The 144,179-nt window shown below is 43.1% G+C and overlaps 1 protein-coding gene and 1 long non-coding RNA gene across 5 annotated transcripts; one reads left to right on the forward strand and one right to left on the reverse strand.

Annotated features, from left to right (window-relative positions):
- Positions 1-18,121: 18,121 nt before the first annotated feature.
- PRKCQ (protein kinase C theta) lies at positions 18,122-82,303 on the reverse strand. Of its 4 annotated transcripts, none has more exons than XM_075759910.1 (20): positions 81,963-82,303; positions 64,087-64,241; positions 63,839-63,993; positions 62,550-62,675; positions 57,027-57,226; positions 55,129-55,189; positions 53,263-53,425; positions 52,734-52,765; positions 52,551-52,636; positions 51,346-51,475; positions 50,534-50,643; positions 48,616-48,739; positions 46,401-46,579; positions 43,751-43,924; positions 34,383-34,474; positions 31,944-32,006; positions 28,143-28,281; positions 24,339-24,527; positions 21,460-21,588; positions 18,122-20,131 (listed from the first exon to the last, which is right to left on the reverse strand). In XM_075759910.1, the coding sequence occupies exons 4-20, from the start codon at positions 62,665-62,667 to the stop codon at positions 19,976-19,978; spliced, it is 2,145 nt and encodes a 714-aa protein (XP_075616025.1). In that variant the 5' UTR covers positions 62,668-62,675; positions 63,839-63,993; positions 64,087-64,241; positions 81,963-82,303; the 3' UTR covers positions 18,122-19,975. The 4 variants fall into 4 exon arrangements, with proteins under 4 accessions (XP_075616025.1, XP_075616111.1, XP_075616197.1 ...); XM_075759996.1 differs by lacking the exon at positions 81,963-82,303 and adding an exon at positions 79,552-79,651; XM_075760082.1 differs by lacking the exon at positions 62,550-62,675.
- Positions 60,807-65,041, forward strand: LOC142602788 (uncharacterized). Its single transcript, XR_012836589.1, has 3 exons — positions 60,807-61,009; positions 62,761-62,863; positions 64,678-65,041. It is a non-coding gene; the product is annotated as an uncharacterized LOC142602788 (long non-coding RNA).
- Positions 82,304-144,179: the final 61,876 nt, after the last annotated feature.

Consider the following 144,179-nt stretch of genomic DNA (forward strand, 5'->3'; position numbering starts at 1 on the left):
GCAGGACAGAGATGACAGCCTTTTCCCGTGCTGTGACCCCTAGTGTCATGCTCACCTGTGATATTAGCAGCTAGGAAAAAGGAGGAAGAGGCAGTGTTTTATGGTCCAGGAGTGTGTGATGTTGTTAGATAGGGCTGTGATATAAATAAATTGTAGTATTCCCCATCCATGCAGTCAATTCTGGCCCTCCTGTATTAGAATGCATCATCAATTCAAAGGGGTGTGAGTACCCCAACGTCCTGCCCTGGGCAGGGATGGATGCATGATTCCCACACCATGGGACTGAGGAACGATCACCCTGACTCATCCAGCTTCAGGTTTCTCTATGGGGAATGATGTTAGGGTTGGCAGTTATTGGTATGGTCTCTCAGCAGCAGGAAATTAGCTATGATTGCCAGCTCATTTTATTTAAACTAACAAATGGGTGTCAGTTGGAAACGACTTTCTGTCACGTGCAACCTCAACTGGATTCAGCATCTGTGCAAGTGAAGTGGATGTATATACCAGACTCAGACACCTTCAGTGCTCAGGAATCACAGTTCCAGGCATAAAAACCCCCTCAGATTTGCTACATCATGGAAATTACTGTCAAATAAGTACCACAGATATTCACTCTAATTTCAACACACTCACAATTGATATTGTTTTGCATTTACCTTCCATGAGTATTTTAGCAAATGAGTTTGCTGGCAGAAAACTCCACTCAAATAGCTAATTAAAGCAACTCATTAGGAAGGTAGATTTCAAATTTACAAGCACAAAATACAGCATGCTGGGAGCATGCTCTAAGTGTAACAGTCACCCAGGTGGGCACAATAAAAAAATGCTGTGACCTACCTCAACCAGGCTCACAGTCCCACAAGGATGGCCACCCAGCAATCACAAATCAGCAGGCTTGGTCACCCAGAGCAACGAAATATCCCCTTAACTTCCTCCTTTTCTCAGCAAAAAAACTTTGCTAAAAAGCTTTACTGGAAGGTTATGAAGTTAGAGCTATTTCCATCCGAACGGCATCAGATCACAGTTCATGTGATCTACACCTACAGTCAGCTTGAGTTCGTGACAGTTGGAAAGTGTTGCTTGTGGAAGAACTACAGATGATTCAAGGGAATTAGGCAATAACTGGCCATCAGCTGGGATTCGCGTTTGAAGAAAAATCACCATCTGCTGAATCCAAGAGCACGGGCAAACAGGGAAAGAAGCCATTTGAGAAGATTATTGGTCACATGTTCTCTGTGTAGCTACTGCTGTCCTCCACATTAGAGTACTTTGGTAAGGACCAGCTTCTTTCAGAAAAGCTCTCCTTTTCCCTCTTCAGTATTCTGTGAACCTCTGAGGCTCTCATTGGCCAAAAGCAGAGATATGGAGTAATCTGGCAATACAAATACGCTTATTGACTTACCAGCCCGTATTTGCCAGTTGGTTGCTGCAAACCAAAACTTGCCATAGCTGAGCTCTTACTGCCTTTGTCATAAGTGGGCACATTTCATCATGTCTCTGTGGCTGTGTCCATACTAAGAAATTAAACAGCTAAAGACCTTCCTGGGCACTGGACTTCAATCTTCAATGGTTCAGTTACTAGAATGATTTTTTTTTTTTTTTCAATTTTTTTAAACCCTTGCTGACTGCCATTCTTCTAGACAGCTTCCATCATCCCAAACTTAGCACAGATAAAAGGGTGATTCAAAAGTCAGTATTGATGGGACCTTTCTTGAGGGGGAAAGAGTTGAGCTTGGTGGAGATTAACAGATTGTCTTATGGGTCCTCAGGTTCATAGGAAGGGCCCTGACCATGGTGACTTTCCTTGTAGGCACTCTTTTCCTTCTGTCTATTAATTTTGTTTTAAATAGGCCCAGAAGTTGAATGGAGCAAAAAGAAAGAAAGAAATAGAGAAGCAGAGAACAGGACTGTAAGCCTTATTTAGCTAGAAAAGGAGGAGGAAAATGAAGACTGAAATCCTTCCTCTGCTCAAATTGGTTTCAATATAGTATCTGGAGTGCTAATTTTATGGGCACATTTCATTTCATGAAGTCTACCGAACATTTCTGCAAAACCATCCTGTTTAATGGTTGGACTTCATGATCTTAAAGGTATTTTCAAACCTAAATGATTATACAATTATACGAATCTGAGGAGTCCTTAAGTTTGGGCTACACTGACTTCAGCTCAGGTGCCTGAACTTTAATTACTTTTTTTCTCTCGACTGCACAGGATGGCAGATTCTGCCAGACCTGTGTTTTAGGTGGCTGTAATCACTTACCAGTGCTTTCACACTGGAAGTACAGAAGTCATGTTAATAGAGTTGGATCACAGTGTTTAATTTTAGAAGATAGGTAATTATCCAAGTGACTGAAGTTAGGCTTGGGATCAGGGTGCTGTCCTGAAATGGAGTCATAGTCCCTGCAAGTCATCATGGGTTTACGTGTTTAGTTATTTGCCTAGCTGGGACTTTCCTACTTCTTTCTGCCTTGCATGGGAGCTCCTATGGGTTGTGCCAGGAGGACTGAAAACAACAACTTTGTCAAAACTTTGTCTTGCAGATTTATTCTGATAAAGAAGAAATAAACTGGGGGGGGGGGGGGGGGGGGGGGAAAGGACTCCCCTTGTGAGTTGGAAAGCAAACAGCCTTGAAGGAAAGGACATGATTTGTTTCCTTGGGGAGGTGTGACAGGAGTGCAAAGTAAAAAGTGGCAAACTGAGGCGACACTTGCTCTTTTTCTGTGGGCACATCCCTTAAACCACCAGCATCTGCTGGGCTTGGCCTGTCTCCTCACACCATTTTAAGCACATGTATTGCTTTCTCATCGAAGGGCTTCATCTGGACATCTCAACCTTGTGTACTGTAACCACACCAATGACCAAGGTGCTTCTTCTTCCCCAAATAGATGGGACCCTCTGGGATTGCAGAAGTGCACTTACAATGGTGTTATACTGGGATTATAATGTGACATCATGGGCAAAGATCAGCCACCACCCCTGTCCTGGTCGCTATCTGTTGGCCTCTTTTTTGTCATGCAGGCACTGACACAGCAGTGTTTTGAGTATATGGGTATTGCTGGATCTGTCCTTTTCTATGTAAAGGGGTTAAGAAGGGAGCTGTTCAGAGCCAGTACAGTAGCACCCAATATGGTTTAGATTAGTCTCCTTGAAGGCTTCCTCTGAAATTCTACTGAAAATGGATTGATTATGAGCCAACTTTGTCATGGAGAGCCTTCTTTCATGCCATTGTTTCATTTTTAACTTGTCTGTTCTTTTTGAATCTGACTCAACTACACCCAAGGGTGATTTACTTGCAATGTGTTTTGTGTTTTTCTGTTTCAGAGAAAAAATATCTCTGAACTATGAAAAAAAAGGCTGGTGCCGTTGCCATGTGAAGAAGTATTTGTAGTTATTAGGAAGAGGAGTTCTGAGAAGAGAGGACATTTCTCTGGCACACGAGAACCAGAAAGTTCATAAGAAGTTAACTGCATGACTAGACTTGAACTGCAGGAACCTTCCTCTGTTTACATGCTTAGACTGACAACGAGCAACTCTCTGCATTTTTAGCTTGTTGAATACTTCTTCTGATTTCATTCTGTTCTCAGTCTGAGGAGAACAACTTCAGGAGAGACAAAGTCCACAGATGAAAGTACACCTGTACCAAGTCTCAAATCACCATCCACCAGAACACTGTGGGGAAGCTTACAGTGGACATGAGTCTCAAATTTAGGTTTACCTCTGTGCTCAGGCAGGGCTGTAAATGAAACCAAGTTTTTAATAGCTGAACATGGGGAATTCATTATATGAAGATGTAATAGTACATAGTTATTCGTGTAAATGGAGTGTTCCCTTTAACTAGAAGAGTTGTTCAAGTTGTTGGCCAAATAGGGATGCCTAGAAGCCATGTGGGTTATGGACTCAGAACCAGTGGATGAAGGGAAGATTTACAGTGAAACCACCACCCAACCAGGCTAATAACATGCAAATGAAGACATCTGTTGCAAAAGAATAGGGTACAGAGATAAATGATGTGATGGCTGCACAAAGCACTTCTCAAATAACTGGGACTGACAAACGAGTTGGTGACAATTAAAAGTCTGCACACAGACAATTCTTGAACAGAAGATGCTGTGTTTTTTTTACCTCCACAGCATTTTGATATTTTAACTGGATCCACAGCTCCAACAACCAGATGCTGGACATGCAGCTCTGGAGCTTCTGTCCTTGCATAGGACAGAAGTTACCATGTATGGAAAAGTGAAAAATATTATTTCCTAAGTTCCAGTTATCTCTAGAGAGTGAGTTTTTCTAGATGTACATGGAGACACTAGATCTGTGCCAGAGAACTTAGGGTAATCACATTTTGCCATATCATCTAAGGTGTCTTCAGGTTTTCAGCTTCCACTTAAAGGAAATTAAGCATCTCAATATCCTGGAAAAACAAGGAAATGAGTTACAGTCTGAAACCTAAATTCTACCTAATTCCATGAAACTAGTTTTTCTGACCAGATAGATAGCATCTCTGAAGGCTTTGAAACACCCCTGGGAAACACTAGACATATGGGCTGAAGAGGACTTTAGGCTAATTCTGGCTTGAGTGATTCAATCCTATTTTAACCTGGGGGCCTGGGTATCTAGAGAATTCAGTGATGGGTTTTGTAGGTCACAGGCTCTTCCATTGTCTAAACACTACTGGAATCACAAGTGCAACAAGCCAGCCATGCACAGGGAAGGCAAGAGACATGATTCACAAGAAGTCAGATGGCATTCTGAGCCCTCATGTATGTTACCTTGGTTGGGTTAAAATCTGACTGTGCCCTTTTGTGGGTCCATAAGGTGTCTCTCCTATTGCTTTTCCCTCATTGCACATGGTTTTTGCTAGTCTTTGATTTTCTCTGCATCTTCAGAATTTGTTTACAGACATCCACATTTAATGAGAATAAAAGAAAATACTGAATAATTCATTTGAACGAATAATTGAACTGCAGCGACCTTTATGTTAATAAAAGTGCCACTTTCCTCTGTGCAAACACTTTAGCCTTTGCAAAGCAGGGAATTCACTGCATCTGTTGAATTCACAAGTGGCTTTTTTTGTTTCTGTTTGTTTTGTTTTAAATAACTGCATAATAGCTGGAACTGGTATTGTGTTCTTCCTGCTGACTCACTGGTTTCCAAAAGCTCTGCAATGAGTGTGACATCTTTAAACACCACAGAATATACTGTTTCCTTTCAACCGGGCATAATCTGCAATGATTCAACTCACGTAAAAGAACCATGTGGTTACAAGTATCGCAACTGAATACGTCAGCCTCCATACCTCCAGCCTCTATGACTTGCACCTAATGTGCTATGCTATTCAAATAATATTTACTATGACAATCCATAAAAAGACTTTGCCTTTGTTTCAAATATCATGTAATGAACGTAGAATTTGGCTGAGGTAAAATAGTCCATGCTCAACAAAGTGAGTAATTCCAGTTCTTGCCTCCATTAGGATATGAAATGTATTGACAGTAACTATAAAGTAGTTATATCGAGTACCCTGTATAGCGTAGCACTTTGCTTGGAATTATGAAAGAGTGTAAGGCCAAAAATCCATACACTAAGAAGTCCCTAAATCACTGCCTGGTAAAAAGTATCTAGATCTCAGCATTGTGCAAGGATGGGAATTCAAAAAGAGTAGAGGTTAACTCTGTGATTCTGCCGTTTGCTATTTAATTTAGGGCAAACGTCTCCACTGTGGTCAACATCAGTTCCTCGTCTGTAAAACAAGGACGGTATGATGTCATTTTTTGTGCATTTAGACCAAGCTCTTCAGGAAGGAGGTCATTTTTCATCTGTGCATCTAAGGAGTTGAACACAAGAGGGCTTTTCTTCTGGGTGAGATTTCCAGATAGTACTGCAGAATAAATAATCTGTGAGCATTCTTGTGTTTATGTGCAAAAACTTTTTATTTGTTTTTTTTGAGACTGTTTGAGTGTTTACTCATAAGAATGTCTGCAGAAAGTTAAGTTGTTAGGAGAATTGGTGAGAATAAATATTCATGAGAATACTCTCCTTGCAAACACTTTTGTGGCCATCTGTAAAAGCTTTTTATTATTCTACCAACGCTGAGCTTTTTGCAGATAATTTGCCAACAAAAAAAAAAAAAAAGGAAAGTTTTTTTTCCCCTCCTTTTTTTTTTTAGAGACAGCTGATGCTGTAGTGGCACAGTCATCATTGCTGGTGTGTGATTTAATATCCAACATGTGGCACAAATAGCCAGGAAGGAGTAATGAGAACACCACTGCCCTGCTCTCAGAGAGACGAAAATACGCTTACATCAACTCCTTTGAATAAAGAACAAATTAGTAGAACTACCACCTGTTTGTGAATAATTAAGGCAAACAAACAAAAGATTCTCAGTTTATCAAATAACTTGTTTATAGCAGCAATTCCCTTTAATGTTGGTGTGATGCCTTAGTGTTGATACACAGCATCCTTCTGCTCAAAAACAAAATTCTTCATTGAGTGAATTTTCCTCTTTTTTTGAACATGAATCAGTAGTAACATGACTTGACTGAACTTTTCCTCTATTGGTCTTTTCATCTAGATGTCTGTGTTTTTTAGCACCATATTAGCAGAGCATGTCCAAAGAGTTATGGCTCTATACTTACACCACCTCCTTTGTAAAGAAGATTTGTCATCTCTGTTTTATAGGAAGGCAAATGTGGTGCAGAAGGAATATTCACCTTTTGTCAAGATCACCCCAGAAATCTCTGGCAAATCTGGGAAATGGAATTTTACCCAAACCCTTCCTGTACTGTCATTATCACAAAAAAACCCCCAACCAACCAACCAAACAAAAAAACCCAAAACAACTCTGTTGATTGTCCAATTCCTTCTTTACTTTATGCTTTGGAGCTGAAAGGGAGGAAATGTGGTGAGGATCACCCTCTTTTTAGAATTTTTTCCTGCGCAGGGACTTCTCACCATGGTTGGGGAGATTTTTGTGCACCATGAGGGCTATAGATTTGACCCAGCTGTGAGTTTTCTCATTTTTTTTCCTATTCCACAAATGTTTCACCAAAAATGACTAAAACATTTGGTGTGTTGTTAAATTTCTTACTATCCTTCAGCAGTGTGTTCCACAAGTTAGTTATTAATTGCATGCAAAGTTATTTCAAATGTTTTAATTGAATTTTGGTTTTGCTTATGAGAGTGTGTAGGAATTTTTGCTTCACTGCACTGATCTGTATTCCAGCCTGTCCTTATCTCAGATTCCTAGGTTGTGGCTTCTGCTGAAAGTCCTGGGTCCGGATATTACCTCTGCATTGAAAGAGTAAATCTGCTTGAACAGGCAGTTTTTGGGATCTCTTTTACTTTTTCTTTAAATGGGGACTTTTCCAAAACACCTTGAATCTGTAAGAAATTTCAGCTGAAAAGATCTCAACAGAATCTGTTTATGGTATTTCAGCTTCTCTGAAACTAGTCATTGAAAGCTTTCAAAACGTCATAGGAGCAAAGGATAGGCTTTCCTCCTAGCTCTTTGCATCAAGGTAGGAAGTAACAGCGGTCTTCTTCGTGGTGTCCAACCCCCCATCGTGGATGAAAATCAGGGCTCAGGACAAATGGCTCAGATCGTTCAGCAATTAAGGGAATCCCTTAAGCTTGGAATCCCTGCAGTTGTCTTTGGAGAGATGAAGGCAGTATGATCCCAGCGTATTTCCTTCTGCAGCAGCAGTGGTAAACGCTTGAGGGAAGCAATGTCCTTCTGGAGGAGGCATCTCCAGCATTTCAGGGGGAAGGGCCAGCCCTGCCATCAGTGTGGGTGCATGGGTACATCTGCATGGGTGCACGTCCTTCTGCACCTGCTGGAGTGTCTGTGAACGTGGCTGTGCTGCTGAACCGTCTCTTGGTTATTGGTTGAGCTGGAACTAAAATAGGTTAATGTGAAAACAACAGGGAATTGGTCCCTAGGAAAAACCTGTCTTCTCCCAAATATGTAGTATGCAAGTCCCCTTTTTTGTAAAAAAATATCCTGTTCCCAACCTTGAGCTATCATTATCATTCTGAACACTCCTCACGGGTTGATTCAGTCTCTAGAGCAGCCTTTGTCCCGATTCTGACTGATCGGCATAGACGTAAATCACTGCATTTACACCAGCGGTAATAGCACCCCAACCTCAAAATCATTTTTCTTTCTCCAAATCTCCTCTTTGTTGCCTAATCTTAAAATTTTAATCTATCTTTCTACCTAACACCACCATTCAGAGTCGAGACAATTCGGAGTGACCAGGTACTGTGTGGTTAGTGGACGGAGGGAAAGATGGACTTTGAACATGGACTTCACAATACTCTCAGTTCAGAAGGACTTGACACATATCAAACTTGAACCAAAACCACTAAGGATACATTTGGTCCGTGGCTTTATACCATGCCCTGCCTTAGACCCCAATTTAAATGTCACACACAACAGACTGAGTTTGGGCTCAAACTGAATTTATGACAAAAAAATAAATTTCTCTCTCTACACTGAACAAAACTGGCTTGTGCTCTGCAGCTCCTGTCCTCCTGCTCTCTCTCCCTCATCAATTCTCTTTTCCCTTTCACACATCAGCTGCAAACATCTTATTTGGCTGGGATGTTGAAGGCAGGCTCATCTCTAGCAGTTCCAGACTGTTAATTCAATCAGCTCTTATATCAGCAGTAACATAAGTAAGTGAAAAAGGCTCTTGAATTTCATCATCTCATTAAAAACTCGGATAGATTTCTGGAAGGATTATTTTATTTGCTTCACTAGGTTTTATAAAGGTTTGTACACAGCATTTAAACTATTATTATTTACTTTTAACAAGCTATTTATGTCCTACACTCAACTGCATAATCAATACCGCTCTCCCATCTGTTCAGAGATCCTGACATCAGCAAATTTCAATTCTCTGCTGACTGAGTAAAAAAGAAGGCATAATTTAAACACAGTGAGTGAATGAGGGAAAAAGAGCCCAAGAGAACTAAATCTCCATGTCCAAAGATGGCTTGGCATTCAGGAGTTGTGGATCCAAGTCCTAAACTCGCTGAGGACATCACTGAGAGCATTGAAGGAAGATGCTATGCCTGGGAGTACATTGAAGTGATTTCTATCCCTGACAAGAATAATATTTTGATAGCCATTAAAGCTGCTTGAATGAGTTTTCTTTTGAATTAATTTATTGTGACTTCTGGAGCTTTTTTAACTTTGCCCTGGAGCAGACCAAGGGTCCCTCACCTGAGCATTCCCAGCCCCTCCGCTGCATGGCTGGCATAAAGTAACTTCTGAAACTGTTTTGGCTAGATGAAATCACTCCTCTGGATGGTGAAAGGTGAGAGGAGGATGAACATCTGTGTGTGCAGAGAGATGAAGAAGCACAGATGGGAGATGCAAAGAGAAGAGGTCCCGGTCCATTGCTGCCCTGCCATCATGAATGCCTCAGGTCAGAAGATGCCCAAAATGATAGGGACCCAAGGATTCTAGCTTAATTTACAGTGGTATAAATCAGGAATAACAACACTGAAGTTTTTGGATGACATCACTTGAGGATGGGCTAATTTCTGCTTATTCAGAGATTGCAGGCCTAGGAAGTAAGGGATTGGGGTGATATCTTCAGCCTGTTGGCATTATCACTAGAAACCTAGCCAGAGATCACAGCAGCTGGGTTTACTTCACAGCATTTTTGGTGGTTGTTATGTAGCTAATAAATACTTAGCACTCTAGGAGGAGGCTTAGTCAGTTCACATGGACTGTAAAGCCCATGCAACCACTCCACTGCCTCTACAGCTTACAGTTTAATTAGTGCCAGTTGTGACCTTCTTGTTCTGATCTCACCTGGAAGGGGATCCTTCTAACACAGAGTGACTTGACTTTAGGTGCCTACACAGGAGACAACTCTCCTCGTCCTGTGATAGTCCATGGAGACCTCCAGCTGATGAAGTTTAGGATACGAATTATGCAGGTGTCTACTTAAAGATTAGTTGACTTGTGTTATAACTTTCTCTGACAGTCATAATTAGTCCTTAGCGACTGTAGAGGGAGCTGAGGTTGTACTTATTCAGGTACAAATATCTTGTTGTGTTTTAACTCCAGCTGGCAACTAAGCACCACACAGCAGCGCGCTCACTCCCCCCATGGTGGGATGGGGGAGAGAATCAGAAGGGTAAGAGTGAGAAAACTCGTGGGTTGAGATAAAGACAATTTAATAAGTAAAGCAAAATCCATGCACACAAGCAAGGCAAAACAAGGAATTCATTCCCCACTTCCCATGGGCAGGCAGGTGTTCAGCCATCCCCAGGAAAGCAGGGCTACATCACATGTAATGGTTACTTGGGAAGACAAATGTCATCACTCTGAACATCCTCCACTTCCTTCTTCTTCCCTCAGCTTTATATGCTGAGCATGATGTCATATGTTGTGGAATATCCCTTTGGTCATTGGAGTCAGTTGTACTGGCTGTGTCCCCTCCCAACTCCTTGTGCACCCCCAGCCTACTCACTGGTGGGTGGTGTGAGGAGCAGAAAAGGCCCTGGCCCTGTGTAAGCACTGCTCAGCAGTAACAAAAACATCTCTGTATTAACACTGGTTTCAGCACAAATCCAAAACACAGCCCCATGCCAGCTACTCTGAAGAAAATTAACTTCATCCTAGCCAGAACCAGCACACATCTATACTATATAATCTTGTACATGTATAAATCACAGATCTGATTTCTATGGCACTTATTTTCATGTTACATGGACTGCAAGTGTGTCATAGACACAGACAGTCTTGCCTAACTCTTGGTGTTCGAAAGACTTTTGGCATCTGTTAGCTTTACAGGAATCTGGGGAGTGTTTCATTCAACTTGTTTGTTGATCCCCCATTTGGGATGGGATAAACCTCCCTCTACATATGCCTCCACTGATCATGGGCAGAACCTATCTGAACTGCTAGACTAGACCCTAACATCTGATAGATAAAGACAGATGAGACAAATATGGCTTGTGCTGTCATGGAAAATGGATTCCAAGGACATAAAATTAAACTCGGATCTACGGATCCTGAAGAAAAGGGATAAGCAAGGTTTGCATTGCCTGCAGAGCAACACTCAGATAAAATAACTTTCCAGACTGCTCTTCCTCCTTTCTGTTTTAGTGTCTGGCCAAGGTCACTCTGTAGAAGCAATCTTGATTGAAGAAGCATAAGATTAATCCAAAATCTCTAATCAAAGGAAGATGCAGATGTTTGGGTTTGATTCCCTAGTGTAAAACAGGCATCATACTAGGGACACTAAGAGCTATACCTGTGGTAAGACATGGTAGAAAGCTGCCTCGTTCTGAATGCTTAGTTATTTCTTCCAAAACTGAAGAGTTTGATCACAGTTTCACCACTATTCAGGGTCAGTTTTTGGTTGAGCACTCAACAACTTTGTTGTTTCTCCATACCAAGAACAAATGCATCCTTCCTCTTACAATGGTCCTCTGCAGTCCCAACCTGTATCTTGAACTGTCCTAGTCACCTTCGCAGCTACGTCTAGACCCACATTTTGGCAGACATCGGGTGAAAGAGATCTTGTTCTTCTGTATGCTCCTGTGCTAATAAAGAACCACAACACAGTTCCCAAGAGGTCCATCGAAGACTCTCCATTTGGAATATGGGAAGTGGTTCAACCTGGTTACTGCTGCTAAAAATAGTAGCTTGAGGTGATATAGTTGGTTCCCTTTAGTGGCTAGTCCACATAAGCTTGTGAAAGTGTTGCTGCTTTTCAGCCAAGGCATTTAATTGAAATCCTAAGGCAATGGCTCATATTAGCAGGTTCAAGCCCTGATTTTGGCCCAAGGATGGCTGGTTTTCAGCTAAATCTGCTGTGGTCTTTTGTGGAGACTTTGTATTTACTTCTTTCTTTTTATTCCACCCAAAGAAAGAGAAGCAACTGCATGATTTGGTGTGGAGACAGCCCAGCACAAAGAAACAGCTCATGTTCCTCTTCCCATCTGAATTCCAGTGTCAACAGATCTCCTGCAGAACTAAAACGCATTATTAAGAAGTATTAACATCATCTTTTTCAAGAAAGGTCGCTTTGTGTCACTGCTGACTCCTACCTCACTATCTCAAAAATGCCACTGTGGTCTGCGATTTATTATCCTCATGATAACAGCATAGTTCATTTTCCCCATTTTGTCAGGTTTGTTACTCTTTTCATTATGCCTCAGTATGACCAGAACTGAGTTGATTTGCTGGGTGGATTATTGTTTCTTTTGAATGAGGGTTGCTATTCTGTCTCTTTTTCTCCACTAATTTGGCCTCATGAAATGTTGAGGGTGAAGGAGGGAGGCAATGAGAGGTTATATCTTGAAGAATTTCACCCTGGTGGAAAATACCAATGATTTAAAATAAATATACTCTCTGAGATATCACATTACCTAGCTGAGCTCATGCACAGCAGAGATAAAATGGCTTTTTTAGAACTGAATTTTCTTTCCTACCAGCTGAATGGAATATCAAAGTACACAATTTAAAGTAACTGTTAGAAAAAAGGTTATACACAATGCTATCAACAGAAAGAAGCTGAAAATTAAATGGAAAGGATTACCGGAGAACTCATTTTCTTTGCGACTGGGAGGCTAACAACAATAATAAAAAAGAATTTTGAAGTGAAAACTGAGATTCTCCCTTTGATGTCTGAATATTTTCTGTTTATGTTCCTTTAAAATAAAGGGCTACATCATAAATTAAATGTAATGCTTAATTTTTATTTTCTCTCCACTCAAACAGCATGTTTTTCTCTAGGTAATTATTAAAATAATGGTTCACCTCTCCAGCTGCTGTATACTGGCAGGCTTTTTGTTTAGGCGGTGGCGCAGCATGGGTTGAGTGATAGCTGGGTCCCAGACAGATAGATCCCAGGTGCCTCTGGGAACAGAGATTAAAGGTTTTTTTGGTTTTTTTTATTTAACATGTGAAAATGTAGAATGAGGAAGAGCCTGTGCCCTTAAGCATTCCTGTACGTTCTTCTTAACTGAGCATCTTCTATGATACCTACGTTATTTAATGAAGCTTTCAACCCACTTTTGAACTCTGGAGGCAACATCATTGCTTTAATGAGAAATCTCAGGCTAAGCGACTGACCATACCTCAGGGTGCTACATATCAGTTACACTGGGGTCCTGGATGGCTTTGAAGACCAGTGCATCATTCACTACCCAAGAGAGTGGAGACCCCAAGCACACACACCATGTTAGCATGGACCCAGACTCTGTTCAGGCAAGGCAGATATGGGCAGAGTCTTGCTAGATCCCAACCCGCCAGTGGCTGTCCCAGGTCCCAAGTATTCCTAAAAGAGCTTCAGCTTCTCTACAACAATAGACAGTGGGAAATTTCTGTGGCTTAGTAGCTGGGGCTTTTTAAGCTAAGCTGCAGGGGAGAGCAGTTGATGCTGTTTATCTTCAGTTTAGCAAGTCTTTTAACACTGTCCTTAACAGTCTTATAGACAAAATGATGAAGTCTAGACTAGCTAGGTGGATGGTGAGATGGACCAGCTCCTTGGCTCTTCCTAGTTCTAGTTACCAAACCAGGGTGCTACAACAGAGACCTGAATACCATGACACTCCCAGCATATTCATTCAGCACAAGTCTTGGGAGAACCTAGCCTCAGTCACAGCCAGCTGAGGCATTTTTATATTCTCCGTATTTACTCAGTGGCACTACTATATCTACCTGAGAGTAAGGCCCCACTGAATCCTAGAATCATAGAATGGGTTGGAAGGGACCTTAAAGCCCGTCTAGTTCCAAACCCCCTGCCATGGGCAGGGACACCCTCCACTAGACCACGTTGCCCAAAGCCCCATCCAACCTGGCCTTGAACACTGCCAGGGATGGGGCATCCATAACTTCTCTGGGCAACCTGTGCCAGTGCCTCACCACCCTCACAGTAAATAATTTCTTCCTAAAATCTAATCTAAATCTACCCTCTTTTAGTTTAAACCATTCCCCCTTATCCTATCACTCCATGCCCTTGTAAACAGTCCCTCTCCAGCTTTCCTGCAGGCCCCTTTAGGTACTGGAAGGTGCTGTAAGATCTCCCGGGAGCCTTCTCTTCTCCAGGCTGAAAAACCCCAACTCTCTCAGCCTGTCTTGTGATGCACAAGTACACACAAGGCAGGACTTGCCTACTTTTCTAGAAAGTGAAGGGAGAGAAAGTTCAGTGGACAACTCTGGGTATCTGTCTTAGGACGGAATGAATCATACTCTTAGACTCTTTCCACTGACAATAGAGGAAACCTAGATGCTTACTTTGGATGAAGCTAGTTAAATTTTAATGAACTTTAAAGATGACGAACTTTTAGGCAACTCTCATTAGTTGAGCTTGAATCCCATTTCAAGTGCCTCTGCTCTGAACAACTTAGAGCATCAGAGTATGAACTATGTCCATTCAGAGGAAGAAAAGTCAAAGCCTAGCAAGATAACTTGCACCAGTTCACAGGAGATATGTACAGCAGAACTTGGAAATAAATTTATGTCTACAAAGACTTAATAGCACCTTAACCCCAGGACTGTCTTCTCCCTAAGACATGACTCTCTGCAAAGTTGTGTTGAATATTGTTAGTTTAATTTTGCTCCAACTTAATGCCACTAAGAGATTAGCTAGGCCTTGTTGACCTTTTGAGAAAATCTCAAAAGGTGTTAAGGGTTTGCAATGAGCTTCTGCATGATTTGCATGGAGGTAGATGAAGATCTATGGCAGAGCTTTACTTTGAATTTTTGACTCACCAGATCCTCAGATTCAAAATGAAAATGAAAGTCCTTGTGGAGATTGAAAACAAAGACAGTTCTCAAAAAGACCATAAACAAAAAAACATAAAACAGAGCTTTATGCCTATATGGTTGTCACTGCTTTAGTGTGGGAGAATGGAAGATTCCAGTCAATGGGAAGGCAGTGTCCTCTTGTGCCTCCTTAATAAGGATATACCAAGAGGATCAAGAATTTCCTTCATGAAATTTCTTTAGCAACTACAGAAAACATGTTGATGATTAATTTTTGATGTCTCTTCTTGCAAAGTTCTTCCTTGACAGGGTCGAAACATGATGCCATTGCCAGCCTCTAGTTCAGGCTGTTTCAGCAGCGCAGTGCCAGCAAACGTCCCACAAGCAGCCACCACACGGGTGTAGATCCAGTCTGCCTCCCATGGGGCTCACACTGTTTGCTGCCAGCAGCTGCAGATTTCCTCTGGCTGAGAGACTGGTGAGCACCATGGCAAAGAGTATTTGTTTCTGGTGCTTTTCAGCACATGAGTCAAGGAGATGGTATTTTTGCAAAAGAAAAAGAAAAACAAAACCAAAACAGTTGTATGTGTTGAGCTGTTATGTGGTCTCTCCACCACAAGAAGTGATGCAGCTGGTTGAGTGCAAGTGCCTGCTGTAGGGTGAACTCAATGACCAGGCTTGATTCAGCTGCTTGTGCAGAAGTGCCCACTGCTATTGGAGATGTTTTGTGGTAATAGGGCTGGGGATATGGGGATATTCCACAGGTTGTAGGAGAAACCCATGTTCAGTGGAAGTCCTCTGGAATACCCCAGGGTGTCTCAGTGATGCTAGATGAAGAGCTAAACTGCATTCCTGTGCGTAGACAGATGAATTCAATTATTTGAATCAGAACCTGAATCCTGATTCAGGACAGAAATACCTGGATTTCTGGAGGAGATATCAGGGTAGGAGTGGCTGCACTGTGTCACCCAGGAGGCCCAATTAGAGCCATTCATCTGTTCTAGGCTCAGGCTGCCCCATCCTCTGAAATATCTGAAAATGCTGTGCTTCAGCTACCAAAACAACTCTAGGATGGTACTGGTGGCTTTGAAGAAAAACAGCAGAGTTGTAATTGAAACCATTGAATGAAGGGAAGTGTTGCATAAGATTATACCAACCTGTATCTCTCTTTTCTTTCCTACTTTCCTTTTTGGTGCTTCATCTTCCACAACTCACTGATGTTTTTTCATTGTTTCACTTTTATTTTTCAATTATTTCATAACCTTGTGTATATAAACATTAAGGTAATATAGAGGATAAAGGACTCCATTGTTCCTGTTACCAGACAGTAGACTGGACCCCAGAATGTCAGGTATAGTCTTTGAGCTGTACAGAAGCACTGGTTTGCAACTAGTGCCAGTCACAGAAGAGCTAGAAATTCATTAATTCTTGTATTGCACCAGCTCTGCATGCACTGTCTTGGCTGCTGTGATACAGCAAAGATAAAACTTCTTTGAAAGTAAGGAAGGTAGATAAGATTGATTATGATCTTAGCTGCTGTAGGTGATATGCTAGGTGAGTTGGCATCTCTTGGAGTGAGAGAGCAGTTTAGATCCCAGCTGTGAGCTCTTGCTTCGGTTTTAAGTGTCTAAGGTACAAATCCAATAGTAAAGGGAGGAGCACTTGCACTACTCATTATTTGGAGCTGTACGGGCAGACAGGGACTTTTGGTGATACATCTCCACTGCAAGATGTGCCTGGTAACCACTGGGCAAAGTTGCCTTTCTTGTCTGCATGGGCAGGAAAAAGCATGTTGGGGTGCAGGATGGTGCTAGGTCTTCCCTATGGGATAGGCAACCGTACCCCCGGGCTGCATGCTGAGGAGCTGTGAGACCAACCAACCTCCTGTGGAAGAACCTTGGAAGTCTTTGCAGGGCAGTTGCTCACTGGTGACTCCCACTCTTCCTGACCTATTTATCAGACTGAGGTTTAGTTTGGTGAATGCCAACAAGTAGGAATTTGTGCATCTGTTGAGTAAAGCAGCAAGACTGGGGAGGGAGCAGTTGGGTGGTGAGAACTCCCAAAACTTGAGCTGAAGCAGGTGGTGCTGGAGGTCAGACCCTGATGTTTGCAGGTGCCATGCTCCTACAGCAGTGCTGTGATGCCATGGGGCTCCTGAACAGGACTGGGCCTTCAGCGAATGAATAACTAAACCTGGTAAACCCCATCTACTATGCTATAAAATGAACATTTTATGGAGGAGGGGAAAGAAAAAAAAAAAAAAAGAATAAAAGACAAGATGGGTCTGGAGGTGCCAGGTTTAGCCAAGGCAAAGGAGCATCTCTGAGTACCCAGGCTCATTTCCGTGCGGGTGTTTGGCTTTCAACTCTCACCGGCTCCTATCTCTCAATCGCAGCCACCACAGGAAAACGCTTGCTGCTTACCACGTCACTCGTCGCACACCACAGGCACAGCTGGGAGGGTTTTCAGGCTGTGACACCGGTGAGACACAAGGCATGCACGTTCGCGGTGGCTCCTACCCACCTCTCCGTATGTCCCTCCCCCCCATCCTCAATGGGTTTACTTGGTTTGTAAGCTGAAGACTCCTTGCAGAGAGAAGCAGGCGTTTCTTGTGGTTTGCATCAAAAGCCCTACAGTAAGCCTAACACCGTGTCTGCTCTAACAGTTACTCAAATGTGCTCTTTTACAAGTCACTCTTATGTTTGGCTGCTTTAGCTACATGGGACCACAGCTGGAGTGCAGAGCCCTGCCTCTGGTCAGAGAGGTGTTAAACCCTATTGCTCTTCAGACACTTAACCACAAGAGGTGATTCAGCACCCTGCTTCCTTAGTCTACGCTCTTGGGGTGTCCCTGCATTGGTGTCAAGCACAAACCACTGTGCCATTGCAAAGAGAACATCTGAAATAGTCACTTAGGGTGGGATACTGCTAAGCTTCAAAGGCTTTGAAATGTAATCTCTAGTCTGGATCAGGCCATCCAGACCCCATCCATAGCATGTGGACAGAGTCAGGCCCTCACAGGACTTGGCTGATCCAGCCTCATTCAGTTGTTAAAGGAAGGTGACCTGAATTGCTCTCTAATAGTAATGACCTCTCCACACCTGGGTCTGCAACCCCTTTGAGATACCAGATGCCATTTACAGCTGTGTCACCTTCTGGTAATGAAAAGGAACATTTTACTCTGTTCTTAGATACCTTTGCACAGCGCCAAATCCATGTTTTAGATACTGATCTGTGGAGTAGTTGCAGTTGTTCAAATGCTTGCTGATCCTGTGTATTTATGGGTTGAAATTCCCATGGGGAACATCTCCCAGAAAGTGCAGAGCCATTTTAATGGCTTTTCTAAGCACCTCTGTTCTTTGTCCCTATTTAATCACTTCAATGCCCCTTTTCTAATTGTACACAACATTTTATTAAACTGTACAAACAGCACTGGCATTTAAAAAATTCATGTTAACCATTCTAATTAAACGTGATGACCAGCTGCACAAACTGTGAGCACAGGTGCCCCCTGCGTTTCATACAGCATGAACAAGGATTCCATGAGAGTCAGTGGACTGAAACCTTTTTCCGGACACTCTGCTTTTCTTGTCGATCTTATGCACTTCTGCTCTTGGTCCTGCAGGATTTGGTGCCTGCAATCACTGCCAGCAGTATCCCACCACTGCCTGCAAGGTTGCATTCATCCTGTTGGAAGGTCCAAGTTGACAGCCCAGTTCAGCAGAGCCAGAAAGGCACCTTTGAAGGGAATCTGATTTTGGGATGACTGACCTTCTACAGCTTCTCTTCTCCACGGACTGGAAGGGTTGATGCAATGAAACTCCAAAGGTATACAGTTCAATTAGAGCCTAACACCAACTTGGGTGAATGCCTAAGTTTAAGCTGTAACAGAATCTTCTATTTGGGCTTTGACTTAATTTTGACCTGGTATTTAACTGCTGTCTCAGTGACAATCAGTAACTGGGTGGTTCTACATCTCTTCAACCTCAGAAAACAGTGCATCATTATTTAAAAGGATCCCATGATAAAAGGATCACAGAAAAGATTTTTTTTTTTAACCCATCTCCATTTCTACAGACTGCAGAGGGATAGAACACACAGAAAAATGTCACAAGGCGAAGGAGACTACCACCCTCACCCAATGTGCTCTCCTACCCTGTGACCGCTGGGTGCAGCTTGTTGACCTATGTCTGCAATGCATGCCAAAGAGTTGGGACATCATTTAGAGCAATAGAAAGTACATCAGCCTTTCCAAAGACTGATTACTACCTCTCAAGCAAAATATGCCAATGCTGTGACTGGAAGGTCGGTTTTATGATGCTTAAACAATGGTTTGAGGAACCTCTTCCACCTTTCTCATGCAGTTTTAGGATAAAACTCCAGAAAGCCCAGTCCAGATTTTGCACTGAGCCTGGCATGTACGAGGACAGTTAAAGCTTTAGAACAGGAGTTCTTGAGGCTTTCTGCTGGACTGCAACTTCCCATCCTTCCTGTTCAATTACTAAGTGTAAACCACTCTTTTTCTGTACTGATCTTGACACTTGCCTAAGTCTAGGCAACAATCCTCCTTCGGGGTTGAGTCCTTAGCTCCAGGACCGCTGATTGAGATGTCTGAATGCTGGAATGAGCACCTGCAAAGTTTCTTTGTCCCAGTGGAACAAAATTGAATCCTAACACCTGTGAACATTATTTTTAAAGTGTGTAGGGAGTTAAATTACTTCTTCAAAACTCCTGTGCACACATGCACAATTCTGTACATGTACAAGTGGAGGTTACCAAAGCACCCAGCCTGAAGTCTTCCCAGATGCCCTCAGGCTTTGAGCAAACCACTTGTCCTTCAGAAGGAGGTGGGCCTAGGTGAGAATTGTAGAAATGGGCACTGACATCACCAGAAACTCAAATATACTTGTTTTTTTTCCTTACAGAGAAACCTGGTGGTTGTGTGTACAAGTAGTGGGGAACAGGTTTTGGCATCTCCTCATTTTCAGATGCTCTCAACTTCAAGAACATTGGGAAAAGAGAGAAGAGAGACCAAAAGATACCATGAAGAAACTTCGTCATTAGCGAAGAGTGGCTGGCATCTGCTACAGACTGGAATAAGCTGGAAGCCTTCAGGCATGGTAAAAACTCTCACTGAGGTGTATTTTTCTGGTGGGTTCTTGATAAAAATAGCCATGCACGGTCTTCAGTTGACAAAGTGTTACTCAAACCATTACAGAGAATTCCTTCAGTAAGGCAGATCTCAGGAAAATATTTTCTCCATTTTAGGGTTCACAAAAGAAAAGTTGCTGAACATATTTTGGTCCATGCTGTTAATCAGTGCTCTGTCGGCACAGGACAGTCTAGGTTTTTCATTTAGAAACTCCTTGTCGAAGTTGCTACAGTCACTCGGAGATTTCTTCAAGAAAAGGAAAAAAAAAATTGATGTCAAACCACTAATATTCAGATCTTTATTACAACTGTACTGGCCCTGTCAGGCTGCTTCTTATGGGCTCAGCTCAACTAGTTGGGAACAAGCTCAGCTCAGCCAGGGAACCCGTAATGCATTTGCTCTTGGCCTTTTGCACAATGATTAGTTACTCCAGCCCAAACGATGCACAGTAACATGTCAAAATGCAGTGAACTTCTGTCTGAGCTCTTAATATCCAGCAGCCAGTGCTAATCACTTGCTTATTACCATCCTGTTGAAGTAGTAATAGGACTAAATATTATATAGGAGGCACTGAGCCTGTGATTCATGAATTCTGCCAGGCAGGGGTGTTTCAGCTGTGTAACACAGACCCATCAGTTAAATAAGACTTGTGAAGGACTGTAAAATGAAAGTATTATACATTTGTCAAATTAAATTATATTATTATTAATAATAGGATTTTAATAGCTTAATAGGACTGTTAATTGATAGTCAGGAACATCTGACCTAGCTGACTACCTGGTTACCTGAACTGCTTTTGCTTCTTTACCTTCTGCAGGGCAATGAAAGATAATTCCTGCAGAATGGGCTGTACTTGTGTGGTTAAGGGAATATGTTTTAAGTGGCATCCAGACCCCTGTTATGGTAACTGAGAAAGTGATGAGCAATTTATGGTTTCTCAGGTCTGGGCATGCCAGACCTGGGCTTATAGCCATCAGAAAGGAGTAGTCATCATGACCAAGCCAGGTAGACCAGCCAATAGAGGTACATAGTTCACAATTACCTTCCCAATGACTGGATGCTGTGGCATATCCAAACTGCAGATAGTTTCAGCTGCTTGTGTCTGATGTACACAACATACCAGACAGCCTGTGAACAATTCAGTCTGCATTTGGACATCTATGTAAGAGTCAGCACTTTCATTCTGACTGCCCAAGACCAAGGTACTCCATCTACTTTTAGACAGAGAGGCCGCATGTGCAGAGCAACTCCAGAAGATAACCCTGAAAGTTTGAGGGCATTTTGAAAGCCTTAACTTGGTGCCTAAAACTGTTATTTCCAGTGTGAAGCAGACATTTATCCACCTTATAATGCTGACTCCGTGAATCTAAACAGGATTTGAGGACTCTGACATTAAAGACCCATGTCTGAAGATTTTGGAAAGTGCCCCTAAATAAATGGGTTTATAACTTTACTGTGGGTCCTGGCTTTGGTTTATTGCTAGCATGTGCTGGAGGGTTTAAATATTTGGGGAGTGAATCATTCAGGAAAGAAAGACATGAGATGGGTGGAATTGAAAGGAGATGCATTCTTACCACTCTTGGTTTGAAAGGAGGCTCCATCCTTCTTTCTTCTAAAGCCTCCCAGTTTATTTCCCGGAAAAAGGCATGCTGACGAATGTTCCCTTTTGCTCCCAGTCTCCTCTCAGGTTCTCTCACAAAAAGCTAGAATGTTGAAGAAAGAGAAATACCTTAGTCTTTTATCAATAATAGTGAATTCATTAGAACAGTCCTACCAGATAGGACTCAAACTCAAGCATGGTTGGTGAGAGTGTGAAGACTCTTCTAACTTACTAAATTTCTGGTTGGGGAACAAGTTTGGATTCTTAGCCTAACATGACCAAACTGAGAGACCTTGGCCATATTTTTCCTTTGCAGGAGAGAGAGGACAAATTTGCTTCAGCGGCAACAACGTACGTGTCTGAGCATACAAATATGCAACTACAGAGGTGAAATATCTGGATCACACTTACAAGCTTTTGTCTGGACAATTTCTTGCTATCAGCAAAATTTTTAGGGCTAAAATATAAGTTGTGAAAATACTAGTCTGGCCTATGTGGGGTTGCATTCGCCTGCTATACTGTTGGATGCTTGGAGTGTCAGTGTTTGACCCTTTACAATTAATGGAAAAAATCAGTCATCTCAGGTGCCAATCATCCGACCCCCTTTACACACTTAAAGATGAGATAAAAGACACCCTGGAGGTGCTTGCTTCTTTCCCCTGACTAGCTTAGATGCTGACAACTGCTTTGTCAAAAGACTCCCAATGCAGATAGCTTGTGTTTGCTGCACACTGCAGGCTACAACTCCTGCGGATGAACAATTCTGCTGAAGGTAGGAAAAAGCGAGAACTGGGGGCATATCTTTTCACCATCAGCTATGTGCAGGTCTGAGCCCACACTTCAGTTTAATGTAAACATAGCCTGTTTTCTCATAGATGTTTTTATGGTGATGCAGGAGCCATTTGGCTCTAGAAGCAGCTGACGTGTTTCTGGGGGAGAGTTTCAGGAGCACTAAACAATTCAGTGCTCCTCTCAATGTCCATGAGCAGGATGTAGTGCTGAAATATTGCTGTAATGGTGGGTGTGAATAGTTTAAAATTTATCTTTACGTCTGCAGTAAAATGTTTGGAGCCTCCAGGCCAGCTAGCCCATATAGCACCTGATCCCAGATCCCTCTGAAGTCAATGGAGAGGAATAGTGTCAACACTTGATAGCAGGTGACCTGAATACAGCCGATCTGTCCTACTTCAGAGGTAAGGGCAAAGTTTCAAAGCACTTTACTGTTGGAGGTCATCTCAAAAAGGACTTGGATTACATATGGTAGAAGTTTCTTGTTACTCTATTTGGCCAACAGGTACAATAGATGATACCACTCAGCAAAGAATAAATACAAATATCTAATGCCAAAAGTGGCAGCAAAAAAATCTGATGTATGGACATTGAGGGCCTGTTTGAAAAAAACCAGGCATTGGATTTTGGTGAAAAAAAACCCTGCAGTCTCCTACAGACAACTGATTACACAGCAGTGCAGATTCCATAGGTTAAATTCTATGCTGATAAGACAGGCATTAACCAGGGTGGAATATGTAATTATCCAGAGTCAGTGACAATGAGAGTAGACCACAATGGAGAAAATACGGGTTTTTTTTTCCTAAGCAAGGAAGTTTACTGACTGGTATAAAGAAGATTAACATCTCTAATCCTGACAGAAGTACAGGTTGGTGTGCAGAAAGATGGCAGTGTATGTCCCATAAATAGACATTCAATATCTCAGTCTGCTATGGTATGTCTTCCTGAACAACTGCTTTTAAATATTTTCATTATTATCATTTTATAGTGATACCTAAATATCTGAGCCCAGCACAGATGCTAAAATAATCTCCTGTACTCCATTTTTTTTTGTAGTGGAATACCGTATGTTGCCCTGTCACTTTGTAAATGCATAAGTAAAGGTAGAGACTGTAGGACAAATATGACCAAAATCTAGGGATGAACAAGTTACCTCACATGGCTGAGCCATTATAACCCTCTGTACATGTTCTCTCACCATGCTCCCTCTTGGGGTAAAATGCCTTAGCTTAGATCATGTTCAAAGTCAGTCCGAAGCCTGACTGAGGAGAGGTAACTTATTAGATAAGCTAATTGCATTTTTACCTTGCAACTCTACAATAATTTGCATCCCAAGCCAGAAAGGCTACAAGGCTGAATGGCATGGGGCTGAGAACGAGGCAATGAAAAAATCAGCGTATTAATGGAAGAGAACCTAAAAGATGAGGAGGATGCCCATTAGAGGGAAACAGAAGAGTGCTCCACTCAGAAAGGACACTATACATTGCTATGTAGGAATACAAAGGGCCAAAAATCTAGATGACATGGTGCTGCTAACTTGAGTAGCTCTGTCACTTCAGGACACAGCTCAGGCTTTGTTTTCCTGCTCTTTAGCTCAGTGCAAAGATGCAAAATAGCTTCTACTGAAAATCAAGCTGAAGACCAAAGAAATCTACCCTAGATGTCCTCATATCTCTGAGGCACAAGAATGACTTCAAAGCCATAATTTTCAAGGATGTCAATGTAACCCTTACTTTGAAGCCTGGCAGAATACCTTTTCTGGGAGTTAACATGCCTTGCACCTTAGGGATTGCTCTGCAAAGAAACTCATCTCTGCTGGTATCTCATACCCTGCGATCCTACTTACTGGATGTGAGCAGCCATCATCACAACTTAGGAGAAAGAAGACACAAAGATGGCCTTATGACTTAGGTCAGGTGTGCTTTGAGGTCCACAGACAAGAAAGTGACTCTCTCTGGTCCTATCACAATAAACTTGTTTTTCTAAACAACAGCTGAAGATGCACAAATCAAATATGACAGTTCTGGCAAAAAAGACTTTCGTTCAATGTGTGGTAATTTTTACCTTCACCAAAATGTCCTTTGCATCCTTGTCAAGCCAGCGAGGGTAGAACGGGTTATCCATACGGATAGACTGGAAAAGCTCTTCTTCATCTTGTCCATGGAAAGGAGATTGGCCAATAAGCATCTCATACAGGAGGACACCAAAGGACCACCAGTCAACGGAGGTGTTGTACTTCTGCCCCAGCAATATCTGCCCAGAGAGAGGAGTGACAAAGACAGACATAAAATGTCTGACATCAGTGTTTCAACTTCAGAAGGGTGGCCAGACCCTGACTTTTCAAAGCTGCTTTGCACTGAGTGGGACAGCTGAGGTGCTTCCCCCTGCCTGTAGCATTATCATTAGCTCCCTTTTTGTAGTCAAGGAAGAGAATTAGTCTCATTTTAGACATCCAGTTAAATATCTACTTGCTGTAAAATACAACCCCCTATTTGTCTCTGTTGGTTATCAAGGAGCCTAGATAACTTGCTCATATATAGATATTTACATTTTAGATGTCTAAAGGTACACGTGATGGCTATGATGTCTAGGATCTTTATCAGGATTTTAGAGCTGGAGAGGAGAATATTTACAATCTGTACTCTTAAGGCACAATCTTTAATCCTGAGCCTACAACTTGCTTGCAGTGTGACCCTCTATATTATAGCTATGGTGTAGGTACCCATGGCAAGCCCTGGAGATGGCTTAACACCAGTGAAAACAACTATCCAGATCAGTACATCTGAAACTGCTGATAGTTGAAAAATTGTGATTTAGAGAGGTGATCTTTACTGCTGGCTTTGAGGTACAGTGGAAGCGGGTGAGTAATTTCTTTACTGTTTTCATATCTTGTCTTCATTGCTTGCAAATTGCCACTTGGGTCCAGATTCATCTTATTACCTGAAATTTATGTATTTTATTAATTCAGTTATCTAGAATCTCTCTATAGTCAATGGAGGGAAAATGGTGATTTAACTGACTTACACACCTAGGGTAGGAAGGGATGACTTGTCTTCTGGGATGCTTGTCCTCCTACAACATTATAAAGTGCCATCTAATGTTTCATTTTAAAATGAATTTTCTCACATTAGGTGAGAAGTATCCCCCTCTGATGTACCTGTGGTATCTAGCAAAGCAAGACCCTAATATCAGAAGTCTAAACCCAAGCTGATGTAGTGTGCTCATGACTAATATATCTGTCTCCAAAAATGCCAAAAGAGGTGACACAAAAAGGACAAAAAAAGCTATTCAAATATAATACAATATATACAATGTGTTTCCCTCAGACACCAAAAAAAAAAAAAAAAAAAAGGAATGAACAAGACTCCCTAATATATTCCTTCTGGATCACTTATAAACAAAATCATCCCAAACTTTCCTTCTGAAAAGACACATTATTTTTATAGGGCTGTACCTTTTAAAGTGTAAAATAGCTGGAAATTGAAATTAAATGTTTTATGGCAGTCAAAGAAAAGATTTATTAGCTTTGCAATTCTCTGGAAAAGGTAAATGAACTCAGCAATTTCATTTCAGGTTAAGTCTCTTTTTTTTTTTTTTGTCAAATATTTTTTGAAATAAAAAAAAATTGCTCGTCTACTGACCCAAAGCCCCCTTATTTGCACGGCTGTAGCCAAGGTGCTGGGTTTGTAACAAATTACAGTGCTAGCAGCTGCACTGAAATACTGACAAAACGTCCAGTGCTCCTGCGTCTGGCGGGAGAGATGATCCATAAACTCTAGCAGTGCCTTCAATTTAGAGGTAAAATGTTTTATATGCATTCGTTGAATCTGTAAAATAAATGATGGTGCAGAAATAAAACTCTGAGCTATTTAATCTTTCTCTTTTCTATGAAGTAAAATCACAGATAATGGATTATCACTTGGCTCTCTTTTTTTTTAGGATCAGAAAATAGCAATTTTTTTAAAATAAAAGCATATTGAAGCAGAATAAAAGCCAATTGCAGCTTGATTGCAGAGCACATTTACACCTGCTTTTAGGCAATACAAACCCAACTGATTTAAAGAGACCAGCCCTTGTGTCAGCAGTGGTGTAACCTAGGTCAGAATCGAGCCCTTGGTGCACAGTAAAAGATCAATGAATTATAGTGGAGGGGAAAAAACCAAAAGCTTTAAAAGCTGTTTGGAAAGTACCAATATCCATCATGGAAACACTAAAATCAGGAAATGGTATCTTGAAAGTCAAATAAATGGATTTCAGAGTGATGTGGGACATGATGCATGGATGAATCGTAGCTTCTTGTCTGAGCTGAAAAATGTTTTCTTTGGCCCCAATTTGCCACCTAATTAGTCAAAGACTCTCCACAGTAAGATCTATCATTGTGTGAAGTTACCAGGTTAAAAGAACTTTCTCTTTTCTGGAGGGATCTAATCCAAAATATCTAAATTTACTAGAAAACAAAAAAAAAAGAACATGTTTCTGTCTGGGAAAAAAAATGGAAAGAAATAAGGGGAAGGGCAAAGGATCTCACTATGGGCAAGCTGGAGTCTGGTGTGTATGACCACCCAGTTTTACTGCATGGGCACATGGATGCCAAGTTCAACTTTTCTCCACCAAGTATCAGCAAATAGCTGCAGAAAGGGAACTGTTGGTATGTTTTTGCATGGAGCTTGGAGACTGTCTCCATGCAAGGCCTAGCCTTCCTGAGTCAAGGGGACAGAACAGGACCTTAAAACAAGCTACAAGCTCTGCCTTGCCCTTGTCAGCTCAAGCACAGTTTGGCCCTGCTATAACTCTATCAACTCTAGTTTTAGAGCCACCTTCACCAGGAAGCAACTTGTGGAGGCATGTTCTCCAGGGATGGATTCATGCAGTGACATGAGGTGCTCTGGCATTGTGCACAGCCAAAGCAGAGAAGCAGGTAGTCCAGAGCCCAGAGTTAGCAGGTCGGTCCCAGCTGTCCTCTAGACAGCAACACCTCTCCTCTGACTGCTGCCATTTAGAAGGAAAAAATTAGGATGTATGACCATTCTCATGTTAATTTCTCCAACCCTTTTACAAAAATCTATTGTTTTTTTTTATCTAGACAGACCTTTGAGACTGCTCAGTTTTAAGGTTATGCCTCTGATGGAAGAGCCTTTTCAGAGCACATAGTGCCTTACTCAGCTCTGGCAGGATGCTCGTGATGCAAGCTGTGTTTACAGCCAGCTAAGAACCTGTCTAAGAGAGAAGTCCAAGCTTATGGATGCTATCCCTATTCAAGCATCAGAGCATATCCTAGAGGGAAGGTGAACCCCAATCTCTTCTTTATTGTGGACACAGCCTCTCTTCTTTATCAAAAAAGTGGTTAATCAGTGAGGGGGGAGAATCAGCTCAAGGTGGGCATTTTGTCCCACCTTTCTCTATTATTTTCTCTCTTAGGTTGTGATGAACATCATCCCTTAGAAGTGCCCATAGCTCCCTACTAGCGATCAAGGAGCCTGTACAGCCATGGAAGCCTACTGTTAGCTAGCTAGGGAACACGCTTCCCATTCCTCATGCTGTTTCTGTCCCTGAATTGCAGGACCTACCTCTTGGAGCTTCTTCTGTCATGGCCCAAACTGGATTTCCATGAAGCATTCTGTTTCTTGGATAAACTAAGCAACACTTGCTTCCCAGGCCCATACGCACAAAAATGAGTTAACCACAAAAATATGCAATGCCAGACAGCAACTCAGACTCTGAGTAAAACTGGAATCCAGTTTCTAGCCTGGAACTGCTCAAAAGCAGGTTATTCCTCTTTGCACCCTCCACCACTGACCGACAGTCATGTCTTAAGACACGTTCTCTGTCATACAGCAGCTTGCTGATTTCCCTGGACCCCAAACCTACCTCAGGAGCGATATAGTCAGGAGTCCCACAGAAAGTACTTGTCTTCGCATCTCCAAACATGTTCTCCTTGCACATCCCAAAGTCAGCAATTTTGATGTGCCCCTCATTGTCCAAGAGGACATTGTCTAGCTTCAAGTCTCTGTGGAGGAAGAGAAAGAAACCCCTCCTTTAAAGTGTAACAGAGTCACAAAAGTTATTTTAGCAGGTTACAGTTATTAATTTGCTACCTGCCTCTATGTAGCGCCTACACGTTGCAATTACAAAGGAAGACTGAGGGCCGAATGAGGAGCTGCCTTCTTGGACTTCAATACCTCTCCTCCTCATTCCTCCTGTCCCAGCACTGATTCATTTGCTGGAGAAGACTTCATGCAAGACATCTTCTAAAAGCTGCCTCCTTCAAGGATGCAGACTAGTGAAGCTGAAAGGGCTTTGCTGGTGCTTCTGCCCTAACACAGCCTGGAGAAGGTGAGCAAGAAGAGACCAGCTAATGTTCACTTTCTCCTTCCCTGCGAGTCTCAGTACGCTCTCTGAAGCTGCTGCCAGATGTCCCGCCCAGTGCAGGCTCTGCAAATGTTGGAAGAGGTAAGGACCCGCAAGTTCTGCATGGCTTGCAGAGGGTCAGAATAATCCCAGACATCAGCAGAACAGCCCCCACCTTTTCACTGCTGGGCTGCGCTATCTGAGAACCCGGGGATTTACAAAGCCCTTCACAAATAGCTGTCAGGATGTTGTCAGAGGTTTCAGGTCCTGAGCTACTGTGGGAAGCAAAGAGCCCAGAGAGAGAGAAAAAAAAAAAAAAAAAAAAAAGAAACGCACAGAGAAGGAAATAAAAGCAAGTGAGCTGATGAATCATGCCCATTGACAGAGAACAAAGAGGTCCCCACGTGGGAACAACCTCTGAAAGGAAAGAAAAGCATATAAAGAAAGAAAAAAAAAAGCAGAAAGAAAGGAAGGCTAGCATGGCTTCTATGTTAAATTTTTTGTATCTTACCTAAAAGTTTTGTTTTTCATTGAAATAATGACTCAGGGAGATATTTGGATCAGTGATGCTGCACTTCACCTGGGATATAGGTAAAATTTGGGTTACCTGGCCTCAGAGCACCCACGTTCCTGCACTGCCTATCCTGTGCTATCGCTGCTCCTTCTCAGGGCTCTCAAAGCACTCAGACACAACATTTGCTTGTGCCCACAGCAGAGGAGACAACTGGTCTTTTCCAACCTCTGCTGATTCACAGCCTACGCACATTTTCCACATCTCAGGCAAGAGTGCTAACCATGAGGCTGCTATATAGCTACCCTCCCAGTGACAACTGGTTTACAATGTGGGGTTTTGTTTTTGTTTTTTTTTTTTTCAGAAATGGCTTTGACTCCCTCAGAGAAGGCAATTTCTAATGCATGATGCTCCTGAGATGATCGTCTACAATTGCAGGAAAGATGGCTGTTCAGCCTCCCTCTGTGCAAAGCTCCTTGTCTTACTTTGGCCAGGTCCCAGTCAGGGTGGGGGACCTTGTAGTGTCTACACACTAAGTCGTTGTCACGGGGCACTTGTTCATTGCTGCTAGAATATGGCCCAAGAAAAAGTAGGTGTCATCAATCAAAAAGAAATATAGAGACAACTGAGGCATTTGCTTTCCAAGTGGCAGACACTCATGTTGTCACAATTTCCAGCTGGAATGACTTATTTTAGTTACACCATTGAGATCAATCTCTGGCTGCAAGCACTGCTTTTATTCATCTGGTAGATCGAAGCAAAACAAAAAACCCATCACCTACAGTTCGCTTTCATTATTTTGATGAGTCTCAAACTCACTGGCTCCAGGGATTGGAGTTTCTGCCAAAAACACCTCAGCTCATTCATTAAAATTTAAGCCAACATTTCCAAACGTGGGTGCATGAGACAGAACAGCTGGATTCATTATTCTTACTACATTGCAAGCGATGTAGTTTCAAAAATGATTTCTATTCACTTTCCTAAGTGCTTAGTTAGCTCCGACTGAGATACTGATGGCTGTGCATTCTCAACTGACCTCATTGTCATTGTGTTCAATGAAAAAAAGGAAAAAGGAGTAGGACTGGTTAAATGTTGTGTCTCAAAGCCTGATACTGAAAGCAATGCCGCACCGACTACTGGGAATGAGCTATTTCTTCCTATCAGCATGCTACTCAATGTCTAGCTATCCCAATTTGCCCATGTTTTCCAAGGCTCCAAACTGTAACCATCTCTCTCCTTTCTTGGGGAAACAGGTCCCAAACCCTGACACCACTGGTGTAGCAACTCCAAATAAAAATTATAATTATAAACAAAATTTCAACATTAACAGTCCTGCCACAAACTGACAATGTCCTGTGGATATTTTTAATCAACTTTTCTGAGAAGTCCGAGTAAAAATGACAGACATGGCTAAGTGATTTGGGCACTTCAGAAAATGTTTTCCTTCAGTCATCCAGAACAATAATTAGAGCCATAAACTTGCTGAGACCCCAGAGATCATCTTATCTTAATGCCATTGATATTGATCTCATGTTTGTGCAATCACCATCATTGGTCAATAAAGACTATACATGTCTCCCACATGAGTACTAATAATGAATAATAAGACGAGTTTACATGAATGAAAGCTTACGTTTCAATGGGAGAGTGGATTGTAAACAAGCCATTCACTTTTAGCATTTGTTCTAATGTTCACACTACATGACAAACATTGAAATAAGCTCATTTTGGTTTCAGCAAACATCATTGCTTTAGTGAGCTTTCTCATTTGTTTTTGACAAGCTATTTGCTTCCTGCTTTTACAGAAGGCTGCAATGTAGTAACTAACTTTTCCCATGAAGATGAGTCGGACTAGAGCTCCCCAGAAATTCAGTTCCTCCTTTCGGCCATGGGAAAACAGACTGTGGTCTGATTTCTGCAGCCCTTCTTGCTCCCATCTTGACTCTGTCATTTTATATAGGTCTGAAGCACACCACTTGTACATCAGATCAAAGCATCCGTGCATAACTTTGAGACTCCTAGGGAAATCAAGTCGAAGCTGGAATGGGCAATTTTGTAGTAGAGGACTTCTCCATGGGATTTGATAGATTGATGCATTGTGGACTAAGTTTATACTAGCAATTTTGGGAGAAGACTCTTCTGTCTGACTGCAGCTACCTGCAGCATCCCATTGAGCCCCCACCAGCTCCTTGTAGAGCCCGCTGGTAGAAATGGGCACTTCTCACACACAGTCTAACACATGTTTGATGAACCTAAAAAAGCCCACTCCTCTCTGCTTACTACAAGAAGAGCTTGGGTGGCTAGCTCAGATTCATGGTAGTAGGCGAGATGAATCCCATCTCCCCATGGAACTGTACACAGCAGACCTGTTAATAACCCCAAAATTAAGGTAAATCACTGTTTCCCTGGTATTGTTACTTGAGCTGAGCTTGTGACCACTGTCACAGGGTAACCAGCACAGCAGATGATATACCAAATTTCTCATGGCTAGCTTGACCTTATATACCTTCATATGCAGAAAGCTTAAACTGGGAGCCTATGCTGGGTGCTATATGAATGACTCGGAGTAAATGAATCAAAGGGCTTGTTTTAACATTAACTGAAATAGGACTGAATTCTCAAAAAGGGCTCAAAACTGCCTTTTCTACACTATCGCTTCAAAATAAAACAGCCAGACTCTACAAAAAGGAAATCTGCATAGAAATGCAATACCAGTAAGTACATCCAAGCAACAGTCTCTCAGTTACCATTAGTGCTTGCAGGGAAAGCAGAAAAAGTTTAGCATATTGGACACTAAAGAGTAAAATTACCTGTATATTATGCCTTTGGAATGGAGGAACTGGAGCCCACATATGATTTCAGCAGCATAAAACCTGAGTGACAGAAGGCACAAGTTATAATGGATGCTTCCCAATGGCGCTTTCAACTACACCCCAAAAAATGTAAATTTTGTCTCCACGGCAGCCAAAAGTTCATTAAGTTCCCAGAAGACTTGTAGTGTCTCCAGAAGGCTTGGGATAACTGGATTTTATAGGTAACTGATGGATGATGTGAGATTCCCAAAAGCATGTCACACGGTTAGCAGCCCATCTCTGACTGAAAACACTTTGTGAAATGATAGGGATTTGGAGCCTACTCATATTCAGGGATTTGGATGCCACACTGCACAGCTAGCTGCATTTTTTTTTTTTTTAATAGGTAACTAACTCTGAGGACATGTCCTTCAGTGCCCAGGGATGTCTCCAGATTAACTGTGGAGCAAAAAACCACCTTCTAGCTCCTACTGCATATCCTGTCTCTCCTCAAGATATGGTACCTGTCACAAGGAAGGCAGACCAGGCGGTGTCCGTGCCTCTCCCTTATTTACATAATTAAAGGAAATCAATGAGTCACAGGGATGCACCAGACTGCAAACTGCAAATTACAGTTCATGCCTCAGACCTCAAAAGAGCCACTATAATTTGCCATGTTCAGTAACTGCTGTGCAAACAGCGGAGTGGTCCCCGCAGTGGGACGGGTAGGTGGGCATCTGGATTTGAGGACCACAGTCTGTCTCCTGGGCTTGTCAGACATATTCACTGCTCAGATTTATGACTTGCTTTTGAAATTTTTCACAGATATGAACTAGCTAGCAGCTTGGTGGCCTTCCTCTGGAGTCTTTTTGAGTTTGAGATCTCTGTTCTCAACACATTTCTGCCTAAAGAACACCATCGCGTCCTGCTGCAAAGAGGCAGCATAAGGCTGAAGCACCATTGCACAGTGAAAGTGCTCTCCCAGAAGGGAATGTAACCGCAGGATGATGTGCCCCTCCAGTATTGTACTCTGCTCCCTCAGTCTTCAGTGCATTGGCTCTTAATTTCAAACATTCAAATGCTTTTAAAAAAATAATCAAATTAAACACTGATTTAAATGAGGGATTTTTTTCTTTAATTATTAAATAAAAATTAATTCCTATAGCGGTTTCAATATTGACTTTCAAAATACCTTTTGCTTGCAGAAGGATTAAAAGCACCTTTCATTTATTCTAATTCTTCTATTTACTTTAATCAAAGCTAAATACATTTTTAATTCTCTGTTGGTATATTAATTTTTTGTTTAAATTTACCTTTTGATAGGTTTTATCTCTTTTTTTCTCCCCCTGAACCTTAAAGGGGAAAAGGGAAAATCCCATTACTTCTAACAAACAATGGCTTCACCTCTGATCAGTGGACCAGAAACCTCAGCTTTAGCAGGTCCTGCAGCTTGGCTACAGCCCACCTAGTGTTGTAAAGAACAAGATATTTGGTTCCACAGATGGCTGAAAATGCATCTGTAGAATTTATTTGATGATAGTAAATCTGGGGTGGAGGTTGGGTCCACGATGTCGTTACAGGGGCCTCCAATTATGGGCTGAACAAGAACTCAATGAGTGCAACAAAGAGCAACCCCAAGGCTGCTGTAATTCACAGTAGACATCTGCAGGTTGCATTAAAACGTCCCTCATCCATGGGCCACGTAAATAAGATCTTAGGCATGCTTGGGGCTGTTTATAGGTGGTGGAGGCACTTCCAGAGGTAAAGGTCCCAGCTGGGTTGAATGGTCCCTTTGGAGACCCTCTCTGTCTGAGAGACTGCAGTCCCGGGAAGGGGACTAATCCAGCAAGCAGGGCAGCCTGAGGGAGAACTTCCATCCAGCTCAGCTCTTGCCTCTGAACAAACGTTTGTGGGACTATGCTCAGGTTAGCGCAAAATATGGGAGCCAGATCACAAGCTAGAAGTAGGTCCCTGGTTTGCAGGCTAAAGTATAAGCCTGCAGGCAGATGCAATGCTGACGAGGGTGTAACAGCATCTGCAACATTTCCAGACAGAAATAGCTTCCCTGGTTGACCAAGAATGCAAAGCAAGGTCACGTCTGACTGAAATCAACTGTGCGGATGGGCTCTAAAAAGCCTTCTGTGGGAGGGCAAAGAGGACAGGGAGAGGAAGTGACTTGCTCCAAGTCCATCATTGAGTCAGGGTGATGACCGGCATGACTGTTTTGTTCAGTTTGGAGAGAGCTGGGATAGAGAGTGATTCGGCTTCCAGCACAAGCATTATCCCCACTCTGCAGCTGGGTAAGGTGCAGAGAGGTCAAACGATTTGCCCAAGGTTTCCTCTGCAGGACAGTAGCAGAGCTTGGAATAAAATTAAGAGCCCTGGTGTCTCCAGCTGCTGCCTTTGCTTCTTCCATGTGTGTGACCTGCAAGCCAAAAGGTTATAATAACATCTTACGTTGCTCTGGGAAGGTCGAACTTATGACAACTCTGGATATGGAACATGAGGTCTCCTCCATTGAGGTATTCCATCACAAAAAAGAGGTTTTCCTAGAGAATGAGACAAGATAACAATAAGAGGTAGGGCAGGGCGAGATAAAAGTAAAAAACCACCCCACCCAGCCAGCACTCAAAAAGAGGAAGGAAGAGATTACAGTGAGGGTTTTGGAAAGAAAGCAGTTTCTTTTTCAGATTCCTCATCTCTCCTATTTGTTCTCTATGCCCATACTCACCCTCTCTGTCCTGATTTGTATAAACAGCATTAGCAATCATCGCAAATCCACCTAATAACCAGCTGGTGCCACTGATTTTTAGCAGCAGACCTCAAGGCTCACTAGAAGGGGATGAGGAACTCTGCAGTGCCTGTATAACTGAAGGACCCCCCCCCAAGAAGCTTCCTGGGGGACTGGTGGAAGAGGCAGAAGTAAATCGCAGGTCTCCTCTGGTTCCCAGCCCTGTGCATTGTCCATCCAGTGGAGTGATCTCAAGCTGGTGTTACCTACATTCCTGCACATCTTTTGTGGAGGCACACTGGTCTGACTTTTTCATGTTATCAGAGACACTTGCCAGATGCAGCAATCTGTTTTAAGCACATGATTGATTTTAAGCTTGAAAGCTGCTCTATTAAACAAGGCAAGATGTAACTTGCTAGTGGGAAGATGCATGAATTAATCACATTTCTGGATGCCCACTGAGTGCTTGCATGTCATAGAAGACTGGAAAAAGATCCAGTCCTCGTCCCCGGTTGCATGCAACCATCAGCTGTTCTACAAGGGCAGTGGAAAACTCTCCTCCTAGAACATAGGAAGGATGGGGGGAATCTCTGTATTGAATAATGAGCAGAACAGATCACCAAGATTTCCTTTCCAATCTTTGATGTGCACCACATTGATCCCCACACTGCTTCATGAACTGCAACTTCCCCACCAGGCCCCCACAGAGGCTGAAGGCTCATTCAGACCAATCTCTCCCGTGTTGAATTGTACCTACAAAGCAGGAGGGGCACCTTTTCCTGGAAGAAGGGTATCTGTGCAATGAGTTATGCTGCCAGTTTAAACTGCTGTTTCGGGAATCTCAGCTTTTGTGCATAAATGCATGAATAAAATAAAATGGTTACGGTATTTTTTTTTCTCAAAAGCCTCTCTCTGTTTTGCACACATCTGAAGTTAGTCATCTCCAGGCTATGCTAAAGTTTATGAATATCTTCCCTTTATCGCCTATTGCCCATCACAATTTTTTTTGGAGAAAACAGAGTTCTTTTCACTTACATTTTTCACAGCTGAAGGAAGATTTTTATCTATGAAATCTAATGTAAGCATTTCTGGCAGGAAGCCAAGAGCTGGCTATTTAAAAAAAAAAAAAACAGTGTTTGTTCCTTTCAAATAACAGCTGTCTGCTCTAATTTGTGCAATTTCTTTAGCCAGATCCTTTTAATTACAGTACTCTTATTTAAATGGACGTCTGGCTGGAAACCCCACCTGCCATCCAACAAGCACAGGGCCAGATCTGGCCTCCCAGGGAAAGAATACAAATTTTGCCAATAAACCAAACGGGTGCAGGTTTTCAGTTTGAAGGTCTTGCATCCGTAGAGTTCTGTGCACATAAGCCAGTTTAAGCAGGTAAGAAGACCAAATGGATATGGGCAATTTAGTACAGAAATGCATAAATCTTGGAAGCAATGTGAGCTCAGGAGACCGTTCAGGAAAACACTTGAACAGATGCTCTTTGTGAAGGTACACAGGGAGGTGATGAGGTTTAGCCAACAACAGACCAGCAGCCACATGTATCACACTGGGACAGAAGAAACCTCATGGGTCTTCAGATGGGCCAGATTCAGCTTCAGTGGACTGGGAAGGAGAAAATCTCTGGGTTTCCCTGGATCACCTCATCACACATCTTAAAGCATAACTTGAAGTCCATGTTTATTCAGCGGGACAAGCAGTCATGCTCTGCTTGCTCATGGATTTTGAGCAACCAACTGCTACAGCTATTTAGTTGAACTGGGGGCTCTAACTGGAAACTGGTGACTTTGGCAGCATCCCTCTGCCATCTGAGGAAAGAAAAAGGTGGATAACCTCTCAGATTAATTGGCATCTAAAGACCATTGTATGAACTCTGTTGCTCACCTGTCTAAAACTATGAAGCTGAAGACTACAAACTTGACTTAGGCATGATTAATACTAAAGTTCATGGTCTAAAAGTGCTATAGAGTGATACATAAACACTAGTGAAAAGAAAGATGGCATCACTCTGACTTTTCTGCTCTGAGACTTGGATGTTGTCCTTGCTTCTTACAAAGGTCAGTTGTCTGAAATGGCCCATGGAGAAAAATTGCTTGAGATCAGCCCTAAGTATGTCATTATGCGTAGCAAGATATAACTGAGGAGCAGAAGCTGCAATAAGTCATTGGAGACATCTTCCTAAGCCCAAGATCTACAGAGCTGTAGAATGTGTTAAAAATGGGAAGCAGTAAAACACATGCTTGAAACCACCAAAAATTCAACAGTGTGCTAGAGATTAAAGGGTTTGAATGGCACGGAAGATGTGTTTGCAGCAGGCTCCAACCTACACTTCCTCTTGTGCTGGGAAGGTTATCTAATGGCTCCTGTCGCTACTGCCAGGCTCTGAAGTCCATCAACACCTGGAGCAGGTGAGAGTGGGTTAAGTCGGCATTTCTCAAGACGTGGCAGCTGGGATGGGCTGACTTTATCATGCCCTTATCCCTTGTGATGTTCCTAGCTCAGGGATGCTAAGCAAACAAACAGAAATGTTGTTCCTGAGTGATAAGACCTACACATCTCTGAAGGAGGCTTGGAATGATCCCCTCACCTTCCCCTTCCTGTGTGCCTTGCAGACAGATGACAGACAACTTGCTGACCCCCTGTGAGAACACCCTCAGGTAGCAAACACTCAAGTCAAACTGCTGGTCATAGTTCTAGACTCACACAACAGAAGAGAACAAGTCTGGTCTTACAGCAGAGTTTGGGACCCTCTTCTACAACCACAGAGGTCAAGGAGGACTAAAGGCATTTCCTGCACTCAGCGATGGACACTGCCCCAGGATAGTTGGCACTAGTTGTCTTGAGGACATCCATATGTCAGCCATTTCCTAGTTCTAGATCATCTTCCAGGGGCCTTCTCCATTGTAACAGAGGGAACATGTCAAACGCCTCTGCAGGAGGACAAAACGATACTCCTACAGCAGACAGAATCATGCAACTTGATGTTGTACAACACACAGACACATATGGGTGTGCATCCTGCACATAAAGTAACATGGTTCCCTAGTCGACTCAATCCTGCCAGGTGCTGAAAGACTTGATTACTGCAAGAATTCAATTTCTTGCCCCATCAGTCCCTCGGTGCCAGTGCTGAGCTCTTCTCTGCAGAGCCATCTGCTCTCTCTGCCTCTCCAGGACATGGCAGGGACGGAGTTAAACCAACCTGCTTCTGTTCTGCATGCAACTGTTGTGAGAATGAATAGTCACTATCAGAGATGCTTTCAACTTTATAAACAATGAGTATAAAGCAGGCAGCATTTAAATTGATCTTTTGAAGGTACATCCTATAACAGGCTCTTAAAATCCTCAAACCAGCTGGAAGCCCTCCAGAGCACTTTTCTGCAGAGATTTTCAGATTTGTTCTCTTTGCATTTGAAAGCACTTGCATACATACAAACACACAATTTAACACCATTTACTGAAGAGCAAAAATTCTTCCTCCCAGGGATTCCAGGAGGATGAATATCAGAATAATTAAAGCTGCAGGTCAGTGTGCCTTTACCCTTATTTAGACCAGTTACCTTAGCAAATGGCTCCACGTGGAGGTGCGTATTAAGTGACCTAACCCCACTGCATGCCCATTGAATCTGGCCATTGCCAAGAGAAAGGTTTGACACTGTGCAATTTCTGCAGCTGATTCTTGTCTCACATTTTCATGCAGCTGAGCCCAGCCCAGTCTGGATGCTCATCCATGCTTTGGATCTGTTTTATTTCATGGGATAGATGGGAGCCAAAGGCTTCTTAGCCCTTCTCCACCACATCACCCAATGAGTGTTGCAGTCTCATCACAGCATCCCATCCAGTGGAAAAGCAATCCATGCAAGCACCTCTCATTGTGTATCCTCCCATGAGGAACAGATAATGCAGGGTCACTCCTTGCTAGCAGGTGACGATAGGATGTATTAACATTGCTATTTGCACCATCTGGGGGCTAAAAAAGCCAATTTGTTACAGATTAAAGCAAGCCCAGGTTTAATTTTGTTCTTTGGTTTAAAGACTTTTTTCCTTTTTGTGTAATATCAGTCTGTCTTCTGGAGATGGCAGCATTTCTTAGACCTGTCAAATAATTCAGTCTGGTCCCTGATCTCATGATTTATTTTTTGTTCTAATCTTTGCACTGTCAGCATTTTTGACTGCATGTTAAACTGCTCATTTGGGATGCTTAGCTTTGTGTGCCCATCTACTTGGTACAAAGCATATGAATATATTTATACACATATATAGGAAAAAAAAAGTATACATAAAGGTGTAGACGTGGCTGGCAACAGCTCCTTTCACTTGAGTTCTGGGATTCCAGGACCCATCCTCACAGCTCACAGCAAGCAGAGTACATCACTCACAGTAGTAAACTGAGTTACTCTCAGTCCTGTCAGTATTGGGTGGGATTTGGGAAAATGACTAATTTTCTCAAGGCTGGATAAAAACTTCTGTGAAAATTTGGAGATAAAAATCAATAAATAAATCACCAGATGAAAACCTAAACAAGAATAGTCAAATTTATGAAACATAAATATTTTGTCAGCTGAAAAATAGGGGGGAAAAGTAACATTTTTATTTGAAGAAGTCAGCTTTTTTTCAGGGCAAAGAACTGAGCAGATACATTGCAGACTTTTAGAAATCCCAGGCAAGGCTGTACGTATTTTGGGCCCATTTTCCTCAGAGCTGGACAAGAGGAAGACAATTAGAATATGAGTATTTACTATGTTGATCTCCTATCACTTAAAAAACGCCCATGCTTGTGAGCTGGCCCACGCTTTTCCTTGCCAATACACTCCACCTGTTCACACCACATGGCCTGACACCACCTAGAAGTGTCTTGTAAAGACTTCATATTTTTGATGTTAAATTACAGCTGTTCACACCTTCTCTGGCAGAACCTTGCTGAAATCCCAAAGCTCTGCTGAGATGCTGCTGTTTCTACTGAACCACATTGAAATTTGGGCCAGGATTGAACAAGACCTTGCCAGTTTTCCAGCCTGTTGGTTGCAAGAGGCAAAATCCTCAAAGTGTCCCTAAACTTCCCAATTCTTCCCCAGCTTTCCCATCAGCTGGTTCAAATTTGGCCAACTAACCTTGAATGTTGTTTCCAAGCTGATGTATCCCCCTCAAAATACTTCTACGATGGAGACCTAAAAACATTCAAGACCATGTCTCCCAAATGGCTGAACGCCAAGGCTTGTACAAGGGAAAAATCACTGTGTTGTCCTGTACTCTCTTCTTTAGCCTTCCTTCCTGGTCCACGCCAAAACTAGGATGCTGGCTAGAAAGACATCTAATACGACCTCACAGGACACCTCATTCTGTGACCAGCACACCATGTTTTGTTTAGTCCATCCAATACTTTGCTGCTCTGCTCAAGTGGTTCATCACGCTGGAAGTCAAGGCTTGCAACCTCACCTCCCTGCAGAATGACTTCTCCTGCAACGCATTGCCACCCTGCAGCCACACTGTGGTCAGAGAGGATCCTGCACTACCTGGGGAGGGCACGTGGACCTGATGCAGGGCTGCTCAGAAGGTCCATGGCACAGCCAGGCAACGGAGCTGAACACCGAATGGGTGTGAACCACGCATGTGCCAACCCACACGCTCTGATTCAGGTCAACAATTCAGCCCTGTCCCCCTAACGGCAAGACAAAGATAGAATAAAATTGAAATTGCCCTTGGAAATTTTTGCAGGAATTGCAATTTTCTCCAAAGAGATATTTTAATGAGAAATATGCTGAAAATACTTATGGTAAACACTTCAGAATCTAAGAATTTTTAAATTAGGATCACACTCCTTATTTACAATCTTTTTCTCCTTCCTGCCAATGTAAGAGATTTTGAAGTCAGTATTAAGCACACTAAAACAACAGAGCATGTGAAAATGGCTCACCACCAGGACTTTGAAAAGATACAACACATTAGTAAAGCAGAGAATAAATGTTTCTGTAATATTTGCTTTTAAATTGCAATAAAGGTTATTTCTCTTTTGGGTTGAGATAGTCTTCTGTGTTGCTATTTTGTGCTAACAACCCAAAATGCCTCAAGACTTAATTTGCATTTAGGTAAAGGGCGTGAATAAAAACTTGGTCAATGAAGTAAAGAAACAGTTAGACACAAAAGTGGCTTTCAAAAAGGGAAAGCCTTTTTTTTTAATCACAGATCAGTGAAATGCAAAAAGAAGAATAAAACACAAGCACTGGAATGCTAGTCACTGTTTTGGCATTACTAATTTTGTGATTTCACAGAATTATAAACATGTTTTTCCTCCTCTTTATCATACCAGTGTCCCTTTAAATCTAATAAAACAGAATAGCTCTCTGAGCTTGTTGCTAAAATTCACACCATATAATTATGTCAGCTGAATATCTGGATACAGAGATTACTGCAGTAAAATAAAACAGACAAGTTCAAAAACAGATCGGGAAAAAAAAAAAACCCTTATGCGTTTGAATTTATTCTCATGTAGCAAAACATGACAAGTATTCTGAGTTTTGAAAGCACTGATCATTCAGCCTCCGCAAGAATAAAAAGGAGCATTAGGAGCCTCGTGCCTACAAAAACCTGTCTGAAGGGCTGTCAAGCTTTATGTATTTCAGCATTCACTGATTACCTGGGTTGAGGCCAGGAAGAAACTCATCCCAGAGCTCAGAGAACTGTCAATAGATTATATGACTTTTTTTTTTTTCCCTCTGGAGACATGGGGACTGTTGAGGTTCTTGTTTCAGTGTAGGAATATTCCTGGTTTTACTGTCCTTTGCAGAGACACTCAGTACCTGAAGCAGCTCAGAAACCTTGCAAGCCAAAGCATTAGAGATTCCAAGGCATTCATTGACACATGCATTTCTGTTTAAAACTACTTATCCATCCAGTGAGGCATTAAAAAAAAATAAAAAATCAATTTTTCAATTGAAAATTCAAGTTTTCAATACTAAAGTCCAGAGAGGGACTACATAGCAGTGCCCTGGCTTCTAATATAATTGCTCTAAAAGATATTACGGCTGAACCATGCTGTCCTTTGAGCCGTGAAAGACTGCCCATGGCTTGTCACAGCTCCCCTGCTCTGAATGACTTTCACGCATTGAGTGATTGCTGCTTGCCTTGCAAAGGTCAGAGGAGAAAAACATAAGCTAGAAATCAATCACAGCCCAGAGCGGCTTTGGCCTGGGCAGCCACATTCCAGCTTCGGTATCTGTGCACTTGAGGGCAAAATGGAGAGATCAAATAACTTTAAAGTGGCAATGTTGACTTGGGATGAGATGGATGGAGATGCTTTCTTTTTGTCAAAAGAGCAATACTGTGATGCTGCCCATAAGGCAGTGTAGGAAAAAATCTCTTGGGTTTTTGAGCCTAGCACCCATGTATTTTTCGGGCACTCATTGTTTTTCCATCCTGCAGGTTTTCCTTGCCTCGGCCACAGATGGAAGCACCGTCCCACCCTAAATGGTCAGTAAATCCCATCTGGCTTCTGGCATGACTCCATTTGGTCTGTCATCTTTTTGTTGTGATCTCATGAGGGAAGCGGACACTTGCATTCATGCACTGCCTGAAACCAGAGCCGCAGGCCGCCACTGCTGTATCCATCCCAAAACTGACCTCCACCTTCCAGACCAGGGTTGGACCAGGGCTGGACCACAGGATAGATGGTTCTGCTGCCGCACACAAGTCAGCCACTGGCATCAGCCAACATCCCCTTGGGCACCTGGAGTTACAGGCAGCACAAGCAGCTCTCCCTGGAGTACAAGCTCCCTTGTAGAGCTGTGACTGTTGTGAATATTTTATCTTAATAATTAAGTCTTGATTTTCATTGCTTTTGGAGTTGGGTCACTTATATTTTCCTCTGAAATCTAGCCCCCCCCAAAAAAGGGAATTAATTCCTTTCCTCTCCAGGCAAGGATCCATTCCCAGGACATGCTGCCCTCACTGAGAGTCCTGAAGGGGTTAAACATGAATGCCTGGGCTTAGTGTCACATCGCCTACGACGGTTCCCAGACGTTCCCTGTTATAAATTTAATCTGTCTTTAAACAGGTGCCGCATCCCACGGGTGACTGGGATATACTGCAGAGGTTATATTTGTTTCTCCTGATCCTGCAGAAGCAGCAAGCCTCTTGCTGAGCAGGTCCTAACCTCACACCAAGCAGTATATTTTGTATCACTAAATCGTTGGATTGAGTGGTGACTGGGAGCATCCTAACAAAACCCTGCACAAGCAGCCTTTAAAGAGTGATGTTGTTCTGAATTTGAGCTTTGGGATAGCAAACATCTCTCAGGAGTGGTTTGGGTAGGCTGGACAGACAAGACAATCTCAAATTTCCTTCCATCATTGTTTTCTATGCCTTGTGTGTGCTTTAGTGTTAAGAAGATTGGCTGTGGCTGTAGAAACGGCTCTGGTAAGATAACCAGTTGGTGGTTTGTTGCCATGTAGGTCCATGAAGACATATACATTACTTAAATGCCATTTCAATTTTGATTTGGAGTGCTAAACGGGATTCCAGGTTAAGATGCTTTCTGCTGCCCCTCTGAACTGCAGCCGTCGCCACCAGTAGTCCTGCAAGAGTTAGGAAGAGTCTGGTGCAACTTAACTGTAACTAGGGGAAAAGAAGATTCCTAAAGTGAAAGAGAGCATTTTTATTCTTCATAACCAGTTTCTTGAGTTAGCTCTGATCCAGGCTAGTCGCGGCAGCATAAAGGTACCGCTTCATGGTTCAAGAGGTTCAGGTAACACCAGTGTGGGCACATCTGCACCCTGGCTGTGGATGTGGCCTTTACACATCCTCAGCCCGGGGTACTTGACACAGATTTTAATAGTGGGTCTCTGCATAGTCACCTCAATCAGTCTTGGATGCCATAATCCTCAAATGCACCCCCCCAGTTTGATGTGGGGAAGGTAGATGAAATTTCTGGAGCCACTTCCCAAGTGGTTAATCTGAAGATCCCTTCTCGTGACAACCTCATGTCCAAGCTATTCCCTAATATCTAGCAGACTTAAGCACTTCACCAAGTATCCATATCTCAGCAAAGCATCCTCAGCTTGTGGAGGAAGGTGACAGATCCTTGTCTTACCTTGGTCTGGAACGTACAGAAGACGTGAGTCAGGAATGGGTGCTCCCAAGCTAAGGAGAGGACTCTCTTCTCCACCATCGTACATTCAACGTCATCATCCATCAGCACCACATCCTTCTTCAGCGCTTTCACGGCGAAATACTGGTCTGTGCTTTTCAGCTCGGCGAGGAACACCTAGGGTGGAAACAGCTGCTCAGACAAGAGCAATGCTCTTCTCTCTGATCTGGCAAGAGCCATGCAAGGATGGAAGCTGAGCTCTGGGGAATTCACTAGGGTAGACCTTAAAAAAGCTGATGTTTAAGGCCCAGTTCTACCACTAAGACTTTGTAGGCTTTGAGTCTACACCCAGAATAGTTTTATGAAGCTGAACCCCGGCGAAGGATGAGAAGGTCTTGGTGATTACAAGCACAGGGGCTACATGCCCATATGGACAGGACACGTCAGAGCACCCAAACACTTCTGATAACAGAAACCATCTTTATGCAAATGCTCATGAGATACATTTCCTGTTTTCTGACTTTAAATAATAAAACATAGAATATTGCTTTGTCAACATGTGAAATGCAAATGCCCCGCACCAGATCCTCAGCAGGTGTAAACTGATGTCTACCAGTATTTAGACTGATCTGTATCAGATATGACTTTCTCCCCTTCCTCCCATTCAGCAGGAGGCCTGAGCAGACAGGTCCCCCGTGTTTCTGCAGGACTTCTCTGAGAAGACCAAAACACATCCCAGAGGAGTTAGCACCTCTGTCCATTGTTATGGGCAGGAAAACTGAGACACGGAGCAGCAGAGAAGGGTTTTCTGGAGACCATAAAGCAAAGAAGTCTCCACTGGAAGGCAGTGCCAGTGCTGATCTTTACGTTAACAGCTTGTCAACACTGTTTCCCATAGACTGAATAAATATGTAAGATTCATCAAAGAGGTCTTTGAAGTTCTCTACCAGACACTATTTACTGGGTAAGCTCAGACATGTTTTAGCCCTGACACAAGTTTTTTTTACCCTTTTGGCTACTGCTGCATTTCACTTTGTAGCACTAGACAGAGAGTAGAGCCTAGAGCCTCCCTCTGTCTCTGCAGTGAATGACCAGAAATGCTAACACTGCTGATGCTGCAGGCACCCTTTTTACCCCCGTTTTTGTGCAGACCGCTTCTCTCTTGGGGAAACTGGGGAACGTAGTATATTTGTGACTTGTGCTGTGACTTCCAAGGTGCAGGTAGGCAATGCTAGACCTTGTGCAGAGGGGGCTTCCTCATGAGTCTGGCCCTCAACCTCCCTGGTCCATGCAGAGCTGGAAAGACCCCTCAGGCACTGAGATCTGCATTCCCTATGCCTTCTATGGGGAAGTGAACTCACTCCAAGCAATTAAGGGCACCAGGGGCAACACTTACACAGGAAACTTGTGGGTGACATTTGTTGCAGAAGGGCACGAAATAGCCCATCCTCTCCACACCCACATGGTGCACAGCAGAGAGCTGCAGACATTTGCAAGCTTGGAGAGTCCACGTTAACACAGGGGGCTGAAGCAAGGTATAGAATCTGCTTCCATGGAGGTAGTCAAGACTTGAGTAGACAATTCCCTGAGCAACCTCATCTGATTAGACCTGCTTCAAGCAGCAGGTTGGATTAGATGACCTCTAAAGGTCCCTTCCTTCCAATTTAAATGTTTCTATGACATCTATGTTCTTGAGTCCAGGTTAGTTTGGCCAGTGGAGTTTGGGGTGTTTTAGCTTAGCTTTAACTCAGATGTCTCGGCTCTGCTTCCCAGGCAAAGTGTAGACATGCTAAGCATTTTCAGTGTATTTCAGCAAATATTTCACCAGTTTAAGAACTGGCTGCAGCAATTCCTCCAGCTTACATAGGAGACAAAAAGCAGCCCTTGTTTAAGGCACCATTTCCACCTTGGAAATGTTTGGGATCTGAGCAATGCGATATATAATGATACTCATTCTCCTTATTGGCTGTGAAAACACAATGGTGAGTTCCTCTGAGATTGCTTCATGCAGCTCTGCACTGGCACTGAATAACACGAGTCCCCTTCGAGGGGACATCTGCAAGAAGGAAGAACAATCCCCAATTCATCAAGATTAATGAATCCACAGAAAACAGGTGGTTCTTGTTTCAAAAGCACAAATTCTTGGCTGTTGCAAAATCTGCTTTACGCTCCAGCACAGATCGGAGCTGGGAAAGAGCAGTTAGCGTTCCCAGCTGGGGACCTGCTGCTCTGGAGAGGAGAGGTGATCCACACTCAACTATTCAGCTAATACTTCTCTAATCTTGCTCAGCTAAGCTGGCAGGAGTAGCTGCATGAAGGGGGACAGCACAGAGATCTTTCCCAGCAGCTCCTTGCGGATGCCCAGGCCCTGTCAACCTGCACAGAAGGGGAAGTTGCAGCTGTACTCAGCTGCTTTCCTCTCCTGATACAGGCACTCATGAGACAGCAACTAATGGGGCAGAGGGAAGGGCAAGGAGGATCTTTGTCTTAAGCAAGAAGAAGCCAAGTTCAAGACTCAGTCATGCCAGAGCAAGAGTTCTTCGAAGGCTTGGAGATGTCCTTTCCTAAGTGGCCTTCAAACCACATGTTGTTTAGTGCCATAATAAGCAATATGCAGATCTGTGCAGTGGTATCTCAGTCCCCTGATGCTTACCTTGCCAAAACTGCCCTTCCCCAGCATCTTGTGCAGGACAAAATCTTCGATGGTTAATTTTAGCTGCACTTGGTGTTCTTGCTGCTCCTGGGGCTGTTCTTTTCCCAAGTCAGAGTCTATTAGAGACTCCCTCTTAATTGTGCCCTCCACTGGACTCTCCCAGGAGATGCCCTGTGGCTCTGCAACACACACCAAAGCATTCAAATAAACTTCTGGAAATGAACAGAAAATCCCCATAACACTTACAGGTATTATGCTCAGAGTTTTAAAAGGGTATTTCAAATAAATGGAAATGTGGTGGTCAAATCTACTAAGTAGATTGGCTCTGCTCCCACATTTCTTTCTCTCTGGAGGACATTTTACTCCAGTGTAATTCCACCTTCTTCAGTGGCATTACTCCCACTTTACAAACCCCTTCATCTGTCTTTCTGTTTTACGTCAGCAAAACATGACCAAATCCTTCATTTCTGGCCACCTGTGCTCTTCATCCCTTCTTGCTGGTTGCCATTAAGATGTGGTCCCATTTTTTCAAGGCCTTTTCAAGACTCTTGGCAAAGCTAACATTTGAAACAGGTGGGACAGCATTTTCACATTGGATCCCTACTCTGGATGTGAACCTCTGATTAAGTACTCAGGTGTCCTGGAGTGGAAATACTCAGAGTTTCTTCAATACTCCATTCACTTGGATGTATGTGAACTTCTAAGAGATCCTGTCCCTTGCTGGATTTATCCCATGCGCTCAAGTGCACATTTGCTCTACTGTCCTAAACTGCTGAACAGCAAGAACACTACTCAGCAGACAAACAGACCCACATATAAACCAGATGTGAAACCATTTGAGGCTTTACTGATTCATATCAGCATAGCCAGTTCTACTTGTAGAAATGAAAGAAAAGAAGCACAGCAGGGGACATCATTGTTTATTTCCCCTTGGGGGCCAAAGGAAATTTAAACCCCTTAGCTCAGATGGTACCAAAACCAACCTCTGAGACTGGATAGCCTCGTGCTGCACACTATCAAACCCAGAGTACTGGTACAATGTGGCTCTGCCATGCTTTAACTAGTGCCTTCTGATATTATGTTCTAGGTTCAGTTTCCAGGATATTATCTTCACACAGGGCAGTATTAACTTTCATTGAGAAAGTAAATGATGGTGGGCCCTGGGCTCTCAGCTTGACCCTTGGTTAGGGTTGGAGCTGAGGACCCACTGTCCCAGTCCTTGCTAGGTTTAAGTATTGTTTCACTTGTATTCTTGGTTTTTCCCTCTCCTTTCTGGTAGATGCATTTTAAAGCTTGTGAGAGTCAGAAAAACATTGTGTCAACGCTATCGTAGGTCTGATGCAGTTACAGTACAGTTCTTGGAGGGGCACCACGAGCCACGAAGATGGAGGGGCCTTGAAATGACCTTTAACATGGGCCACATGAGTCTAATGAAAGATAGTGACATTTTTGCTCCTAATATTCACAGTTCTGTGACCCAAGCACAAAGCAGAAAAACAAGGGATCTCCCCAGGAGACTGTAATTTTAATTTCAGGCCCCTGAGCCCCCAGTAGCTTTGTCCAAGATCTGTTAATCAACGCTCTTCCCCAATTTCTCCTTCAGCTTCCTAAATGTCTGCTCTTGTAGCACAGAGGGCTATGACACCTAGATCAGCTCCTAGGCGAATGAAGTGGAGATCTGTCAATGATTTCAAAGGTACTGGATGTCAATCCCTACACAGAAATCTGAAATCAGAAAAAGAATTAGCCATGGTTATCAGAAGGACTCCCAAACTCCTGTTTAGCACTTGGTTTCTCTTTAAAGTTCCCAGATATTACAGTCTAGAAGTCCCAGGAGGGGAATAAACACATTATTGCCAGTGTAGGTACAGGCTGTGCTGAAGTACTGGGTCAGAAAGAGAGTTTAGGGGTTAGCTGAATGCGTGGTGGTTGGTGTCTCATGTCACCAGAGGTTGGGATGCCATGGGGGAGTTGCAGGTTTATAGGGAAGAAAGGAACCAGGTTGGGATCCAGGGCATCTGCCATGTCCAAGTGATGGGGCTGGGAAAAGTTGTTGAAATCCTGGGATGAGAAAGGATATGTCTTGCTCTAGGAGGGAAAGATGCATGAAAGATTCACTGGCTAATAAATTCCCCACCCTTGTCACGTCCACCTAACCACGTACAAAGCAAAAAATTATCAAAGCTTGCTGTTCCATGTCACTAGGTGAAACTACCTTTTTTTCCTGTTGTAGATGCTGGCAATGCCTGAAGTGGTGTTACCTCCTTCACAGGAACTGGGAAGCCAATTTCAAGAGGTCCATCCCTGGAGATCTGTTCAGTGTCACGCTGACAGCGAGCCTGGATTACAGAAAACAGCAAATGACTTTTGAGCCAAATATTTTGAGCTTATGGACACTGCTGGTTCCTGAGTGTGACTGCCACACAAGCCAAGAGCTAGAAGAGGTCTTTGCTTATGAGAAGAGCATCTCTGTACCTAACATTTAGGGGTTTGGTAACCTAGAGGAAGGCACAGCCGTCTGCGAGGTGTGTGTGGGTGTTAACAGGGGTTTGTACTGCAAATACTGAGATCCCCTATTTTGCACAGGGGTCTGAGTCCCTGGTTATCCACACAAAGGGCATTTTAATTACTCCCAAGTAACAAGCGATAAGACAAGAGGAAATGGCCTCAAGGGAAGGTTTAGATTGGATATTAGAAAAAAAATATTCACCGAAAGAGTTGTCAAACATTGGAACAGGCTGCCCAAGGAAGTGGTTGAGTCACCATCCCTGGAGGTATTTAAAACATGCATAGATGTGGTGCTTAGAGACATGGTTTAGCAGTGGACTTGGCAGTGTTAGGTTAACTGCTGGACTTGATGATCTTAAAGATGTTTTCCAACCTATATGGTTCTATGATTCTATGAGACAAAAGTGTGGAAGACAAATTCTCTGAGGGCTACCAAGCACTAAGACTCCAGCTATGTCTCAAGAAGTCCCCGAAGCCCAACTTTCTGGAGATCAGAAGAGTATTTGGGGGAAAATATCTAGTGCTTTCCCTCTTCACCTCCCAGTGGTGACTCAAAATACACAGTGCAAGGAGCTGTAGAGAGACAGTACGTAGGAAATAGAGAAGTAAGAGCAGAAAAAACTCTGCTCTTTGGAGGTTTGGCAGGACTATCTGTCACATAAAGGTGAGAAATATGCAGGGCTAATCCTGGTAGAAAGCCCCTCAGGAAGGTATAGACAGAAAAACACCTGCTGTATGGATTAAGATGTTGCCTTGGGATACCTGAAGAACCTAAATACGGAGGACTGGGTACTTATGGATTTTGTCCCTCTCTAAAGTTACTCAAGAGCTGAGAGGTGTCCTAACAATCCTGATTTTGAACTACTATCTCTAAAATCTTTTATGGTTTTGGGCTTGTGACAAGCTATTTTTCCTTCTTTTTAATAAAATTTTCTGTGTTCATTCACTGTTTATATGATAGCAGTATCTAGATCCTCTACCCAGGGCCCACGGCTCTTCATAAGAGTTCCTGTTCTAGGGAGTTTCATTCCAAACAGGTCAGAGAGTCACAGGAGAAATTGCTAAGCGACAACCATGGAGCAAGGTAGTGAGAGCAAAAGGACCAAACCAAGTTCCTCTCACTCTGCCTTGGACCTTGTTGCACAACCTCCACCATGAACATAATGTAACTACAACTGTACTGAATCAGGGCGGGAGTCCATCCAGGTCCTGTCCTGTCTGCAATGGTGGTCAAGTAGGTACCAGGTAAAGATATAAGAAGAGGGCAGGCAGGCAAAGTCATCTCCTCAGAATATTCTCCCTATCTCCAGAGATATGCAGCTCAGAAATTTCCTGATTCAAAAGCAGTGTTTTTCTATTAACAGAATTAATTATTCTATTAATATTGAATGGATTTCTCTTCCATGAACATGGAGACTGTCACTGGACTCCGTGAAAAGTTTTGGCCTCTAGAAATTGCTATCATGAGTTTAACTGCCTATTCCATGAATGATCCATTTCCTACTCTTTGCTTTGAACTTGTTACCCACAGTGCTCCACTCAATGCCCTTATTTCTTGCACTGAAACAGACATTGAATAATTGATCCTCCTTTCTCCAGGTCACTCGCAACTTAAAAGTATTTACCTGCTGGGTGCTCTCTATCATTGCCAGAGCTTCAGCCATTAGTTTCTGGTTAACTCCACACAGGTTTGCTACTTTTGTCTGGCACTTGTGATGGACATTCATGCCACATGCTGAAAGAAAGAACAAGAGGTGTCAGGACAACAGAGGATAGCTAGGCTGTGAAGGGTTTGACATTAGCTTGGGCAGGAACATGTGCTGCTGTTGGCCAAGGGCAGAGATCAGCCATATGAACAGCTCAAAGCCTGGGCACCATTTATGTCTCATGAGACGGAACTCAGGTTGTTTTTTGTTTCTATATGGAGACAAAGTTTTTTTATATCTTCTTCGGGACAAAATGTTGTATTTCCACATCCATCAGCCTTTGCAGCTACAAACTACCCAAAACTCTAGTCTGTCAGCTCAGAGATAAACCATAATCAGAGAACAGGATCTCCCCGTTGGTACAGGATTATGAAGATGGTGAAATGTCTTGGGTCTGTCTGATAGGGGAAACAGAGAATGAAAGTTGATACTAGGAGTGATTTTGGAAGATCAAAGGTGAGCACTGAGATGTTCTTTGCCTCTCTGGGAAGTGACTCTTCAGTCTCATGGACCACATATATTCCTATATGCTGACAGTGGTCCTCCTCCTTGAAGAGTGATTCTCCTTGAAGAATCGTCCCCTTGACCTCTCCTTCACTGCCCCAGATGCCATCTCGTACAGATCTCATAGAGAAATGTGATAAATGAGATTTGTCTCTTTAGATTGCAACTCTGCAAAGACAGCATCCCACTTTCATGCTCAGCTTGTGCCACATAGACTAGGAACTCACCATCACACTTCAATCCTTGCCGTGCAAGGCCCCAGAGGAGTGTGCCGCAGTGCTCACAGAAAGTTGGGCTCTTGTAGTTGTAGACTTTGAAGCGATGCGGCATGTCAATCTTGAACCGCTCTTTATGGAACTGCAAGAGAAAAGCCTTGTTGGCAATTCACTCCTCTCCACCTCAGCTCTGCATGGAAAACCAACAGCCCTCAGGCTTGTACCGCAGAAGATGGGATGTCTACTGCCCTTTTATCCTTTGGCATGACCATCAAGAAAAAACTATAACTATCATTCAGATATACAAAGCCAAATAGTGATATAGATAATATCTGTGCAATTCAGTGGGACCTGGGTAATTTAATCCCTGGGCTTGATTTATCTGACCAGATAGCTGCTTACATCTCAGCTGTGCACCCAGACTCCCTTAATCCTCAATGGAAAAACAGGAGTACTTCTAAAAATTATTCATCCCATCCTGAAATGGATGTCAACATTTGACATGAATGTCAACATTGTCATGAATCACTCTTTGGAAGTGCTTATTTTTCTTCTTTCAGTATATAGGGAGTCAAAGGTGATGACAAAGTTGGATACATCTGCCCTGCAGATGTCAGAAGACAGGTGAGATGAATCTCATCTCTAAAGACAGTAAAAGGAGAACAGGAGCCAGGGTGGGACTGGAAACAAACAGAAGCTGTGGGACACAATTACATAAAAGGGAATAGTTAAAGTTCCACTTTTGCCCACCAAAAAAGAAGGTATATTATAAAATTGTATGAGAAAAACAAAATAAATAATAGTGGAGATGCTAGATCTTCCACTGACTGTTTGGAAAACTCAGATAACACAGAGTGGGAGGTTAAAGTACTTCTTTGAAAATTCAGTGTGATGTCCTGCCTAACATCGGATAGTGAAGAATTCCCTCCAGTAAATTTCCACTTCATGTCCCTGACTTCCCTCTGAGCTATACTTCATACATTAGAAAAATGTCAGTCCTGATTCAGCAACTGCTTATTCAGCGGCTGCATTTGAATAAATCACAAGTAGGAGGTAATGAAACCACTGGGAACATAAAAAACAAAGGGCACAGATCAGATCACACAGCTTTTAGTTCAGTAGCACCTTTTGCTTCATCAGAAGTTGCTTTACAGCGATGTAGGAGAGATCTGAATGATGCCCAAGTTTTTTAAAAGCAGACAAATAATAATACATACCATCGTTTCTCTGCTATTGATTGCTGATCCTGTACACTTGGCTATTACTTTATCAATGCACTTCTTATGAATGGCAGCATTGCATTCTGAAAGAACAAGTGTGTTGTGGTCTTAGTAAAAAAATGCCTTAAGAAAAGATCAAGTAAAAATGATAGTAACCAAAACCAAAAAAAAGTTTCTTACGTCTGCATTGATAGCCTTGTTTATTCAGACCCCTGAAATAAACAGAGAAATGGTTATTTCTGAATTTTCTGGAAGCCTCCACAGAAGAAGGGTGAGCAACATTTATGAAAGAAACAAAATAAAGCAGCTTTGCTTTTTGTCAGTCTTTATAGACCTTCTCTAATCTAAATATTTTCATTCACTCTAACTGTGGCATGATTCTCTGTGATTTTCACAGACTTTTCAGCATATATTCAAATTCTGAATTTCACAATATACAAATAGCAAACTGGGCTGATGAGAAATGTCTGAGCATTTGGCCAAAGACAAAAATATTTATAAAAAATAAACTAAAAAATGAAAGGAATTTTCAAGTTGGAAGTAAAACTGTGAACCACATCCCTAAAGTGATGCAATGACTCTACATGTAAGATGCCAAGGGTCCAATCCTGCTGCCTTTACTGACAGCAGGAGCACAGATATTCACTGGAGAAGCAGAGCTGGTCCCTAGAGTTAGAAGGGGAAAATTCATAGATCTGTTTTCATTTACCATACAAACTCATGACAGACAGAGCAGAAGGTGGGTTGTGGAAAGAAGGTGGCCGTGAACTCGTGACACTTGACATTATGGATTTTGGCCTGTTTGATGGCTCCCCTGCGCTGGTGCAAGGAGAAAAAGCCTTCAGTCTCACAGTCAGCCAGGTCCTTTGCATCTGGGGGGAAAGGAAACAGAAGATTTATTAGGGTACCCTGTGCTGATCAGGCACCTTGAGAAAATGCAGCTGCCAAAATACTAAGTGACTGAAGCTGATGATTCACTCATGGGAATGAATATTTTTAAGAAATACCATTTTCCGAAACCCACACAAGGCTTGTTTGGATGGGTTTTATCTGTCATTACTACAGGGACACTAAAATGACTTTAAACTTGGGACTCTGATCTCCCTCGAATATTCATAATGCTGCTTTTGAAATGTAGACCAGAAATTTCCCCAGGAGAGATAATTTGCAGTTAAATATAAAATTCTAATTTTGTATAACACTGAAGAACCATGCCCTAAAGAAGATCAAAATACATTGAAAACTAACAATTATCTATATATGCACACAGACACACGTGCATAAATATATGTGTGTATATATATATGGGGGTATTTAACTGAATCTTTTATCTATGCATGCATGTCTGTGTGACTAAGCACATACGCATGTTGCCAGCGTATTCTTTTTCTTATTTTTCCATGCCAACAATTGCTTTGCCATTTGCTGTGTTCATGCCATTATTTACAGGGCACATTTAAAATTTTTAGAACAGCAAACAAACCAATTCTGACTGCACATGCATATACACATGTGCACTTATATATATGTGCTTGTGTCTACAAATATAGATATGCACACAGTATCTCACTCTCAATCTCTGTTTTGTTTTACTCATGTGTTACACAGCAAGTTACACAGGTATTCTGTGGAAACTGGCCCCCTGTGTCATCTGATGCTGATCCTGCTATTTGTAATACAAACACAACTTCATTTTCTATGCTTTGGCCTCTCTGATATCTTATAACATATAAGGGGGAAACAATAGTCTATTCTATATTAAAGGTAGGAATGGATGAAGAAAATATCAGTGTGAACATGCTATTAGATGCTTTCAGTACTATGTTTCTATAAATGGAAGGTCCTTCTAGATATCTGCACCTTAGAGCTTCACACCACATCTGAGGGTGTGAGAATTTTGGCATCAAAGACAGAAGAATAAGACTGAGCATTTGGATTGCAAGTCATTTTGCATGATGTACATACAAAATGTATTTCACATCGACATCAAACTCTGCAGGCGGAATTTGGTTCCTAGTAAAGACATGTAAATGATGGTGTGTCCCCTGTCCCTGGAGGTCTTAGCTGGTGCAGGCAATGGCGCCCAGTGAATGACTCAGCTCACTTTGCAGCAGAAACCTTTATTTGATCAGATGAATCACTCTCTAGGTTCCTTTCCGGTTTTGCCTAGATTGCTCTTGATCTTAAAAGCCCTACTAACAAGTATACTTAGGTGTTGTCAACCGTAAATTGTATCCCAGCCTTTACATCTGCACTACAATGCACACCATGGCACATGTTATGTGCATACATACAAGCAGAATGATTTCAGAGGGAGCTGGCTCCTTATGTATCTATTCTGTCTTGCTTAGCGTAGTGAGAAAATCTACCATTTTAGTAGTAAAATGGCCAAAAATCTGCCTTTCAAATCACAGAGGAACAGTCAATCTTCATCCCCACCACACAATAAAAATTGCTTTTCTCGAGTGTTCATTTCAAATCATTATGATAGTTCCTATGAATAAATCAGTAATAACATAGGCATAACCGCATAACCAAAAATCACATCTATCAATTAACAAATAAAATCACTTGCCACTTATTTCCAGGAAGTATCTTGCATTCATCAGCATTCGCCCTTGAGGTTTCAGTTCTAGCTGGTTGAGATAAGTAAAAAAACAAGAAAAAAAAGACCAGTGCAATCATTAAACAGTCCTTCAAAGAAGCAATAATCATTTCAGATGACTCAAGCTATCCTTTTCCCAGTGGGACTTGATGAATGCCGATGAATGCTAATTTTTGGGTTGCTCATACCTGTGTGGGGCAACAAGGCAGGGTAGGAGCAACTAGAGAAGGAGAAGGCTAGATCACTTCTTATCACTTGGAGTGGCATGATAGAAGAGATAAATGTGAGTAAACCACAGAAGCTGTAGGCAGGTTTTTAGACACCAGCACAGGACCAGCACTATCTATAGAGAAAACTTGTCGTTCCCAGTGGATCCAGCAAGGGTGAAGTGGGATCATCTCAAAAAACCGAGCCAACTTCAGACAGGTACTTAAAAGATGCTGAAAGCTTTCGGACACTTGGTTCTCCAAGTCTACCTTCCATTACAGTCAATGTGAGTGATGCTACAAGCTTACTCAGGCATTTCTTGGGCCTTCCCACTGGACCTGTAAATTCCCACCTATCTGAACTTCTGTCCGTAGGTGCCTTTGTAAATCTGGATCCACTTGCCTAGGAATAAGAAGACTTACTTTCAAGGATTTCTTCAGCCTGAGAACCACAGCAGTGCCTTCCCCACCCACCTCCAGCACCGCCTGAGCAAGGTTACCTCTCTACCTTCCAGGTGAAACAGTGCCCTTGCACAGAAAAGTGAGAGAAATGCTATTGTGTCTCCTCATGACCCTTGCAGGATGGCATATCTGGGACCACCCACCCCAGGTTATACCTTGTATCAGGGAGTGAGCAGAGAGAAGATCTCAGGAGCTGCTACCAGGCTGGGATGGAACAGGATCAGGGTGTCCCAACTCCACTGGACCTTATGTCTGTTACCCTTGCTGCAAGCAAGCAGCACCCCAGACTATGTGCCCCCTCTCCTCCTCACCAGGCTACTGCCTCCCATGGCTTTGAAGCCTGGGGTTGGAGCCATGCTGAGCAGAGCCTTTTGGTTTTCAATTCCATCTCTAAGTATCTCAATTCCTTCCAAGTTATGTGTTAAATGTGCAAATCTCTACCAAATCTTGTTCTTAGGCCTGTTAATTAACCAAGGCCTTTTTTGACTTTTCTACTCTCTTCTAAACCCAAGCAACTTAGCCTGAGAACTGGCATGAGAAATAAAACAAAAAACAAATTCCAGGAAATCAGTGTCTCTCCAAATGTTTTTCCACTTTATTGTTACTCATGGCATGGCTACTGAACGCTACATGTTAAAGACTATTATCAAGAACTTCCTTGCTTGGACTACCAAGGAACACAACCTTACATTTAGCATCCTCATGAAGACTGTTACTTCAAATTTACTCCACTATAACTCCAGTGATTTTAAAGGAGTTCCTCTGACATAACTCTGAAGTCAGGTAGCTGTGAATCAGTTACTTGATACTAGATTAAATTTTTAAAGCTGTTTCCCCAGAGCACATAAAATAATTCATATTTAGCTGCCCATATTACCATTTGTCCCCAGCAAAGATTAATACATGGGCACGGCTCACCTGAACCAGAATCCTTGCTAACAGGGGTCATATGTTTCAGTATAACAGCAGCAGGTAATATAAATGTGCCATGCTCTTTTTTTTTTTTTTTTTTTTTTTTTATATGCATGGAAGTCTTTCCTTCAAGTTATACCCAAGTAGACTCAAAACATTATTCCTTGGATGGCAGCCAGTTCCTGCTGCCTTGCTGGTTACAGTCACAGCCTGGCATGGATGCAAGGCATTCCCCTGCCCCACAGCAGCCCCCCATCACATCCTGCAAGAGGAGAAAGTGATGCTCACCCATATCTCTGTTTTCCCATTGCTCTTTTTGCACCTCTCCGCCAGCACCTTGAGTTCCACCGTGGTCTCTGAAACCATTTCGGCACTTTTGTCCTTGACGACGATGTGCATGACCCTGCCGTTGTTGATGTGGGCATCAAAAGTGCTGTTCCAGGGAGGGTACATGGTGGGTTTCTTCTGCACGTACACTTGGCCATTTTCTGTCAACAAGAAGAGGTTTGGATTGACTGGATTCGTTTCTCATCTGCACTAAGGCCACCACTCTGCAGTCCCTGAGACACATCTGTGTTATTTACCCACTGTAAGGTCTCTCTCCAGGCAGGGTGTGTAACGGGTCATGTTAGAGTGAAACCTAGGATGGGATTCATCTCACTTAACTTTAGGTGTCTACAATGTGTATGCCCATAGCTGAGCTGTCTGAACATTGGGTCCATTCATAGCCAGTGAAGAGAATACAATCCATATAAATCAATGGAGTTAGGGTGTGTTCATTTCACCAAATGCAGACACCTGCCTTAGAAAAGATAATTTCCATTCTTGACTCTATCAACTCTATTGAGTAGACCTCGAATGTAGATTCTGACACCACAGATACCCACTTCTAATCAGGTGAATCTCATCACAGGTAACCATCCTCATGTATCATCTGTCCCATGGCAATGCAAAATGAAACAGGTTTGCTTTAATTCCTCCAAAAGCTGGATGCACTTTATGATTAAGGTTTAGCTGAAGGGCACGTCCAGCCACTTGCTGCATCTCAGCTAACTCAGGGATGTAAATATATGAACTGTCTTGCAGACCTGCAACCCCATCCACAGCGGTGTAGAGTTTTCAACCTAGAAAACTTTGCCTGCACCTCTTCCTCATGCATTAATTCCTCTTCCTTCACAGAAAACACATCTTAAAATGGTGAAGAGTATCTCTGAGGCTTAGTATTAGCTTGCAGAGAGTTATGTCTAGTTAGTTTTCTCTGAAAAGAGTCTCAGCCAGCTTTATTTATTTCATACAGCCCATTTTATTTGATATAGCCCTGTAAAAGGCTTGGACACTTAAGGTAAATTCTATTTCACAGCTACCCTCTGCAAATTTTCAACCCATTAGATGCTGAAGCTGGTGGAATAAGAGAATAAAAAGCAGTCGTGTGAGCAGCAGACCTGCGACTCCTGTCTCCTAAAGACCCTGCTCTTATTTCCAATAATCCCAGCTGGAAAAGCACATGCAGCCGGTAGCCTGGAACATGGTAGGTGCTGGAGAAAATCTTCCTCTAGATGGGAGGACTAATTCCTCTGCTCAGCTTTCATTAACACACCTTCAGGAGGGATTAAAACTGGTAAACAAGCTCCAAAGTTATTGGAAGCAGGAGAGAAGGAGAAAAAAGGAAACAGTGATTCCTGATTGTGGAATATTCATCTCCGGAAATGAGAGAATGTTTATTGGGGAGAGAACAAACATCAGGGCTGTGAGTTTATAACAAAAATTTCCTTTCACTACGCTGAACACTGGTTTCCTATGAAAGGAGAAATAACTACCAGAGCCACTAGAGAGATCTAGGTCTGAGAAGAGGCATGCAGGATGCTGCAACCAATACTGACTTGCTGAAATTTCACTCCATGACCCAACATCTGGCTCTCACAAAGCGGTTTTGCACTTGGTTCGGTCACATAAACTTGATTCGAGCTGCACTGGTCTGCATCGCAAAGCTGAGTGGAGATCGGTCCTGCAGTGTAAAATCACTTCTCACACTTTTCCTGCCCAGTATGACAAGCAGTTGTGCAGATAAATCATAGAATCACAGACCCGTTTGGGTTGGAAGGGACCTTAAAGATCATCTAGTTCCAACCCCCCTGCCATGGGCAGGGACACCCTCCACTAGACCACGTTGCCCAAAGCCCCATCCAACCTGGCCTTGAACACTGCCAGGGATGGGGCATCCACAGCTGCTCTGGGCAACCTGTGCCAGTGCCTCACCACTCTAACAGTAAAGAATGTCTTTCTAACATCTAAGGTTCAAATCTAAATCTTAGGTTCAAATTCAGTTTCCCCAAAGTTTATAGTACCTCCATCTAAGGTGAATCCATCTCTATCAGTTAAGTGAAGTTGACTTTTCACATATGCAGATTTAGGCAATCGTATACTGAGCTCATTGTCTGCAGGCTTAATTCATTGCCATCAAGCTTGCAAATATATATTCAACTCACTCTTTCAACAAAAGCAGGCAAAATCAGATATAAAAATGAGACATAAACTTCCCAGCATCATGGACAAGAGAAATCTTGGTAAGGACCATTATTTCTTTGCTACATCACTGAAACTCCGCGGATGTGAAACACAGCACTTGCAAAACAAGTGCTTTCGTTTGCATTGCACTCCAAAACATAAGGCTTAAATAAGCAAACCCTGGAATGTGAATGAACTGGCCAATATACGGGATCAGACAGTCACCCCCGGTGCATCCCTGCTGACGTCTGTGGAATTCTGCCAGGGATTAATCTAACCCTGGGTTCCTGAAAAATAAAATAGCATCTGTCTTTCCCGGGCAGCAGCTTTCACTGTGGCTGGGAGCACTTTTCCTGGAAGCTTGCTGAGTTCAAACACAGAGCAGGATCTTTCACGAAGCAAATGTCACCAAGACAGGTGGTGACATGACACCGGGCCGGGTGGCTTGCGAAGGCAGAAGTCATTTTGAAAGGGCAGATTTTTTTATACCTCAGAGGCACCTAAGATCTCTGAAATGGTTTGTCTTCAGTAACAAATTGCTATAACACTTCTAACTGTATGGAGGTGGTGTTTTTGTTGTTTATTAAAGATTCTATAATAAAACACTAGAGTCTGTTTTACAAAATAAACAAGTGGAAAAACAAAAAGGTTGCCCAAGATCTTTCCTGTGCTTCTGAAATTCTTTTGGGTGGCATTGTTGTGACACCCCTGTGTCCACAGATGATGTGCATTACTCCCAGATCCCTGGGGACCTCTGTCCCAATGACTTACTCGTCATGGCTCGCCGATAAGGGGTAACATTTAGCATGGACCCAAAGCCAGAGTCAAACTTCCTTTTTTGGGGAACCAAACACATTTATCATCTACCACTGCTCTGTTCGCAAAAAAACAAATAAATAAAGACACCCCCTCACATTTTGCTAATGCTAAACACGGTATATATCTGATCCATGATAGGACATTGCAAAAGTTGGAGCAGAGGCATTTACCAAAATGGTTCCAGCACAGAGCTTGCAGGGACTGGGGATTCAATCTGTCCTGGGTTTAGACACGTCCTGCCCTGCATTCTGCACTTACCACTATACAGCGATCATTTGCCCTGAAGAAATCTTAATGGCCATGTGTCAGAGCACGAGGCTGGGAGTCAGGATTGTTGATATTTCTTACCAGCTTTGCAGCTGATTCACTCCTGCTCCTTGGACATGCCACTTACTTAGCCAAAATTTGCATATCAGGGCATCAATATATATATATATTTTTTTAATCCCATTGCCATTGAGTAGCAAGTGTTCTGTGAAACCAGGGAGCCAGAGAGCAAACTATGATCAAAAAAAATCACAAAGCAGGGATGCAGCCATTTCAAATATACTCAGCTAATGTTTGTCCTGAGATCTTCATTGCCTTTTGCCTCCTCTGAGCCTGTTTGAGCATGACAGCTCCTCAGGATGGTCATGTTGAGAGCATTTCTGGCATTTAGAGTCAGGCTCATCTCACTGAACATCAGACATGTACCTCTGAGTGGACTGTCTAAACTGCCCTCGGAGTCAGTGGAGAGCACTGGGCTTTCCTAGGGTGTGACTCATCAGACCCATTAAGGATGTCTTCCTCAAGATGAGATGAATCCCACCACAGAAATCCCTGTGTGTTCCCCTGGACTATAATGCAAAGGTAGCTGACTTGCTCAGATATGAATATTCTTGCAGAAGACTGGAATTATAGAGGAGATGGATCCCACCATGGCCTCACCTTGTCTTAGTCACCTGAAGGTAAGGTTAGCCATCTACACATCTAGGCACCCTCCACCAACAGCAGATTAACACCTCCCAAGGGTGATTCAACCTACCCTAAGGAGGGAGTCTGAGATTAATTAATCTCAGGAGTTTCCTGCTGCTATCACTGACATGATGAGGAGTCGCTCTGGCTCCCCCACCATGTTCTAAGGAACAGCTAGATAAGTGCAATTACACCTTAGCAAACAGAAGTCTTTTAATAGTAGGATGTAATTTTTCCTATATTATTTATTATTGTTATTATTATTATTATTATTGACTCTCAGGAGCACAAAAAATATATCCCCTTAGTACAGTTTTGTTTGTTAGATGCCAGAAAAAGCTTTCAGCTCTGTGTAAGACAAATAAATATAGGTCTGTGCTGACCAATTTGATTTTATTCACTTTGGAACTGACAAGAGACTTCAACTTGAGTTATGGCTTTCAAAGGCCTCATTAAAGCAAATGGCCAAGCCCTGCACAGAGCTGAAATAGGACATATTTTCAGTAAAAAGTGAGATCTTAGGGATATCTGGTCATGCAGTATTTTCTTTCCTTTTGAATTTACCTGTCACCACATCTTCCAGAATCATTTAAACTATCATTTAAGCCAAGCTAAAGTTCAATGTGATAAATTCTCTTAAAAGAAACACACCCCCCCAGTGAAATACTGAATTATTTTAAAATTCTAAAATTTCTTTTTTTTAATCTACTTTAACATTCTTTGGAGATTAGTCATGGGGAGTCTCAAGGTATAAAAAGGGATTTCTGAGTTGATTTAATTTTTTAAAGAGTCACAGCAGTCAAATTAGGAATTTATCAAAGATTTAAGATAAATAACAGCCAATGTGAGGAATTCCCTGACACTGAAGGTCTTTATCTTCATGATTCTTGCAAAGCAGAACTGAAGAACTTTTGGTCCTCTCATTGGGACTATTTTCATGCACAAGATATATAAGAAATGTTTTTCCAATGAGGACTCATCAGTGTTGTTCAATCAGGAAAAGTGTGGAAAAGTCCATATATCCAGACACAGGAAACAGCTTAGCAGGAGGTTTCACTTTCAAACATTTTACATAGTGCAGCAATAACACAGAGAAATTAAATCTCTCTGCAAAGACTGGGATTGTTTGAGAGCTATTTTTTTTAAATGGTAGAAGTTGCTGGACCTGTCAGTCTTCAAAAAATGTGATAAACAAAGACAGCCCTCCCAGGATATTTCTAGGACATCCAGATTTCACTGACAACCCATCAACTGTTCATAGAAAAGTGAAACCAAATACAGCTCAGCTCATCTGCTCTGTCGCATGCTGGGACCCGTAATTCAATTGATAAGAACCTCAAATTGAAGACACAGCCTTGTTGGGCATCATCTTAAAATCAGATTGCCTTGCAGGCCGTGCCAAACCCAAACTTGTGCTGAGACACAAACGGCTCTTCACAAACCAACGTGCTTCCTACACACCAGACACGACACAGTAAGGCACACACATGGCTTATAAAAGCTCACATGCATATACAGCACCTCCCCACTTACCTGACTCCACGGCTTCTTTAACCATCACAGCACAGTAAGGGTTAATCACCTCCCCCTGGGATGGCAGGTAAGGGCCACTGTCATAGTTGGATAAACCAATACGCAGAAAGGGAGACATGACAAGTCCTGTGTCAAACAAAAGACAGGCGATATTTGGGAAGAGTCTAAAAATTCCCTTGGTTTTAACCAGCCTCTTATCTCCGTCGGACAGGGGTACGCCGGCCGTTAGTTATCCATCCAGCTGGAGACTCTCTGACTTCCTCCACTGTCTAATAAGATGATGGACTGATTGAGCGCTGCTTAACACACGTAAGGTAGCGTAACTTAGCTGTCAGCTTAACCGCGTCGCTGAACTCATCATTGCAGGGCTGAAGTCATTGCAGGGCTGGAAAGACCCGCAACAGCAGCTTTGAGTATTAGTGACTTGATGCCAGCTGTCAGGAACGAGAACGACAATACACAGAAGCCAAATCGAGACTTTCTTGGCTGGGATAACCTATGTTGTAATTTATGTTGAGTCATGCATTCAAGAACCCGAATGCTATGAGAATAGAAAGGGTTTCGGGAATACAAGGCTGTTGGGAGCCTGGAAGCTGAACATGAAACTGTGAAATAACTGTGCGCTATTTATATACAGCATGGGCATTCAGCTGCCTGGGTGCTGACCCATATTCAAAAGTGAAGCTGTAAAGAGAAAATTCAGCTCATATGAACCACACTGTGTAGAGAGTGGAGGGAAAAAAAAAAAAAGAAGAAAAAAAAAGATCATTTTAAGCAGCTGAAAACAGAAACGTATAAAAGCAAGATACCAGGAAACAGAACAAAGCATTCAGGTTGGTCTTCTCTGTAGACTCTTTCAGAGCTTCCAGAGAGGATATTTAGTGAAGCCTGAAATTATTAACTGCTGTAGCTGGTGCCCATCATTGTGCTATCTGGGTGCAAGGACTGGGATTTACCACCCAACTTTTGTGTCAACTTCTGAGCATGTCATTCCTGGCTCCCCGTCTTGTGAATGGGGAGCAATAAGCACTTTGAACTCAGCTGCAGATGTCTCGGTCTTGGACCATCAAAGTTAAAAGACATGAATCCTATCACTAGCTGATACCTGTCAAATATATTGACAACAATATATCGTTCAATTACAACAGCAAACAGTTAAATGACTTGTGGGGTGGGATGCAGCCCAAGTCTCTTCTTTTTACACATAAAAAGCTCTATCCCAAGGGCAGCTCCTCTATCCTCACACAGAAGAACATTCAGATTAATTGCTGGGAATGGCATTTTCTTACCTATAAATGGTATTTTCCTGAAAGGCAAGTTCAGTCTCTGGCAAGAGCGGCTTCTCTTTTCATCACAGTTGTGGACAACATGGAAGGGATTTTCTCAGCTGAAGGAATGAGGATAACTGCTCTTCTGGCTGGGCTGACTTTAAAACTTGGACTCTCTGTTCAAGGATACAGGAGGCAAGACCATCAAGGAGAGAGGAAAACTTGAGAAATCTAGATGTAGTCCCCTACTTGAGTGTCTTCTCTCTTACCCAACAGTGTGGAGTGATAAGTTTCCATCAGCCCCCTGTGCAAAAGTCTAGGGTGACCATAAAAGTCAGACCAACTTTCTGTTAGTGCATGGCCAGGTCTCAGCAAGTTCTTGTTTTGCTTGTGTCTTGGATATGGTGAGATCTTCCCCTTCTTCCTGTTTCATAAAATGAAGACAAACAGCTACAGTTAGCACTGGGACTGAAACACCAACAATTCTGGACCAAATATTCACAAGTACTGAGCAATTGCTCTACACACTTTCTGACACTTTTGCAAACAGACAGGCCATGCAGCCAACTTCAGCTATTCTCTGACTGTGGCAGGGAAGGCTTCCCAGGAGGTTTCCCTAAATTCGTTACCCTACATAAGGCCATTCCATAGAACAGACAGCACAGGAAGACTCTCCTTCCCATTTGAGCTCCTAGGGAGGTAAGCTAACAACCATGCTGAGTCTTCAGGTAAACAGCAAGGACTCATAAACCCTCTTGGATAGTTAAAAGAGAAGAAAACCATCAGGTTTCTGGGGAAGACAGGAAAGGACAGAAAGAGAGAAAAAAATCCTGTGATCCATTTCCGCTGTATATCCCTAGGAATGCGCAGATCAAGGGCCACCAGCAGCTATCAGACCTCCTCTGAAGACTGTCCAAGGACCTCTGCATGTGGCATTGCCCTCAACTGGGAAAACATCAGCACTTTTGTGGTTTTACAGAAGCTAGTGGGAAAGGCAACGCACCACCTACGGCTGGATGCAGGAGATTAGGATAATCCTGTTCTCCTCTGGGTGACAGCAGCATCTCTCAGAAGGGTATTTCAGATACATGATAGTCAAGTGCCTGATGAACTTGCTCTGGAAAGCCACTTGCATTTAGATATTCAAGCACAGGTAGCTCTGTGAGGAGGGGCATTTGTGGCACTGCACAATAGTACAATGAATAGGTCCATGGCACAAAAAAGCTAAAATTTCTGCCTGGACTCACAGAAACGGAGATATCTGATCAGATAAAGTAGGAAAAATCTCTCTAACAGGAAGAAATATAGGTATATATATTTCCCTCCTCTGTTTGATGCAGTTATTGAGCCATTTCCTTTGTTTCAAAAAATAAGAAGCCTACTTAGCCTAAGGACAAAAGGAAAAGCAAATCAAAGTGTCTCTGGCAGCAGAAGGGAAATCCAAGTAGCTGCATGTTCTTTCTGTGCAATGTAGCATCACTATAAAACCTAATAGCTAATAAAGCTAATAAAACCCAAAGACTGAGGCTAACAGTCAAAACATCTGCATCAGGCCCCTTTGTGTGAAAGGAAATGTATTCCTCTGCCATACTGCACTAATACTTCAGGTGATTGCTGGGCCAAAGATGATTATGTATCTTCTTCCAAACCACCAGTGCCCATACCCTTGCCTTTAACAGACTTGTTCCACGGATGGGAGGCGGAGGAAGTGCAGGAAGGGCTGTAAGCACTCCCTTAGCAAGACTTTCAAAACTCACTTTGAAAAACTCAGGGTGCTAGCCAGGATGGCCAGTCAACATGTTGAGCATTTAAGAACATGAGTGTTGCTAAAGGAAGCCAAAAGTTTTTTAATGACTCCGCAGCACTAAAATGTAGTAACACTATTGGCTCAAGTTCTAAAGAAATAAAATTAGGGCTAAAAGTTTGAGCCAGGCATTCATCACATTTCAATGAAATCAATGCAGTTACAACATAGTTAAAATTGTGAAAGTATGTTGTCCTGCTAAATACTAACACCGCTGCTCCAAAAATGACTGGTTTGATGTGCTACAAGACACCTATTCAGATCTGTGCATCTGCTTGCTAAACAGTGGCATTTAAGACTAAGAAAAACTAAGCTGGACACCCCCTGCCCTCCCCCCTGGTGTGATACTCCGTTTTGGCTCTGTGTCATCAAGTACTTCATGAAGACGTTTCCCAGAGAGGTTATGGAGCCTCTGTCCTTGGAGATAATCAAAAGTCATCTGGACATGGTCCCAGGCAGTGGGCTCCAGGTGGACCTGCTTGAGCAGGAGAGTTGGACGAGATGACCTCCAGAGGTCTCTTCCAACCTCAACCAGCCTGTGACTCTGTGAAAACAGAGTACCCTCAGATCATGAGCTGGACACATTTTAGACCCTTCTGTTAGCATGGGATGAATCTGTTTCTCTCCTTTGAGAGCAAAAGGGAATGCCTAGGGATGATCTATTCACATGGAGCACCTCCACTGTAGAGAACTAATTTTCAAAAACCCCACTGCATTGTATCAGATCTAAAAGACTTATGCTGGGACTTCACATAAACCAGTCTATTCCATGAGATGTTCTGCAGCCACCAGCAAACAGGCGAGAATTTTCTACCCATCTGTAGATTTGTAGGTTTGGCGCACCTAGTGTTAGCACTAGCAAACCAACAGCTGCCCATATAAGCCTTGCAAAAGCTGGCTAAAAGCTAGCTAAAATCAGAGTTTACTGTTTTACCAGCCTTGTATGAGCACTCTGCCCTGGGGTGAATTTCTTCACCCTGTCCAATAAATCAGACAGATAACTGGTTTCCTGCTTCTCTCTCACTATCTTTCCTGAAACCACTTTGGCTTTGGCCCAAACATCTGTTTTCCAGGTCATATCTCCAGCGTTTGCCACTACAGGACTGCTACTTGGCTCGAATCCACAGCCATAAACAATTAAGGAGCAACACAACTCAGCTCCAGCAACGGCTCGCTGTAACAGCAGCAGTTTAATTTAACACTAGAAGCAGCTGCAATGGATATGGAGAGTGTCTGCTTAATTTCGCAGTGGAATGGATACCACAAGGGATCTGAAAACTAAGGATGAAATGCGTCTTTATAGAAAGGGTCACCTGCAACCCATCCTCCAATAAAGTCTCAAGTACAGTGTAATTGGGGTTCAGCAATACTGCACCCTGCTTTACAGGCACAGGGGAGCTTTGCCCACTCCGGAGAATAATGCAACATATGGAAATCATTCCCGGATGATATTAGGAAGTAATAAACTCCTTAATATCCTTAATCAATTGTGGTTAAGGAGAGAGGAAGAAATGAGCTCCTGCTCCTAGTCAGCGGAAGAACTGTGCTGAGGACAGATGCCTTTAGTGGGATTTATGTTTTTTGTGTTTCGCTGAATGAAAATGGATGCATGCATGATGCAGTAAAGATGGCAATTTACTGAATGAGGGCCAAGTGAGAGGGGAGGGGAAGTATCTCTGGATTTGAGATGCTGCTTGCCTAATGTTATCAAACCCTTGTTTTCTAGAGGTCGGAGGGAACATTTCCAGCTCTCTCTCCCCTTTTTGAGGCAAAACTGTGCATGCAAAATGAGTTCATAATCTGAGGATCAGCATCACCAGGAGGGAAAGGAAGCAGGAGTTATAGCTGAAGGGTATGAACTTTCCTTCACCTCCTGAAAGGCATCTCCCAGCCAAAAAGGCAGGTCCTGGCACTGCAAACATCTGTTTATATAGCTGGTGGAGACCTACGCGTGAGCATAACTCAACACACCTCAGGGTCTTCCTGCAGATTTCATGAGCAACACGGAATGCCAACAGCGATGGCTGGGGTCCCTATCTCTGCCCCCTGACGACTCATATCCCACAGACCCTACAGTAAGGAACAGGGATCTAACCAACTCTCGAGCGACTTTCATTTTGAGTGCCCATCTCACCTGTTATTTCAATGGAGATCAAACCAGCCTGTTCATAAAGGAGGAAGTTCAGAAACCCCCTGGGTGCCACCCAACATTTCTCACATTTTCCATTTACAAAGGTGTGGATCAGAGGAGGAGGAGGTAAAGGAGGGGAATTTGCATAGCCGTTTAATTTTCCCTCTCCCCATAGTCAGTCACCTCACCTGCAACATCTTGCAAAAGGAGGGAGAGGACAAGAAAGGCAGGAGCAGCAGTATCTCATGGGATTGGTACAATACCAGACTCCATGCAACAAAAGAGCCTTCCAAATGTCATGGAATGACTTGATTTCAAAGCATAGCTGATGGTCTCCATGTAAACCCTTCCCCATGGCTTGCAGACATGGTGGAGCCAGGCAAAGCATTTCTTCTGTCACGTGGAAATGTGGCTTGCAGACTTTTCTGGGGCCCATGGCAGGGACAGGAACGGGCATTTCTCTGTATAAGTGTCTGTGCCATCTTGTGATGCTGTGTTTAAAGCAAGTCACGTGTATTGATAACAGGACCTGGTGTCTTATACATAGCCTACAAACATGGCTTTTTGGACTCTGCTAAGTTTACACGGTTTCCTCCTGCTGTGTTTGTTGTGCACAAGACAAGAGCGGAGCCTCAGGTCTAATTTCAGATCTTATACGTGATTTCACTACAGTGGAGTTAATGCAGGTGAACAGATTTATACCTGTGAAAGGGCTGGTATTCCTCCCACTGCAGAAATTGCAGAAAATTGCTGCCGGGAATGGCAGTGATGATTGCACACATCCACAGACTCTAGGATGGGATCTACAAGCATTCTAGTGGATACACATATAGCTGGGTCTTACAAACAGTGAATTCATGTTTTGCTATCCTTAGGTCTCCACCTAACAATTGCTTTAACCTGACCTAAATGCAGGCTATGTCCGAAGACATGGTTCAGCTTTCCACCCCATCTCACACGGCAGGTTCTCAACCTCCACCAGGAATTTGATGTCTGTGTAGGGTATGGGATCAGGGAACAGATTTCTCTAAAAACAACCCTTCTTCTTTTCTGTTCTTGACAAGCGAGTCTGCAGCTGTATCCATTCCCTGATCTGACTGACACGGCACGGATGTGGGTGCCTGCACTAAGCAGGAATGATGACATGGGGGATGGTCTGCAGCAACTGGATTTTGGTTGGGATAAAGAGACTGGGAAATCGTGACCTCGCTGTCGGTGAAGAGATTAAGGGTGGATTCACATGAATATATGCAGACAACTGCAGCGCACGTATGAACTACCACCCCAGCTCCCGGCATACACAGTAAAAAGATACAAGTACTTGTAGGGGTGCATCACCCCATCCTAAAGAAGACATTTAAAATACGTTAAGCCAATCCCATCCTGGAATTGCTATTTCCCCACTATGATTATGTTTCCCCCAAAGACGCCTAAAATCAGGTAAATCCTACTAATGATGTTCCGACGTCCAGGGAAAAGGACCCAGATTGTAAGTTTTGAGCCGGGAGCAGATGCGTTCATGTCTAACAGTTACAATAGCTTGAAAAGATAGTGAAATACAGCTGGGTGGGGACCCCACACGTCCTCCCTGTCCAGAGCCATCTGCTCTGAAAGTCACTAGAAATGGAAAGAGGGTCTAGTGCCCAGGGACACTCCTTGACACTTCTTAATTTGCTCATATAGAAGGAGCCAAAGCCTCCCATCAAAAGGAGAACCTTTCAGATATGCCTTTTGTTTTCCAGTAGACAATGTGAATTTACCTCCCTCTGCAGAGGCAAAATTTTGAAAGCTGAAATCCTTGTTATTTCTGCAAACTGGAAAGAGAAGCAGAGCAGACCCACCAAATGTCTACTGGGGATAAATCCCTCCAGGTCCTGTCCCTGGAGCTAGGTCATAACACTTTTTTTCCTCACCTTTAGTGAAAATTTGTCTTGTGTGGTCCTGAAAGAAAGCAAACTTGCATCCTCACCTGTCCCACCAAAATGATGCACTATTCAGTTCACACTCCTTTGTAAATCTTTTTCTTGTGCATTTTTGGGTCCAGATTATTAAAAGCAACTTGTCAGTTTTGCTTTCTTATTTTCCTAGAGAAAATAAGCTTCTGGTAATTTCCTGTATCACTCCATTTCTGCAACATTTGGGCCACACAAACTCAAAAAGAATGTTTTAAAAATAATTATCCCCATTGTACTTATCTATAATTTTTAATACTGACTTATCTTTTCAGGTTTTAGTTGCCTTCTAACAAACACAGGTCAAACTTGAAGCCACAGCACCTGTTTTATCAAACACTGCACACAAAATGCTTTCAAAGACCTTTTCAATGTAATGAGGGGAATAAAAATACCTTGAACTGAGATGTAGCTACAATATCTTCTTCCCTTTGGCCTCTTGTTCGTTAGCCCAGCAGTTCCTGTATTTCTGTATGATTTTGGCACTGGCTCACAGACTTCTTACTACAGTTTTTTGGTTTGGTTTTTTTTTTGGTTTTTTTTTTGTTTTTTTTTAATTTAAATGACACAGGCAGAGTTTGCCTCAAATACTTCACCATCTTGTATCAGATGGTTGTTAATGCATTGAACTTCCTGCCAGTGCCAGCATCTGCACCTATTTTTTATCTTCTTTCCCCTAAAAAAAAAAGTCCCAAGGAGGGGGGCAGGACCATAATGGGACGTATTAACATCCTTCCTTCTGCAGGCACAGTATCGTGCCTATGGTTAACCTCATTCAACAGTAGATGCATTTAATGGCTTTGTTTAATCTGGAAATTTGATAAAGATATTTGGACCCAGAATCACGGAAATGTTGGGCTGGAAAAGAGCGTTTCGCTCATCCCTCTGTCTCCTGGCAGACTATGTCTACACCATTCTTGACGTATCTCTCTAGCCATCTGTCAGGAATGAAGCTTCTTGTCTGCTTGGTGTTACCACACACTCCTCAAAAACGTGGCCAAATTTGTCACAGAGGAGCCTCAGGTTGTAACTGGAACCCATATTGGACATCCACACCTTACTTCTGCGTGACACATAGGACTTTGGAGATGTATTTTAGGAAACCAATTTTGATCTGGGATTGTCTTGTGTTTCTCCAAAGTTTGCACTATTATTTAAGGAGAATTATTTCCCCCCCATTCCTCTGCAGCACTGGACATTTCCCATCAGGCTCTGCAGATAGGAACTGCAAAAAGATGCCTAACTGCCAGATAACTGCATTTTAGGCACACCAAGAGCACGGGCTCAGCTCTGGTCCACAGCCCTTCTCCTTGCCCTGCAGTCCTCCCAGTAAGTCTGCAGGGACTTACCACTCCCGTAAGCACCCGGCCCAGCTCACATTTTACAATGAAAACCACCACAGGTATTTCAGATAATTCAGCCTTCTCCACACCCTTGCAGTTTCATGTTTATTCTTAAACACCTTAAAAGCAGAAATAACTTCTTTTGCACGGCAGAAGCTTCTGCCTTCATTCTCTTCTCCATCAGCCTTCGCTTTCATGGCTTCACCAAAATGACCCCTCATGAGGTTTTTTTTTTATTTCCACCAATCTCAGGGCTCCCTTCTGCAGATGCCACACCAGTGCCCTCTCTTGTCAACACCATTGCAACACCAACCTCTATGTCTTTCTGTCTCCTAATGTCTCTGGACTCCAGCCACCTCCTTTAAATGAACTCTGACATATCAGTCCCTCTTCCTCAGTCAGATCAGAGCTCGATTTAAAACTATATTTCTATTTAAATAAGGAAGCTCTGGTTCCAGCTAGGCTGAAAGCCCTCTTCCCACTTACAGTTTGGTGTCCTGTTCTCAGCATCAGAGCCTCAGGTGGGTTCCTGAGAGGCCATCCATCTCTGTCTCTTCATATCGTTCCACCCCACTTGCCATTTAGCTCACACCAACTCTCTGAGAGGTCATTTGTCCACCAGTTTCTTTCTGTGCTTCTGCCCTTAGTTATCTCCCTGACTGGGTGGATACAGGACATACAGTGGGTGGAAGAACGTAATACAAAACACAGTCAAAATTCATTTTAGACCAAAGAATCAGTTTTTTGTTTTGGTTTCAGTTTCAGGTTGGGTTTGGGTTTTTTTTCATATCATCTCCTGCCTGCTTAAGCAAATCTGCATGGGTTCACCTTCACATTGTGTGAAGAGATAAGTCATGATCATGCAGACAGTATCTGCCTTCCTTCTCCCCAAAACTCACACTTTTTCCCCTACTAACTAGCCCGGGCTTATGCTGTCCCCTGAGCTCAAGACGTAGCACAGAGCCTCACATAAAGCAAACACATGTTCAGTCCATCCTACGCTAGCTATCTCGGTATTACTATGGCTCATGATCCCCAGGAACCATGAAGGGTTCACCTCAGCATCACTCTCCTAGCTCAGCTAGGCAACACAAGGTGCAAGGAAGATGCCTGTCTCTACTGCACCGACCACTGGCCAGAGAAAGTCTCAGTTACGCACTCAGATATCCAGGTGCACTAGTGCAGGTAGTCCTGGTGCACTCACAAAATCCCAAACAGGAACTAGCTCAAAAGCTGTGTCACCTCTGTACAATGGTGTGAGTTACAGCCAAAGCAGCATTTGTAAAGATGCAACAGATGATTGTTTATTTTAGACAAATGAGGTCCCTTTTACTATGATCAGAAAAGGAAGGACTGACCAAAGAAATCAATGCGGTGCTTTGCTCTAGAGATGGCAAAGGTTATAATCAGTTACCACCCCCTTCTCACCACTCCCAAGAGGAAGAAAGTCCCTTCTTCTGAGGTGATAGCATAGGTGCTGTCTGACATAGAACTGCAGAGCCAGAGGGGCTGTGCAAGTGGGAGCTGTACCATAAAGAGGCATATTGGTGGCTACAAGGACTTCAGCAAGCACATATGGCATTCCCCAAAAGGATTCAATTCAGAGGCTCACATCGGCGCCGTGGTCCAAAGATCATTCAGTTAATGCCACGTCCTCCTTGTCTACCATGCCACTGCCCTCTGCTCAGTCCTCATCCACCACCACAACCTCCCTCTGTGTGATTAGCAAGAGAGGTCCATGAGCATATGGGGCTGTAGCTGGTGATGCTTCCACTGTCGGGGTCCTCTGCCCGAAAGGGACCACAGTCCCCAGTACCCACCCTATGACAACTTCTCCGCCAGAGATATGGGTCCATCTATTGATGCTGACACACTGGAGGTCACCTTCCCTCCCCTCTTTGCCCAAACAAACCAGTATATGTCTGGCATTCCTGACACCTAACTTTAGAAATTCACTCAGCTACCTACTCAGTATACATCCGCATATGGACTATTCACCCCAGGCTCCTTTCATAACCAACAGAAAGAAACAAACCTGCTGGGTTTTCAATTTCCATTATCTCCATGTAGCTGACTAAAATGGGTCAAATGCCTGGTGACCTCAAATGCCTCTTTCTCCCCACAGCCGACAGAGACCATGCGGCTAGTTCAGGTGGAGATGTCTGTCTGGCATTTAGGCTTCTGAGACAAGAGGGGATGGCTCCCAGCCGTGGTGTCTCACCTGCCAGCAGTTAAGCAAATTCAGAGATCAGCTTATGGGTCTTTGTCTGCATTGAGACCCAAATGAACTAACGCAGGTATTGCAGAGAGAGACAAATAAGCTGAAGACACAATGATGGCTTTGACTAACTGCAACAGACTCTGAACCAAAACTCACTGAAATCTTTATTTAACTTTCTATGGGGTTTGAATCTGGTCTATAAACAAGGCAGAAGGTCAATGTTAATAACCACTAACTGGAAAAACTGGCATAAGATGTATAACTGAATTTTCTAATGGTGAGATTTGGTAAAAGCACCTTCCTTTCCAATTTCACTACAAAATACATTACAGGGAACCACCTTGCTTTGACAGCAGGGCACAGGAAGACACAAAGCCATTTTGAAGAGATCGTCTTTATCTAATTTGCTCAAATGTTTTAATAACAACGCCTGTAGTTGCCCTGACAAACAACCCCGCCTTCTATGAGGGGGAGGAGGGGACAGGGGAGCTGAAAACGGAAGCCAGAGGATTACTATTTCACCAAAGTTATAAACCAAAACATAAATAGCAAGTGTTACTGCAAGGGTGGGAGGGGAAAACCTGGGTAAATTCAGCTCTCAACATGCGCACTGTCCTTCAAGACAAGTAACGGTGACTCCCACATCAGCATTTGTCTCGCTGGTTTCTGTGGATAAGTAGGGTACGACCTTGTCTAAATCCCATTCACAAACCAGAACAAATCTCTATAAGCCTCAGCTGCTCTTTCTGTTCTCAACGTATCAGACCCAAAATGCCTCCTCTTTCACTCAGACTGACTCTTCCCCCACCGCAGCTATTCCTGACTTGTACTGCTGATTTACATCGGAAGAGGAACATGCTCACCAGCACATAAAAACTCCACAGCAAAATCAAACGACCACATCAAAAACCTCCTCAGGCGGCTTGAATCTAAGTGAAAAATTAATCATATGCAAATTCAGTTTTGAAACAAAATAGGAGTCAAGTTTCTGCTCCCAATGCACTTGCAGAAGTCCAGAGCGAGGTTCATGGGGATTTACAGGGCTAGATGACCCCAAAGCTTGGTGTCTGCTTTAACGTGACAGTCATCCTGCTGCTGGCTGTGGAGTTCCTGAGTATCCCTGTAGATTTTTATCTGATATTTACAAATTCACAGGGTCATTAAAAGACCAAGCTGAATTAGTACTTGACTTGTGCCAAGGCAGAGCTGCAACAAGCCTGCACGTTTCAGGAAAGTTACTCCAGATTTACATGTGTGTTTTTGCAGATAATCCTGCTGCCACTAGCATTTCTCTCTTTTAAAAAAAAAAAAAACAAAAAAAAAAATTAAAATTAAGGCCACATACCTGGGCAGTTTATTTAGGTTACAGGTGAAATTTGGCCTCTCAGACAGGGATGTTTAGCTCACAGTGAGGTTACTGCTGCTGCATGTTTTGTCCCAAGGACAGGACTGGGTCCAAAGTGTTGAGTTACTGCACCGATGAGGACAGACAGGGACAAAGTATACACCTACCAAACCCAAGAAAACCTTACTGTCAGTCCAAAGTTATGAGTGCATTTGTTAGAGGGGTTTTTCTCCCACAAAACACCAGAATAACTTCACAAAACGACGAGTCAGCCAAAGCCCTAAAACCAGCCTGCTTTGAGAACACATCCTCTTTCACCCTTGATCCCTGCATCCCCGAGATGAGCTACATTAAATCCACCCTCTCAGCAAACGCGTGTGTTCATAGTGGTGCGACAGCCCTTCTGCTTATTGCGATGGACTGGGTTTATTTGCTTTTCCAGAAAACATGAGGTACAATGCCACTTTCTGGTCTGGTGGCAGGTTACTGCTCTGCAATGAAATATCTAGATGTGACAACAGAAGAGGAATCTGTGTTTGACTTAGGGCTATTGTTTGGGTTATAAATTGTCTGTTGCACTGCTACTGGATCTTTAAATGCCTCATACTTATCAAGGTAAGAAACAGAGGAGGCCAGATGAGTCTATGCCCTCACAGATGAAGTTTTAGGGCTGTGATTTAGTCCACAACACTTGGCCGAGACATAGCAGTGAGGAGCAGGTCCATGCTGGTGAGAGGCCAGGGAAAGCCGTTTCTTCCCATCTACTCTGAGGTACAAAACTTGCTACATGCAGTGCACAATGACAATTCATTAGGTTCATTACCCCTTTCTGGCTACATTCCTTCCTGAGGGCAAGGGTATATCTCCTTTCTGTCCTGTGACCGGCACATATGCTGTAAGCGATTCTAGGTCATGAAGGTCCTACTAAACCCAAACTAGGCGTTTTGATCTTGTGAAGTCAATACTGTTGGGATCAGCAATGCATGGATACACATGTCCCACGCGGAGTGGACCAAGAGCGGTCCCAAGAGCAAAAGCACATCCATCCCTTAGATATATCACTCTTCCTTGAAAGATCCTCATCCATCCTGCCTACAGGGAACAGTCCCTATCATACGTGATCGCTCAGTGTGCCTGCCAGAGAGCTGCTCAAACAGACCACAACCAGACCTGGGACTGTGCTGACACTTAAATGTTCTTGCTGACTGCAGCACAGTGCTCAGCCCTGTTATTTTATTAGCATAGCTGGTAACTCTGGGCACACAATAAAGAACGGGACACTCTTGCTCTCAGAAGAACATCCAGTGGCTCACACCAACTATCAGGTGGAGCTGCGTGTCCTGCCCAGCAGGAAAGAGTGGGCAGCGGGTCCCAATCCTTTGCTTAGCACTAAAGATGTGCCAGCAAGGAAAAGAAATATCACTGCAGGAATGTGACCAGGCATCGTTGCTTTAGTTTGGACTGGGACTTGTTTTGGGCTACATAAGATGAACATTTGAGTTCACTAAGTTCGCCTGGATCGTTGAGACCTCACCTTCCCCTCTGAAAATAAACAGTGGCTCCATATTGTCCATAAGGTGGGAGTTTGAGGAAAGGGCAGGCTTGCATTATTGCAGAGTCCAAGTGAGTCTGCTCTGGTTCTGGGGCTACATGGTCTTCTTCCCATAAAGAAGCAACAGGCAGAAAGATCTTGTGCCTTGGATATGACCTAGCAGGAGGTAATTAGCTCAGCCTGTCCCAGGCACATTTTCTGGAGGTATCTCTTTCTTTCTTACAAGGAACAAGGATGCTTTTGTCTTAGCCGGTCTGGTGAGGTGTGTAAGCATGAATCCTCATGCCTGGGAATGAGGCTAATGAAGCCAAGGAAAGAGCCAAAACTTCAAGAAAACAAAGAGTACTTCCATACAATGTGCTAGACCTAAACACAGGTGAATCTCTAGCTTAAACCTTCACCCTTCTTCAGTAGGGAGGAATGTACTAGCCGCCCACGGCCCCACGCTCACCTTTCACCATATACCTATCTATCTTCTACCCACCTTGTGGTAACCAGTGCCTTCTCCTCAAGCTGCCTGTCTACACAGGGTTTTTCCTGCCCCAGATTGCTGTGCTGATGAGTCTGAGGTCTACCGTACCTCCTCCACTCAGTGATCCACTTCTGCAGGCACACTCACATCGTCTCCCATGTTACTGCCAGCGCCTGGAACGACCTTTTCAAACCAGTTTCAAAGGTCATTTTCCTGTCCTTTTAAATGATAAAACCCTCCATGAGCAGCAGGTGGTAAGCTGGTGTTTTCTGTTGTCATAGAAAATTGTCAAACATATTTGATATAGAACTACTTTTTCTAAAAAAATAAACCAAACTAAAAAAAATAAATATTTTCTGAAGAGAAGCTGGTTTTTTGCTCTAGGAATCAGAGGTGCAAATTCTGAAATGTTTTGATTCAGTCAACCTATCATAATGCCTCATGGAAACTATAGACAAGGTTCCCCTATATCCTCATTCTTTCTGTAAACCAAGTTTATCAAGTCCACATCTTCCATGAACACTTTTGTCAGGGACACTGGGGATGGAGCCAACACCTTTCTGCACTACATAAAGAAGTCATGGTGCATCCTGGAAGCTCCAGGAATCAACTGAATGGAAAAGCACGTACCATCTCTAACTAAATTATTATGTCACACAGTAACAGCATTCAGAATCAAAACATTTTTGTTGTGGACCAAAGTATTTCCACTAAAGAGCTAAAACACTCTGAAATTTTTCTGTGTTTTGGAAAGGAAAACACCTTTATTTCTCCTCTCCTCTAAAACTAACTGAATCTGTAACCCTGTATCTTCCAGCTTAGACCTTGCTCTTCTAACACCTTACCTGGGAGCATGTCACTATGCCCACAAAGAGCTATGATCTTGCAGCACACAAGGTTGCAAGATTTCCTCCTTCCATTTCCTTCTTTCACCATTTCTACTTCCATATGTACCATGCTTTTGCTACCTTTGCTATAACTCATTCCTACATACATTGTAAACTCCTTAGGATCAACTTTTTTTATGCGTTCACACACTATCTCATCCTCATCTCCTGGTCAGGGCAGTAGTAATTACGGAGACAGTCCTCCTATGGTCATGTTTGCCAATAATTATAATGTGCTAAGTATAGAAAGATGTTTATTGCCACCTTTGAATTCCTCCACATAGCACGGAAGATGTTCCAACCATCTCCTATAGGCACCTCACTTTGATGTCACATCAAATTCTTTCCTTTAACTGTTCATGGTCTGGCAACCCTGAATGAAAACTATCTGAATTTTTCATCACTGTAGGTGCCTTGTTTATGCTAGGAGATTATTTCAATGCAGCAATACTTTGGGAAACTAACACATATTTCTCGTGAAAAAACCAACACTTCTTGTAATTGCTTTTTCTATTTTTCTAGTTTGTAATCAGTGGGGATAAGATGCAGGGCTTTTTTCTTTTTCTAAATGCAGGTATTCATCAGGCTTTGCAAATAAAGAGATACAAATAAAAAAAAATACCCTGTGAAAGATACAGTTTCTCCATGAATGCCAAGCAAATTAAAAGACATAATAATTGAGGCAGCTAATTACTGAGAAGCAAGCCAGCCCAAAACATGTCAAATGTGTTGTGGAAATGACCATTCACAAAAACCAGAAAAATGTTATGTAGAGGTTATAGTTTGCAAATCTCAGAGCTCTTTACGGCTGAGATAAATATCGAGCAATTCACCTGAAAGATAACTGAACCCTACATCCGCATCACACACATGGCTCTGTGGTGAGAGAGACAAGGTACGGTTACGTGAAAGCTGCACCATTTTCTTTTCATCCTGCCCTGGGTACATCCTATACAAACATACACTTCTTCCATTCAGCATTTCTGCCCCAAAAGGACCAAACATAGGAAAGTATTCTTACACATAGGTGGAACTAAAAATATCCCACAATGGGATGGCACGCTCCTGCCCCAGCAAGCTGCTCCAAAGCAAAGGTGTTGTTAAAAGTTACGATGCAAACCGGACGAATTATCTGTTGCTAAAACAGCTGTGCGTAATTTGAAAAGCAATCTGGGTTCGTTCCACACACATCATCAAAGTTAATAAACGTTATCTCTACTGCTGGATGCAATCTGGTTGGTGGTGACAAATTAAAAATCTCCATCGGGCCTGATAAATCACAAAATTAACACAATTTTGCAGTGATGCAAAAAGCACTTTGCAATTGGCTACAGAGAAGGGTTTGCAGTTTACGTTGCCTTTGCCAATGCTTTCCTTCCAGCCAGAAGTCAGATGCCCTGGTTAGCATGCAAGTGCAAGCAAACAGAGAACACCACCACGGAATGGAAACAAACTGTCAGGTGAGCTCGCAGGCTAACACAGGCTGCCTTCTGATGTCAATCCCAAACGTGATCTGGTGAACATTTCCATGTGAAAACAGGCAGACAGCACGTGAGTAACCCCGCCAGGGAACTGTGCATGCACACTAAGCCGTAGGTACCTGTGACTGCGGGATCAAGGCTCTGGTTAATCCCATAGATGATTTCACACATACAGGTTTTGGATGTTCATACTACTGTATTGACTTTCTCTTCCTTTTCTATTTTGAGAATCACTTTCTCAAAGCACAGGCAAAGAACAACTGTCAGCTTACACAAACCTTGGCTTCATCAAAATGAGAAGCAACAGCAGATTTTGCAGCCAAGTGTTTTAACTTAGATCCACAAACATATACATAAAAAGCCAAGAGCAGCACCTATAGAGCAGTCCTGGAAGGTGGTTAGTACTTCACCTCCAACTTAGGCTGCTGCAGAGCTCCTTGCAATTAAACCCAGACAATAAGAGAAGAAAGAAAAAAGTTGCCATCAGAAGTCATATTCACCGTATCACCTCCTTCAGACACAGTGGGAGGATATACAGAGACTAACCTGGAAAAGATCCCAAGGAGGAAAAATAAAAACTTGTCATGCTGGGACACTAAGCTGCTGGGGGTCTCCTTCCTTCCATCCCTCCTTCCTTGCTTTTCCCTCTAAGCCTTTCCTCTGAGGCCCTCCACCTCTGACATGATGATAAGGCACACAGTGCATCTGTGAGAAGCTCTGAGAGTCAACTGAGTGACTTTCTTTGAAAGGAAACACACTTGAGGCAGAAAACAAAAAAATAGTTAGCTCCACCCTGGCAGTGTAATAACCCTCTACTCACAGCTCTCCCTAGCATGAAAGAAAAAAAAAAAAAAAAAATAAAAGAAGGCAAAAAAAGAGAAAAGTTTTACCCAGGGTAGCAGCGCGATTACAAAAACAGCCCTGGCACAGGAGGACTGTTGAAATGCAAGATGGAGGTTCAGGACAGGGACCTGAATCCTTGATGGGGTTTTGAAAAAAATCCCAAAGGACATGTAGAAGTGGGGAGAAAGTCTAACTAAACTCTGCATTGCCAATGCCAGTGCAACTGTGGCATCACCTCAAAGCAAGGAGTCTTTCATGTCCGAAACCTCTGCACAGGTTGAGCATTACTTGCTCCATTCAGCATGTGTCCTTACAGGCGCTGGCCAAAAAGTCCTGTGAGGAAAACGAGGGGTTCAGCATGGCTCAGGGAGCTTTGGCAAGTGAAGGCTGGTGGCTGTCAAAGTCTCACGTCCAGCCTAGACACCAAAAAAGAGACAGAGGCAACAACCCAGAGCCTAGGCTGGAATCCAGATTCAACTCTGATGTCAGGCGTTCAGCCAACGGCAGCTCGGCGGGTCTCTCAGCTCCAGGAAAGCAGCTGTATTAGGAGGCCATCTGATATCTCCAGATGATTGCAGCCCAGCTCCACCAGGACCAGGTGGGACAGGAACCTCCTTGGAGCAGGTGCTCCTTGCTGGTCCCTCGACTCAACTCCTAAAACACATTCACCAAAAAACTCAAAAATACCTGGTGGCCTCAACTGGGATGTGGAATCCTTTCTTCAATCAAAAAAAAAAAAAAAACCAAAAAACAAAAAAAGGACAGGTCCAGGACCTCAAGGATTTGACTGTTCAAAAATACAAAAGTCAGAACATTGCCCTATTCACAGCAAATAATTCTGCTTCTCCCTCCCCCCACTTTTTTTTTTTTAATAGCAAGTTCAGTGAAACTTTATCTCTTCCTGCCCTACTAACCCTACTAAATAATCTGCTATTAGCATGACTCAATTGAGTGGCTTTCAGCTGCTGAAGTAATTTTTTTGCTACTGTTGTTTCATCTGTGGAAATTAAAAAAGAGCCCATAAAAACTTTCCACTCCTGCAAAGTATCACGTTACTGGACACTAGACAAAAGTACAGTCATTAGTTAGTTGCATTATAGTTACAATTTAAATGGTTTATTAGAAATGATCCGATCACACTCAGGACTAACTTCATTAGCATTCAACGTGCATGCAGGGAATATAAACTAAGTCTCAAGACTCAGCAGCCAGGCTGGATTTTCGAGTCCCCTCCTTCAAAAGGAAGTGCAGCTCACAACACTACCCAGCGGAGAAGGGATGGAGACAGTTCATTTCTCTTTACCGCTCAAATCTGCTTTCAAACTTACCACAGCGCTAGTTTGTAGAATACTACAAATTTGATCTGAAAATGATATACCCAGCTACTGAGATACAGCATCTCCTCTAAAACTAGACTTGTATCTGGCTGTCTTATTACACACTGCTGTAACCAAGAAACACCTACAAAACATCACACAACCTAGCAGGGGAAAGTATTTTCCCTCCATATTTTCCCCAGTTTGTTTACTGTGTTGAATAACACTTTGGTTATAGTCGGCTTTCATTGTTTTTCTCATTTTCCTCTCTTCTTTGTATTGCATGAAGGCACATGGGAGAAAACAACACTTTTTTAAAGGCAGGAAAATGTGACTATGAAACCACAAACACTTGCAAAAGACATCAAGTGTAGAACCTGAAGGTAATTTAAACTCTCATTTAAAAAAAAAAAAAAAAGAACGAAAGAAAGAAAAAGAAAAAGAAGAGAACTCTCTGGGTAGATTTCAAGACGACACTTCTTAAATCCCCCAACGAACGAGAGCCGATAGCTGAAGCAGAGTTTCCTGAGCAGCGCCGCAGGTAAAATAAAACGCCAACAGCACCGCAGTGCCCCAAACTCCCTCGCTGTTGCTGCCCCGCTGCGCGCCTCCTGCCTGCGCACCATTTGCGCGCACCGCGCTGCCCTGCTCACGGCCAGCGCCCGGGGGTCTCACCCGTTCCCTCCGCCCCCACCCAGCCCCCCGGTACATCGTCCGGCAGCGGGACGCCCTGCCCGGCCCTGCCCGCGCAACCCCCGCCGCCCTCCGCACCGCTCCGCACCCCACCGCAGGCAGTACCTGCTGCCCGCGCAGCGCCGCGCAGCTTGGCTCAGCTCGGCTCGGCTCAACTCGGCTCGGTTTATCTCGGATCAGCCCGGTTCGGTTCAGCTCGGCTCCGCACAGCCTGGTTCAGTTCAGTTAGGCTCGGCTCAGTGTAGCTTAGTTCAGCTCGGCGCGGCTCAGCTCGGCTTTGGCACGGCTTTGAGCCCAGTTCAGCCCGGCTCTGCTCAGCTCCGCCCGATACAGCCCGACTCGGCTCAGCCCGGCTCGGCGCAGCGCTGCCCTCCGCAGCCACCCCCGCCCCGCCGCCGCGGCCCGCGGGGGAAGCGCACACCGGGTCGCCCGCCGCCACCGCCGGGGCTGCCCTCGCCGCCTCTTCCTCCTCCTCCTCCTCCTCCTCCTCCTCCTCCTCCTCCTCCTCCTTCTCCTCCTCCTCCCCGTTGCCACCCCTCCCCTCCCGCGGAGCCCAAAAGGGCCCGATCCCCGGGGGCTTGGTGCTGGCTTGGTGCTGCCGGAGCATCGTGTCCGGCCCTGTGAAAGGACCCCGCTTTGGGGCTGGGCACACATAACCCGCTTTTGCAGACAGGGAAACCATGGTTGTAATGAAATGCTCACCAAAAAGAATGAAATAATTAGGACAAACCGGATTTTTTCAAGCTGCAGAGACTTTTTGTTGTGGCTAGCAGGAGAGGTTTGCTGAGGGGTGCAGACAGGAAGCCAACAGAGAAGTCTTTCCTCGTTCATCTGTCCCATCGTGTTACTTTCTTGGCCATGCGTGTCTGAAAAATCTCTCTTCCAGGCAGACCCAACCTCGGACCAGGTTGTTGTATGGAAGAAGGCCAGGTGGTGCCTGTTTGGTGCACCCCTTTCAGGGCTTGAGGGTGTTAGAGGTGGGTTTTGCCTGGGAATCCCCTAGGAGACCTTCTCAGCTCCACTGGTCCTGTGGCTTACTCCTGTGCTGTAAGATTAGATGTGATGCTGAAGGTTGTGGACAGGTGGATCTGGTGGGGGAAAGTGGCCTGGGAACCTGGGAGAGGAGCAACAAGAAGGAATGGAAACCTCAGAAATTTGAGGGACAAGGAGTTTTGGAGAAGATCATGCAGAATCCCCACCTTTTGCAGGAGCACACCAGCCCTGTGAGACTAGTGGGCTTTGCTGCCCCTAAAGGTCAGACAAATATGATTACAGCTATAGCAAGGAGACCTACAGGTGTCCTTCACACTCCTTACATACCCATAGAAGACATGAGGCCATGTTCAGGTACCTTCTGTGGGTCCTAATGCTCTGGTGAAGGATCTCAAATGGTGTTTCCCTAAAAGGGCAAAGCACCAGTAGAATTGCAGAACATGCTACCTGCTGGACCTGTAATCGAGATGTTTTGTTTGAGATCATCCAAATGAGGTATTTAGAAATTTTAGGACCTGTAATTGTTTGCTTTGAACAGGCTGCTATGGTTCTTTCAATACCGTTGTGATTACTTTGCCCTTGCTGCTGATCCTTAAAATGTGAAGTATGCATTAAAATAAAGAAGGCGGAGGCAAGGTAAAGGGAAAGGCTGCTGGGATTTTGGAAGTCGGGGGAAATGAATTGCTTTCAAAGAGTGGTTCTTTCCTAATTTCTGGAACAATTTGAGCTGAGTATAATACCTATTCCTGTTACCAGCAGGAGAGAAAAAGACATTTCACGAGGCAGATGATTTTGCATTCTAATTGCTTACACACCATTAACTTACATATCCATTCTTCCTGTCTGCATCAGAGTGCATTATACTGGGGAGGCATGGGGTGTGGTGTTGATAGTGCAAGCATGCAGAAGACGTTCTTTCACCCCAAGTGAAAGGTCAACTGTAGATAATTAAAGTCTCATATATTCCATCCCAAGCTTAAGTTTTCAGCTCCACTGGTTACTGATGCTGTTGCTACAATTTGCACAGGAATGTGATGGTTGGAGGACCATCGTATCCACCTGCACTTAGACCGGATGAGTGTAAGTTTTGGGCGACGTAGTGGCGTCTGCCCAGCTGCGATGAAGCTGCGTGGTTTCTCCCCTGTTCCCTGACCCCATTGATATCGCCCCCACACATAGACCAGATCCCACCTGGGGGACAGAGAATGACGCAGCAGCTGGTTACATAAAATCGCTTTGGCTATGGGAAATGTTGCAGATTTGCAAATATTTAGGCTCAGGATTAGTTTCTGTGTATCACACACAAAGCAGTGCATCGGGCCACTTAGCTCCAACATATGGGCAGAAAAAGGCTTCAGCCTGTGTCCTCTCACAGCAAAACATTTGGCTATGCAACAGCAAGGTCTCAGAGCAGGAAAAATCCTTAGCAGGACATCTTCCAGACTCTGGCCCAAGGAAAATTCCACAGGAGCCCGTTCTAAGAGGACATTCACCCATTTTGTCCATCCAGATCTCTGGTGACAGCTCCACGCCTGCCTGCCGCAACCTGTCCAAAGCTGTCCTTCACTGCCCGAAAGCATTGCCTTAATGTGTAACCCAAACCTTCCTTGCCGTGATTTAAGCCCACTTCTTTTATAGAATCATAGAATCATAGACTGGTTTGGGTTGGAAGGGGTCTTTAAAGGTCATCTAGTCCAATCCCCTGCAATGAGCAGGAACATCTTCAACTAGATCCTATCCACCAGGGACATGGAGAACAGATTTTCCCCTTCTTTTTCGCAGCAGCTTTTTGCATATTTAAAACCAACAGCGCTGCAGTCTGGGAGGCAGCTGCCATATTAATTACCCAGCTGACACAGAACTTCCACTGAAACACGCATCAACTGCTGCATATTATTATTGTCATTTGACTTGACTTGTACAACTAATCAGGCATTGCCTTCTACAACAGACGAGACCACTTCTGTGGGTGTAGGTATTTGGAAACCAAAAGCCCTTAAAGCTGCATCTTTCTGGTGGAAAATATCACCACAAGCCATCGTGTTTTCTTTCCTGTATTTGAAAACCACCCACATTTTCAGTAAGAAAAAAAAAAAAATCAAACTGATTGAGCGTTTTGCCTGGGCAATGGGCCTTTCTGAAGAGTTTCATTCTCAAAATATTTGGTCTCTGTTGTTTGTTTTTTAAGGGTGATTCTTTGCAATTTATTGTTAATTTAAAGGAGGTGTGGGGAAAAAATAACAAGGGAACACGTTTAATAACTGCTGCAAAAGAAGGTAAAATATTCCTCTTTGTCTTTGCTTTGAATTAATTGAAACTCAGTTAATGAGTCACTGCGCGTGAAAAATAAAGAAAATATAGCAGGTTAGTTAGGTAATTTTCAATGTAATTTTTCAATGTTAAAACACTAAAACTGGGCTTTTTTTTTTTTTTTTTTCTTTTCCTCCCTAAAGGTTTCCAGTTTTGTTCAAAGTGTGCACTGCATGTTAACACGAGGTTTACATTTCAGTCTCTTCTAGCCATCATAAAAAAAGGGCTTGGGAAGGACCAGCAAGATCACTTCATCCCTTCTACTATACGGTGAGTCCGATGCTCCCCAAACCACCCGATCCCAAGAGAGGTCTGTCCGCCCGGCTCTTACACACTTCCAGCTCGGGAGCTCCCCGACCTCCGCAGAAAAGGACAGGAAATGCAGTGAGCAAATCAAACCACTTGCAAAATACTGTGTGACGGTGCATATCTCCCAGGCTTCACCAGAAAAGGTTGAGTAATTATGGGAGAATCTTTCTACTGGGTCCAGTCTGATTTTGCTTCCTTGGAACTCCGTGACTGTGGATATGTATTGTCCCTTTCAAGCTATAAAGAGAAACAAATCAATCGTGATGCTGATCTTAACCACTGGTGGTGTTGCAGTACCCTCCAAGAGCTGTTAGTCTCATATGAAGGACCAACCAAACATACGAAGCGAAATGTATTCCGAATCCATAAAGTTTGCTCAACTGCGATTTTGTAAAGGTTCAAAGCTTTTTCTCAGTCCCTACTCAGTTCTTTTGGGCTCAATACTATGGTCTGTCAGCAGCTATGAGCTGGTGGCATTCAAAATAATAAATTTAAGTAGATGCATAAAAATACATTTTAGGGCATAGGTTGCGGGAGGCAAAGCTGCTGCCTGCCCTCACCTGCTGGTTCACACACTCTGCCACCCTCCTGCCTGTGTCCTGCCTCCCCACCCCAGGTTACGGCTTCCTCACTTTGCTGACTCAACCGATCGCCTCACTGTGCTCTGAGCCAGAGCAGCAAAACGGTCTGGATTTAAGAAAAACAAGCAAAGCAAAACTGAAAAAAAAAAAAAAAAAAAAAAAAAGGGGGGGGGGTAAAAGAGTTGCCCTTTGCCTGTAACAGGCATCATTTTCACAGGGCATGGCCACACAAAGGGCTGAGTGAACACAGTGGTGGTGGGGAAGAGGTGGGGTGGGTGGCGGATGGGTGGGAATGAGTGAAAACCTCCCCAGCCAGCTCCATAGCCAAAAGGTTCACGGTGTGTGACCACACACACTAGTTGACTCTGCGTGAGAGGTGTGGTGCTCTGAAACTGCTAGAAAAATATAAAGTCTTTTGTGAGCAAAAGTTTCTCTCCTTCCCTGGAGAATAGTCTCCCGTTGCTTGTGTGAAAGCAATACCCCTTCACTGACTTCTGCACCGTCTCTAGTAAGTCTTCCTGAAATGGAGATCATTGAAAGCTGACTCCAGGCTTGGTCTGTTCTTATGCCTGGGCAAATCTGTTGACCAGCTTTGGAGGCAAGCTGTTCAGGTTGGGGGTTGTGGGACTGCTGGCACACATATTCTGCCATTCCTAGCTCCTTTGATAACATTAATTAGTTGTATGGGGAAATCTGAAGCAAAATCAACGGTAGTCATCTTGGAAATCACAGAGTCACAGAATGGTTGAGGTTGGAAAGGTCCTCTGGAGGTCATCTTGATCAACCTCCTTGCTCAAGCAAGGCCACATAGAGCCAGTTGCCCAGGATCATGTCCAGACAGCTTTTGAATATCTCCAAGGACGGAGATACCATGACCTCTTTGGGCAACCAAATGACACTGGGCTCTTTTTGTATTTATATACCCTTTATATTTACTGTCTTCCCAGTTAAAAGAACTTTAGTTTAAATTCAGTTGGAATTAACAGAAGTCATTGCCCAGGGAGGTCACAGAGGTTGAGAGATCAGCAGGATTTCAAGTGTGCTCACATTCATCTTTGTAACTACATTGCTATTCAGCACAGAAATTTACACCCCTCTAGAAGGTACTTTAAAGACAAGATTTTTGTGAGGTTTATCAACCTTTTTCTGCCACTGTGCTAACAATATGGGGCTTTTTGTTTTGAACATGAGACATTTTTTTCAGTTTTAGATCTGGATGTCTGAGTCTTGAGCCTTGCTGCTGATAACTCAAACCATGGTCTCCTCCCATGGCTGATGTCTGTACCAAGATTTAAGCTGCAGCATAACTGAAGTCTGAAATAAGCATCATGGCTAGAAGGTGCTTATGATGTTTGCTGAGGTGGGGCAGATGTTCTCCTTGGAGACATAGTCACCTCCTTCAAACTAATGGGGTCCAGTAGCCCAGCTGGTGAGGGTTCTTGCATTTGATCTAGTGAGCATGCACTCATAACAGGTTTGAACCCTCCTCCCAGGAATCCAGAAATGTTTGTGGTTTTTGTTTTTGTTTTGTTTTGTTTTTTTAAATTATTATTATTATCTGTGCAGTTTCAGCAGACAGACAGTCACAGATTCCTATTTTTCAAATAAAATACTTTGTCAGAAAGAGCAATAAAACACCATGATGTTAATACAAATTTGGATCTTAAATGAATGCTGTCTCATGTAATGTTGAGGAGCTGAGAAGTTTTGCCTGATAACTTTGATTCTGGGTTATGTACTGCAGTAACTCAAAGCAGTTTATCACTAATATTTCAGAAGTTCTGAGGGTCTGACACAGAAACCCCTTGTGCTGCATGCATTATGCACTCCTAAAAGGCACCAACTCCTAGCAGCAAATAGCCTCCTTTACGCAGAGCAGTCTGGAAGAGAAAAGTCCAACAGAACAGGTTGTCTAAGGCAGGACCAAAGTCTCTCACATCCAGTATATTAGCACCTCCTAGTTTTTAATGTATTTATCCTTATTGTGCCCTAAACAGGAACAGCTCTCCCTCTTTTATAGACAGGGGACTGAAGCCTAGGGACACAGAAGGGTGATGTCTAGCTCTTGGGTAACCAGTCACACATCCCCACACTATAAGTACCCAGATGTCCTGTCTCAAGGTATCTTTTGCGCTTGGACCTGTCTGAAAGGCATGTGGTGAGAACCGACAGGATCGGTTCTCCTGGCAGGAGAGAAGATGAAGACTTGTCCCATTGGATAGGCTTTCCTGAGGCGTAGCATGAATTAATGCTAGAAGAAGCTCCAGGTGGTGAAGACTCAGCCAAAGGAAGATTCAGCATGGGAAAGACTCCAGGAGCTGTGGTATCTAGTAGACGTGCACTCAGCCACTGGTGGAGAAGTAAGCACCAAGCACACTTTTTCACCAAAGGCATATGCAGATGCTCATTAGCGGTCTTCACGATCTCAGTAGTGCTTTTTCCAAGAAAGGCTTTGAAAGAAGTCATCAGTGGTTTAGCAAACGGGGCTGTAAAACTGAGACGTAGCTCGAAAGGTGTGGTGGGCTGAGCCTGCTAAACCCTGACTCAGCCCACTCTGCCTCCCTCCCAACCCAGTGCGGGGATGCTGAGCGGTCCCTCGCTCCACTGCCATCCCGCTACCCCACTGTGTGCTGAGGCCATGCTGTCACCTTCTCGGTGCTGCAAAATAAACACCGATCTACCTCCTGTGCTTGGTTTGCACCAGTGCCACCTCCTAGCTGGGAGCAGCCAGCTGAAAACCATCCCATTCTGTACTTTTTACCTTTCCTCTGTAAGCTATCCACGAGCAGGTGTGAGCCAAAGATGACCTGTGACGGTCTTTGTTTTATTTCTCTGAATTCTCCCTGCGTTTCTCATGTGAGCTGGCCTGCTAATTATTTTGAATTGGCCTATTCACAAGAAACAAGGATGCCAGCAGACGGTGTTGTTTCCCGGTGAAATTTTGCTAATAATGAGTTGTTCAGCTGGGTACTGTGGTGTGCACGCTCCTTCTAAATTTCCCAGAAATCTGTTTTCTCTGCTGCAGAGCTAACATAAGCTGGGGTGAACAGAGGCTGCTGACGGTAACATTTCAGACCTGACCTCCTTGTGGTGAATATTTTGGGTGAGGAGTGGGTTTGCTGGCTTGCTTTCTTTTAGTGGTTAAGGTGAAAGGTCAAAACTTTTTCTTTTCAGTGCTAATGTCTGATGTGAGTGCATTTACCATCAGTGCTGGCTGATGGAAACATAACAGTCTCTGGTTAAGGGAACCATTGTCACATCCTTTCTGTTATGGCCACAAAATTCACAAAATGATGACTTTCCACGGTAGGCTCTGTTCATTGGACAATGTTGGGTGTCCAGTATACATTTTCCATCAATGGCCTCAGCTTTGGGACACCCAGCAAGAGACACGATGGACTCAATTTTCAGCAGCATGGAAGAGAATAAGATTAAGTGGTGTTAAACATATCAGCTTCCCTCCGAAAACCAAGTGGCCTCAGGCCAGCTCTGGCAGCCAGGAGAGCTAGTCCTCAGAGGGAGATGTTACAGAGAACTCAGCTAGGATCAGGAGGAGGTACTTGGAGCAATGTCCTGAGCAATTGCAACATTAGGAAGGTACCTGAAGGTAAGGAAGAAATGATCCTCTCTTTCTGTCACTGGCCACAATCAACAGGTTATAACCCACTTACTTAGGTACCCAAGTGTCTGCAGCATTACTAGCACGAATAGAAATGGGACTTCAGTGAGGGAAGAAATTTCGTTTCATGGCTTTGGCTTGTCTGTGTACTCACTGTTCATTGCTACTTTCCAACCAACGACTGAAGCCAAATCCATCAGCCCCTTAGGAACATAACTCTGTGCTTTGTGTGATCCTCATGTCCACTGTAGTCCAGAGGTCTGGCAGGATAGAGAGAAGCACCGAAAACTCCACATTCATGTTAGGACACCAGAGGAGAAAAAAGAAAGAAACTAAGGACAGATGAGTGCTGTAGGTGACCTGCAGAGCCCTGTGTGGGAAGATGAGAGGGCTGTGATGGAGGGACAGGAAGAGCACACATACAGCACGGTGATGATTCAGGGCAGCACACCATGAGGACACTTGCTTTGGGTAGGTGTGAACACAGAGGATGTTGCCTCACTTGGGTTGGTTTCGGGGATGCCGGTGCTGCTGCTTGCCTTGCAATACAGTGTGGAAATAATGTGAGCTCATCTGAAACAAGCTCTTGTAGCTATTTCAAGGAGTTGCTCTGTAACATTACAGATGTGGGGGAGGAAGGGCTGATTGATCATATCAAGAAGTTGATATCTGTGCATTAGATCACAGTCTTCTTCATTGATTGTCCTGGTCACTACGGCAGTGAAAATGCAACTTTGGGATAACCTAAAAACGGGCTGCAAGTCCTCTGGACGCCCAGCATGCAATAGAGCCTGGGCTGCTGTGTCTTCAGTGCTCTTGTTGCGTGTTGGTAAACAAATGAAAGCCATGATTCTACTTTGTGATCTAGTCACATCTCTGTTTAGAGAAGGTGAGGATCTGAAGGGTGAAAAGGCCTCAGAGCATCCTTTCCTGTAGGATATCTCCTAGCCATGGTCCTTACGCATTTATTCCAACCACCCAGTCCTGGAGTGTTCGCATATTATTAAAAGTAGGTCATCACGGTACCAGCTCAGGCTATGTTGTCTCTGGCAGATTTGGTTTGAACACTTTGCTTTCCAAACAACGATAAACATGATAGTATATGAATAATTTTTTACCTCTGTCTTCATTTGGTTCCTAGAGAGAGCTCTTAGAAAGAATTAAATGACTGGAAGCCTGCTCAGTAATGCCTGCAAATGAGAGGAAAAACAAAAGATGGAAAAGAAAAACAAAACTACAATCCCTTTTCTGCTATCTGAACCAAAGCGGTTTATCCTGGCCTGTGATTACCTTCAGGATATGTAAGAAAAAGCTCAAACATACTCTGAAATTAAATGACTGTATCATAGAATGTCCCCCATACAGGAGGCAAGTGCAACACTCTAGTTGTACTTGAAGTCTATTTTGAAGGCTTAAGTGGGACTCAGGTAATAAGTAGGCTTTGTGTTTTATCTTTCAGTACAGCCTTGCAGATTTGGACTTAATCCAGGTGTTGCATAAGGCATCAAGGTGCTATAACACTAAATGCCTCAAAAGTAACAATTGATACCAGCAGTTCTTCTCATTTGTGCCTCTGGTTTGTACTCAAATACTCCTATAATTGCTGAGCACTCTTCCATGCACAGTAGCATTAGTCAGAAGTCCTTTTCCAGGTGAGGGAATCCAGGGCTCCATTTATTATTCATTCTCTTGAAGTCCCAGAACGAATAAGGCTGAAGAACCAGAGGAATCGTGCAGTGCCAAAAATTATTTTAAAAGGTCAACTCACATAACCGAGAAAGGAAAGTCAGGTCCTACCCACAAACCCTAGGAAATGCAGGGGCTTGTTTAATATTCATTGTGGGTTTTCCCTAAAAGTCAGTGCATGCTTAAAAATGTCACCGCACAAACTCTCAAGTCATGTTATTTCTTAAGCCATTGCATGTTTGGTAATGGAGAATCAGGTCCGTATTGCAATTGGAAGGTCATGCAGTATGCAGGGCCCCGACTTTTTGTAATGTCAGTACACTTAGCACTGAAGACTATGCATCTGGTTTTGTAATTTCATTCTAGTAATGTCCCTCTCTTGCCCCAGTTCTTTTTGATTTGAATCTTCAAGCTCTTTGGGACAGTAATTGTCACTTCTACAAGTTTGGACAAGTTCTAACATGATAGCGTTTTACCATGGCTGATATCAAGATGCTAGTGAAATATGAATGCTAAATCATAACTGTGATGATAAGGCAGTATATATTTCCTTTAGGAATTATATCTTTGGTTTCTGAAATTCATGTAGAATTTCACTTTCATGAGGAACTGCCAGTTTAATTCAGATCCAACTCATCAAGATGGTAAAGTCAAAGAGACAACTCTTTGTAAATCAGGAAAAGTTCATTGACTTGAGCAGGATTGTGTTCATTTAAACCACAGTAGGCACAACTCCAATCATTTTAGTAGTCTGGATCAATAGAAATAGTTGCATGATTTCGGTTCGGTGTCAATGGAAGGGGTTGTTTCTTCTAAGTCTCTGGGAAAAGGAGGAAAGTTCTAGTGGGAGAAAGTGAGGTTGTGAAATGTCTGGAACCAGAAGTTATATGGATTGGTCTATGTTTGGGGTTTACTAAGAGAGCAATGTGGGATGCAGGCTAAGAGCTTACTTTAAGAGGGAAAAAAACATGCTTTTTAAGAGCCAGAAAACTTTGAATAGTGAAAACATTGTGCATTAATCTAAAGGCATACAAACAACAAAAGTAAAGACATTCATACATACAAACCCATATTCATTCATATCCATGTGTAATCTTCAGAAATGTCTAGATACAGGGCTGTAGCAAGGATATCATCTACATAGGATATCGAAACCGGCTATGTATATATACAACACCCCTAGACACTGCAGAATATCACTGCAGGTGTCTGCATCTAAGACCAAGGAGAGGACCTCATCATCTGCAGCAGCAGGGCAAATGGGGTGGCAGCAGCTTAGGGTTATGAATAGAGATGCCCAAATGATGAAGGAGAGCTGCAGTAACAGAACAGTCTTGTGTCCCATCTGCCTTTGTGAGTATTTATACATGTGTATATTTGCATTCTCCACCAGTCTCACTGTTGGTTTTGCAAATACTCTTATCTGGTCCAAATATTGAAAGAGAGGAGACATACTTTGCAATATCAACAACATGACTGAGCCAGGGAAATTGTTTCAGGCTGTTGTACCTCTCTAATATGAAAGAGGCGTGGAAGTGGACAGACTGACTCTTCCATGTGTGAACTTTTAATCCTTGCTTCAGTGCCTCAGTACTGTGTCTGAGTCACCATCTGTCCCTCAGCTGAGAAGACTTATGGACACAACGGAAACTGAGAAAAGTTGCAGAGATGGGCACAGACACGTGCATCTAGAGACCAACTTTCAGGAGGTGCACGTCTGTATTTGGGGAGAAAATCTGGAGTATGTGGAGCAGGAGATGGAGAAGATTGGGAACTACAGCACCGTCCCAGGCTGATGTTGCACAGCTATTTACTTGTGACTTAGAGTTAATGCCAAGTCCTTGCTGAGGATTGTGGTGCTGTGGTGGAGATGGCTGCTTCTGTCTAACCTGCCCAAGTGTCTCCAAATATCACATCTTGTTCTCCAGGTTCCTTGCAGTAGAGATGACACTAGCTCTCCAGCTGACCACTCAGAGGGCTGTCACCTACGTGTTGGAGAAGTTGTATAACTGTCTAACTTACTCTGCCAATCCACTCGCTAACCATGTCCTGGATCTTGCTTTTCTCCTGCAACCTGAACTTTGAGGTATCACTTTTATTATTGTACAGGTCTGTTTGTGTGTTCTTCATCAGGCTGCTCTGCTGAGCCCATTAGCAAGCATTTGTACACCCTGCTCAACTAACGTACTTTCCCTCCCTGTGACCAATTTGTTCACTTTGGGTAGGAGATGGTTTTCTGTTTGTGCAATACTCTGCAGCGTAAAAGGAGAAAGGGGAAGCGATGACTTGTGACCGGGCACTGGGCACTATAATAAGCAGAGGATGACGATATATGTGAGGCTGAAAGGAAGGCAGGAAGTGCTCATTCGTACGAGTTGGTTTTATTCTAATTCATGTGCGATACAACTCATTAGTCTGGGGTCAGGCAGTGGCATCCTAGAGTGATGAGCCCACTGAAGGCTATAGCAGAATAGAGATGGGTAACCAGGTTATCTCCATCCAACTTGCCAGAGATGCAGTCAGGTGTCAATCAGTCTTCCAAGGCAGTTTGATGATTATGGTGGGTTGACCCTGGCTGGGGGCCAGGTGCCCACCAGAGCCGCTCTATCACTCCCCTCCTTCATTAGACAGGGGAGAAAAAGTACAACGAAAAACTTGTGGGTCGAGATAAGGACAGAGAGAGATCACTCACTAATTATCGTCACAAGCAAAGCAGACCAAACTTAGAGAGGGAATTCATCTAATTTATTACTAAGCAAAACAGAGTAGAGGAATGAGAAATAAAATCAAATCTTAAAACCCTCCCCCCATCCCTCCCATCTTCCCGGGCTCAACTTCACTCCCGGCTTCAACCTCTGCCCCCCTCAGCGGCACAGGGGGACGGGGAGTGGGGGTTACGGTCAGTTCATCACACGGTGTTTCTGCTGCTGCTTCATCCTCAGGGGGAGGACTCTTCTCAATGTCCCCCTGCTCCAGCGTGGAGTCCCTCTCATGGGAAACAGTCCTTCATGAACTTCTCCAGCATGGAGTCTCTCCCACGGGCTACAGTCCTTCACAAACTGCTCCAGTGTGGTCTCTTCCATGGGGTGCAGACCTTCAGGAGCAAACTGCTCCAGCATGGGGTCCCCCACGGGGTCACAAGTCCTGCCAGCAAACCTGCTCCAGCGTGGGCTCCTCTCTCCATGGGTCCACAGGTCCTGCCAGGAGCTTGCTCCAGCGCGGGCTTCCCACGGGGTCACAGCCTCCTTCAGGTGCCTCCACCTGCTCTGGCGTGGGGTCCTCCACGGGCTGCAGGTGGAATCACTACACCCCCTCATCCTTCCTCCATGGGCTGCAGGGGGACAGCCTGCTTCACCATGGTCTTCACCACAGGCTGCAGGGCGATCTCTGCTGCGGCGCCTGGAGCACCTCCTGCCCCTCCTTCTGCACTGACCTTGGTGTCTGCAGAGTTTCTTACATCTCACTCCTCTCTCTCCGGCTGCAAAAGCTCTAACTGTTTTTCTCTTTCTTAAATATGTTATCACAGAGGTGCTGACTGGCTTGGCCTTGGCCAGCGGCGGGTCCGTCTTGGAGCCGGCTGGCATTGGCTCTATCAGACACAGGGGAAGCTTCTAGCAGCTTCTCACAGAAGCTACCCTTGTAGCCCCCCCGCTACCAAAACGTTGCCACGAAAACCCAACACAATGATCAAACTGTAGACCACAGAAAAACAAATGGGATCATTTTCATATGTGTGTGCATGCGACTTTCACTTTGAATCCTTCTGTGCTCAATTTGACACAAAGAGAAGAACAGACTGTCCACTGCTCAATCCAGCAGGGCAGGTGAAGTGAAAAGTCAAGTTCTTCACCTGCAAATTAAAAGATTTAATGATTTCAACAAGGCCAAGTGCAAGGTCCTTCACATCGGTTGGGGCAATCCCAAGCACAACTATAGGCTGGGCGGAGAATGGATTGAGAGCGGCCCTGAGGAGAAGGACTTGGGGGTGCTGGTGGACAAGAAGCTCAACATGAGCCGGCAGTGTGCGCTTGCAGCCCAGAATGCCAACCGTGTCCTGGGGTGCATCAAGTGTGACCAGCAGGTCGAGGGAGGGGATTCTCGCCCTCTACTCTGCTCTCATGAGACCCCACCTGGAGTACTGCGTCTGGCTCTGGGGCCCCCAGTACAAGAAGGACATGGAGCTGTTGGAGAGAGTCCAGAGGAGGCCACGGAGATGATCAGAGGGCTGGAGCACCTCTGCTATGAAGACAGGTTGAGAGAGTTGGGGTTGTTCATCCTGGAGAAGAGAAAGCTCTGGGGACACCTAATTGCGTCCTTCCAGTACCTAAAGGGCCTACAAGAAAGCTGGAGAGGGACTGTTTACAAGGGCATGGAGTGATAGGATGAGGGAGAATGGCTTTAAACTGAGGGAGGGGAGATTTAGATTAGATATTAGGAAGAAATTCTTCCCTGTGAAGGTGGTGGGGCACTGGCACAGGTTGCCCAGAGAAGCTGTGGATGCCCCATCCCTGGAAGTGTTCAGTGTCAGGTTGGATGGGGCTTTGGGCAACCTGGTCTAGTGGAGGGTGTCCCTGCCCATAGCAGGGGGGTTGGAACTAGACGGGCTTTAAGATCCCTTCCAACCCAAACCAGTCTGGGATTCTATGATTCTATGATTCTGTGATGACTGCCTCCTGGTAGAAAGTGTATAAGCCAATTTTTTCATGGGTATTTTTGGTGCCACTGGACAACATAATATTGGACATGCTTGCTTCTGGTAGGGGCCTTAGATTTTATAATAAATCAGGCAACGTCCTTGACATTAGTAAGAACTAATTATCATGCTACGAGTTTCAGTTTCACTGTGATCGCCTTATCTGAATACAAATCTGAACCCTCCACACATTGTCAGACACGAAAATACCTAGCATACTGTTTATTGCCGTACCACCTAATCATGTTTTTCTAAGATGTTTTTTCACTGGTAGGTTGTTGGTTTACTGCTTCCTAGGGTAGAAGAACAATGATTTGGGTTGCCCCTTTGCTGCCATGGATTTGGGTGTCAACATAGTCATTAGAGTCACTAGAACATGTGAACAATCTTGGGTACATCTCCAAGGAGGAATCTTAGATATCCTAAAAGAGTTTTTTCACACTCTCAGCCACTGTAAATAGAAAATAGCAATGCTCTGCTTTGTCCTGGGTGAGGCTCTTCCTTTAAAGCACCATTAGGAGCTCATTGTGCTGTAAGTTATGAGAAATTTCTGATTCCAAAATTTGAATGTCAGATATCTAACTCCAGCTAATCACATGGGGTCACTGGAGACAGACAGGTGCACTATGAGTGGCCTCACATATATTACGGGTTTGCACCTCAGAATCATCTCTCTTTAGTTTAAATAGACCTTCACGTCTTTCCATAGCTGTTGATCTGAAGAGTGTAAGTCAGAATAGAGATCCTGCAAGATGGATGTTAGTTGAACAACAGCTGGAAAGTGGCAGGTGGATCACAAACTGGAAAGCGGGCAGCTGCTGAGGCTGAACCTGCAAACTCACAAGTTTCCTGGAAGTAGACTGGATCTGGAAACATTCATGCAATCACAGCTGTAGTAACCTGGGCTTGGTCACTCTCAACAGCAGGTTAGCCTGATGAAGAAATCATCCTCAAACTCTTTCTGCCAGATATAGAGGCATATGAACAGTTCCAACAGAGTTCCCAGTTGTAGGTGAAGTTGAGCTCCAGTATGGAGTGAGATCCTCCCAGTAGGTGCATAGGTGAAGCTGAAGGATTCAGATTTCATCACTGATGGAAAATTTATTGGGAAGTTTTTTGATCGAACTCTTGTAAAACCCTCGGACTCCCACCACCTGAAAACTTTGAGCAAATGAATAATCTCTTCTTTGAGCATGGAAAGCCCAACATTTCCAATGGCAATTTGTTATTGGAGTTTGTGGGCATTTTTTTTGTTTTTAATCCCCCCAGGACAGGAAAAAAAATCCAACAACCAAAACCACATAGAATAAAGCTATTGACTTTTAAAGTAATCTTTTCTGTCAATATAGGCCAAGCAGGTTTCGACTTCGAACAATTTATAGAGATTTGCACACCTCATTTCAAGTGTCATGCAAAGATCTTGACTCCATGCTGCAAGTTGTTTAATTAGCCGCAATAATCCACTAAGTAATGGCAAAATGTTTATTAATGGTGTCTAACTGGGGCATTGCAAGGGAACTTTGTTGTTTAATTAGGAGATAATTAATGATAGTCCAGAGAGTACCGGGTTATAAAAGGCTTTTGCATGTCAGTTGGGCTTGTGCTGAGCTCAATACAATAGCTTTAAATGGCCTGTTCAAATTAATTGCCATTGTTATGGTGCGTAGATTTAAGAAGGGTCATTATTTGTGGAAAAAATTATTTTAGCGTTCCTTTAGATCTAGCTAATTAGATGTAGGGATAATGAAAGGTACATAGAAGGAATGGAGAGATGGCGAATTAGCCATCTGACATGGAATTAGCCATAGTGATTGCACTGACTGAGGAATCAGCTCCATGAGGCACCTTGGACATGGAACTGCCAAGGCTTCATGTTTCTACTACTTTTAATGTAGTTATGATTTAGGAGCCTGAATACTCATGTAGATCTGGGTTATGGAATCCAAGTAGGTCCTTGGTCCTGAGGATAGTTGTGTCTTGGCTGAGCTGGTGATGTCTGTCAAAGCCAAGGTTCTCTTCTAGTCATTTCCACCATGGAAGTAATTTTGGGTGAGCCAAGCCTTCCTGAAGTCAGTGACTGTCCCTTCATGGACTTTGAGGGCTTCGGGCTTGGGGCCTAAGGAAGGTCTGAAGGGCAAAATGCAGAAAAGATACTGAAGACAACTGGTAGAGGAGGTGACAGGTGTGGATCCCTCAAGTTCCTGTAGGTTTGGGACAGAAGGAAGCATCCTGGTGGGCAAAGACACAGCATTAGACTGTCAATGGGGAAAATTGTTACAGGAAAATTGTTACAGGACTCTGCTCAGCACAAGGTAACTCAAGTGATGCTATCCTTTTCCACCATAGTTCAGTGTCTTGGCTTCACTTCTCTATAACCTGGCAGAGCACAGTCACTGTTTGCAGCTTCACTGCACAGTTTGCAAAGTCAGAATAATATATGGGAGTTGAACTAGTATTATGTGTGCTTGGCGTCAAAGACGACATAGGAAAAGCAAGTATTTGAAGGCATTAAATCATTGTCATGGCATTTCAGTAGCTTTTAATGATTGATACAGTTTTGCTAAAGATACAAGTTTGGCAGTCCTGCTTTGCCTGGATTAACTCAAATGGGTGCGATTCATCTCCTCTAACTTTAGTTATTTCCCTGTGAGGAGGCTGCTGAGGCTCCATGGTTGTCATTGGAGATCTTGTCAATAGTCAGTGGAGTTTAAAGTGCAATTTAATTGACTGAATGTGGACATATACTTCAGAGTGGGATAAACTGCACCATGAACATCATTGATTGTCTGCCTTCTTGACACATATGCAATCAAGGTAAATCTTACCATACAATCTATTTCAGCATCTCATTCTCTTTACCATTAGAAAGACGATTTTTCCTTAACATCCAACTCAAATCCACCACAATGCAGCTGAACCCTCTGACTTCTTATCCTGTGATATGACACAGACCTATAAAATCATGAATATTGTTGAGACGTTATGTAAGACATAATTGACTAGTCTTTTCTAGTACCAGAACATCAAATTATCATCAAATCATGTGAAAGAAATAGGTTCAAGAAAACATGCAGGTGTAGTTCTTCATGCAGCATGCAAGATCTGTAATTAAGTTATGAAACTTCTCCCTGGAGGATGTTGTGTCCACTGAAAAGTGCTTCAAAAAGCACTTAAACAAATACATGGATTAAAAACCCCTTCAAGGTTGTTAAATTCCAGTAGACTCTCTCTGCTTTAGGAATTCCTGGAAATACAAGTTGCTGGATGCTGGGGATATTGAAGGAAGTATTACCGTGTGTTTGGCCTATTATGATTTTCCTTAGTTCATTTGCCATTAGTAAGTGTCAGAGACTGGGCACCCACCTGCTTGCACTGTATTTGTCTGTCTTAATGGTATATTGCTCCAATTCAGTCTACTTTTCCTTGTAGATGATATTTTCTCAGCCTCTGAGGTCTTTCTTACCCTCTTCTGTTCCACACCTTTCTTGAAGAACAGGCTCCAGGCTGGCCCTCATCCTCCATGACAATGTTTACCTCACTTTTTTTTTTTCTTTCAGTCTGTGCTGTCATTTCTACACCCCAAAGTGCCATTCCCTTCAGGTATAAATATCTCTCGTGAACAGACACAGGCTGGTGTAAATCTATGGCATGCAAATCAATGTGATATAAGAACATCTGCTCTGCCAGTATGCTAATGGGGGAAGGACAGCGAGGGATTTAAAGTCCTGAGAACTTTCCAGGTAAACCCATTCCTATGAAGATGTGACTATCTACCTCTAGTTGTCCTTACCATATTCCACTCCATCCCTGGTAAATGTGGCTGGTATACTGAAAGCTGGGACAGAAATGTCAATTATACGGTTAAAGGACCAGTGGATGGTTATAGTACATCTGCATTTAATTCTTGTAGCTATTAGAGACTTGATGTATGATCTTCCTCTCCCGATCACTGGATTTATCTGATGCCTGTGCCTCCACACCTGACTTGCCTGTTGGGCTCGTCAGAGACCCTGGGTGCTGGGACCTCTCTGTGCTGCTCTTAGTCTTATTTCTAATTTATTTCTGATGTTTTATTCAGCAAGATCCCAAGCCTGGAGCTCTTGACACTTCATGAGGTGTAAGATCCAGATCCAGACTCGAACTTTTAGGCTTGGGGCCATTTTCCAGTTCTGAGACAGATGTTTTTCACATATACTTTCTTGCTTCAAAATTGTATGGTCCTCTGAATTAGCATAGGTCTAATGAAGAACATTTATTTCAGGACACTTTCTAATAATTCCCAGCTACACCTTATAGCAGATCTTATGTTCTAACAAATACCCTCTATAGAAGCATTGCCTTCTGGTGCTTCTGAAATCCTTTAGTGGGTGGAATATGATTATAAGGAAAAAATATGTAAAATACGCAAAGGTTAAAGCAGACAGTTGTTGTGAGGTATTTTCAGATTCAGACATCTGATCTTTGTGATAATTTGTATTCAGACATGCTACATTTGCTAAAGAAAAGCCTAAAATAAAAGTTAGTAAAATACTTTACTTTGAGGACTAGCTGGTTGGCTGTGAAGTGCCAGACTGCTCTTTAATTTTTCTCGGCATTTACAGGCTTATCACTTGCTGGATTGCACTTAAATGTCACATTCTTAGCAGAAACTGGAGCTGATTTTGTAGCAGGGTGCCTGGACTTTGAGGGTGTCAGACAGTTGCTCTGTCGTAGGTGTCTAGTGCCATTTTAGATGTGCCTGAGTATCATGCTATCATGCTAGCTTCTAGCGACACATCCAGAGAGGCACAGGTCCTACACAGTCAGCTTTGTATGAAAGTCTCAGATAGCCTGGGCATCTCAGATGGCCCCAAGCATCTAAGCTTAGGTAACTGAAACAAGCCCTGACTCTTTCTTGTGGGCATTCCATTGATTAGTCATTGGTTTAGTAGAATTCCACTGAAATATAGAAAAATAGGCAGCAATTAAAACATGATCTGTGTTCCTCATTGAAATTGTTCATCTCCAGGTGTTTCCTCACACTTTTGGACTCTAGCCTGCAGTACCTTGTCATCATTAGTTTTCAGAGTTGACAGTCTATGGAAAGGAATCACACAAACTCCCTCACTCCAAGGCTGTCTGTTGCTCATTGAAAATGCAGGATATGGCTTGGGTTTGTATGTCCCTCCCACTTTCCAATCTTTAACCTGCAGTTAGAAATAAGATTGTTTTTTCAGCTATAAACCAAAATCCTACAGCACAATTCCCCTGGAAGGCAAAAAATTAATTGACCAATTCACTGACATCCAAACAATGCTCTTAATTGTGTCTTGCGGAGATAACATCCTGTCTTCTTTGGTGTTTTCACTGAGGATTTCCACCATGATCTTTTATGATTAGCAACCTCCCACATTCTAATCAAGTACACTGGTTTCCTCCTCTCCCCAAAACATCGACTGGCCTCCCTCCCCCTCAAGGAAATGAATATTTGATGTTGGTGGGGGAATTGTTTTAGACTGGGGAAACTGTGGGCTGTCCAGATGCTGGTAGACTATGTGAACGCTGCTGAAAGGGGTTTTGGGGGCTCCTTCTCTGGAACCACACCCTGCAGCCACTGTCCCATGAAAGCAGAGCTGGCAATCGTACAGCTTAAATTGTTGCACAGCAGTGTGATGGAGGGGTAAAGCACCCAGCTCAGGAAATCTGGGGTCTTCTTTGCTTCAACAACACAGAGCAAGTTCCCTGCCTCAGTTTCCACCTTTTCCACAGAAGGAGAATGCAGCGCTGGGGTGGGTTATTTCCAAGACGACCATTAAGGAAGAAAGAAGTAATTCCATGAATTACCTGTGGATTTGCTGCAGGGGACCGGTTTCTTTCGCTCACCTGCAGGCCCCAAGCAGCAGCACAGAGGTTTTTCCTGTATTAGGTGTTAGACCTCCAAGGTCTAATAAGGGTTGAGTTTACAACTGCAGCCTTTGTATGTGGGGATGGGTCTCCATCATCTACCGTTTTCGTCTTTCTATGATGTGAAGTACTCAGAGCCCTCAGTCCGATCTTCTACAAACTGTCCCAAAGGTATGGATCAAGGGACAGACACAAGGCATGGCTCCACAAGCTTTATTGCTGTGTGAAACAAGGCTGAGACAAGGCACTGAGCACATACTCCAAAGGAAGTGTTGCTGTGTAAGGCTGGGACACAGCAAAGACACCTCCCTCAGCAACCTGCAGCACTGCAGTAAATCCCACGAATGCCCTTGTAGGCGAACAGCCAGGCAAAATAAGACTATTCTGAGAAATGAAACACTGATTTAATTATTATAATAATTGTTTCCATTGCTGCAGGATTACAGGTCCCCTTAAGGCATTGGGCACAGTGTGCTGGGGATTGAAAGAAAAATCAGCTAAACAGGTCTGTCTTGAGGAACCAAAGTGTTTGCATAGCCAAAATGGTTTAGCACAGCCAGAGGTGGCTAGAAACACAGGAGAATAATGTTTGAAAGATAGAGGTGACTTGGACGAAGGAACTGGGAGTCAACTTCAGCATCTGAAGGGAGTGTTCAGATCATAGATGGGGCAAGAAATAAAAGATAGTTTTCTGCTGTAGACTGCCCTTACTTGCGCCTCCATGAAGGTCTTGATCAGAATCTGGTCCCTTCTGGCCTTTGGTCTCACTGAGGTTATTGCTGTGTGGAAAAACACCTAAAGATGTTTATTAATCCCTGATCCTGCACCAGTGGCTATATTTGCTAAATCAAAGGCAGGACCGGGACTGGTTCCTGGCTACATCCACACTATGTTGCACTTGGCCCTGGGTCTTCTTCATGATACGTCTTATGTTCCCGTGGTTCTGAGACTGTTCTGTTATCTGCATTGTCTTTATTATCTCCGTGCCTTTATTGTCTTGTTTTCAGGTCAAGGTCACGACCATAAGGCTGCAGTGGAGCCTGCTAGAGTTGTACTTCATAGCAGGAACCTGACAGCAAATGTTGTATACCTTGGGATGTGGCATGAGGATATATTGGTGGACATTAAGCCTGCAAGCAGCAGCCCACACCTTCAGCTTATTCCATGTCCCTTTTTCATTTTACACCACCTGCAGAGCCACAAGAGCCTCTATGGGAATGCTCCTTGCAGTCTGTCAGTTTGATGTCAAACAACAGAAAACCATTTAGGAGACGGATACAAGTGTGATAGACCTTTCTCTTAGTCCCTCAGCCACTTCTTCAGCCTGGAAATGAGTCCAAGGTTATTTAATGATTCCTCCTTGGGCTGCTATTCCACACTTTTTTATCATCGTTGTCATCCTTCTCTGCACCTTTCTTGAGCTGTAAAGAAAAGCTCTCTCTCTCTCATGTATTTTTACAAGTAAGTAAACACTAGACATGAAAGACATGTTTACAGAGAAATCCTCCTTAATGTATTATTCATTTGACTTTTTAATGGGAGTCTTTCTGTAGCCCTGATGTCCTGAGGATATCAGTAACATGAGGTTTGTAGAGAGAGGTAAAGTTTTTATTAGAGCAATAGATAGATTTAGGGAGGAAAAAAAATTACCAAGTTGTGGATATAGAAGCCCAGCTTAAAAGTCTTTTGGAGAAAGGTTTTTGTAAGTAGAAACTTATCTATGTTCCAGCTGCTATCTGGAGTCATACAAGATTTGTCATCTTTCCCCAACATCGCTTTTTCTTTTTTAAGAGAGAAAAGAACATGGCTGAGAAGCTCAATGCAAAGATTAAAAAATGTGCAACACTGTTGACTACCAAGCTAATTAATCTAATATGGTCTTGTCAATTCAAATTGCGGGGAAGATGTACTTCTTTCTTTGACAGGCTGATATATTTTGGTTTGCCTTTAACCTGCTTTCATGGACTTACTCTACAAGACATTACCTGCCTCAAAATAAGAGTGTCCATTTGAAAATTTATACTAGTTTTACTCTATTGAGTCTACTTTTCAACTTCAACAGTATCATAGTGGCATTCTCATGCTGATAAACTTTAGGCCTGTGGATCTGAATTATAAACATTTCAGAAGTTAACAGTTCTGTCTGGTTTTAACGCTCTCCCCCACAGCTGACCAGTGGCTTTAACTACAGAGATTGCTGGAGCAGTTTAAAGCATTGCAGAGGACTGATTTCACAGGATCAGCACCAGTCTTGCCATTCATTCTGCCAGTTCCGCTCCAGGGATGGGAATATCTGGTGGAAACAGAGCAACAAGCAGGAAGAGATGGTAAGATCTGAAACACAGCACAACATACAGCTTGATGCTTTGTGTCAACTCCAGGGCTGCTGCAACAAATAAATCCCGGTGGCTGCAATCCCCTTGGGTTTCTGAATCATCCTGAGATATTAAATTAAACAAAATAAAACAGGGGGACAGGAACTGAAGAGGAAACCAAAGTATTAGGGAAATGCTTTCAACTAAAGCTTAGTTTATTGCTTGAACAGTAAAAATACAGCCAGATGGGATGCAGTGGACAAGTCCCACTGAACACAGACTCCATGTGAAGGGAAAATCTGATGGTTTACTGCGGCCTGGGAAGCCCGTATTTAAAGGCTGGACCATCTAGAGGTTATCTTCTCTGCTGTGGCTGCCAGGTGGGCTCTGAGGTTTTTGGGGAGGAGGCCAGAGGATGGTAACAAGGATCAGGGTGTAGAGAACATGGCCATGTCAAAGGACGGAAGCCATTGAGGGATGTTTAGATCAAGAGAAGTGAGCAGCAAAACAGAATCTGCCAACAGCCTTTGAATACACCAATAATAATGGCAAAGAAAGAGGTGTATCTCTTCTCTGTGTCTCCTGAGGACAAGACATTTTGGCCTGAAATTGCAGGAATGGCTGATTGGGTTAGACATTTGCATGTACTTTGTGATCCCTCTCCGAATCATTGCTTTTTAAGAAAGATCTCCCCAATGGCTTCCTGGGCTGACCTTGCCTTTGGTTGTGTAGGGTATTCCAAGGTCAGATTGGTTGGGTTAGGCTGATGGCTGCAATTTGACTGACAGTTTTGACTGATGGTTTGAACTGATGGCTTGATCAGTTTTGTCCTGACCCTAACTGAGACCTTTAGATTTCACTGCAATTGAAATAACCTTAGTATAATAATAATAATAATAATAATAATAATAATAATAATAATATACTTTAGTGCTAATATTTACAGAGAGACATCTGTAGAATTTGTGACTAAGAAATCATATTGAACTTTTCATCACATATTATTAGTTTAGACACTGAAAAAGCTTTTTAATCCTAAGACTAGTGATACATTGGAATAGCTCTCATGGGGAAAGGATGGGAACTCCGTTATTTCTTTTTGTTTCCTAAATAACTTAGACAAACATTTACTGAAAAGGTCTTGGGTAGGTTTGATCTTGCCTTGTGATAGGAGGATAATCTATTAGACTTCTGTAAACTCTGACTCTTTTAAAGGTGCCTTCCTCTTTCCAGCCTTCTGGATATCATACTTTTAATGAGAAACAACTGCCTTTTGGGACTGCTAAAATGAAACTAAAGATCCGTGTATATTTTGGTTTGTGTTCTTGGGTAGCGATTTCCTGTGTCTGCTGTGCAACGTATCTGAACTGAAATGAGATGGAAGGGCTGCAGCTGGCCAGCCCCAGCTCCCACATCTCCTTGGCTCAGCTTGGATGCTTATCCTGGGAGTGAGCTCCTGAGGGGCACCAAGCCTTGGCTTCACAACTGCCAGATGTATATGTCACAAGGTTGTCAAAAGATTTTTTAATTTCATCCACCAGCTAAGCCTGACCTGCAGTTCTGGATGTGCCTAGGTCTCATTCCAGCTCTTCTTTCCACTTTTTTTTTGCAAATAGTATCATCTGGTCCATATATGTTGAGGTGACAATGTTGATGTGGACCATGGGTGCAGTGTGATGGGTAATTGAGGATAGAGTGAAAGATGATAGAGCCATCATGCAATTATCACAATGAGTGCTAGAAGGATCTTTGCAGCTATACAGCAAAGGTTTGTGTTATAACCTGTTCTCCCTGATTTACCCTTATGTGGTGCTGCAAATGGTGCACACAGTGGGCATATCTCAGCCACACAAGAAAAACCTTAAATGATGCAGGGATGTAACTGGAGGAATGTGACAGTGGTCATTTTGAGAACTGCCACTGTGCAAAGTAACAACACGGTGCTCAGACTGAGCTGAGCTCTAGGTATCTTGTGGCTGCTTGGGCTGCGTTGGATCCAAACAGGCTGGAGAAAAAAGAGCTGGGCTTATGCAAAAGCCATGTAGATACGGCTCCCAGATCCTTCAGGATGTGGGGCCAACAAGTCCATAAAATTGATCTTATGGATAAGCATTTGCAGCAAATGCAAATCATTCACAATTTTGGGGTGGTTTTTTTTCGTGCCTCGGGTGAAAAGATTAGGTCAGTATTGCTTATATTCCCTGTCACGCAAAATACAATCAAGTTGAAAACCAACGTCAAATCAATCACTCTTGTGAGAAATCTTTGAGAAGCACATTTTCTGTGAGAAAGTCAAGGGTTACGGAAGTTACAAAGGAAGAAGAAAGCCTGACTTTCAAAAGAATAGAGGAGTTTTTATAACAGCTTCAAGTTACACTATAGGAAGTTGAAAAAATAAGTGTTCCAGCTGAAAAGCCTGGGAATAAATGAAACTAAAATAAACCTCTTCAGCTTCATGCACAGAGGAATATTATTCTTCTCTCAGTTGCTCTGCTTTCATGCTGGTGTAACTCCAAATAATTCATTTGGGTTACTTCTGTTTGTGCCAGCTTTGGGGAGAAGAGATTCAGGCCCAAGCACTGGGTAAGTGATTGACTCATCTTTTCCATTACAGAGAGAAAAACAGTGAATAGACTTCTTATGGCTAAATCTGTTTTTCAAACTGCAAAAAATTTATATATATATATATGCACACACATATGTGTGTATGCATATATATGCATGTGTACATTCTTTTGAACTTTTCTAGAACCTATTGGACCCTGGGTTTTTTTAACAGGCTCCTGAAATGCACCACTTAAAGAGAATTTATGTTTGAGGCAGATCTCAAATGTGAATTTTTTGAAGACTATTTGACAGCATGACATGCCAAAATAAAACAGATGATGTAATCTCTAAAATTGGCTGGACAAAGGCATATCCTGGTAACCTATTACTCATGTAGGTTTTTGAGTAAATATGAATATAATTCTTTTTTTTTAATGCAATAATTCAAGAGAAAGTTGTTTTCTAGCATATTTATACAGAAATATGAGGATCAATTCAGACTTCAGTTGTTTGGGCTTATAAATCAGGCCTGGAGCCCATGAACAGCCCATAAAATTTAAGAAGGAAGAAAGATGTTTCTATGAATGAATGTTGCCAATATTTATGTGTCCACAAGCTTACTGGAACAAAATTGTTCAAGTGTTTGCAGGATAGAGCTATTAAACAAGAAGTAATATGTGGTAGTGTATAGTACACTACCTTGCTGTCTTTCAGGGTTCTGGCGTTCTTGGAGTATTACTTTTTCTCTCCCTCCTTTCCCTTTTGATAGTAAGCATTTATGGGGAAAAAGTGTTGCCTTATTATATAGTCTTCCTTTGTAAAAAAGGATCCACACTGAGGGCAATTATAACACTAAAACTCTGAAGGGCATTTGCTGTGGTATGTATTCACTGATTCTAATGATAGGAACAGGACCTCCAATAATGGGTTTAAACTGCAACAGTGGGGAATTATTGCAGACGCTGGGGGCAATGCTTCATCGGCCGCAACTGAGAAGCTCTGAACAGGTTGCCGCAGGTGCGTTGCAGATGCTCCATCACCGGAGGTTTTAAGAACAACTCATGTGAACTTGCACATGCACAAACCCTTGAGATTTTAATGAGGAATTAAGCAAACTTATACAGAGAACTGAAATAGGTAGAGTTGATCCCACCCTGGAATGGATGATGGAGGAGGTAGTCCTTGAGATCCTATTTTGCTGTGATTTTATGATTTCTCTGAACACACACTTACACCACCTATGAGTCTTGGCTTATATTTTTCTGTAAATATTTTTGTACAGCACAAACAAGAACAATTACCGTAGATGAGAAAGACAGTTCATTTCAGTGGGCTACGTAAGGTTTCAACCCACGTTGCATTTAATGGAAATTATGCATCTGAGTCACAGACCAAACAACGGCATAGAAAACAAAGGTGTTAGAAGACTGTACATTTGGATGTTGTAGAAAACAAGTTTTAATTACGGCTAGCTTAGCAAAAGTTTGCTGTTAGCCTGTGGGGAGTTAATCCTGAGTTCAAAATCCCAAGACTGGTTACAACATGCATTTTCCACAGTGCAATAAGAAAAAGGGGCAGTGCACGTAAAATCTTTCAGTGTTTAAGCGACTCATTTGCTTACTGAACTTTTTATAAAATTTCCCTCCTAATGGTAGGAAGGAGTTTCTCCTGTTTGATCTGAATATCATGGCTGATGTTCTATTTCAGAAAGATGGGCACTAGAGAAGAAGCAGCAACATCAAATGATCACCAACACCAAGGTCATATTTAAATTGGCATTGAAACAGATTGGCAGTGAAATGTCAGAGACATGTTCACCTGAAGCCAAATTAATTCATGCTGAACATGTCTGTAGAAACAGAGTTCAAACCCTGGGTATTCAAGACAAGAAGAAGGAAAACCCAGCAATCCTCTTAGGACCTCCAGAAATCCTTTGAGCTGCTGATGGGTTTTTGTGCCCACATGCAAATATATGATAGGGAAAAACTTCATGAAAGGCTGAGTGTCATACCCTGAAAGTGAGGCTTTATTAGGATTCCTATGCTAAGTACCCAAAAATGAAGCTTCCCAAAACGCTGGCAGCTTATCTGGTCTTGGACAAGGTGCTGGAGATGAATCCTTGTGCAGATTAACTCTGCAGGCATTGAGGAACTGGAAGATGCCTGAAGGAATGAAACTTTCCTCAGCTTTGCAAACTTTCTAGAACCTTTCAGGCCTTGATTTATTTGCTGACAGGGCTGGCGGGCAGCTTAAACATTTTTCCAGTGGCAATCTCATGTACATGTGTATTATACATAGCAACAGAAGTCGGGCCATGAATCTCATTTACAAAACAGTAACAAGCCAATCAATATGTCAAGTGACTTTTACACATTTTTTTACCAACAACGGGAACCATCATCCTGGAAGCAATATTCTTTGCTTCCTAGGATGAAAATGGAGATGTAGCCACGTCACATTTACTGAAAACCACCATGTATGAGCAAGACACCTCAGGTAGCTTTGTTTAGCTTACCCCTAAATAAAGGGAACAAAGAACTTTGCACTTGGCAAGCTCTGGTATGGCAAGCTACCATGAACTGAAAAACATAGAAACACAGACAATTAATCAGGAGCAGCTAATGTATGATAACGCTACTGCACAGTAATTCTCATGTGTGAAAGTACCCTAGTTGCACCACGTGAAATAGCTGAAACTCAGATCCTGAAAAAGTGGGGCCCTGGCACACTCCTTGGGAGTGATAAATGAATATTTTATGGTATAAAGAGTAAACTAAACTAATGACAAGAAGTAATACACTGCTTGGAAGATGAGCCCAGTTATGAACCCTAAACGAACTGCAATTTTAGTGAGAGAGGAGAGGCACTGCTTCATACTGTATCACCACGTTAATTGTGCCGCAGAAAGGAAAACAGTCAGAAGGTTGCTTGATTTCTGACAGCAGCTGGCTGTAAACCACTTTATGCTTTTAATGTTTTTCAGCTAACTCAGGCAGAGGAAGTTAACTGTGAAAGTGTGCAGCAGGAATGGAAGGAGTACTGCACTCCACATCAAGATGAGATATGTGAGAGCGATGCTTTAAAACAGCTATTATCAAAAGAAGCTGAAAACATAGAAGACTTTATGACCAATCTCAGATTGAAAAGAAATTCTTGCTTTGTGGGAGGCTAGATCCCTTGATAGGAGATCAGAGTGCGATGGTAATCAGGAACTAAAAAGTCAGAAAGAGAAAGTATCAGCAGATTAAGAATTAACTCTTGACAAAGTGATTAGGAAGCATCAAGATAAAACTGGGACACAATTCCCTCAGAGCACAGCCAGGACTGTGACACCTGAACTTGACATCATGAAGCCCCATGCACAACTGAGGATGTAGTAAGGGGTTTCCAGTGCCATCAACACTAGTGGCAACTGGTGTTTCCATGCCTGCCTGCAGTTTTGGGTTGTCTATGGGGCCAAGGATGACCTAGAAGCATCCCATGTAAGTGTACCACAGAGTTAATGTAGATTGCTATTTGATTTCAAGAGTATAGCACATGCCTATATAAATTCTGTGGAACAGTAATATTAGATTAGGTGAACACCTGTGAAAAATAAGTGTGCCAGTAAATCACCTCATTCTCAAGGCCATATCCAAATGTCTCCACGGACATGATATGACAGCTGGAATAGCCAACTAGAAAGTAACCCTGTAATGGTATCTACCCAAGGTGGGATGCAAGCCTTCACAAAACTTTTCAAAATTGAACAGATTTATTATAAAGTCCCAGTATTACCTGCCCAGAAGTAATACAGATAAGACACCCATAAATACTTCCAAGAAGGTGCATGAAAGTAAGAGCACGTCAAACCAGTAGTAGGTCAGAGCAAGACTTGCTGTTCATAGACTTCCTGTAGTAGTGGCTTTATATTCAATACCTCTTCATGGATTTTTATTCCACCAGTTTATCTGGCTGATTTTTGCATACGAGCAACCTTTCAATATGCACCACATCCCACAAGAACTATGTACGTTAGCCTCCTGCAATACAAGTATTCACCAACATCACCACCACCACCAGTGCAATTATTGCAGAGGAGATCTGAAAGGCCAGTGACTCCAGAATCTCACTGAACTGTTTAACCAAACCTTGATAGTTAATGAATATTTTTCATCATTTAAAGTTCTGCTTTCTGTTAGTGCTGACTTTTGTTACTGTTATCACTCTACTGTTGTTATTACAGACATATGGGTCTGGGAAAAGAATATGTGCAGAACTGTGTTTCTAAGAGGTTTTGTTATGAGCCTGGTGGACCCAGGCATGCAGCTGTAACTGGGACCTGTAGTGGGTAGATCTTTGCTGGATTACTTAGCTCTGAGTCACTACTGAACAAACGTCTTCCGAGGACCTCTCAGAGCTATCTTGTCTCTGGCTCTTTCTGATTGCTGCACATAAGACATATGTCTTCTGCACAATAACCTGATTTCCAAAGTCATGACCTCTGCCAAAGCACCCCAGGCTAACCCTGTGACTCTCCAAAGCTTCTCCTTATTGCATGGCTTGCGGTGACATGGTGCAACAGTGAGGAGCAGGGCTTTGCATGCTGAACAAAACCACAACCAACCCCAGCTTTCCCTCCACTCAAGCAAGTGGGATACCGTGTTGGTCGTGTTGGGGGCAGCTCCCTCATCCGCACTCTCTGAGAACCAAGGCTGGAGTGCAGGGGAGCTTTCACTTTGCAGATACTCTCCTGCCTCCCCAGCAGCAAGGAAAAGGAGCTCGAATTAAGATGTGGACAGAGCTAGGGCAGTCATTAATTTCTGGGCTCGGTAGATGAAGTTAATAAAAGTGAGAGGATTTCAGAGGAGGAAGGTGTTGAGGGGTATTCTCTGGAAGTCAACAAAGCAACCCAGAGTTGCTTTAAGTCAGGCTGAAATGTTTTGTTCCTCCCCAGGTTCAGCGGTTTCTTTTATTTCCCCTGTATTTAACCCCCTGCCTGTTAGTGTTTGCAGTTAGCTCCACTTTTGAGAGGAAACAGGCTGCTTGAAGTCCCAATGTGTCATGTTGGAAAAGCAGAAATACAATATCTTAACTTTTTTTTTATTTTTTGGAGGGGGTGGGGGACAGCAGTTTCTTTGCTGACTACTTCTGGCCATTCCAGTTTTTCCTTTCATTGTCTTCCTCACAAACTCCCACTCATCAACCAGACCCCATGTCTCCATCTTCTGCTAACCCACTGACCAGCCTTGGTCACCGTCTCTCATCCTATTCAGCGTTAGACTGAACTGGCACCACCTGGAACGGTGACTGCAAATGTCTGGAGGGACCTGGGCCTGAGGCTGAGAGTAAATTTCCCTCCTGTGATGGTGACCTCTCATTTCCACTCTGCAAGACTCCCTTGGAAGCAAGATTCCCAGAACCAAATGAAATATCTGGCGCCTCTGTGCAAGGAACATTCAAGAGCTGGTTGTGTGATATGGCCACAGCCAAACTGGGCATGACAGCTTGAGTCCCTGCATGTAATAAACGATCTGGGCTACTTTGTTAGCTGTTTTGTTTCTCTCTATGGAAGACTTTGAGACGAGATGCTGTGATGCGGTCCAGGATCAGGTGCAGGAGCAGGAAGGCATTCTGCCCCTCATCCCATATGTTGGTTGTAGCCTAATGGGGCAGTGCCTTTCCTGGATATCTGGAGCAATGGATTTGGATCTCCACAGGTCTGAGGGAGGCTCTGAATCACTGACTTTTCCACTGGGTTGAAATTCTCTGACCAGGCCTCCATGAGGCTGATTCTTCTTTAGCTTCCTCATAAACAAGTACCATAATCTTTGATTTTCCTTCTAGGAAAAGCAAAAGATCATGAATCACAAAGTGCATTGGTTATGAGAGCAGATCTGTTTCACCTTTCACTCTGGCTGCCTCAGAACAGCCCTTTGATGCCTATTTCCTGTGGCAAGTGAAAAAAAGCATAGATGTACAGGTACACACTTTTATTGTTTTTCTTTTACCCTGTTTTTGATGATTCAGTAGCACCTGTCAGACCCCAATACCTTTCCCTGCTCTGTGTTTCCTTTCCCTGGGGTAAAGGCATGGGAGGGAAGATGAAAACCAGCAGGTAGACCCCAGATGTGAGTTCACTGGCACTTGGGGCAGCTGTGCATGGGAATACTGCAGATCCCCAAGGACCACGGCCCCACAGTGTAGCTGGGACTGGTTGAGAGACCACAGACTAACTGCTCAGGAGGTTTCTGCTCTAGTTTATTTTCCTGTTGCCCAGGCATCTCTGAGGGTGAATGAGTCAGGGGAGGTGAGGGAATAGTGAGAAACCCTCCAGCCTCTGCCTCCCCACGGAGCCCAGAGGAAGAAGATATTGTCTCTGTGGTTAGAAAACCAGACGTGTATCAAACGTTTACATTCGGGTCCTCAGAAGAAAAAATTGTCACACGAGCTGTATCGCAGCTTGCGGCAAAGCTTTATCTGCTGGGCCCACCAGGGGCTGGTTTGAGGTGGAAAAATGTGACACCCAAATGCAGCTGTTTTCCTCCTGCAGAAGGACACTTACAAGCTTTTCCGTCTTGGGGGATTCTCCCCTTGATCACAGCAGAGCAGGGGCTGAGCATCAACCTTCCCTGATGCGTGGCTCGCAGCTCTGGAAGAGAAAGACAGACAACAGGAGCAAAGCAACTCCCTGAAACTCAGAGCTTCTGTTTGTATCTTGAAGAAAAAGGAATGTTCAGTCTTTTTTTTCTTTCTTTTTTCTTTTCATGGGTGAAATTCAGCTCCTTGATGAACCACTCTGTGATGGCTCTGTGCTGATAAATAAGCATGGTCTGGCATACGATCACTTTTCGTCACGGGGAAGAGGCACACAGGCATGGTCTCTGTAATTATTACAGCATATAGACTAGAAGATCACCCTTCCCACCACACTTGCTAACCATCAGCTCTGGGTAGACCTGTTCACTGTCCCAAACATAACTTCTCCACGCTGGCTTAGGATGTGAGAGGTTGGTCTGTCTTTGTGTGTCTATCTTGGCTTAGACACCAGACAGGCAATGCCACTGGGCTTGGGGACAGAGAAGGTGCACTGACTCAACTCACTACTGCAGAAATAGCTTTGCATGTCTCCTTGGCTTTCTAAGGACTCTTTTAGGTCCTTCCCTGTACTTGGTTCCTTATTGAGACTCTACATGACAGAGGTCACAGAGGGAAGAACAATTCCTATCCTCAAAATTTTCTTTAGACAGCAAATGGTGGTAACTGGTTGAGATGCCTGATGTGCAGACAAAGTTTGCTCCTAAATATGTCAATGAAAACAAAATTAGTAATTTAATTTAGTTATTTCCACCCAGACTTACTGTTGGGTCTCTGAAACAAAAGCTCCAGGACGGAGCACGCAGTGTTTGAAGTGGGCACGAATTGTCATGTTTTACCTCAGCAGACGGTTGCTTTACAGGAAGCAGCCACAATTTTTGTTCTGTAGCCGAACAGATCATGAAAACCCTCCCCGCTGCCACCTCACTCATCCACGTCAGCGAGCAAAGTTAAAGGAACCATTTTCTTCAGCCCTTTGGGGGCTTGAAAGTTTGGCAGGGACCATTTTGTAAGTCCCTGCTGCATTTCCCCTTTTCTGATGCAGCATGCTTACACATTGCAGAGCAAACAGCAAATGTACCTGAGACATGAGTATTTGTGACGCTGGGGGTTGTCACCAGTGTGATGGGACGCAGCAAAGCAGCAAATCCATTCTGGCTATTTGTAACGGAAACATCAGTGGCTGGACAGTTACAGACTCTCCAAAGTCACTGAGTCACTTTGCAAGTTCTTTTCTTTTCCTTTGGTGGAAATGCCACCAGATGTCCTAACCATCTGGTTAGTTTTGTATCATCTTTCTACCAAACTGTGGTTGTCACAATGTCATGGTGTGAGACTCGGGCTGCAAGGCTGAGCAGTGATGGCTGGAGGTTATTAGTGCTGTTTCTTTTTTTTTTTTCCTTCTATCAGGGAACTAATTCAAATTGTTCTTTAGTAACAGCTGCTCAGATAGGAAATGTTATATAAAATCGAATGACCGCAACAGCCCAGGCCATAGGCAAACCTGGCACTTGCTTCCCACAGGTCAATAACTTGTATTTATAGGGAAGGAAGTGGATCGGCATATAGAGATCAGGCATGGGATCATCATTTCCATCTGGACATCAGTTAGAAGATGGGAGTATGTGCAAAAGAAACACAAAATCTGATCAAGTCACTGTCAAACTGAGGAGAGACACTTGGATGTTTGTGGAAATAAATTAACATATGTTACATGTGAAGGGTGCAGTCATTCTTTAAAAGACTCAGTGACAAAAAGCTAATCAAATGACAGTTATAATGACTTGAGCCCGATGGGAGCTGTTATAGTAATTATACAACATGCAGAGGATTGTAATAGCAGAGCCTAACCCTCAGAAAGATGAGAGGATCATGTCAAATGGAAGCATTTGAATTCTAAAAGGTGCTACGGAGGCACAAAGAAGAGAGCAGAGTAAGGCAGTGTCAGGAACCGATTTACCTTAAGTAGTTTTGGCCCCGGGGGCTGCATAGCTTCAGCAGTTGTTTGAGTTGAACATGGATTGCTCGGTGCAGTGTGTGAACTGGAAAAGCAGCTCCAGCCTCAGACCAGAAGTACTTGTGGAGGGTGATCCAGGTTTGCAGCTGGGGTGGCTGATGGTCTGAGTCACCACCTCTGATCGTCAGGGTAAAAGATTAAAGTTTCTTAGAACATTATTCACTGAATGACATCTACTTTTATCCTCACGTAGATCATCTTTGACTTGCTTAAGGTGGTACTTGCAATGTCCCTGAGTGATATTTCCAAAGAAAAGAAGGTTCAAACTGCACGGTGCAGTGTGGAACTAATCCGAGCATTAGCATAAAGAGGGTTTTTCCTGACATAATGCTTGTTTCTTAACTCAAGACAACCTTCTTGATTTTTTTCTATGTATTCAAGTCCATTGCCTGAACTCACTGTTGCAGCAAAAAATATGTATTGTGGCAAGAGAGCACAGGTAAATTCCTTGATGCACAGTCATGTTTTCTTATATATATAGAAGCAAAAGTAGATAGCATGAACTAGGGATCCATGTACTTAAGGCAAGGCCTGTGATAAGTTTAAAGGTGTTGTGCCTCATGTATGACCATATATTTAATTGCAATATGAACAAGCCTGTGGAATATTAGTCATCATCATATAAATTGAGAACTTTGTAGGGAAGGCTGTGCCACAAATCTGATGTGCTGCATTTCACAAATCAAATAATTCCACCATCAAAATCTGAAGACACCTACTCTTCATATTGGGAAAAAGAGAACATGCTCTTCCTAGGCTCTTTCTATTTTTCTTACCTACATGCTAGCTTTGTTTTTTCTTCAATTTAATACTACTAATATGTGTGGTTTTCTTTCCCTTAAACACTGGTTTTCCTGGTAGCAGGTAGGAACACTTTACTCCAAGGTGTTTGATCTTTTAGTTTATCATCTTCGTTTTAGTGTGGGTGGATGATCCTCCCTAACAGCTGGGACTCCCAGTGTTGTTCCTAGATTTCTAAGAAGAAATGAAATAGCTGTTCAACAGCCAACAGATAATGGAAATAAGTCTGAGATGTCGACTTCAAGCTTCAGCAAAATGGAAAAGGACAATTTAATAAGTGAACATCAGTGACACTGGAGCCAGAACCACATGTTGGATCTGTGTATTGCTTAAGGTGTACATGCTCTTATCCTTTTATCCTCCATAGTAAATTTGTGGTAGTTTAGCCCACGTCTCGGAGTAATGCATCTGTTTTTCCCTCTGTAGCTCACAAACATTGAAAAACCCTTGTACTGAAAGGGTCTGACTCACTCCTAACTAGGACTGTGCCAGAACTAGTTTGGGGGATGTGTGTATATATATATCTGTCAGTGGATAAGAGCCACTGGCTAAAGGCTGGTTCAAGGAGGGATTGATGTCAAGTCCTGCTTGGATTGGTTCTGGATTGCATATCCCAGAGTTTAAAAAAAAAAAAAAAAAAAATAGCTGAAAATGCCATTAAAATCTCAGTCTGCTTTTTGTCTCTGTGGTTTCCTTTAACATTTCTTACTCCAAGCACTATTAATTCTGCTAATTTCCAGCTGTTGCTTTTTGAGAAGTATGCACTATGATCAAGAAACAAATGTTTATTCTCTCTCAGCCATAGTGCCTAGGTATTAATGGATAGTTTCATTAATGCTCTACATCAAGGCTTTACCACTACTTGACATATGGTGTAATTTATCCACGTTGACAAAAGGATCTGAAATCAGCACATTCATTTTATAACCTAATCCTGTACTTTGTATTAATGTGTAAACAGTGACACATGAGAATTTTACTGTGCAACATAAAGCATCAGCATTGAGAGGATGTGCCTGTGTGTTGGAGGGGAGCATTTTTTTTCTTCAGGGAAGACTGTTTTCTTCACATAGAAATCTTGATGAAATAAGATCAAACCGCCCATGTTGGAAAAGCAAACAAATATAATATGGAGAGCAAAAGGAGATAATGCATATCTCTTTGGTACCCTGAGAGATGCAGATGTTCAACTTTAGGGATCTATAGTGCAAGTACCAACCTATGAGTTTGATGGATACTCAGGATCCACTATAGTACATGGAGATTTAGTGCTGGTAGTCAGCAGAACGTAAAGAGTGACTCGACATAACTCTAAAGTAGATTTCAAAGGTCACACATGGCCTGTGCCATTTTAGACACATCCCATCTGGCCTCCAGCTATCGCTTTGGATGGGTACAGGTCTTTTCCAGGTCTTGTATTATATTTACCAGGGCTCTGCCAACATCTTGGATAACTTAAGGCATCTCAAATGCCCTAGATAGATACCTCTATTTAGACAATTAGCTTGCATGCCCAGCTGGTCATTGTTGACTCTATTGTCTCCTGGTCTCAACCCAGTTACCTAAACACAGTGACCCAGGCAGTAAGATAATCTAGGGCATTTGTGGCATCTGCATTAGGATTCCTTCACACTTCTGGATCAGCAGCTGGAGTCCAGGTGAGTCCCACAACTGAGCTGTGCCCCATATCCTTCTTATCTACAGAAGTAGTTTAGCAACATAATGCATACATGGGCCTTCACATCTCTACAGTCTGGGGGAGATTCAGCTCCAGATTCAAGCATTTAGATTTGAGTGTCTGAGTTGAATCTGTCATGGATTTTTATTATTGTATGCTTATATAAGGCCTACAACAAAGACCTGCTCATCACTCAGCTTGATTCTAGAGTAAAGACTTCTAAGAGTCTTGTTATAATGACCATTTTTGGTGTAAATACTTACAGTTCACATGCTGCAGAACTAATTGAACTAAATCAAGCATCCAAGAATCTTAGCATTAAGCCTAACTTAGAGCTGCTGTAACTTATATGGAAAAATCTGGGCCAAACCTAGAATTTCTAGGGTCCATTTAGCCCATTAACAGCTGAATGTAGACTGTGAATTCTACTTAGCTGTTGTGATGGGTTGACCCTGGCTGGGGTCCAGGTGCCCACCAGAGCCGCTCTATCACTCGCCTCCTCAGCAAGGCAGGGAGGGGAGAAAGGAAGATGGAGAAAAACAACCCCAAACTCGTGGGTCGAGATAAAGGCAGTTTAATGTAGCTAAAGCAAAAAGCCACGCGCGGAAGCAAAGCAAAAAGCAAAGATTATTCTCTACTTCCCATCAGCAGGCGATGTCCGGCCACTTCCTGGGAAGTAGGGCTTCAGTAAGCGTGCCCCTTACTCCGGAAGACAAACATTGTAAAAAAAAACAATGAATGCCCCCGCCCTGTTCCTCCCCTATTCTCAATTTCTTACTGCTAAGCATGACATCATATGGTATGGAATATCCCTTTGGTCAGTTTGGGTCAGCTGTCCTAGCTGTGTCCCCTCCCAAGATCTTGCCCACCCCCAGCCTGCTGCTGGGGAAAAAGAAATGTTGGAAAGACAGCCTTGATGTGTGCTGGCACTGCTCAGTAGTAGCCAAAACACTGGTGTGTTATCAACAGTTTGCTAGCTACCAATACACAGCACAGCACCATGAGGGCTGCTGTGGGGAGAATTAACTACATCTCAGCCAGACCCAATACAGCTGTCTGAAACTTTGTGTAGATTTTTACCTTGGAGAAATGGGAAGATCTTTCTTCTTCTGCCTTGGTTCACATATGCTCTAAATTCTTGCCACCTGATTTAGCAGAGATCCCCACCTTTCATACAAAGTTGCCTGAATGCTAGACATCACCATCTCTACAGGCAGAAACAAGCACAGTGACCAAGTTCCTTTGCCTTCTTTGTCTTGAACCTAGGCAACACTGAGCTTGCATTCATCAGCTGGCTGCTCCTGGAAAAGAGTATCAAATCCATCTAAGGTCTCCTTAAAATAACACAAAAGCAGGTGAATTTCTCCTGGTTTAAGTTTTCTTGAGATTCCAGATACCATTTGGGAGGCTAACATGGATAGGGATGTTGGGCATGAAGGATGGGATTTGTCTGATCAAATTTAGATTTTTATTCTGAGAGAAACAGGCACTTCCAGAACACATTCAACTCAGACTTACGTAGATGTGTAAAACAGGTCAGATGAATCACATCTTAAAAATGACCACATTTTTCTTTAATCATAAATGGGGAAAGGGGGACTAACACCTACACAGGTGACATTAAGTGGGATGAATCCTACCCTCAGTGTCTCTGAAAATGAAGCAATTTTAGCTGATGAGACACAATATCGATGTCCCAGACATATGGGGCCATATGATGAAAGGGGCTGTCTGAAAAATTTGAGTCCCTCAGGATTTACAAAATCCAGAGAACCACAGCATCACTGTCTTGTGTATATCTGTGTCTAGGTATTAAAATGTGTTCCTCTGAACTTCTAGTGCTTTGCTCTTCTGCATGCTGTCTTGATTTTTTTTCTAAAGCAAAATGTTTTTTTAATTAGAAAGAGATTTTTTACTACCTTTAGAAGGGAGGAAAGGCAGGCTTCAGAGCTGCACTGGCCTGAGGACTTCTCTGCGACCTGAATTCTCGCTGTCGGAGGAAGACATCTGTCTCCCTGACTAGTGAGATCCATGGACAATCATAGGTGTCTGCCTACAAACTATCGCTCATCTGCAATGTCCTGGATAGATGAGATGATAGCCATCTGTTTGTGGTACAAATCATTGTGGTCAAGAAAAGGACCATTTGTGTTCTTTTATATAGCCTTTGCTAATATAAAAATAACAGAAAACATCATTACACTAGTATATAAATCTTTCCAGGACCTTCAGCTGACATTATTTATGTTGCTGTCCTGTCTCCCCATCTGAGAGCACAATATCCTGGGACTGGAAAAAGTGGGAGAGTGACAGAATACTAAAATGTAGATTTTTTTTTTCTTTATGATGAACAATTACATGCAGTAGGACTTTTTGGTCTGGAAAACAGGTATCTGAGAGGGCATCTGATACAGATCAATGAGTGACTTAGAGATGGGGAACAGGGAATAACTTGTATCTAATTTTCTTAATACTAAACCCCAGGGGAGCATCAAATAGCATTACTGTCTAGTTGGTTCAGAAAATTAAGACGACATATTTCTTCTAGCAGTGTGAAGTGCAGCTGTGAAATGCTTTTCCAAAAGACAAGGGGACAGTAACACTTAAGTGATGGAACATATCCAGGGAAGGGCTGGGAAAGCCCCATAAGGGCTTTCTGTACAAAATCATCCTGGTAGCTGATGAAGGCCCAGAGCTGCAAGTTGTCAGGATGTTCTTTGTTTTCCTCTTCTGTATACATTTTGACCATTGCTGGATACAGAATGTGACTAATGAGATCTTTACTCTGATCTCATACAGCTTCATGCTACTTCATCACATATAGGCTGTCTCCACAACAGCCATGTGCAGATGATGTTTATGCACTTTCAAGGAGTCCTCTTGAAGCAATGGTGTCTACCAAGTGCTTTACCCTGACCTGCAGCAGTAGCTGGCTAAGGTCTTTCACAACCATTGATTCTGATCCTGCAGAAGAAAGCTACATCGAGAAGACCATATCAAAGTCCTCATGATACAAAACCCCAAAGAGCTTCAGGAAGCCTGATGTCTGGAGTAGTCTTGGTGAGGCATTGATTAACTAAGTGCTCAAATGTGTTATTAGCTTTAAGTACACAGAGACTTCACCAAGCATTTAATCATAAACATGTTTGAAGAACTTCTCTTCTCTCTACAATGCACTACAGTGATACTGGTAGTCCAAATGTCCACAAGATGCAGAAGATACCCCCTAGCTGAAGGTGCCCCAAAATGGGGTTTATCAGGATCCCACACGCAGCAGCTCTGTCCATCTTTGTGGCTTTGGAGTACTCCACATAATGAAGTCAGTGCCACCTAGTGTTGCTCTCCTTCAGGACAAAGGAGCTGGATCTTCACGGACATTGAAGGGGACAGGAATAATTTTGTCTCTGCTTAAGAATAGCTGTATTGGAGTTGCGCAATTGGCCGTGACTGGGCACAGGAGAGCCCCATTTTGTTTTGCTGAGGGAAGCTCTGACTAATTGCAGACCTATGAAGCATGTCACAGGCACAGACCATCACACATGGATAGCTTCATGACTCTTGTAGCAACCTCTCTGCTCTGTGACGCCCTGTGCCTGGCACCAAGACTCATCTTGACCTACGTGTCTCCAACCTAACGTACTGGATCCTTATAGTCATGCCATTGGAGAGAGGTCAGATCACGGTGTTGCACGCAGGACAATGGCACATGGTGGCGTAAGAAACCTTCTAGATATCCCCTTCTCAGCTGCTGTCTGTCACCATGCTCCTTCCACTACCACAACAGCTTTAGACCTGATGCGTTGCCCTCATGAGCCTGACAAATTCAGCACTCAAGGTGAAATCACAGGTGAAGTCAACACTTTACTGCTTTATCAGAGGGTTGTCCTGCCCATGCTGTGGGAGCTGGTTGCTTTTGAAAGCAGAGAAACAAGAGCAGGAGCCCAGCCTTGCTGAGTTGATTTGGTTTTCTGCATAAAAAAATGGCCTAGAAATAAATTTAGATGTTTCAGGCTTGTGATTCCTTCCTTTCCTCCTCCCAACCACTTCTTTTGACAAACTGTTCAAATGTTTCCCGTGTACAAGGAAAGCATAGGGAGCAGAAATGTTTCTGACCAGGCAGCTAGCTGAAGTGTTGAAAGTCTGAGGAATGAAGGTTTATGGTCCAGCAGGTCAGCTAACAATGTCTCTCGCAGAGAAACAAACTAGAGGAATTCAACCCCTTTAAGCTGTTTATTTCTGACAGAAATGTGGTTGAGAGCATATTCTGCCTGTCAGAGCACAGATCTGCTGTCAGTCCTCCCCTGCTAACATCTGAGCCCATCAGCAAGGTGGACTGAAGTTTAGCACCAGGGTGGCAGCCTCAGAGCTGTTACCCATGAGCCCTGCAGGTGTTCACAGTTGGGTGCAGAGAAGGTACCCAACAGACAGCATGAAGAACCCAAGTCCTTTGTATTATCTGTTGTGATTACATCTCCAGATTTACACACTCACTCTCCACAGCCCGTAGCTAAATAGCTGGTGGACATGAGAATAGCTGTGATATTTCAGAGCATTGGCATTGTGACACAGAAAGAAAATGAAGGCACCATATGGTGAGCAAGAGAATTTTGCGAAGTGAGACTTAGAGAGGATTGGGCAGAAAGTAGAGGTGACTGTGGAAAAGGAGTATGTAAAGGCCAATGACACAAACCTGAAAGAAATCAGACTTCATTAACAAGAATAATCATCCCTGAAAGGATCCTGATTGCTCTTCTGTCATACATCATGTTTACCTAGTAATTCAGGAGCAAATAAGAGCCCGTGGGATACTTTTTCTCGTGGTATTTTCTTTAGCTAGGGACAGTTTAGCACTGGTGTTCATCCCTTGCAAAACAGTCTCCTTGAATTCCTCCTTTCTTGATGTATGAGACAATTATCCTGTGGTGGTCTCAAAATATGTGCTAGAAGATGCTGTAGGTGTTGGGTGGTCTCACTGCCTCTGGCAGACTGGCAGAAAAGTACATACGAATAAGGCTGGTAGCTTTCATCCCACTACTGTGGGAAAGGAAAAGGTCCCAGCTCAGGCTCCCTGGGCTCAACATCCCCACAGGCAGGGATGGTCAGCAGAGGAGCATCACAGGGGACAACCACAGTTGGGGCAGAGCGTTAGCTGGGAGTGTAATGAAAGAAGGTGCCACAAAGGAGGAGGAGGCAGACTGTGACAAGAAGGCTTCACAAACTCAGTGGAGAGGGGCAGATACGATAGAAGAATGATTTAAAGCACTTTTGGAGGTAACTAGCACCCCTTTGGCCATGGAGTGATCTACAGGTGACTATGCTTGTAAGTTTACTGTCCTGATTATCTGACAAAAGTTAGATAGCAGTAGCCATGCCTTTCTGGTTGAAAACTGGATAGTGTAACCTTCCTCTTTTCAAACAAATTACCACGGCTGTTGTGACAAGCGGTTTAGTTACTACTGTAGTGCTGCTGCTTCTATTTCTGGACCATGTCGCTTCTCCTGTTGAACTGGAAAGATACAAAGTTCACCCCTGTCAAGCCCTGGCTAAGCAGTATTAACACAGCATCTGCCAAGCTGTTTTGAATAGCCGCTAATATCTATGCTGCTTTAAGCGAAAAGAAAAGCCTTTTCAAATGTTGCATACATTACCAGGAACAGTGGGGAAGGATGTTAATAATTCATTCATGCTCTCAGACTCCGGAGTGTGCTAGATCTTTCAACTTATAACAATAGACATCACCCTGCAGACTGTCATGTCCTGCTTTTAACAAAGGAAAATAGAAGAAAGGGTGTGAAAAGGAGGAAGATTTCCCGGGTGGAAAATCTGAAGCTTGATGAAGAATTAAAGCCTGTTAAATGTCTACTTGAGCCAGCCATTGAGCAATAAAATCTATTTGCAACTGGTTGTTAGAAGAAAGATCTCCGTGTGTAGGAAAAAGCATTTGTTGAGAAGATGCTGGCATTGCTTTCTGTTGGTTGTGGAATATATCACCCCCCAGGGCTCCTGTTTTGTGGTTTTTTTTCTCGTTCATGCCAGAGACGAGATAGAAAGGGAAGGAGTTACCCTGAGAAAATGTAGAATTGTTTTCATGTGACTGTGCCATCTACTGAGTATCTCAATAGCCTCCAACTACAACCTACCCCCATAGGCTGTTCCCGGTGGATGTGATAGAGTCCCATACACCTATTTTCAGCTCTACCAAAAATAAAGGGATCCAGAAGTGACGAGTGTTAAGAGGACTATTTTGGGCCAGAGGGCAAAGCAGGCAGGAAAGCAGCACTGCTGAAGGCACAGACAGGATCTTTGGGCTGGTGACCGTTGTTGAAGTGTGGCCACCCCCAGCAGCAGTCATTGTGCCCATCGCACAGGGGCACGGAGAGAAGCCACCCATCTCTTCAGCATTCATCCTGGGTCTATATTGCTGTCTTTCCCTGCTCCCTCTTCTTCCATGAGTGGAACAACCTGGCCCATCCCTGTTCCATCACTCTCAAAGTGGTAAAATCCTACCTGTCATGGTGAGAAACTCCACACCAGTCCAAGAGTCAAGCAGTGTCTTGTCTTGGTGGGAAGGCATTTTTAAAGGAAAGATTGATGTCCTTTATGTAGTGGGTGCTAAACAACACCCCAAAATATCAAAAGGTCCTTCCAGCAAAGAGTGGGCCATCTGAATAGGCAAGAAAGGGAGACAAAACTGAAGTGTTTCCTTCCGAGATAGGCAGCAGCTAAAGAAATACAATTTAATCCCTCTTATATCCAACCAACTTCCTTATTTCTGCAGCCATGTCAACAGTTTTGAGCCATTTAAAAATTCCTCATGTCACTCTATTCATTCCCATTCAGAATTATCCCAAATTAGTTGACAAATGGAGAAGAGAGCTTAAGTCCTATCACCACTTCCAATGCCTTGATGGAAAACTTCGGTTTGCATTGCATGTGCTGGCCCACTGAATGCAGTATTTTACTCCCTGGAGTTCATTTGCTGCTATTTCCCAGGAAAGACTTCCCATGGACATTTTTCTGTACTTGAGAGAAGAACAGCAATGCTTTAATTCTTCCCTTGAACAAGACTGCATATCAAGTACAGAACAGTTTTCCAGCAGACGGACAAGTTCCCTCAAAGCGGAATTGTAATCTGAGCACTGCTGCAAATAAAAACAAACTGGAAATTTCAGGCTTGCTTCACTCAGTTGTACTCCAAGGTCAATACAGGCAGGTTCTGCTGGAAATACATTTACACCTGTGTGCAAAGATGCTAGGCTCCTCTGAACAGCAGAGTGGAAACACTGGTGCCTTGGAGAAAAATCCAAGGGGAAAGCACTTCACAAGGCAAGGAGCAAGTGGTGTTATCTAAATAGCTTAGAGAAGCAGAGAGAAATGTCCAACAAAATTTTTCTCATGCATTTCTTTTTTATAGATATGAGCGGAAAATCCATCTGGATGGCTTGTGCCTTGCATGGTTGCAATTTGAGTTCTCCCTATGGTTGGGATTGAGTTCAATTTTTGTTATTCCTACCACTCCAAATGCTCGTTTATGTTTCCTGCTCAGACTGACTCCTGTTTTAGAGAAGTGGGTGCTGAAGTTGTTTTTCACCAAGCATTTCATATCCATAGGAAAACTTCTCTCCTACTCTGTGAGCCAATGAAGAGACCACAGAAGGCAGGCTGACAGAGTGAAGTAGCCTGTCCAAAATCACCCAGAAAGGGAATGGTAGGGCCACCCTCACATCCACCTCTCTGTATGTGCACTAAGGCTGTGGGAGGATGATCATAGGATTCATGCCCTCTGTGCCCACCACAGTTTTCTCTAGTTTTTGTGCCTTTGTGCAGTGATGACATACAAGACATAAGGTGACATACAAGTTACCATCAAATTGGGAATTCAGATAATGGACTGTGATACAGGAATTTCTGAAGGACTAGGACCATAAGGAGAAGACAGTAGATCAAACATGTCCTATCTTTTCTCTGTCCCCTCCCCATCTGCTACATGCTTCCAAAAAGGTCTTTAGCAACCTGGCAACCTGTAGACAACTCCAAGTCCAAATTCAAATGAACCCTCTAAGGACACAAAGCCTCTCAATGGGCATCGTTCTGCCGACTTCCACAGAAAAAGACTTATTTACACTATTTGCAAAAAGACTAATTTATACTATTTGCATGCCTGTGGTACAATCATTTTTTGTTCATGCTACAAACAAAAGCTACATCAGAACAACGCTACCAGCTGGGTTCATCTCGTAGTGAAGGCAGTCCATCAGCTGGTAGTTGCTGTTGAAATTTTTCCAAGAGACACTGCTCACAGGGCTGGTTTGCAGCCAGTGGTGAGCTGTGTTAGAAGTCCTACTATACATCAGAGAAGTTAATATTTTTCTCTGGTGAGGTGAAGAAAGGGGATTTTTACATGGGCAGGGTTGTACAACTTATAAATAAGGTCTAATTTAAGGACATTGGGACCTCTAAGCTAAGACTTATGCCACAGTAGACTGTGACAAACATCATTTTGACAGATAATGATTCCTCCAGTTAACACATCCACAAGTGTGTGAGACCACCTTGTGTCCAGAGATGCGTCAAGGAAGCGATGGAGGGTCCCTAAGGCTACCCTACATGGTACACAGCAGAACTTTCAGGACACATGACAGGGCATAGAACAGTGGCAGAAGGCAGAAGCCTCGCCTCCTTCTTGGTGCAATGCAACCCTTGCAGCTACCAGCTTCCTGGCCTGCCATGTGAGGTGTCTGGTGGAGTGACAAAGCGAAGAGAGAAGCTGTGGACAGGAGAGCACCAGGGCTCAGGACAGTGTAGGTGAGATGACAGCTCCTTAGAGGAGTCCTCTAAGATGCTAGGCTTGGTCTTTCAGAGCTAAAACCATCTCAGGAAGGATATGTCAGTTGTGGTGGGACCTCTGTTTGGCTGGAGATTTCAGCCCTGTAATTATGTGTTGAACACAGACTGCCCAGGGAGCTTTAAATGAGTACTTGGGATTTGTCTCTTTGACCCCTTGTTGGCCAGCCTCCCAAGTTCTTTTCATGGGGCTGAAGTCTTCTGAGGTAGAGGCGATCCCTGACAGTTCTGAGTCCAGTGAAGTGTCATCATATCTTTTGGGGACATGCTAGGGACCAAAGGATGGAGATAGCCTGAGGAGCTGGCCTGCCCTTTTGCTCTCATGCAGTGGGGGTACACTTCAGGCTTTTTCACAGCTCATCCTCACACCTCAGCATGTACATGAGGATCTTGGTGAAGGAGACAGGCACTGCCATGCCTTCCCTTGGTGCCTCCATTCACCCATCTCCTCCCTGTTACCCTTGACCTCTCTTCTGCAGAGGTGCCAGTATGATGTGACAAGACTGCAAATAAGCTTGGCACAAGAGTCCTGCTTTCTTTTTTCCTTCCCTCTGCAGGGACACACAGCCAAGAAAGTGTCAACTGCATAACTCTGCCCCAGCAGAGCCCTGCAAACTCACCCAGCCAAAGCAGCTGAATAGGAAATGTGATGGAGCTGGAAACTTGTCTTTGTCAGCTGGGTTCTCCATCCAACAACCCATAAAAAACCCAACGCGAAAGCAGCCGGGACCATTATAGCTTAGTCCTATCTGAGAAATGGCATTCAATGCCCGGACTGTTTATTTAACTCTACACAACAGTTGTGTAATGTCATGCTGCTCTGTCCTGATCTAATTCCACAGAGTGGCTTTTTGGCTAAGGAAATTCATGGGTCAAACTGCCAGATCTTGGTGTTTTGCAGAGCTCTGCCATGCAAGTGATTATTTTAAAAAGGAAAGCCGTCTAACCCAGGGCTTTGGAGACCTGGGGGGGTGGGGAGGAAAGCAAGTTTAGGTTTATTTTCATTTTAGATACATTTGTGATGAAACCCTTGCATTGAGCTTAACCAGGCAGGAATAAGCAGGAAAACCCGGGCCCCTAGATGTAGTGGGTTTTTTACCAGTCATCCTTGTAAAAGTAATTTTGGGACTGTTGAATTCTTGCACTGGGCTATTCTTTGTCCCTGATTACACCTGTATGACTTGATTTCCTATTGAAATCAGTCAGCTGAAGCCAAGGAGGACGGCACAGCTGAGAACAAGATTTGGTCTCACGCTGCCCAAACAGGATCTTGAGAACTAACGCTTCAAAACCTTCTCACTTTCCAAAGCTGAAACCATGCAGAAGGGAGCTGTCTTAAATAAAATAAATTCCCCATGTGTTTGGTACACAAAAGGGAGAAGTTTGATTCTCTACAAAGGGTGGACAGAAGAGATTTGTTTTGCATACAGTACTGCAACATTTGGGAGGTGTCCGTGTTTATTCTTATTATTTTCCACTTTTGTCAGAAAGTAAGCAAGGAAAATTTAAACCTAGGAAATTTGCTTGCATTGAGTTACAAGTACATTAATACAGAAATGTTCGCTTAGTTTGTAGTGAGTTTATTCTGCTGCACTCCAAAATCCTTTTGCTTAGATTGTTTTTTGTGTAGTAAGACATTAATTTTTAAAAATAATCACAAGAGGCATAGATGTAGATTTGATAAAAGCAACTTGCATAGCCACTGACAGTGACATTTAAATGTAATAACTGATGTGATGAAGAAATGCAGAAAATCAATACGTAGCATAGATTAAATACGGTCTAAAAGGTGTCCGTGAGGTTAGGTTTGGCATTTTCCCTGGCATAGTGTTTCTGGATCTCATGTTATCTTCTTACTGCCAAGCAGGGCTAAGAGCAGCATGCCAAATTCTCACCATAGAAATTCTAACCCTACACCTTGATTTGTGCTCAGGTAAGCATGCAACTTTGTGCAATAATTCCCACAGTCAGAAATGAACACACAAAACTTTCAGTTTTCATTTAATTGTGTTGTGAAAAAAATCATAGCAAATCTCAGGGAACAGGGTTGAGGATCAGTGATCCTCTCAACTATCTGCTGCCCATGGGAGGATGAACTCCATTTAAGCAGTTACAGAAAATGTGAATTGAAGATGTTTTTTAAAATACTTCCGCAGTGGTGGAGAGTCCAAGACTTCCTTGGGCAGCTGATTTCTTTGCTTTATCAGTCTCCCAATTGAAATTTCTACCCGTCCCCCCAACGTTACATGCAGGGAGTGAGCCACAACACGGGTCTGTCTGGCCAACTCAGAGGCTGTCGGTGCTGGCTCCGAACTGATTCGTCTTGTGGCTGCTCTCGCAGTGCATGATCGAGGAACAGCCTTCCACCCACAGCCCTTTTCCCCACTGCACACATGGAGCAACAAATGGTATCTAAATATATGACAAGCGATGGATACAACAAGCAGATGGCGGGAGAACAAGGGCCCAGATCCATTAGCAGAAATCTGGATCAACTCAAGGATGATTCACCAATGCAAATCAGGGGTAAATACATAACAGGCACTCCACGCCAGCCATTCCCCCAGGAGCTGAAAGTCTTGAGAGACAAATCCAGGGCTGTCGCATCTTTACATTTGTCTTTTTGCAGTTGTACACAGGAGGGCAGCAAACATTTACTCAGCGTTTGGCACCGTATCTCTTCCTAACCCCTGCCGTAAATAGATGCTGTTGGGATAGCATAAACTGTCCGTCATCACGAGCGGATGCTTGCTAAATAGCCCCATAAAAAAACCTAAAGTGACTGTAATTAGACAGAGTGCACATTTTACTTTTATGACTAAGATAAAGGTTTTCTTGGATTTTTGCTTGCTGTTGGGCTAAATTCACCCCTCCACCAAATTATCTCTGGATATTCCTTTCTTCTGTGCACTTCAGTTTTATAGGGTGTTTGCTATCATTCGTGTAAGTTTTTGCAGCGATTTAAAGTCTCCAGGGAAATTACACTTTTACTCTTCCCATCGAGGTGCTGACACAGGCATTTCAAACATGTCTGTTCCCCTTGTTTCCTGATGGAGAGTATATTTGGGAATGGGGAAGAGGAGAGCATGTTAGAAATATTCTCTAATTCCAGCTAATGAAACTTGTCAGTCAATATGAAAATCATTATTTAGTTTTTGAAAATAAAGTCCTGCAAGAGATCTTCTCAGCAATGATTCTCTCTTTTTTTTTTTTTTTTTTTTAAGTGGGTATAATTAAAGCAATTATCTTTAGCCTGCAAATATACCCACTGCCTCCTTCCTGCTCTCTGCCCATATCCATCCTTGTTTTGAATTTAGCTTCTCCATAGCTTTGCCCATTATCCATCACAAGCAATACTGCACATCTATATTGATGCCTATTCAGACTGAAGCTTTTCGGGCGGAGCAGTGTATTTTACATATGAATTTGTTCTGGATGATGCTAATTAAGTATTAATTAGCATGTAGTTGGCTTCTCTTCGGCTGCCTAAAAGGAGCCCAGTACGGGTGTCTAAGGTGAGATGAGCTATCATCAAGTCTCCTCATTGACTACAAGAGGGTGGCTAGCCACCTTCAGACACCCCATTTCAGACATCTAAAATTAGGGAAGATGAATTCTGACAGAAAGGCCCATTTTATTTCCATTTAACTCTATGTAGCAGACTGAGGGTGCACGTCCAGGGTACAAAGCACCTCTACAGGCCAAGGATACAGCAAGCATAGTTTGCCCTGTCCTCTGAAATTAGCTGTTTTCTTCTGCACTAGAGAGGGATCTTAGGAAATCACAGCCTTAAAATTACATAGGGTGATCTGTGCCCAAAAGCCAAATTTTATGTTATTTTTGAGCACTGAAATGAATGGGATTTAGGAATTTCAGTGCTTGGAAAAAAGCCATAGCTGATTCATCTGCTGGTGGTCACGTCAGTGTGATAGGAATTGAACATGGATCTGTGTCCTGGTCTAATCCACTAAGAATAATCATTCACCCTGTGAGATTCAATAGCCTTACACACACAAAGCAAGCCCATCACAAACAAAATGGATCAGAAACCATTGTGGGAAAATGACTGAAAGTGTATGAAACAGTAATGTTGCCTGTTGCTATAATCTTTAATACGATAATGTCATTGGGGACTGGGATTATGAGAGATGCTGTGTGGAATGAGGCTGTTTTATGTCACAGGAGTCCACTAAGACAAAATATACAATAAGAAAAAGCCTGACCAAGCAAAACCCAGACATTGTCCAGCTGTGATTTCATGGCAACAAATATGATTGGGGATTTTGCTTATCTAAAAGTTTTATCCTGTCTTTTGTCACAGAATTACAGCTTAAACCATGAATTCTGATTTGGGGGAGTTCACTTCCTGAAACAGAAGTGCAGGGTCTGGGGGTGCCAGAAATACAGGAACAGTGTCAGTATGTTAAAATAAATTCCCTGGCATGGTTTACTCTAGCAGTTGTATTGGGAATATAATGTTAATTGCTGGACTAGGCTTTGGGCAGCTAATGAGTAAAGAATCCTCAACGGATTGGGGTCTTAATTACCTGATTTCCTTTAACCTGATTTCTTCTAACCCACCAGGTCAGTGGGACTAATCCCAGAAGAAGACACTATGCTATGTGAGATCTTCAAACAGGTCCAAGGATTTCCAAAGATGAAAAAGGAAGTGAGAAAATATGCTAATGTCAGTGGAAATTATGCACCTGTGCCTAACATAATGATCTAGAAATAATCCTTTGCTAACCACTTACCACCTTGAAAACCTGAAGACACATCAGATCTTGCTCCCCTTCAAATTACTTTGGTGCCTAGACTTCTGCTCCTGCCCTCAGCCGAGCTAAGGAAGCACTGTGGGATGCATCTTACCTGATTTTGGAGGCTTTCACTGCCAGCACAACTCACCTCCCCTTCCCAAAACTTCTCTCTGTGATGTGCATCAAGTCCTACAGTTTCCTGTTTCTCTCAGATGGAAACCAAAAAAGTTATAAATTAAGAACTCTTCATCAACGCACAGAGGGAAGGCATGTGTCTGAATCAGTAGACACATGGTAAGTCAGGTTTGGTAAGACCAGTACTTGAGTTGACTTCATGAGCTCTAAAGCTGTAATACTTTCTCTACCTGATGCTTGCTGTTCTTTACACCTTAGGTGGCACCGGTCCCAGAAAGTGAAGTTTGCCCTAGATGCAACTTCTTTGAAGTGATTTGCATAACTCTGCTCATTTCTTTCCCATGAGATTCTAAGCCTCATTGTGGTTACACTCTGCACCAGGTTTATCCAGGCAAGTATCTGGTCTTGCTCTTCACTTATCCTTTAAGGAGTAACATGGGGGTGACACTTAGTGGTGAAAATCAGGTTAGCATGAGGTCTCTGAACTAGTGGACAAAGTCCTTGCTGGGCTCTGTGATGAGGATGATAAACTCTGCCACCATCTAGGGAGGTCATCTCTCTTCTCACCCTGCGTTATTACCACAGCAGTATGGTCAAAAGAATTTCCACTTGTCACTCAATATCAGAACTGGAAACTACATAGGCATGGCTCCAAATAAATGAAATATTTATCTAAAATAGCCCTGTTTCTGAGTTAAGGGTCTTTTATAGTTCTTTGTTTGTTTGGGGGCTTTAGCTTGTATTCTGTGCTCCTCATTTGGTGTCTCCAGCTCTTGTTTCATTAAGATATGACAAAAAGGAAAAAAATGAAGGAGAATCAGCAGATTATCTATGAAAACTTCAAAGTAAAAATGAGTTGGAAATGCTCACCAATTTGCAGGCTAAGTTTCAGATTCATTTCACTTTTTTAGTGGTCCAAGAGTTAGGCATTTAGTCTAGACTACTTCTATCTTTAATAGACATAGACACAGGAAAAACACAGACCTCACCAGAGATTGCTGTCTAAGATGATTTATCATTAATTGAATGGTCTCACTGGGCCATAAACTGAGCACGTGTGCTTGAAGTGACACGTATGCCTAAATGACTGATTAGGAACTACAATTATTAGCAATGGAAGTTGATATTCCTTGGGTTATGATGACATGCAAAGTCTTTTTATGCTAGAGAATCTGAGTCAAGTTTCACTGTAGAAGTCTGCACCCACACATTTACAGTAGAAACAAGGTCTCTTCTGAAACTATTCTTGAAAGCTGTTTACTTTGCCTATTCTTAAAATCTCCAGTAATCGTGAATCTGTCATCCGTGTGGGTGACAATGCCATGCCTACCATAATTTTGTACTAAGCTACTCAGAAGAGTAGAGTATCTCAGTACCTTTCTCTTTTAGCAGAATTTGTTATGTTTTTTAATTGATGCAGATAATTATTTCCCATCTTTAAAGCCCAGAATGAACATTTGATCACCTTGTTTGATCTCCTGACACAGAATTACTTCTAGACAGTGAATTTAGCATTCAAACACAGTGCGTGCATGTCATAAGGACAACCAACCTTGAATAAAGTGAAGAAGAGAAATCCAATCAAGCTCCTGATTTATATGCGGATTGCTTTTTTTTACAAATACAGAAAATTTGAAGAAAAGTTAATTTAAAATTAAGAAGTGCACTCTTTTCCCCCCCAGAATAATGTAAACAAGATTGTTCAACTCTGTTGCTTCTCAGCTACTGATCTGCTGCTCTGACCTTGTAATCAGAGATGACTGTGAGCCCTGCATTTGTCTTTGAAGACTGCTAATAATTAAATCCTATTGTTTCATTGAAACAGAACATGACTCTCACAATTTGTAACCAGAAGCAGTATAGCTGCAAAGAACAATGTTGGATAAACATGCCCTTCAAAGATCAAAGGATGGAGGGTTTTGTCAATTAAAAAAAAAAAAAAAATCAGCATAGCTAAACTGCTGTTTCTCAGCAACTTAAAGTGGGTACAGATCTGAGGCTGCCTAGATTGCTTTGCTTTCATTTCACCGTCTCAAGGGCATTCTTATCCCCAAAAGTGCATGGGGAATCTGGCACACCCAAATGTGAGTTGTGAGTCTGCAGGCAGAGGGAGAGAGTACCCCCCTCATCACTAATTAAACGTTCAAAGGATTCATGCTCTCTCCAAGCAGCACATCTTTGTGACATTAAATAAAAATTGGCCTCAAAGAGAAAACACACATACAATATGTTCAACAAGGCAATGGGCAAGAGGATAACAAGAGGATTTGGCTTTGTAGTGACACTGTTTGCTTTCATTTCTTTCCTGTGAGAGCCCTTTCCTTCTCCACAGATTTCCATCAAAGAGTTTGTCCTTCTTACCAATCAGAATCTCACCTCTGATGCCACTTTGTCCATGAAACTGCAAGAGGAGATAAGAGAAGCCACAGTTGCTTAAGGAGTTTACCCTTCCCATAAACGGACGTGTGACTAACAGCCAGCAAAGCCTTCTGAAATTAATGTGACTATCACTAGCTGTTTCCTGGTGGCCCAGAAAGGGGGCAAATTTGCAGCAAATGAGTCACAGCTAAACCTTGGCATGTCTGTTCCATATTTTGTAGTTTTTCCTCTCTCTGTTGAACAATTTCCTTGGACGTGAAGACTCCCTTGTTGAAATGTCTCTACTTGTGCAAGGATGGGTCACTGCTGAAAAGGGCGGATTGCATTCTCCACAGCCTGACCCTTCTGGCCAGAGCTGTGGGGTATGGTCCATCGGTATCCATCTCATAAACTTCTCAAGAGTCTCTTGTCCCAGTGCATGTGTGTATGGACATGCTCACAGCACATGTAGGTCATTGGCTAGGGGGTTGAGAGACAATGTGTAGGCTTCTTGTCTAGATGGAGGTCCATGTGGATCACATAGCTATGGCATATGGGTCCCAAGGCAACAGAGAGGTTATCCTGCAGAGAGAGCCTTGTTGAAGGTCAGGATGAGGTAGGAAGAGATTCTATGAGACAGAGGTGAAACTGGGCAGGTCACAGACCTTCAGTGAGGACCTCATCCACTCAATTTTATGCTAGCACATTCTGGAAGAGAATGAGAATTTGGAGGACGCTTAGCACTGCTTTCACCCATCCATTCAAAAAGCAATCAAACAGAGGCAGCCCTTTGGAGGGGGCTTAACATGATGCAGGGTAAAATCTGCTCTCATGGGGTTTTCACACAAATAGTCCATGCGTGGGTGTTCTTTCTGATGTCACTTGTCTTTGCAGAATCAGCTACCACAAGTGTCAGTCACAGTCCTTCACACTCCTTTGCTGTGATGAGTTTTCCTTGCAGACCTCTCTGAGCACTAAGCCAAATTTCTGAAGCAGACGGAGAGGTGAGAGATGAGAAGAGACTCGTTAAGGCCCACCCAGACCATCTTATTCTCTGCTGTACTATTCTTCTCTGAACTCCCAGAGTAGTCCTGGTCTTCCTTGGGTAATAAGGTTAATGATATATCTTAATGCAAAAGTTAATTTGACCCATTTTCATTTTAGAGAAGGGGGAATTGAGGAACACATAAAACAGAATGAACAAAATCATGCTGAAATCTTGCAGCAGACCTGTCTCATGCATAGCTCTGTGCTTTCTCCTGTAGATTATGGTACCTCGGCTTGAGAGGGAATGAATGAACTTCAGCTCTAGTTTTTTAAATTGAGGAGTCAGAGTTTATTAGCAGGTTATTGCAATACAAATGCAGCATAGAGAAAAAAAAAAAAGACTTATTTTTTCCAGTGATTAGGAAAAAAGGAAGTCTTTGTAACTGAACCACTCTCCTTTTCCTTGTTATTAAGTTACAGGGTGGATCTTCAGCTCTTATTGATCTATGGTGCTTCACTCTTCGTGGCATTGGGTTTGCAATGGACATGCAACCGAATCTACTGAGGCTACATCTGCCAGTGAGCTACGTCTTCAAATCCTTCCTTTCCCTTGCAGATGGGGAGCAAACATTCGGTGGAGAGTGGGGATTGTCTCTTTTTTGAACTTAGATACGACCATAAGGTTTTCATCTGAAGTAGGGGAGGAAAAAGCTGGTTTATTCTGACGATGGGGATAATATTTGTTCTCTTCTCTTGACCTTCTGGACTCCAATGCTGCTATTATGTGTGCCTGAACTTAGATTAACGAATACAATCAGAGGAATGTAAAGCATGTATTGTTGAACCCATGTGCAAGAGAACTATCCAACCCAGGAGCCTGCTAAAGAATTACAGATATTTGTTGTTTGTTTGCTATACTTTTTGATATAGCAGAGATAGTCCATTCTGCTTCCTGTTTATACTCCATTTTTATTTCCCAGTTCTTAGAGTTATCATTCCACTTCGGAGAATGTTTTACAGTTTCCTTGAAATAAATTTCTTTCCACACCTTCCTGTCTACTAAAGACAAAATCTTATTTTAATGAGTTAAATTCTAATATCACTTAAACTGAGAAAAGAAACTGGCCCATAAAGTTTGACAAATGATGATCATTTTAAAAAATAAAATGTACACATTTTGTCTAAACACAATTGACCTCATTCCCCTTGGCTGTCCTGATGTTCAGCTGCTTGGAAAGTTTCCTCCAGGGAAAACCTTTATTAAATGATTTGTGCTTCTTTTACATTTTGTTCCAAATTATCTCACTCCTTCATTTTATTTCTTCTTCAGGCTGGCTGCTTGCTACAGCTAATTTGGTTGTCCTTGCTGGGACTACCATAAATACTCTTTCCCAGTAGTACTTTGTAAGCTGAATTAGTCAAGTGATCTTGGCTATAACATTCAAGAAAACAGTCGATAAGATTAAAGACTGAGAGAACTTTATGGTTGGAGACACCGTTTTAAAGTCACCCATAAAGGCACATGAGCAAAAAGTGCTGACAAGGCCAAAACATTTCATAGATGCTAAAATTGTGACCTTCAATGATGTATTAGAAGGGACAATTGTTCACTCACTTCTCTCCCTACAACGACTGTATTAAAGCACGACACTCTCTTTGGAACTCCTAACAAGGGCCCTTCCACACAAATGGATGAAATACCAGATTAAAAACAAGAACATAAAGCCTGACCTACAAAATGAAAGACAGAGCACTGAAGCCTGCATGAGCCTCCAGGTATCCTGGGTCCTGTTCCTCTCTGACTGTGAAATAGAGAGGGTGACATCCCACCTGGGATAAGTGGTACCAGTCACCCAAAGCAACAGAAAGGTTTTTTTCTTTGCTCTCCAGGTTTTTCCCTAGAATACCTAGAGCTTTAACCTGTGCAGGGCCATGGCTTTTGGATGGGAGTCATAGTTGGATAAATCTGCTGTTGGCTTCAAGGTGGCACAGATTTACCATTCCCCCCAGAATTAGTGGTGATCACTATGGCATGTGGTCCTGCACTGCTCCAGGCAGACTGGGTCTATAGTTGCCCTTACAATGGTCTCATGTCTTTCTCTCATGAGGTTGAAGCGCCTGCTTTTATTTTAAAGCTGGATGAATACTTCAACTGCCCAGAGAGGTTGTGTCAGCCACATCCCTGGAAGTGTTCAAGGCCAGGTTGGATGAGGCTTTGGGCAACCTGGTCTTGTGGAGGGTGTCCCTGCCCATGGCAGGGGGGTTGGAACTAGATGGTCTTTAAGATCCCTTCCAACCCAAACCATTCTATGATTCTATGATTCATTCACCAAAACCTCATTCTGGGGTAGTGGAGGGAATTAGTTGTGACTGGGTGGAATCAATGAAAAGGTTTCTAACAAAAATTCCTTTTTTTTTTTAATTTTATTTTATTTTCGCGGCCAAGCACCAGTTGGAACATTTCATTTCAGCATTTTTGAAACTGAATGTTCATCCTTTTCGGTTGTAAAATAACTGTTTTCAAGTCTGAAATTGCCAATACTTCATTTGAAAGGGTTAGAAAAATAATTAAAAATGTGCATCAGCCACACAAAATGTTTTCACTTGAAATATCTCTCTTTAATTAGTTTTAAAAAATATATTACATTTTTTTCCCCCTAGTTTGACTAATATGCCTCTCCTCCCTTCATCCCCCCAAAAAAGAGTTTGCAAAATCAATTATTCACACAGTTTGCTCAAATCTTTTGAGATGGAGTGGACAGAGCCACTCTCATGTCAGGGCTGGCTTTAAATAAAGAAGTTTTCTAATATGAAATTGAAAAGGTTCAGACTTTATTTTAATGAAAAAGGTGAACTATTTTCATTTTTATATCTAAATTACAATGAGAAAAGTATTAAAAATCAGTATTTCTTGTATAATGAAAAGTCCATATTTCATTAACGCTCCTGTGCCACACACAGGATAGATAGGTTTTTATCTTTACAAAAGCTTGCTTGTTGTTAAAAGGTAAGTCTATTCATGTTACAATAAACCTAGAAAATTATAGGGTGCAAAAATGCATGGCACAGTGTAAACATAATCTGAGACATTTTGGGTAAAAGCAACAATTCTACTTTTCTTGTACCAGATGACACTGCTTGAGGTTAGAACAAGAAGTACCTGTTGCCTGTGCTGTAACGTCTCCTGCAAATAGCTTCTTATTTGTGGCACTGATATAAATCTGTGTTTTATGGAGCTTACTCAACCAGCTTTTCTATGTCAGGTTATCACAGATACATTTTTTTCCAATTCATTTTGAGACCAACTGCTGTTAAGAGGCTGTAACAAGGGATGTAACTTGCTCCTTTCACTTCCATTCATATAGTTTGAATAAACCTACATTTCAGCCTTTTATGGTTCCTCTTTCCATTATACTTATTTTATTTTATTTTTCTCCATGGGGATTGAGCCACTTTATTCAGGTCATTTTCTGCAATATCATGTTAACCCATTAAAATGTCAAATAATTTATTGTCCATTCAGTCCAGCCGTCAGTCCTTTTCCCCTAAAAAGCACAGTCATTTCTGTAAGCTCTCCGTTCCCCTGCATGTTCAAAGGGCCTCGTGGATCTCCTCATCTTCTCATTAAATCTTGCTGAAGAACAGTTGCCTTGGAAACCAGGGAGCTGATCCAGCAAAGGGGCTGAGCATCTTCACCTTGCCTTGACTTTGGTGGGAGGTGAAGCCATTCAGCACTTCTGAAAGGACACTTAGCACCTGGCCAGGAGAGAAACCATTAGGCACTAACTACTGTTTTACACTAGTTTCAGGACGATGCAAAATGATGCTGGTCCCTATACACCCTCCTATCCTCCCCATGAAGAACAGAAGATAGAAAGAGGTTGAAACAGGTGATGCTTTTCTGGCACCTGTGAACTCATTTGCAATTGCAGAGACTTTGGAAATGTGAATGCATTCTAAATACTATTCAAAAGAACAAACCTTTTCTGAAAGCATAACTTTATAACTTTCTTTCCAGATTGTTTATAATGTGTCAGTGCATTTGTAAGGGAGATACGAGGGTTGCTACAGATGTGGAGTAAGAAACCATCTTGGATTAAAAAGAAAGGAAAACCAAATAAACAGCAAATCTTAGATGTTCTTTTAGATAAGAGACAGCATCCTTCCAAGAACTCAGCCAATGTAAGCACCAAATCTTAGCATTTCCAAGAAAAAGACCCCAGGCTTTGGGGATTTGCCAGTGTAGAAATGAAGTATAGATTGCAGTGATAATCACAGCAAGAGATATCTTATGTAGATAAACTATACTCTAAGAACAGAGCTGGCTCTGCTCAGGCCACCTTAGTCCATCAGGTTCATTATCTCAAGGCAGAGCCATGCACATGCAGTGTTTGCTTTCAGTGCCAGCTCTTATCTCCTTTCACAAGGCCTTCAGACCTCCCCACAAGTTCTTCCCAGGCTCACCTGGCTCCATACAGAGCCATTTCTTGGATCTGTACCTTGATATAGGTACCAGCAACATTGTTCAAGGTCCAGAAGACCTTTGCAGCTGAAGCAGCATTGCACAAGCTCAGCACAGGGACTTTAACCCTAAGCATCTACATGCATTCTTGTGGGGCTGACTGCGAGTTAAGTTCCCTTCTGAAATAGGGAGTCATGATCACGATTACCGAAATACTTCCATTCTTAGGCTACCTGAGCCTATTCTGGACCATGGAGAGTTACAGGTCATAACGTCGCCTGGCCAAATCCAGAGAAAACTGCGACTAGCTACAGGAATGTCTTTGGCAATGTGTACAGTACTCTGAGTATGTTAAACCTGCCCACTGCTGCCTTCATTGGCTTTCTACAGGTGATTTTAAGGTTTTGGCCTGTGATTAATAAAGAGCCAAGGACTGCATCCCTTCTCCATTCAGTCACCGTTTAAAAGTAGGTGGGAGCTATGACTGTGCTTTACAGACAGCCCACCACTATCAGGATGTGTTAGGTGGCTCTGAGAACATTTATTGAGTTTAGAGCTCTTTCAAGCACACAGAGAAGCGAAGGAGCCTTCACATCAAGCCTAAGAAACCCCAGCAGAAAAGAGAGCTTTGCAGGATCACAGTCTAATGTAGATGACAAATTCTGCCTTGCTCTTAGTTGAAGGTCTCAAATGCTTCACTGGAGCTTGTTCCTGGTCCTTATGTGCTGGCCTGAAAAGGTCCATGTGGTGCACATCTGGGAGGATGCTTCCCTTCTGACTGAAGGTCGTATTGGGCTTTTCTCCTCCTCAGACACCATAGAGATTTTTACCCCCCAAAACAAGGTTTGCTTGGGGTTAAAAATCTTTCTCTGGTCTGTCCCCACAAGGAACATCACCATCTTCTCATCCAGGCAAAACTTACAATGCTTTGACTTGCTTTCCTTAATGGCAGCCCAGAGTGGTAAATGCTCAGATAACTTCTGCTGATCCCAAATTGTTTCAGATACCCAAGTTGGTCAAGATATTTTGCAGAACATCTCCAGGAATATTTTTTCAGACTCCTTCTCTTGATATTTTTTGTGTTCATTCTCAAATAAGTTTTTCTTTCTCTCTCTCTCTCTCTCTCTCTCTCTTTCTCTCTTTTCCTTCAATATATTCACTTGTGCTATGTGTTATAACAGAAAATAAATTCCTTAAGGTTAAAAGGATTTATTTTGCTTTTAGATGGAAAGGAATTTTTAAATTTGAGGAGATGAGCACTGGAGAGAAGTCAGACCTCAGAATTGATTTGAGAAGTAGACTTTTCTTCTTTTACACAAGTCCATCTGAAAGCCTTTCTACCTTACCTGACAAAATACTGCACTACAAACAGGCAGAACTTCCCACAGAACGATGCAAGGACAAAAAAGAAATTTCCCATGTCACTTTATGCATTTCTTTAGCTTCTCATGACTTTGTTTCCATGTTAAAAATATCAAACTGATATTTTTAAAGAGAAATACAAATGAATTGAAAATTATATTTTGGTCATGTCTAGAGGTGCTAAATTACATTAGAGCTAATGACTAACAGGTGCTATAGAAAGACTTTTCTTGCCTTGAAATATTTGCCATTGGGACACAAGATAGCAAAAAAGATTCAATATCTAGTTTTCCCAAGTTCACCTGTGGCATGAGGAACGAGGAATGACTCTCCCAGCAGCACCTAGACTTGTGTAAGACAGAAAAGCAGCTTTGACACAATGGGATGGACAAGAATTTGTAGAAAGGTTATTACAGAGTGGTTGATGTGCAATAACGTTCCTGTACAAGGAAACCCATGAGCATCTGAACATCTCTGAGAGCATGGAGTAGGAGGGGAATTGGGCATGGACAGGACAGTGCTGATGGGCAGGAGAACATGGCACTGAAGTCTTGGTCTGGGGCATGAGCTATGTTGAGCTACCTACATCAAAGCTGTGGTCTTCTGAAAATCCAGCCAAGAACAGTGAAAAAAAAAAAAGACTTCTTATTCAAACTAAAATATACTTTTCCCTACCTTACAGCACTACTTGGTGCTAAATGTCTCTCTCCTCTACCCTTTTCCCCATCATTTACATTTCCAAGTTTTTTTTCAGAGACTGTTCCTTGGAAGAAAGCAAAGAAACATATCTGCAGTGGCTGAAAGAATAGGTAGCGGAGGGTAGCTTTCTAACACTCACAGCAAGGACAGAATAAAGTTGGGGCAGTCTCACCCAGAAAGAAGGATTCACTGTTACCATCCCAACACTGCAGCATTGGCATCATACCTGGTGTTGACTTCACGCAATAACAGGGGATATTCAGGAGCATGCTGGTCCTTAGGGATCATGGATCTGAAATCCTTGCTGTGCTGTACACTGATTTTCTCTCTGATCTTGGGCAAGCTGAGATTGGACCAAGTGCCCATTTTTTCCTTGAAAATAATTGTAAATGCATTTCTGAAGTGCAAAATATTTGGACAAAAGTTTCTCGCTTACAGTAGATGGCACTAGGGAGGAGGCAGGTCAGGATCCCTGTATCGCAGGGATTTACACCTCCAAAAGAGGCTTTTTGTACTGACAAATAATATGGTTCTAATTAAAGCTGCTGCTGTAAAATCTCTAATCTGATAACACGTTGTGTGGGAAGCAAGGCGACATCTGTTCGCATGAACACATCAATATTAAGGTGGATTCTGAATGCAAAATTCTCCTCACGCTGTTTAATAATGCCACTGGCAGAAGAGATCTCCCGCATTAATATCTGGCAGCAAATGTTTTGCAACAGGAGCGTGTATTCCGTGGAGGATTGTGTGAACATAAGATCTAATTTTCCATAGCAAAGCATCCATCACGTGTGTGAACTTTTCATGGAAGACAGTAATACCTCCCATCAATAACATCAGGTTGGCAGGTGAAACAAGACTAGGTAGAGGCACAAACACCCTCACCTCCACAGTTACCATCTGTGGCCTCTGTTTGGGACTTACTAAATGGAAAGCATTTGAAGTTGGGAGAGACCATCTACATTGGCACCTTTTTGGTGCTTGCATCTCTGAGGATTGCCCATGTGATGTCCCTCATGCCATCCTTAAGTGATGAGGGAAGACCAGAGGTGGGGGCCAAGCAGCTGATGACCAGAGGAATTGCCCTGGACTTTGGGCAGGGGGAAGATGTGGAATCACATCAGGCAAAGGGATGTATCTGTAACACAAGAGAAAGCAGAAATGGTCACATTGGGAGGTATTTGTAGCGCTGTTCATTGACTGAGGAGGCAGAAAGATGGTAGAGGAAAGTAACATCTCTGCTGCTGAAGGATTGGGTTTTGGAGGGAGGAGAGCAGTGTGTTGGGGTGAGGTCCTAGTGCACGTGTAAGGAGAGATGCTCAGGTGTGGCCCCATCACGTGGCCTGGTGCACACCCTTGTGCAGCTCAGGTCAGGAGTGACTGGAGGTTCATGCCTTGGTTAGCATGTTGGTCCATTCAGCACACAGGTACACATTCTATCCCCAGGCCCTTCTGCACTCTTTGGGGATCTCAAAGCTATTCCTGAGGGGAAGTAGGATAACATAAGACTGACTTTTCCAGAACAGCCCAAATGCTGTACTGACCTGGTGGTCTGTCTCCATCACTATTCAAGCACAAATCTCTTGTAATATTTTATAGAGATAGACTCCCCAAGTACTCTTTTTTCCTCCAACAACTTGCTGCTCAGAGTATTACAAGCCAGAGTTAGCTTCTTTATACTGAACTGCCCTCAATGCCTTTTCCTTCCATGAGTTTTTCCTGCTGCTTTTTTGAACCCATGTAAAGTTACGGCATTCACATCCTCCTGCAACAAAGACTTGCACAACTTAGGTACAAACTGTGAGAAGAGCTACACATTTCAGCTCTCGTAGGCCCTCACTGCCATCTGCTACTTTAATTTGCTGAATTAAACCAACCTTGTAAAGAGGTTTGCTGGAAGCCGGTAACGCTGGTGATGCTCAGCAGCACCAGTGGATGGCAATCTCTTACTGACACGGATCCTGTGCTCTAGGCAGGTTCATTTTGGGTGTTCGTTTTGAGTTGGCTCCAAAGTGCATTGCTACGGGTACAGACTCATTAACTTTCTGTCAGGCGTATTTTTCCATTGACTTGGTTTTCTTCTATGCAAATAGGAAAGCAGTTTCTGTTTTTGACACACAGATGTGTTGGTGTCAGTGCCCAGCCCCTAGAAATAGCTTTGTTGCTAACATCCAACACCAGATTTGCTGGTTTTACCAGGAATGGAAGAGGAAGTTTGATAAACCGCACATATGATTTGATAAAAATAACCCCCCAACCCACTTACATTGAAGCAGAGCAGCACCCGACAATTCAGGGCGATGCAGCTGACCTTGCATACACAGCAGCAGGAACAGTTGCTGATGTAAAAGACTTTTTACTTCTCCAGTACATCTGCTCTTACAAAGATTGGAATAAACTCAACCAGCAAGAGGGACGCAAAGAAATCCAGAGGGAATGTTTTCTTGGAGGTAGTTCTCTGTAAAGGGCTGGTGTCCTCTTCAGGGCAATACAGATTTTAAAAGACCTGAAGAAGGACTCATGGATTTTGACATACAACAAACTTAGGTGTCCCTTTGGGATCCCTTCATTATCTCTCATAATAATTTTGGTCATAACTTACCACAGAAAGCCATCTGCTCAAGAAGAACCTTTCTGGAGATACCTAATCCTGTCGAAGCTCTCTTCATAATGTATGTTGTTCCTCCTAGGAAGGAATTCTGTGAAT

This window comes from Balearica regulorum, chromosome 1 (assembly GCF_011004875.1).
Source record: "Balearica regulorum gibbericeps isolate bBalReg1 chromosome 1, bBalReg1.pri, whole genome shotgun sequence".
NCBI classification, from domain to species: domain Eukaryota; kingdom Metazoa; phylum Chordata; class Aves; order Gruiformes; family Gruidae; genus Balearica; species Balearica regulorum.

What these genes read in the sequence shown, in the direction of transcription:
- PRKCQ (XM_075759910.1), bottom strand. Translation starts at nt 62,667, where the DNA reads ATGTCTCCCTTTCTGCGTATTGGTTTATCCAACTATGACAGTGGCCCT. An exon ending in ATACTTCCTGGAAATAAGTG is followed by an intron (nt 53,426 to 55,128) that starts GCAAGTGATTTT and finishes CTTTCCCCCCAG; the next exon opens with ATGCAAAGGACCTGGCTGAC. An exon ending in TCTGTACGTTCCAGACCAAG is followed by an intron (nt 34,475 to 43,750) that starts GTAAGACAAGGA and finishes CTCATTCTCTAG; the next exon opens with GAAAACCTCTTTTTTGTGAT.